Source organism: Sarcophilus harrisii, chromosome 6 (assembly GCF_902635505.1).
Source record: "Sarcophilus harrisii chromosome 6, mSarHar1.11, whole genome shotgun sequence".
Classification (NCBI taxonomy): domain Eukaryota; kingdom Metazoa; phylum Chordata; class Mammalia; order Dasyuromorphia; family Dasyuridae; genus Sarcophilus; species Sarcophilus harrisii.
In genome coordinates this window covers 244,651,858-244,791,427 of record NC_045431.1, presented here as the reverse complement: position 1 = coordinate 244,791,427, position 139,570 = coordinate 244,651,858, and the positions used below count along the sequence as shown (strand labels likewise).

Here is a 139,570-nt window from a genome sequence, read left to right as displayed (position 1 = left end):
CCTCCAGGGCCACGCAAATGCTAGTTATCATTAGGGACGCCTGGGCCGTTTGACCACACCTCCCTCCTCCCTGCCTGCTCCTCCTCTTCCCTGTCTGCTCCTCCCTCCTCCCTACCTGCTCTTCCCTGCTCCCCTGCTTGCTCCTCCCTGCTCCCTGCCTGCTCCTCCTCCTCCCTGTCTGTTTCTTCTCCTCCTCCCTGCTCCCTGCCTGCTCCTCCTCTTCCCCTGCCTGCTCCTTCCTCCTCTCTGCCTGCTCCTCCCTGCTCCCTGGCTGCTCCTTCTGCCTGCTCCTCCTCCTCCCTGTCTTGCTCCTCCCTCCTCCTTGACTGCTCCTCCCTTGTTCTTCCTCTCTCTCTTGCTTCTTTCCTATCCCCTTTTGATCCACCAGTCAACAAGCACTGAATGTATGAGTGGGGGACACTGGGCTTATGCAAAGATCAAAGGGAAGCAGACCCTACCCTCAGGGAGCTTAGTCGCTCCCAGTGCACTCCTGTCTTTCTACCAGGATCTCACCTCTCTGGCTTTGCCTCAGCCTCTGCCTCTCTCTGCCCCTGTATCTCTCTCCCTCTCCATCTCTTTCTGCCCCTGTATCTTTCCCTTTGTGTCTCTGTTGGTCTGTCTCTGTGTGTATCTGTTCCTGTTTCTTCTCCCTCTTAGTCTCTCTCTCCATCTCCCTGTGTCACTGTCTGCTTCTCTTTGTCTCTGCCCCTGTATCTCTCTTTCTCTGTGTGTCTCTGTCTCCGTCCCTGTATGTATCTCTCCCTCTGTGTCTGTCTGTCTTTCTTTGTCTGTCCGTTTCTCTTTCTCCCTCCATGTCTCTGTCTCTCCCTCTCTTCCTGTGTCTCAGTTCCTCTCTGTCTCTCTCTCCCTTTCCCCCTGTTACTGTGTGTCTGACTCTTTGTCTGTCTCTGTGTGTCTCTCTCTCTCTGTGTCTCTGTCTGTCTCTGTCCCTGTTTCTCTTTATCCCTTCTTGTCTCTGTCTCTCCCTCTCTTCCTGTGTCCCTGTCTCTCCCTGTCCCTGTATCTCTCTCCCTCTCTTCCTGTGTCTCTGTCTCTCCCTGTCCATGTATCTCTCTCCCTCTCCTCCTGTGTCTCTGTCCCTGTATCTCTCTCCCTCTCCCTGTGGCACTGTCTGTCTTGCCCTCCCTCCCTGATCTCCACAAGAGCCCCCTGTCCCAGCCCCCGCTCCTCCCCTGTGCCCACCCCGGCCACCTCCTCTGACCCTCATCCCCGGTTCTTTTCGTGACCCGCAGACCCCGCCCGCCGGCCCCCCCAGCCTCTCGGAGCCCAGCAGCCTGAGTTACCGCCAGTACCAGGGCATGCAGTGGACACCCCAGAACAACAACGCCCTGCTGGGCCGGGAGCTCCTGGGGGCCAAGGTGAGTGCTCTGCCACCCTCGTTCCCTCCGGGCTGAGGGCCCTTCCCCATCTCCTGGCTCACGGTCACCCCCCTCTCCTCCCAGGAGCCCTCCGGCTACACCAGCAACAACCCTGGCTACAACCGGGGACCCCCGGACCCCGATTATAGGTTTCTGACCACCTACAACCAAAGGTGAGCGGCGGCACCTCCAGGTACGAGGGGAACATCCGGGGCTCTGCCCCTGCCCTCGAGAGCCAGGATGAGTCTGGCCTCCTTAACGGCCCCTTATTTTCCCAAAGACAGCCTGGAGCAGGTGGGCTTTCTCCATGGGCCGGGGAGCTCAGCTTCCCCATCTGAAGCCCTGGCTGGACCAGGGACCGCATGGATCTCTCTGGCCTTCTTCCCCTTCCACCCCCTCCAGGAACTCCTGGGTCCCCATTGCGTGGAAAGCCCTGAGTTCCGGTTCTCCCCTTTCTCTGGGGGCTTTTTGGACCCTTATTGTTCACTGCCCTTTCAGAATCTCATTTTGCACCGCCATGGGACAGTGGGATTCTGGAGCCCCCCTCCCTCCCCTCTCAGCTGGGACTTTCCCAGAGCGGATCAGAAGTTTGTTCCCTTTTAGGTTTTGCCTTCCCAGCTCCCCCAGCTCTGGAGCCTCAGCCCAAAGGTCCAGCCCAGGAGTCATGCTCTCCCCAAGTGGGAAATTGCCCGGGAGAAATGAGAGCCTCCTGGACGCTGCCTGGGTTTGCCAGCTCCAGGGACGGAGTCTGCCCCATGCCCTGCTTCTCAGTTCTGGCTCCAAGACCCTGGGGTTCAGCCCTGCCCCTCAGTTCTGGCTCCGGGACCCTGGGGTTCAGCCCTGCCCTAACCCTGAGTCTCAGAGGGCTCAGTGACTGCCTCACATCCCCCAAGCCCCCCCACCCCCCACACCCTGCCGTGTTCCAGGCCATGTCGGAGATCTCGCTCGTTTGTTTCCGCAGATACCTTGAGAACACTCCAAAGGGTCTGGACCGGGAAAGTTGGTTCCGAGGAGGAAGCCAGCACCTCGGGGGCTACGGGCTTAACCCGCCTGGCAGCCAGCATAGCCTGGAGAATTACCACAGCCCCGCAGAGTCTGCTCGCAGACCCCACCCCCAAGTGGCCAGGTGGGTGGCCAAGGGCCTTGCTGTGCCGGCTCCCGGCCTCCGGTCTGCCCTCAGTCCCTGCCTCCTCGCACCCCCGGGCCCTTGTCCATTTGAAGGCTTAAACCCCAGCTCTGCCACTGATTTCCTGTGGCCACGTCATGGCCTCCCTCTGGACCTCAGTTTCCTCATCTGTATAATGGGGTGGTGTGGGCTGTCTGCCCTCTGAGGGCTCTCCCAGCTCCAGCTTTGGGCTCCCTCCCACTTCTCTCTCCGTGCAGAACCCTGACAGCCCTGGATCCCTTCTACAGACACACCCCTCACAGCCAAGGCTTCTCCGCCCTGTACGCCCCGTCCTGAGCTGGTAAGGGCCCGGCCCTCCCCTGGCGCTGTCCCTGGTCATAGGGGAGCCGGGGCTTCACAGCTCTTGAAGAGGGGGAGGAAGGGAAAGCCCCGGGCAGAAACAGGGCACAGGGTGTGTGCCCTTGCCTAGCAGCCCCCTCTCTGTGCCCACAGGTGCTCCCCAGCCCAGGCAGGAGAGGAGGGGGCACACGGTCTCCCAGCTCCCGACCCTCCGAGGGGCACCTTACCTGCTACTTTTCTAAGGAAATAAAGAGATAAGGTTCCACCGAGAGGAGTGTTAAATGGGAGAGACAGACACACACAGAGAGAGACATACACACAGAGACAGAGACACATGGAGGGAGATACAGAGACAGAGACAGAGGTAGAGATACACACACAGACAGAAACAGACACAGAGATACATACAGACAGAGACACATGGAGAGAGAGACACAGAGACAGAGACAAAGACACGTGGAGAGAGACACAGACAAGAGAAAAACAAAGACAGAGATAGAGATACACAGAGACAGAGAGACATGGGGGAAGTGAGACACAGACAAATGGACGCCCCGGGTCCTGGAGCCGGTAAGTGCTGGAGCTGACGTGGGTTCTGCCGTCTCCAGGTTCAGAGCCCATTTCCACACACAGCAGGGCCTGGAGCTCAGCACTCAGGGCTTGGAGATGGCTTCTGAGCCAGTTATTTGAGCCGGGGTCCCCACAGCAAGTTGGGGGCAGCACCAGTCCCAGCCGGGCCGTCTGTGGAGACTCGGGTGCATGTGAGGTTCCGGCACCTGCGCCCCAGCTTTTGGCCTTCCTAGGACTCCTGGGACCCTCCATGCTGTGAGACACATACTGCCTCCATCACTACTGCTGCTACTGCCACCAGTACAAATAACAAGAGCATCTTAATCCATTCGGGGAAGTGGCTGCTGTTATTCCCATTTTGTAAATGAGGAAACTGAGGCAGACTGGTGAGTGGCTGGCTTGGGTTACGCGGCCCTTGCCCCCGCTCGCTGCTTCCTGGATCTGGGCCTGAGGAGCCCGGTCCTGCTTCTCCTGTTTGCTCCTAGGATCTGGCGTCCAGAAGCCGGGTCCAGGGCCCTGTCGCTGCCCTTCTGGGCTTCCAGGCCCTCGGCCCTCCCCAGCCCCCAGTGGGGAAGACGGAGCTGACATTAGCAGAAGGAGCAGCGAAGGAGGGGGGCCCTCGGCTCCGGACGAAGGGGGCACAGAAAGGGGAGCCTGCAGCCAGTCCCTCCTCGCCCGCCCCCCGGTCTGTGCTCACTGCTTCAGGCAGCCGCGAGTCCCCTCCACGAGCCCGAGCCCTGTGTCCCTGCTGGGGGCCCGGCCTGCCCTCGAGGTGCTTCCTGGGGAGGAACGGCTTAGACACAAAAAAATAATCTTGCCATGGGGAACCAGGGGAAAGCCAAAGGACACTGTGTTAATAGAACCGGACATCGGGGGATGAATGGGTACGAGGGAGCACGGTGTCTGTGGGGGCTGGTCCCGGCAGCTGGTCCCTGGGGACTCAAGGGGGGCCACAGGCAAGCTAGTGATCGTGTCCTTCCCAGGAGCAAAGGTCACATTGATCTGATGATCGATCCCTGAGAGAGGAGGAGACAGCAGGGCCCAGAACAGAATTCCACGAAGGTCAGGGCCAGGGCTAGTCCCGTGCCCAGGCTGGCAGGAGGGGAAGGGGGCATTGGAGGCCCCTGCCCTCGGCCCAGCCAGCTTAGCCCTGCCCCAGCGCTCCCTCGGATAGAATGTTCTGTCCCAGGATGGAGGACACCTTTGGCCCTGGCAGTCACTGTGAAGGGGCAGCCTTCCACTCACTGCCACCCGGGGGCTTTGCCAAGCTCTTCCCCAGCCCAGAACACTTCCTCGTTCTAGAGATCCCGACAGAGCAGGGCTGGCCCTCTCTCAGGGAAAGCTTGTCCCCAGCACCCCCGGTGCTCAGCCATCTGCCCATTTGTGCCCCTTGGCAGAATATAGGCTCCCTAGGGCAGGGGTCGTGTTTTGTGTTGTCTGGGAGCCTCCACCCCCTGGCCCAGGATTCACTCAGCTGCAACATGGATGGAGAATCTCCCTGCACCTCGGGGAGGATCACAGAAGGCCCAAAAGTGGGAACATCTGAGAAGGAACCTCAAAGAAGAGGGAAATGGAGGTTAGGAGGGGTTTGATGGCATTCTCTCGGTCCTTGATGGGCAGGGAAACAGCTCCAGCTTAGTGGGTAGATGCCCTGGGGTGAGCACGAGAGCAACGGGTACAGGAGCAGGGCAGGAGGGATGGATCCCGGCTCCATTGAATGGATGACAAACCACCAGAGGTTGCCAGGCAACAACAATACAATGACAAATTGCAAACTGTCCTTGCTGTGGGGCTTCTGATCTACTGGGAGAGCCAATATGCAGGAGCATGCAGATAAATCTGGGTCCAAAACCAAGACAAAACCGGCAGGAGAAAGAAGCCAGAAGGAGCCCCAGAAGGACCTTTCCGGGGAGTCTGTGACTTCATATGGGGGGTTTTAAGCAAAATACAATTTGGATTCATGACTAAGATTTCCTTGGAATCTCTGGAGAGAGGCTGATTGGGCTCCGTCAGACAGAGGATGACCGTGTACCCTCGGGGCTGCTCTTCCCACTCCTCTACCTCCAACTTCTCCCTTTCACTGGTCCCCTGGCTCTGCCCACAATCCACTTGTTCTAATTCAAATTCACTTCAGCATGTTAGTGAATGGAGGATACTGGGACAGAATGGGCAGAATGGCTCCCATTTCCGTGGCCCTTGAAGTTTGCACAGAACCCAACACCCCCCAAGTAGCCCAGATCTCCATTTTGCAGAAATTAAGCCATACAGTGACTTGGCTAAGGTCCTACAAACTGGTGTCAGACCCAGAATTTGAACCCAAGCTTCTGAATTGAAATTTGTGTGTGGGGATGACCTTAAGCAGTAGCTGCGGGAGCCCGTCCCTTTGCCCTGGATCGTCAGGCCCTCCCTCGGGGATCCAGAGCCGGCTCAGCTGCCCCACAGCTCCCTCTGGCTCAGGATTCGGCTTTCCAGAACACCTGAGCAGAGGATACCTGATCTCCTCCCCAGGGAAGTGAGCCTTGTGACCAGAGATGGGGCAGCAGAGGAGACACAGGCCAGAGGGAGAGGATGGCCCGAACCATCTGTGGAGGCCCAGGAAGCAACAAGGCCTTTCTGCCCTGCATGGGGCACCCCCCCAAGGGGCCCGTGGGTCTCAGCACTGAAGGCCCCCCTCCGAGTGATTACATGAGCCCCACTAGGACAAATCTTAAAGAGCTCCACACACGCTGAAGAGAAGTAGGATTTGTGATTTCTTTAGGGAATTTAGGGCCCAGGAAGCTCCCTGCACCTGTACCCAGCAGCACCCCCTTGGCCACTTTAAATCTTAAGAGTATAATCTTGGCGTGAAGGGACTTGTCCAACCACACAGCCAGTGGCTGAGGAAGCCATGAAGAGCAAAAGGGGCTGTTTCTGGAGATTTTTCACTCCTAAATCACGTCAGCTTGGTGTGGTTGCAGTGGATAGAGCATGGGGCCTGGAATCAGGAAAATCTGAATCCAAGTCTGACCTCAGACACTTTCTAGCTGTGTGACCCTGGGCAGGTCACTGCCCCGTTTGCCTCAGTTTCCTCATCTGTCAAATGAGCTGAAGAAGGAAATGACAACCTCTCTGAGGTCTTCGTCAAGAAAGCCCCCCGTGAGGTGTCAGAGACTCAGACATAACTGAAATAAGGGAGGACCATCATATTCCTGGTCAGAACTCAAGCCTGGACTGAGACACTGAGTCAACATCCTGTCAAGTGAGCTTTGGAAGTGCTGGAAACTCAGGCTTTCCTAATCAGAGAGTTTCCTCTGCTTTTCACCTCTTCCTACTTCATAAATGATCTCACCTGTTCTTCAAACCAGTGTCTGATCCATCCATCCATCCATCCATCCATCTATCTATCCATCTATCCATCCATCCATCTATTCATCTGTCCATCTATCCATCCATCTGTCTATCTAGAGATATTCACATATCTATATATACTGAAGATGTGAAAACAGAGGTCAAAAGACCTGTCCAAGATCACCCAGCTAGCAGCAAACCTGTCCCAGCAAACCAGATGGAGCCCTCCTGGGCCCTTCCCATCGCACCGCCTTCTAGCCTGAGAGGACCGTGAACGCCAGGTTAGCAGGGGAGCCATTGTAGGCTTCTGCCCAGAGGATCAGCAGGAAGGGAGCTGTGTCACAGGAAGATGAGAAAGTGCGGGGACTCTTGCTAGCTGGGCAAGGGTTGTGGGATGGGTGTAATGGCAGCTCTGCCTATTTTGAACCTGGCCAGCTAATGGAGGGTAAGGGGGCAGGTCCAGAGAAGAAATCAGGAAGAATGAGACATTGCCGGCCCCGGGGGACAGATGTCACGGTTCCTGTCCCCAGAACAGCATCCCACCCTGTGGCCCCAACACGTTGGAACCGAGCTGATGTCGGCGTCAGGCTGTGCGACTTCTGCCAGATCTGTCCCTTCCCTGTGCTGGGTTATCCAGGTATAAAATGAGTCTGACCTCCCAGTGGGGCCGAGGATTAAAGAGAGGAAGGGAGAGGTTGTTCTGAAAGACAAATTCCACAGGAGTAGCAGGGACGATTGTCCTGACTCGATCATCATCTGCTCAGCTCTTGGGGGTCCAACCCTGCTAAAGTCGGGCCCAGGACCTTCCCTGCCACTAGGCTGGACACAAGCATGGGCTGCTAACCCAGCCTGAGACCTGGGGTCAAATCTCTCTCCTCTACTTTCCCCTCCTCCTTTGCAATGAGAAGAAAAAGTTGAGGGCTCTCTTGGGTCTTACCTGTGCTCTAAGGCCAGAGAGATCTAGTTCAAATGCCTCATTTTAGAGGTGAGGAAATTGAAGGCCAGAGTGGTGGTCCATGTTCTAAGGTCCCTCCCTCCCAGCTCTGAGGTTCCCTGCCTTGGGTTCTGAGATTTCTCCCCCTCTCTGTTCCATGTTCTAAGATCCCTTCCTCCCAACTCTGAGGTTCTCTGTCCTGGGTTCTGAGATCCACCCCCCTCTCTATTTGTTCTAAGGTCCCTTCCAGCTCTGAGGTTCTCTGTCTCCTCTGTCTGTTCCATGTTCTAAGGTCCCTCCCTCCCAGCTCTGACATTCTGCGAGTCCCAGTCTCTCTCTGATCATCCATTATCACCCTCTAGCTCCGATGGAGCTTTTGTCACGTCTCATGGACTGGGGCTGCTGCCTGAGCTCCCCCTTTCTGAAAAACCTCTCAGGGTCACAATCTCTGAACAGGAAGAACCCGTGAGACACTGAGTCCAACTTCTGGAGCAAGACTTTTCCTGACACCGTCTCAAAGAGTGGTCCTTGGGCCTCTCTGGGAAAGCGTCTCCTGCAGAGGTTCTCACCCTGGTGGCTGTGGAAAAACACCTGGGTCACCATGTCCCACTATGATTGCTTCCCTTTGCACTCCCATGTATTTTAGGTTGTGCTTTTCAAACGCGATTCTGGGAAGGGGCCAGATGCTTTGCCAGACACTGCCCAGGGGGCCCATAAGCCACAAAATGGTGCAGACTCTCACAGCTACTAGTGATGTGAAAGTCATCCCCCCTGAGGCAGTCCACTCCATTCTGCTCAGTGGGTTGCTTAATTAAAAAAATTCAATTAACACACATTTATTTTCTCCCCCTCCCATGTTCTCCTCACCCATTAGAGGGAGAGAGGGAGAGAGGGGGAGAGAGAGAGGAAGAGAGAGGGGGAGAAAGGGAGGGAGAGGGAGGGGGGGAAGAGAGGGAGACAGTGAGGAGAGAGAAAGGTTTTATCAGGACAAAAAACAGGATTATATTTCCCACATTTTGGACACGGGTCTTCTCTCATTGCAACTGAAGATCTCATTGGCTTTTTTAGGAGCCACAGTATAGTAATGACTCATATTGATTGAACTTAGAGGGAGAAAGGCAGGCAGGAAGGAAAGAAACAGTTATTAAATGTCTATTGTGTACCAGTTGTTAGTCATGTTCAACTCTTTATGAATCCATTTTGATTTTCTTGACAAAGACACTGGAGTGATTCACCGTTTTCTTCTCCAGTTCGTTTTTACAGATGAGGAAACCGAGGCAAATAAGGTTAAGTGACTTATCCAGGGAAAGACACTGGAGTGGTTCACCATTTTCTTCTCTAGTTTATTTTTACAGATGAGGAAACTGAGGTAAATAAGATTAAGTGATTTGTCCAGGATCATACAACCAGTAAGTGTCTGAGATGGGATTTGATCTTGGGGAGATAAGCACTGTGAACCACCTAGGTGTCCCTATTATATGCCAAGCATAGTGTTAAATGCTTTACAAATATTAATCTCACTGGACGTGGCTCTCTTCAATGAGATGATTCAAACCAGTTCCAATTGTTCAGTAATAAAATAGGGAAATGAGTGTGGACCACAACATAGCATTTCCATTTCTTTTGTTATTGTTTGCTTGCATTTTTGTTTCCTTCAGGGTTTTTTTTTTTTATTTCTAGATCCAATTTTTCTTGTGCAGCAAGATCACTGTATAAATATGTATACATATATGGGATTTAACATATACTTTAAGGAAGGGAAAAGCTGGAACAGAAGGTTTTGCAAGGGTCAATGTTGAAAAATTACCCAGGCATATGTTTTGTCAATAAAGAGCTATAATAAAACAAATATCTCATTTGAGCCTCACAACAACCCTGGGAATTAGGTGCTATTATTCCCATTTTATAGTTGAAGAAACTGAGGCACCTTAAGATGAAATTATTTGCTCAGGGTGCCATATTTAGTAAGTGTCGAGGTTGCATATGAACTCAGGTCTTCTTGATTCCAGCCCCAGTGGTCCATCCACAGTGCCACTTAGTGATTTCATAGTCCACCAGAATCTCCAGATCTTTTCCACACTAACCACTATTTAGCAATGTCTGTACCATCTTCCACTTAAAATTTTTTTCAATTTTATATAAAAACAAGGTCTAACACTTTTTAAATTTTGAGTTTCAAATTCTCTCTTTTCCTCCCATCTCTCGCTTCCCTAAGATAGCAAGAAGTTTCATATGGTTATACATGTGCAGTCATACAAACCTATTTCCATATTGCAAAAGACAACATAGACCAAAAAACAAAACAAAAACAAAAACCTCTCAAAAATCCCAGACCAAAAAAATTAAGAAAAGTATGCTTCAATTTTTTCATTCAGATTTCATAAGCTTCCCTCCCCCTTACCACCCCACCCCCCCAGTCACAGGCAATTGGGGTTGAGTGACTTGCCCAAGGTCACACAAAGTGTCTGAGATGGGATTTGAACTACTGACTTCAGGGCATGCTCTATCCACTATACCAACTAGCTGCCCCCTACCAGCTCTTTTTGAAGGTGGATAATAAGATTGTTGCTGTTACTGTGTACAGTGTTTTCCTGGTTCTGCTCACTTCATTTTTTATCAGTTCATGTAAATCTTTCCAGGCTTTTTTGAAATCTAACTATTCATTGTTTCTTACAGCACAATAGTATTCCATTACAATTATATACCACAACTTGTTCAGCCATTCCCCAGAATCTCCTCAGTATATAATTCTTTGCTGCCACAAAAAGAGCTGTCATAAATATTTTTGTATCTATAGGTCCTTTTCTATTTAAAAAAAATCTTTTTAATATACAGACCTAGTAATGGTATTGCTGGGTCAAAGACTGTTTTATAGTCCTTTGGTCATAGCTCCAAGTTGCTGTCCAGAGTGGTTGGATCAATTCACCATTCTACGTATTTGGATTCCAATTTTCCCACATACTCTCCAACATTTGCCATTTTCCTTTTCTGTCATAGTAGCCAATCTTGTAGACATAAAATGATACTTCAGAGTTTAATTTGCATTTTTCTAATCAATAGTGATTTAGACCCTTTTTCATATGACTATAGGTATCTTTGATTTCTTCACTTGAAAACGTCCTGTTCATATCCCTTGATCATTTGTCCATTGGGAAATAACTTGTATTATTATAAACTTGATTCAGTTCTCTTCATATTTTAGAAATGAGGCTACTCAGAGAAATTTGCAGCAAAAAATTCTCCCCAGTTTTCTGTTTTTCTTCTAATGTTGGCTGCATTAGTTTTGTTTGTGCAGTCTTTTTTCATTTTGATGTGATCAAAATGTTTTTACATTTTTACATTTACATTTTACATGTACATGTTTTACATCCTATAATGTTCTCTATCTCTTTAGTCATAAATTTTTCATTTATTCATAGATCTTACTGTAAAATTTTTGCTTCTCTAATTTCTTTATGTCTAAATCATGTACCCATTTTGACTTTATCTTGGTATATAGCACTAGTTATTGTTCTATATCTAGTTTCTGCCAAATTGCTTTCCAATTTTCCCAGCAGTTTTTGTCAAATGATGAGTTCTTATTCCCAAAGTTGAGATCTTTGTATTTATCAAACACTAGATTACTGTAGTCATTTACTACTATATAATATGTACCTAATCAATTCTACTAATCCATGGCTCTATATCTTAGATTGTTTTGATGATTATCACTTTGTAATATGATTTGAGATTTGGTACAGCTCAGGTGCCTTCACATTAAAAAAAAATTGATTCCAATGATACTCTTGATCTTTTGTTCTTCACATTTAATTTTTTTTCTAACTTCATAAAATAATTTCTGGTAGTTTGATTGATAGTATGGCAATTAGACAGAATTTCTATTTGTAGTATATCGGCTCAGCCAATTTGTGGTATGGTTGAAAGCATGCTGGATTTGGAGACAGAAAACTTGGATTCAAATCCCAGTTCTTTCACCTGCTGTTTGTGCCACAAGGGTCATTCATTTCCCACCCCATTCCCCATCGACCTTGCCCAGAATTGCCCTTATTCCATGTAACCGAGTGAGACTTTTGAGGCTGGCTGTGTTGGCTGTGAGTCATTTAGGATGGGAATTGACCTGTAAGTGGAGTGGAAGGATGAGCAGCTTGTCCAGACCCCTCAACCCCACCCCCTTCCATGTGGCCCTGAACACATGGCTCTCTTAGCCTCCTTTTTCCCCTTTCCTCAATAGGTTACCAATCTTGAAATAATTGTGACTAGACCTGAAGGTAACCTTGTGAGTTCCAAAAGGTTCAGAGATTTGTGAGTTAAGCAACAGCTTAACCCCCCCCCAACCTCATCCTTCCCCCCCCCACTTTTTTTTTTAATCAAAGAGGGACAGGAAAATGTATGAGATTTGACCTAAACCTGGGTGCATTGCCAGTAAACAAATACTTGGAATGGAGTTGGACAGTGCAGTGCAGAGGTGAAATGTAAAATGACTGATTGGCATATTGCAAAACTGTTGTATAATCTGATATATTAACCTCCCAGCATTTTGTTACAATAGCTAGAAATCTAAATCTTGTTCTGTCAACCCACATTTTTATAGTTAGAATTTCTTGGATGTAAGTATAAATTATCTGTCCCACATCCAATTAATACATTGAGTACCTTTCTTTATGTCCCTCCTTTTGGGGAGAGTCCCTTAGATTTGTGAGCTATAATCTAATTACTATTATTGAAATCATTCCCAGGGTGCTGGGTTAAGAACTTAATGAGCCACAGGGTATGTGAAAAGAAAGCTATCACCTGAGCCAGGGTCCCCAAGCCCAAACCACCCGATTGGGTATGAACAGGGAAGGAGTGGGGTAGTTCTCTAGCCCACAATTCCAAGCCTTTGTGATCCTGAGCATCTCTCTCTCTCAACCTTGGATTCCCTGTTCTTAAAGGTAAGGACTGGCCAGAATGTTCTCTGAGATCTCACTTTACAGATGGGAAAACTGAGGCTCGGGAAGGTTAATGTGCTAGGAAGGGACTTTGAAAGTCTTTTACTCCATCCTCACATTTTATTGATGGAACAACTGAGCTCCACATAGGTCAAAGCACATCTCTGGTTGGGTAGCTGAGCTGATATCAGAGTTGGATTTGAAGGCAGCTCTCGGACTTCCCCCACAGCCCTTTTCTGTCACAGTAATCACAAGGAGGTGACCTTGGATATAAGTCCTGACGTCTGCTTAGAATGTCCTTGGGCCGGAGATGCATTACCCATCAGATCAGCTAAGGGAAGTCACCACTGGGCAGGGGAGACCAACTCTTGCCAATCCATCCCCTACAAAAAAGTATCTTTTACTTCCAGGAGATCATAGAGCTGGAGCCAGAAGGGACCTCAGAAGGCTTCTAACCAATTCAATATTTTACAGATGAGGAAACTGAGATCCTGGAAGACTGACTTCCTCAAGATCTCACAGGCTCCTAGATCTAGAGCTGGAATCTCTTCAAACTCCTTTACATTACAGTTGAGCCCTGGAAACTGAGGCTGATGGGGGTACCATGTCAGCACTGCCTCCTTTCCTTATACAACATGCCTATAAAATATAGTAGCCCCTTCAAAAGGAAGACTCTTTCCCAAATATTCTTTCACCTTGTACTTAAAAGAAGGAGACAAACAGATATTCCCTGGTGTTGGAGAGATGTGAATTCAGACCCTGATTCTGGCCCTCCCTAGCTGAAAAAGCTCCAGTATCACTTCCTCTCTCCCCACTCTCATTTCGCCTTAGTTTCTTCATCTGAAAAATGGGGAGAATAATACCAAGGCCATCTACTGCACATAGTAGTTAGGAGAAAAAAGTTTGTAGATTTCCAAGTGCCGGAGAAATGTAAGTTTTTTTAAAAATAATTATTTCTCTTTTGGACACTGCCTCGAGCACCCGCAAAGGTGATATTCAGCCTTTCTCTGGCCGGGCTTGCTAGCTGCCCTGGGTCTTTGTTCAGAAGGCAATTCAGCTCCTTCCAAAAGACTACAAAAGTTTTCTTTCCTTTTTCTACTTTACCTAGAACAGTGCTTTGGGCTCAACTGAGCCAGCCCTTCCTGCAGGTGGCTATTGTAGACTCAGACAAAGAGTTTTCCACCCATTTCTGTAGGTACTTTATGAATTTTTTTGGGGGGGAGAGCAGGATGATTATTATTAACCTGTAGCAAGCCCCCACAGTGTGCTGGGCAATGAGAACAGTCTCAAGGTCTGAGTCCTTTCAGTAGGAACACAAAGGGGCCTTCCCAGCGGATGTCTGGGGGTGGCTGCTGGGGTTGCTATGGCAGTGTCCCCATGTGGGCTGCCCCCAGTGGGCCTAGAGCATTGATGGGACAGTGAAAGGCTGAATGATGTGACACACTGTCAAGCTGACACGCGGTGACACATTGGCAGATGAAAAGGCCCCACTGGCAAGTGCTGATGTCCCGGAAGCTGTGTGAGGGATGCTGGGAATAGCTATTCACTTGTATGACTCTGATGATGCACCAGCAGCACCAGATATGGCAAAGCATGGTGAACGTGGAGGAGGGGAGGACCTCCAATTCAATCCTGGGTGGCCTCAGTTTCCTCAAAAAGACAAAAGCCCACCAAGCTGGTTTCCTGGGCACACAGGATTCCCCCCAGGAGGGTGAAGTTGGGCTGCTGGTTGGGGGTGGTGTGTGCCTGTAGCCTGGAGGTTCAGCCCCTGCCTGAGCAAGTGTGAGAACTTTGTTTTCCAGAGACAGATGGAGTTATAGACAACTCTGAACATCCCTCCCCTCATTCTCTTTCTGACCATGTGGAGGGGGAGTCATCTTAGGCAATATTCCTCTGGACAATCAGTTATTTAGAGAAAGAGTCAGACTTACAAACAGGCTGGGGGAGTGTCTGGGGTGATGCAGCCGGCGAACAGTCTGCCATTGCCCGTGTCCCAAATTCGGTACCAATGAATGAGTCCATCTCCCCATGTTGCTGTTTCTGGGTTACTCTGTCCCTGGATGATTCATCTGGACTTTGTCGAAACTGGATTCAGTGAAGGCTTTGGGCAAGATGTGAGGCAATGAGGGAAGTGAAACCTCCTAGCCGCCGCCTCTAGCTGCTGGACGCCTGACCGAGGACAGCTGGGAAAGCTTGTGTTTCCTCTTAAATTGGGATCTGGGAATTTTTCTAGTGGAAAGAGGAGTTTGAACAACTGGAGATATTCCTTGGCTCAGTGGAGGTTTGTCCCGGTGACCTGGTAGGGTAGTTGATCAGTTATGTATCACACAAGAGATGGTGGTGGCAGTGGCGGTGAGGACCAAAGGTAGTGATGGGAGAAATAGTGGCCACAGGAATGATGGTGGGGAAAGGATTGGGGAGAGCATGAAAGGTCATGGAGATGGTGACAGTGTGGATGATGGGGGGATGTCAAGGGAAGAAACGGTGAGAACATTGGGGTTGGCAATGAGGGCCAGGGTGATGGTGGAAGCAGTACTAGTGAGATGGCGATGAGGGCAGGGGTGGTGGGGGCGGGAGGGAGCTATCCATGGTTATGGGAATAGGATGATGACTGATGATAGTAATGGCGATGATGGTGGTAGAAGAGACCATAGGAGTCTCAATGAAGCTAATAGTGGCAAGGACAATGATGTTGGCAGGAGGATGATGATGGTGGAAGAGACCATAGAAGTGACAATGAAGATAATAATGGCAAGGACAGTGAAATGACACTGTGGTCAAGGTGGTGATGCTGGCAGGATGATGATGATGGTGGAAGAGATGGGGCGATGATGGTGCTGGTAATGGATGGAGGCTGGTATGGTGATGGAGATGATAACACTTGAGGTTGTGAGCACTGAACAAGGATTCTAAAGAACTAAATTCGAGCCTCAATGATACCATAAGCCAGCCGTGGGACCTTGGGCACATGCATTTGTAAACTTGTTTCAAGTCTCAGTTTCTTCCTCTTTAAAAATGAAGGGATAGAACTCGATCATTTCTAAGATTTCTTTCCAGTTCAGGAACGAATCTAAGATGGCAATGAGGATATGGTGGTCATGAGAGTGATGGAAATTGCTGGATGGAAAGCATGGGGTGCACCATGTCCCTAGCAAGATCTCATCATCTATGGTGTAAGAGATGTATACCCTGGGCAGAGCGCCCCCATTACCTTTCACAATCAGCAGAGGGGACAGTTTACTCTTTATAAAGCTCTATATACATAAAACCATGAGATTTCCAAGAGGGGTCAAAGGAGTAAGTGAACATTTTGTGTAGGTCCTAGCTTGGACATCAGCAGTTATTCTCCCTCTAACAAGAATAATCCAGAAGATTATTCGTGCTACCTAAAGATTAGTGTTTTCTCCCAGAAAGCAACTGTCTGGTCTTTGCTCTCCAAGGTACTGGAGAAACCAAACTACATTAGTAGTTTGGTCTTCTTTCTTTTCTTTCCTTCTTTCCTTCCTTCCTTCCTTCCTTCCTTCCTTCCTTCCTTCCTTCCTTCCTTCCTTCCTTCCTTCCTTCCTTCCTTCCTTCCTTCCTTCCTTCCTTCCTTCCTTCCTTCCTTCTTTCTTCTTTCTTTCTTTCTTTCTTTCTTTCTTTCTTTCTTTCTTTCTTTCTTTCTTTCTTCCTTCTTTCTTTTCTTTTCTTTGGCAATTGGGGTTAAGTGACTTGCCCAAGGTCACATAGCTAGGAAGTGTTAAGTGTTTGAGATCACATTTGAACTCAGGTCCTCCTGACTTCAGGGCTGATGCTCTATCCACTGCACCACCTAGCTGCCCCAGTTTGGAAGTTTTTCAATCGTGTCTGACTCTTCCTGACTCCACTTGGGGCTTTCTTGGTGGAGATATTGCCAATTCATTTTCCAGCTCATTTTACACATGAGGAAACTGAGGCAGACAGGGTTAAATGACTTGCTAATACCTATCACAGTTAATAAGGGTCTGAATTTGGGAAGATGAGTCTGGTGTTTTATGCACTATGGCTCTTGAGGTCTGGGCTCTTTGAGCAAAAGGATGCTACATATTCCTTCCTCCTAGAGACCTTGTCCCCTGGGCCTCAGCATTGGGGCCAGATGCCTTCCCAGCAGCTCTGCCCTCCACCCAGAGACCAAGCAAGTAGGCAAGGCCTCAGGCAGAGTCTGAATTACCTCTCTCTCTCTCTCCCTTTCACACACACACACACACACCCACACCCACACACACACACACACACACAGCTGGCCCTCTTGACTTTTCACGGCTGGGATGCACAAATGTTCTCTGGGCTCAGCCCCCTCCACCCTGGTCCTCTTGGTCTTTTCTGGCCCGGCTTGATGAAGCTTCCCTGTCTCCACACTCCCTGCACCCCTCTTCGGTTTTCGCTTCTCTGCATAATGAAGTCCAGACTCTGCATTTGGTTCTCTCCTACATAAGCAAGCCTGCTGTTTGTGTGAGGGATGATTACGACGAGTCTTGTACCTTTTCAGTCGAGAACATGCTGTACGGGGAGAGACAGTTTGTGGATGCTCTCGGGTCTACTCTACCTCCTGCCTAGAGTTGAGCAGAAAGTTCAGTTCAAATGAAAAGAAAGAAGGAATGAATGAGAAAGCACGGAGGGGGGCACTCGTTATGTTCTTAGGATTATGTCGGTCCAATGGAAAGAGTCTACCTCTAGTCAAGAGAACTGAATTCAGATCCCACTCAGCCTTGGTTTCCCCATCCATAAAAGGAAACGGTTGGACCAAATGGTCTTCTGCCTCTTTATCTATGAGGACAAATCCACGAGTGACCCACGAACCAAAATGCCCAGGAAGCTGGACAGCTCCAATTGCCAAGAGCTAATGTACTGACTAGTCTTCTCTACTGGACCATAAGCTTCTTGAGGACCAGTCTACTTTCCATTTTGGGCTTTGTGTCTGTAGTTCAAACAGATCATGTGATGGTCATGAGTGGACCTTGCAATTTATAGGTCCCGAGTTTGAGTGTCACCTTTGACACATACTAGGCAAATCATCTTGCTTCTAAGATTATAGTATCTGACTAAGTGCCCAGTGGAGAAAGTGCTTTCCCTAAAGTCCCTGAAGCCAATGAAATCACAGCTCTAGGACCCACCCATCTTCCAAAGTGACCTGCATGTAGTAGGTACTTAATGTTTGTTGTGGAAACATGTAGTAATAAAATAAGATTGGTGATGATGAGAGCAGTGGTAGTGGCGCCTTCTAGTAAAACTGGTTTATTTGTCTTCTCTCTGCCATGATTTTGTGCCATGTCCCATGTGCCCTTCCTCCTCCCCATTGGCTCATCTTGTGGGGGACTTTTTTTGAACTCCTAGATCCTTTAATCATCCCTCTCTATATAACATGTCTACATCTCAGTCAGTCATACTCATTCCGTTTTCTCCCATTAAAGCCTCCTTGAGGATGCCGCTTCCTATTTGTTTCTGTGTCCCCAAGTGCCTGGCATACAGAAGGTGCTAAATAAGTGCTTCTTGGTTGAATCGGATGATGATGGAGGTACCCTTCACAGTAATAGGATGTTGCCGCTGGTGGTAACAGAGATGATGGTGGGTGATGTTACCCATCATGCTCATGGTGATCAGGATGACATTGACGGTCAGGTAGATGATGTGCTAATGGCGATGGCAAGAAGTCAGTATGATTGTGTGACTCTCAAATAGCAATTTGCTTCTCTTCTTTCTGACTTGGTTTCGTGTGTCACTGAGGGAATGGGACTCTTGGGTTTCAATATCCGACACGGGGAAGGGTATTGAGTTGCTCTGGGAGCACCTGAGAAGCAGCCATTTCTCATCTCTGGTTTCTGAGCTGGCCCCTTCAGGAGAATGACCTCAGCTGGCAGCTCCTCCATGTTCTCAGGGTAATGGCTTGGGCAGTGCATGAACTCATGAGAAAAGGCAGCCCAGGAGAGCAAAAGCCCCTGGGTTCAGGTCCCAACCCTAACCACTTATTAGTGTTAATCACTTAATCTGTGCCTCAGTTTCCCCATGTATAAAACAGGAATAAATAGTGCATTCATTGCTTACCTCACATATTGCTGGAAAGAAAGTGCTTTGTAGTTCAGACTGCATGAATGAAGGGAAATATATCAAATATACACTATCTACAAAATCTTTTGGTTCTGTTTATATCCCATTAAATACAATTTTCTCTTTTGTTTAATTTTTTTTTTGGAAAAGCTAACCCTATAGCTAGATGGTTCGGTGGACAGAGAGCACCAGCCCTGAAATCAGGAGGACCTGAGTTCAAATCTGACCTCAGAAACTTATTAACACTTCCTAGCTGTGTGACCCTGGGCAAGTTATTTAACCCCAACTGTCTCAGGGGGAAAAAAAGTTAACCCTAGCTTTACATGCTAACTTTATTTAGCTTTTTCATGACAGGGAGGGAGGGTGCTGGGAGAATTAACACTTGAACTTTTTAAAGGAGGCTAATGCTCTGGGCCCAAAGTGACTACTTCATCTTGAAATCTCTATCCATCAATCTCCAGGAACTTTAGCTGAGAGGCTCAGTGATCCAGGGGCACTTTTGCCTTCTGTTTTCTGAGCTTGTTTCTTCTTTCTGAGCTCCCAGGACCATCCCACAAGCTTGAGGCCTTAGAAATATCCGAAAGCCCAGGTGGGTGAGATCCCAGGAGGGAGCGCTCCTGGTTCTGGTGCTGCTGTTCATCTGGAGACCATGGGGATGGGTCAAGCCTTTGAAGGTGAGAGAGGAAGGGGCAGGGGAAGGTGGGAAGGCCTAGATTGTTTCATCGTACCCAGCCAGACTCCATCTACCTTATTTTATTCAGTGATTTATTAGCCAATTGGTCTAGGGGTACCTGGAGTCTCCACCATAGCCCTGAACCCTGTTTAAATGTCTAGTTCTAGGGGTAGAACTATAGTTCACAAAAAGATGTAAACAAGAGCTTTTCTCTCTAAACCCACCCCCTATCCCACCCCTTCATGGACCCTGTCCTCAACTAAGAGGAAGGAGAGAGTAAACAAATGACTAGTTAGGTCCCAGATACAATCTGGGAAGATTATAGACCCTCTAAACTCCTAAGATCTAAGAATAAGAGGAAAATAACAAAGAAACACATAAAGGAGCAATCTATTTCCTAATCCCCATTGAGCTACTTCTCTACATCTTATATAAAAATTGCTGCTATCTTCCATTTTGATATTTACAGAACTCTCTCTAGATTATCCTTGTCCCAACCTTGCTCCAGGGTACCTTAAGTTTAAGAATATTCCCTGTGGGATTGTCCTTTTGAACACGTTAGCTCATAAGCCCCCACTAGTGTACTTCTCATTAACAACCAGCCACTAGATATAGCTCTTAGCAAAGACATTTATTAAATTGGAATAGTGAAATGGTAGCTACAAAACCTTCCTTCCATCAATCTGATAAATATTATACAGTGTGTGTGTATGTGTGTGTGTGTTCTTTGAGAAGATTGGACTCAAACTTTAAATATAGTGATAGTGAAACACAGAGGTAGAGCAGTCTGACAAAAACAATATGTCAACCAAGTCTGACAGTGACATACCCAGAATTCTCCACTTTATATAAAAAGGAGAGGCTGCAGCCTTTTCGGTTCTTAAAGGTATGAGTCAAAATGACAAACACTGCACAAAATAATAAAACTGCTTTCCTAAAAAAAAAAAAAGAAAGAAAAAGGTGAGGCATTAAAAACATGGCTCACTATGGCACCATTGTTCACTGACAAATTACAATCTATTGGTTTATAGATTCTGGAGCTGGAACAGATCTCAGAAGTCATTGATCCAACCCCTTCATTTTAGAGGTGAAGAAACTAAATCCCAAAGAGATATTTCCTTGCATAAGGTCCCCTAAGGAGTAGCAGAGCTGGGAAGGTCCTCACCTCCTGAGCCCGATGCCCTTTGGCTGGGCCATCTGGAGTCTGAGTTCTAAGTCTGGTGCATCCTGGCTCTGTAGCCATCGGTAACCGCTCAGATTGGAGGGTGCGTTGGGGGTGCTGACCTGCCTCGGTGAAGGGAATCTTCACCCTGATGAAATTGTGGCTCTGGCCCCTATTTCCTCCCCACCCCACAAAATGGTTAAGGAAATGTAATTAATTCTGAGAGGCTATTTAAGCTATTTGGTTAAGGAAACATAATTAATTAATGATCAGGGAAACATAATTAATTCTGAGAGGCTATTTAGAAAGAGTGTGTGTGTGTGTGTGTGTGTGTGTGTGTGTGTGTGTAGGAAGGGGGAGGTTAGAAGGGTAGGAGAGGGGGGTGCAGACACAAAGAGAACCTTGAATCTCTGGCATGTTCCCAATGAGGAGAAAGACTGACAGGGGTCTGATCCCTTGGGCATTACTCATAAGCTCAGCTTCCCAACCAGGGGTACGGCCCATTTTGTGGCAATAGGAAATGGCTCTCCTTTACTGTTTCGATTTCTCAGAGGCTGGGGCCTCAGTTTCCCCAATTTGGAGAGGAGAAATGGAAGGGAGAGGCCTATACTGGGGGGGGGGGGGCAGGTATTGGTTAGTTCCGCTTCTCCAAGGCTTTGGGACCTGCTGTGTGACGCCCAGGTGATTCATCATCATTATTCTCATGGCTGGCAGCCTGAGTGGGCCCAGAACATTAGCACATCCTACCTTTCTCCTGCAGGGAAGAGCCCGGTGGGAGGCAGAGGTACAGAATTAACCGAGGGGAAGAGAATGGGCTGCGTGTGCGTGTGCTGGCACTCCCCCGGGGTGGCTGCCCGGGAGCCTGATGTGCCTCTGCCCCCGGCTCCTGGCACGTAGGGCTGCCCACCTCAGCTCTAGTTAGTGAATCTGCCCAGGAGGCCCCTCGCTCTTCCATAGCCCACAGAGCTTCAGAAAGTGCTGCCATATCGTTGGGGAGGGAGGATTCTGGACCTGAGGCATTGGGGACAGGGTACAAGGAGCTGTGAGTGTTTGAAAGGGACTAGAAGCAAGTAGGTGTGTGTACATGAGGGAGGGATGTGTACATGGTGGGGGGGGGGGAATCAGGGAAGACTGCATGGAGGAGGTGTCATTGGAGCTAAGCTTCCAAGGTAAGTTGTTCTCATAGAATCAGAGACTCAGAGGGGCCCAGCCCTAGAAAGAGAAAATGCCAGAAACCATCAAATCTGACCCCCTCATTTTACAGACAGGGAAACTGAGGTCTAGGAAGGCTAAAAAAATTGAGTGATACAAGCAGGGTGTGAAATCAGACTCAAAACCAGGCCGGGCTGGATCTCTTAAGGGATCACTGACATCAAGAAGCAGGGGAGACCTTACTGGTCCTTTAGTTTAAAAATGAGGAAACTGAGTCACAAAGAAGATGTCACGTACCCTGGTTCACAGGACTAGTAAGTGGCAGAGCGCTACGTCAGAGATCAGAGACAGAGCCTCCCATGTGTTCCACAGCGAGCACAGCCCCGATAGGTTCTAGACGCCATATTTTAGGAAGGGCTTTGACAAGGGAAGAGCTTCCTGAGGGCAAGGGGCATCGTGCCACAGCGGAGTAACCTGAAGGGCCCAGAAATGTTTAGTTTAGAGGATGCTGGGACAAGGCTGTCACTGTCACATGGCAGAGGGCACAGACCTGTGTGGTCTGGCCCCAGAGGGCAGAACCAGGGCCAACTGGCCCAGGGAAGTGCAGCCCATTTTGTAAGAAAAATCCTCCCAGCAATGAAACTAGGACACAGCTTCCAAAGTGCCAGGAATCGCATCGGAACCCTCCTGAGGCCGTGGGGCATCTGTGGGTCCGGGTGCTGCTGGTCCAGTTCCCTCCAGCTCCAGAGGGAGAGAAGCGGTGCCCAGGGACCCGGCCTGGCCCTCAGGACAGGGTGCCCCCCTTCCCTAGTCCTTCTGACCCTGTCTCACACTGTCCATAGTGGCAATAGAGAGACACTTCCCTCAGGCTCACATTGGGTGCCTTTCCTGAGCATGTGCAGTCCCAAGGTTGCTTCTACCCACAGGCAGACAAAAAGGGGCCACTGGAAGCACAATATAATACAGCCTGATGAGAGAGTCCTAACCTTGGGCTTCAGGGCCCCCTTCACTCCCTGGGACTGGAGATTGCCCCAGATTGGCTCCGGAGCTGTGGCCCCTGGGTAAGCGCTATCCCCCCCTGTCTCCCTTCCCATAGGCTTTTCATTTTCAGAGGGAGTAGCCTGAATGGCAGGTTGTAATTACATCATCTTCCCCCTCAACTCTCCCTTCTTTTATACTTCCCTATTTCTGATAGAGGCGCCCCCCCCCAGCTCCCACCCAGAGAAGGAACTCCTGTGGAGAAGGGGCCAGCAGCTCCTGCTGCCACCAGCCACACTAGCCTCACAAGCAGCCCCCAACACAGCAAGGAAGGGCCATTTATGAGGCACCACCTGCACCCCGAACACCATCTCCTCTGCTGGAAACAACCGCAAAAATAGCAAGTGCTCTTGGGTAGGTCACACAAATATAATAAAGATGGCAATACTAATCTGCTTATTTAGGGCTAAGCCAACCAAACTCCCAAGAAACTATTTTACTGACCTAGAAAAAAGAACAATTGGAAAAATATCAAGTGCTCTTAGATAGGTCGGGTGAATATATAATAAAGATGGCAACACTAATCTATTTATTTAGACTATTTAGACTAAACTAATCTACTTATTTAGTGCTATGCCAAACCCCCAGAAACCATTTTTACTGACCCAGAAAAAAGAACAATTGGAAAAATAGCAAGTGCTCTTGGATAGGTCGGTCGGGTGACTATAATAAAGATGGCAACACTAATCTACTTATTTAGTGCTAAACCAATCAAACTCCCAAGAAATATTTTACTGATCTAGAAAAAAGAACAACAAAATTCATCTGGAAGAACAAAAGGTCAAGGATTTCAAGGGAATGAATGAACACCCTCTCTCTCACATCCTGATGGCTGCAGCCCAGGACCCTGAGCCCAAGCTGGAGCCCTGCCCAGCAGCCCGGACCACTGGATCTGCTTCCAGTCGGTCCCTCACAGCCAGGAGCCACTTTCCGTGACGCCACCAGCATCAACAGCCAGGAGTGGCAGCTCCGCTGGCCCATCAGCCCTCCCTCCAACCCAGCCTTTGAAGGTCTTCTCTTGAGCCCCCTGCCCTCCTGCAAGCTGGCAGCTGCTTCTGGGAGAAAGGCAGCCACAGCCTAGTGAAGCCTGGGAAAAGAAAGTTCCCGCTACCAACGCCTTTGGCACTGTCAAATGGTTCAACAGCAGAAACTGATACGATTTTATCAGTGGAAATGACATTAACGAATTACCATCTGCTTTGCCTCTTCCCTAAGGATTATGGGACCTTTCCATCTGTCCTGCCGCTGAAACTTTCCATCTGTTCTGGGCTCCCCCATTAGAACGTGAACTCCCAGAGAGCACTGTTCCATTTGTACCCAAAGACCTCAGCGCTCATTCATATGTCACTCATCCTCTCTGACTCAGTTTCCTCCTCGGTATCGTAAGGTCTCCGGTCCCCTGTGCTTGGGACCGTCTCTGTTCTGGGATCCTTTCCAGCGTGGCCATTTATGGGATACTGATTTCAAAGGGGCACTGGGAGTCATTTGAGTACTTTCCAGCGAGGCCATTTATGGGATACTGAGTTTGAAGGGACACTGGGTGCCAGTCAAGTACAACCTCCCCTCCCAGATGAGCTCAGAGGCAGGGACAAGTGAATTAGCACCCAGGGTCTCAGCTCTAACATGACAGCATTTGAACCCAGCTCAAAGGGAAGCCTCAGCTTCTCTGCTTTTTGGCTCCTAGGATCCCGGACCTTTGAAGGCCGGACCCTTGCCCTCAGGAACCTCCCCGGAAGCTGTTCTGTTCTAAGATCTTCCCAAGCTCAGGCACTTCCATGTTCTAGGAAGCGTTACGGGTTAATTGTGGTGATGTCTGGAACTGGCTGAAGTTGAATACAGAGAGAATTCATCGATTTGTCAGTTTATTTATTTATTTTTTTTTAGCTCTGGTGTAATTGGGAGAGGAAGGGGGTGGGGAGGGCGGACTGGGACAAGTGGCACGTGGGCTACTTGGCTGAGCCATGCCCGGGATTCATGTAAACTACAGAAGGGACCGCGCCGAGGAGGAGTGGGTAAGAAGGCCAGAGCTCGAAGGGATGCGAGTAGGGCGGCGTGGGGTACCTGCGGGCCCGGGCGCTGCTGGTCTGGTTCCCTCCAGCTCCAGAGGCAGGGAGGCGGTGCCCAGGGACCGGGACCGGCCCTCGGGAGGGGGCGCCCCCCTTCCCTAGTCTAACTCCCGCCCCTCTCTCTTCCTCCCTCCCTCTCATTGGCAGCTGGAACCGCGTCGGGGGGTTTCCATGGCGACGGGTCGCTAAGCATCAAGTCTGTGGGAACCGGAGTCAGACAGTGCGAGCGGGGGAGTCCCGGAGGGCGATCGGGAGACTGGCGGCGGGCAGCCCGGCGGCGCCTCCCCTCCCGTCCCGGGGGCTGGGACCGGGGGGCTGGATCGGACCGGGAGGGGGGCAAGCTCCTTCGGGGCGGGGGCGGAGAGGGATGACTGGGAGGGCGGAGCGGGCTTCTGGAACCCTGCTTGGAGAGCTGGATTAGGACAGGTGGGCGCAACCTGGTCCTGGGCGGGCGGGAGCCTCCCGAGACCTGGGTGGAGGGGAGGGCCGGAGCTCTGTCAGGGGGCTCTGGTGGAACAGGACTGGAGAGGGAAGGCAGCCCCATCCCTGGCGCGGAGCCAGGTCAGGAAGGGACAGCCGGGCTGGGCAGTCTCCGGCGGGGGGCGGGGGCGGGGGCGGGAGGAGGCAGCGAGAGCCCGCCTGGGAGGGGGGGGGGCGGACGCTGAGGAGCGCGGGCCGGGCCGGGGCGGGGGCGGGAGGCTGGCAGCCGGGCGGGGGCCCGAGCGCGGGCAGGGCGCCCGCCGCCGGCGGCCCCCGCTGCTCCCGGGGGCCATGAGCGCAGGATGGGCATCGCCGAGTCCACGCTGGACGAGCTGCCGTCGGACGTGGCGGAGCAGCTGAGCAACGGCGAGCAGCTGCTGGAGCTGAGCGGGCGGCGGCTGCGGCGCCTGCCCGCCTCGGTGTGCGCCCTGCTCGGCCTGCAGAGGCTCTACATCAGCGGCACGGGCCTGCGCGAGCTGCCCGACGAGATCGAGGAGCTGCGCGAGCTGCGCATCCTGGCGCTGGACTTCAACAAGCTGGAGCACGTGCCCGAGGCGCTGTGCCGCCTGCCGCGCCTCAGCCGCCTCTACCTGGGCAGCAACCGGCTGCTGGGGCTGCCCGCCGACTTCGCGCAGCTGCAGAGCCTGCGCTGCCTCTGGCTCGAGGGCAACTACGTGCGGCGCTTCCCGCGCGCGCTGCTCAGCATGCCGGCGCTCCAGTCCCTGCAGCTGGGCGACAACCGGCTGCGCGGCCTGCCCGCCGAGCTGCCCAGCATGGTGGGCCTGCGCGGCCTCTGGCTCTACGGCAACCGGCTCGAGGTCTTCCCCAACGTGCTGCTGCGCATGGGCCGCCTGCGCATCCTCGACGTGGACCGCAACCAGCTGGGCGGCTTCCCGGACCTGCGGCCGCTGCGCGGGCTGCGCGTCTTCTCCTACGACCACAACCCGGTCACGGGCCCCCCGCGGGTCCTCGACACCGTCTTCCTGGTGGGCGAGGGCGCCGTGGAGCGTATGGCGGAGCGCGACGAGCCGCCGCCGCCGCCCCGGCCCCCGCGCCCCCGTCCAGCCCCGGCCCCTGCCCGGGCGCCCAGTCCTCCGCCCGCCGTGCGCGCGGAGGGGAGGGAGGACGAGGAGGTGGAGGAGGACGAGGAGGAGGCGCGCGAACTGGACCGGGAGGAGGAAGAGGAGGAGGAGGAGCTGCAGGAGGAGGAGCAGGAGGAGGAGGAGGAGGAGGAGGAGGAGGTTGCTCTCTGTGTAGGGCACAAGCCCCCGGGCCTAGGGATCTCCAGGAAAGGCGAGCCCACCTGAGCCCCCCAGGCCCTGACTCACTCGACTTTGCTTCTTTCCAGGCCCCTGCAGGTACCTGGGAACCGGTAACAGCCGCCCTCCGTGGCTACCCGCAGCATAGCCCACCCACTGCTTGGGGGAGTCGGCCCTGCCCCGCCGGGCATCGGCTTCCTTCCGAGGCCCAAAGGGACACCCCTCTCTCCTCCCTCCTGGGTCTCAAACCACGGCTCCCCTCTGGCGAATGTCCCCGCTAGGGCCTCCCGAGCTGCCGGTGGCTTTGGGGCCATCAAATCTCACTGGGTCTGGGGAGGCCCATCAGCCATTCTTCCCATCGGGCACTTCCTTCCTCTTCCCCTAAGGGTCACTACCTCTCAGGGGGCGTCCCCTAGAAATATCCTGCCCTGCAGGGACTGGAAACTGGAACCTTCCTGCAGAAGGGGCAGTTTGCCTCTGCCTAGAGCTGGGACATGCTAAGCAGGCTAGGTGGGCGTGATGGGTAAGGAGGACCGGAGTTCTGTGGGCCTGGAGGCCAGCAAAGGCCTGTGTTTGGCATTGTAACACCTCCATCCCTCCACTGGGATCCTACATACCTCTTCAGGCTGCTGGTCTTAAGACCTGCCGCTTAACCAGTATTCAGCAACAAGGAAAGGAAGTCCCATGCCCCATTTTTCTCAAACCCTTGGCCTTCTGGAGTTTGGAGTGTCACTGGCTCTCCCCCAGCCCCCCGATAAGGAGCCGTTCCTCCCAGCTGTCAAGTTTGAAAAGAAGCCGGCATGGCCATGTTGCGCCTGTGCCAGGCCTCCAGTTCGGGCTCCCTTTGCCCCCCGGAAAGGTTCTCTGTATGGTGGCGATCCGGCAGGGATGCTGCCGCTCCCCGGCTGCCTGCTCTTTCCATGCCCATACATGGGCACATCTGGGACAACTGCTATAGAGCAGGAGAGGATGGGACCAGCTGGCCCCGCCTCCCTCCCGGGCCAGGGGCAGCCCCGGTCCCTTGCCCTCTCCCCTTCCCTTTGGCCAGGACCACATCTGGATCATCAGCGCAATAAAGGGAAGATAATTGCTGGGGCCGAGGGGGCTGGGGGTAACTCAGGGACACTGTTAGGGGCACAGCAACTGAGTGGAAGAAGGATAATCTTTAAAAGAAATTTATGTCTGTAAACATAAATTATATTTCCTGGAGAAAGAATCCTTGTTTCCCACGTGCCTGTTTATTTATAAGCCCTGGGAGAGTGCTGGGCTCTGGTGAATGTGTATCTTTCTGCTGCTCTCTCTGGTGGCCTGGCCAGCTTTGGACCTTTCCCTGTCATCCTCCTCCCCCACTCCCCCAGCCCTGCCATCTGTCTGTCCAGGTTCAGAACCGGGTGCCAGGTATCACCACTTGGCTCTCCTTCCATCTGAGCCGGCTCTTGTAGGTCCAGCCAAGTGCTGGCCCACTCGGCCTCCTCGTCAGCCTGCGTTCTGCTGCTTTTGGGCAGCTCAGCTCTGCTCTGTGGTGGGGCAGCCTGGATTCAGATGGTCTAGACCCCAGCCTGCCTTCTGCTTTGCATCTGTGGTCAGGCCCTCTCTGATCTGTCTTGTCTGTTTGTCTATCATTTTGTCTTCAGGCTCTAGGCTCTTGTGGTGATGCTCTCTTAGCTCAGGTTTTCCTGTGGGTTTTTTCCTGCCTCCTTACCCCTTTTATCCCATTTCTTCCACCTTCCCCTTCTCCTGCCCTTGATAACCCTGTCACTCTTCCTCTGTCCTATCTCTCTGTTCTTTGCCTTTCTTCCTGCCATCTGGCCTCTGCCTCTTTCTCTGCCCCCTCCCTTCCTGTGTATGTCCCTCTGCTTTTTTGTCCTGACCCCTATCCCTAGCACTCTCAATCTCAGTGCCTCCACCTTTCTGCACCTCTGTTTCCTGCTCTCTGGCTGCCTCCCTTCTGGCCCTCCCTCCCCCACTGCACTGCCTGTTCCTGTCTCCATCTTTCTCTGCTTCATCTCCATCCCTGCTGTCTCTTCCTCTCCTCTCTTTGACCCCTGGGTCTGCCTTCTGCCTCTGTTTTACTTTCAGGATTATGTTTGTAACCCTGTATTTAGCAGGACATGTGATACATAGTAGGTGTTTCAGAATTCTTTTAACTCTCATTTAGCAGGGCATGTGTTTACATAGTAGGCATTTCAGGATTATCTTTGTAACCTTGTATTTAGCAGGACATGTGATACATAGTATTTCAAATTCTTTAACTAATAGGGCATATGATACATAGTAGGTGTTTCAGAATTATCTTTGTAACTTTGTATTTAGCAGGGCATGTGATACATAGTAGGTATTTCAGAATTCTTTTAGCTCATTTAGCAGGACATGTGATACATAGTAGGTATTTCAGGATTATCTTTGTAACCTTGTATTTAGCAGGGCATGTGATACATAGTAGGTGTTTCAGGATTATCTTTGTAACCTGGTATTTAGCAGGGCATGTGATACATAGTAGGGGTTTAACAAATGCTCTTGGGTTGATTGAGCCAGCCGGCATATCCCTGCCTCTTCCTCTCTCTGTGTCCTTGTCTTGGGTCTTGTTTGTCCTCTGGCTCTGCTCCTCTAACCATCCCCTGACTGGCTTGGCCCCTCCCTCCTTGATGCTGTCTGTCTGTCCGTGGCCAGCTCCTGTCCTCTGCTCTCTCCATCTGCCCATCCCCTACCTCTCAGAGGCAGCCCGTCCTCCAGGACTGCTCTCCCGGCCTCTCCCTCCTTCCCTGTCTGCCTTTGCCTCTCTTGGTCCCTCCTCACTCTCCTTAGCCCTTTCTCTCCCTCTTTCTTCCTAAACCATTCAGGAAAAGCAGCCACATTGAGAGAAAATAAGTAAATAAAAAGCCTTCCTAATGGCATGAGGAGATAATACCAAAGCTTCGTTGCTATGGCAATGGGTCATGAGCTTGGGCTGAAAGGTCAAGCCTTGCCCAGCCAGACTGGGAGGGAGATATGGGGTGGGGGGAGGGAGATGCAAATTAGAAGCTGGTAGAGAGAGACAGAGGGCTGGAAGCTTCCCTCAGAACTGCAGGCTGGTACTGCCTGGGAACAACCGGGCCTCCCCTCCTGCCACGCCTGCCCAGCTCTGTCTCTGAGAGGCAAGAGAAGGGCCTGGGGGATTCTGCCCTTTCCTGCCTCAGTGGGCCCACTTTTATCTCCTTCCTGGAGGGGTCATAGGCAGGGAGCTGTTGCTTTGTGGTTCTTAGCACCAGAAGCTGGGAGCAAGGAAGAAAAATGAAGACTTGCTTGCTCCCCCAAATGGCAGGATATCAAATATTTCGGCACATGATCTGCTTGGGATTCAGAAGAACCTTGGGTTCTGTTCCCAGCTTGGTGACCAAGTCCCTTTCTTTCTGGGCCTCAGTTTACTCAAATGTAAAATGATTGAGGCAGCCTCAATGAGTACTGGTTTCTCCCAGCTCTATCCTGAAGGACAGCCATTCTTCCCAATCCCCTCAGTAAATAGGGGGAGAGACGTAGAGGACCAATCACACAGGTGGAGATGAAAGCCGAGGCAGGTGATGAGAGGGCCCTGATTATAGAAGGAACTGAAAACTTTGTCCCTACATTTCCATCGTCATGCCCTCCCTTCTCCTGATATGGCTCCCTGTTACCCCATCTCATGGCTCTAGCATGTTTCCCAATATGGAAGAGTCCAATTCAGTCAATCTATTAGAAATGGCTGCCCACATTTAGTTCATTCCAACATGGAGGCCACGTTGGGCAATGTGGAGGGGGGAGAACAGGTTGCTGCCATAACCCCTGGTTCTGCCTCAGATGCATCCTCCACCACCTCTTTTCCTGAGGAGACAGGCAGCTTTCCAAGCCAAGGCTTTTCAGCATCTGGATGCCTCTGGAAAGGTTAGACCAGGGATTTCCAATCTCTTGTCCATGAACCCTTGGGGACCTCTCTTTACTCCTCCCCAAGGGATCCATGGAAAATTTTCAGGGAAATTATGAACGTAGACAATTCTATTTTGCTATAATTGGCTTTCTATGTAATTCTGTGTATTTTAGGCATTTAGAAACTTGATTTTGAGATAGGGTTCATGGGCTCCATTTGGCAAAAAGATCCAGGCCACTAAAAAAAAAAGTTAGGAACTATTTAGGAACCATTAGAGGGGTTAGCGGAAATGGGCACAATGTGGAATGGATGCGCTTTATGGGAGCTTTATGGGAGAATCGTGAAAAACATTCTCATGGAATTAGTCTCTTCCCTACCTTCCTACCCCCAGCCCCCTCCTCTAGGGTCCTTTGGGCCAGCCTGTGGCTACTGGGGCAGAAGCCCTGTCCCTTTGCCCAGACAGAGTACACAGAGGTGGGGACCCTGCCCCACAGGGTGGCACCCGGACAGTCAGACAGCTCACAGAGCTCTAGGTCCGAAGCTCCTGGATTCTGCTCTGGACTCACCAATCCAGAGCCCATTTCAATGTCCCAGAGACTTCTTCAATGCAACAAACACCAAACCAAATTCATGATCTTGGCCCCTAAACTCTCCCTTCTTCCAAACGTCCTAATTCTGTTGAGGGTAATCTACCGTGCCCAATCCAGCTACTCACCACCTTCCTCCAGACCCTTTCCAATATCCTCTGCATTGGGTATTCCTGCTTCACAGTAGCCAAAGGGATTATTCTTAAGCACAGTCTGACAGTGCCCTTTCCTGACAATAATCCTCAGGGACTCCTTTTGATTCAAGGATAAAATATCAAATCCTTTTAAAGCCAGTCCAACCTATCATTTCAGGCCCCCTAGACCTTGATCCACTCCCTGCACATTAAAGCTTTAGCCCCTCTGCTCTGTTCCTTGAGGAATGCCCCAAGCCATCCTCCATGCCTAGAACACACTCCTGACTTTCACCTCCGAATTCTTCCCTCCCTTTAAGACTCGGTGCAAAAGCCTCCCAAAGTGCCCCGGATGTAAGCTTCCAGAGGGCAGGGCAGTAAGTCCATGTTTGGTGACTAATTTGTTGATACACCATGTTTTGTGTTCTTAGGACCCAAACCTCATTTGCAAAGCAGTCTTAGAGCAGGTGGAGCTCTCAGTCCTCCTGGTCCCAACTCTTCATTTTAAAGGTTCTCAGAGAGAAATAAGAAATTGCCAAAGACAACACCCATCCCTTTGTCCTAGGTTTCCTCCCAACTCTCCTGGCCTTTCTAGAGTCCCCATTCTGAGGCTCCTCCCAGCTCTGACCTTCTCAGTTCTCGGCCCCCTCCTAGCTCGAACTGTACACTCTGTACCAACAACACTGGCTTACCAGTTGTTGCCCAAACAAATTTCCAGCCTCTATTCACTTGATCAATTCGATCCCTTTCTCTTCCTCCACCCACTCCATGCCCTTCCTCCCTTTTGGCCATCACTTTTATGTGTCTACCACCTTTTTCTGATTCTTCTCCAATGTTCCCAGACCATTCTGTCTGCCCTCCCCTATAGCTGCAGTCTTGTAGTATCCTCCCCACCTCCCCCTCCCTAAGGACAGGGATTCTGTCACTTTTTCAGCTTTGTTTCCCAGTTGAAGCAGATGCTCCCCCCACCCCCACAAGCCTGGTGGTATCCTTGGCCAGAGTTTAGTGAATGTCACTGAGAAAGTTCCTCCCGGATACTCTCCTTGCACAGACCATGATTCTTCCAGCCCCCATCCCAAGATTCTTTTGGGTCAGTGTGGACTCTTAGTCTACACCTTCCCTGGGACAGGAGAAAGCAGCCTGGGGTTGTCTGGATAGCGTAGCTGTGGGTAGTTCTCAGGTTGGCTGGGGTGAGGTGGGGTGGGACAGCTTTTATGTCCTTTCCCCTAACAAAGTCTCTGACTAGCTGGGGTTGGGGCAGGGGGGGGGGTTGGTGGTAGGATGCAGCAGCTGTTGGGGAGGGCTTTCTTCAGGGGGAACCCAGAGGTTTAGGCACAATCCTCTGCCCTCCCCTAGCAAACCTGATAATGCATACCTCCCCACCCCCATTGCCACCCCAGGGTCTTTGGGAAGGAAAGGGCAGGCTAGGATCAGCTCAGAAGTTCCACCTGCCCTTCCCTGCCTCCCCACCTTAGTCTCAACAAATGTTAAGCCCAGCCACCCATTAGCCCGCCTGTCCCCCAACCTGCTTCCCCAAGATGACCTGGGCACTCTTTGAACCATGGATTAACATTTATTCACGCACCTGCAGGTGCTGTACAGAACATTGAGTCAGACAGGGGTCCCTGCCCCTGGGGTTCACAATCTAAACAAGACAGAGACACGCAGGACACAGACAAAGGGACAGGATGGAGGCAGGGGACATACCGAGGGAAAGACAGATGGCCCCAGAGAGCCAACACCCAGAACACAGACGTGGAGTCAGCCCCATCCCCTCGATCCGGGGGATGGGGGTAGGAGTTGAGGAATGGGGAATCGTTCGGGAGAAGCTTTCAGAGATCGGGAAATAGAGAGCAAGGAAGGACGTGAAGAAGACAAAAGAAGGAGGGATAACGGGTGGGGGGAAGCGAGCCCGGCCTGCAGAATGGGATCGAGCACAGGGCGGATGAACTTCGTGAAAACGGAAGGAGACCCAAGAAAGAGGAGGGTGCTGGCCAGCAGGCAGGACCGTGCCCCCGCCTTCAGATGCCATGTGGGCTCTGGGGCTCCGAGAGGGACTTGGAAAGACCTCAGAACGCAAGGGGAGCTAGCGATGACGAAACAAGAAGGGCTTTGAATCCCTCAAGCGCAGAAGCAGGACCAGGGACCCCGGGGGAAAGTGTCTTGCCCAAGGCCCCACAGCCTTTAAGTGGCCAGGCCCGGCACCTCCAGGCCTCTGAATGGGCAATACCTGAGCACCAGGGCTGGTGTGTGTGTGTGTGTGTGTGTGTTTTTCCAGGGACTATTTTCCATGGGAAAAACTCAAGGCCCTAGGCCATTCCTCTCTTTGTTCAGCTGAGCTATTTGGCAGCTGCCTCCCGTGGCTCTTCCTGGCTCCGTGAGCAGGGGGAGTCACCCCGGGGCAGGGAGGGAAAGCTGAGCCGGGCAGCTCAGGTGCGCCGAGTACCGGGACAGTGGTCCCCAAGCCTCCTTCTGGCATTGCTTCCCTGACAAGAGATCAGCTTCCAGAGAAAAAATTTAAATCCATTGGGAATGCTCAGCAGGCTGGAGGCAGGGGGGAGGGGGAGGGATAAAAGAGGTGGCCCTCACTTCAAGAAGTCTCTGTAATCAGGTGGGACGGACAGAAAACTGGGCGGGAATTTCCTTTTGTGCTCATGAGGGAAGCTGATTTAGCACCTTCTTCCTAGGAAACTCTGAGCACCTCGGCAGATCTCGGTTCCTCCTTGGGAGGGACGGGGACAGGGATACTTATTGCCCAGAGAACAGAAGTGATTTATTTAAAGTCACCCAGCCAGTGAGGAGAGGAATCAGGGCTGGAACCCAGTTTTTGCAGGTTTGGGGCCAAGAGCTCCCTCTCTGGGTGATCTCTGGAGCTGGGGAGAGGGAGATGCTTGTTTGGCTATTGCTATTTCTAAGGGACCAGGACCAGGGGCCCTAGAGCCCTGCCTAATTCCTCCTTCTTCCCCACTAACAACCGGAGAAGAGGAGGTGGCTAGCTAGCACTGACCAGCATCTCAGCTGGACCTCGCCCAGGGTGATGCCCCCCCCCCAATCCCACCTCCTCCTCCAAGCCTGACTGACTGTTCTGCCCCAGGTATGGATCAAGGGGGCATGAGAATGCCTCAGTTCCTCTTTCGAGCTGTGAAAGAGGGGGATGAACTAGTACTTGGGGACACAGCAGGAGGCCCCATGGTGCTAATAGATCCCCTTGGGGGATGATAGTCAGGGAGCCAGCCTCAGTCAGGGGCTGAGGCCATATTCCACCAGAGGCCAGATAAAAGAGTATGTGTGAGTGGAGAGAGCCCCAGTCTGTCATCCCTCCCCCTTGCCTTCACCTGCTTCTCCTGGGGGACACTGAGCCCTCCCCCCTCTCCTTCACCTCCTCCTTTTGGGAGAGGGATATCAAGCCCTTCCTCATCTCCTTCACATTTCTCCTGGAGGGTTGTTTAGCCCTTCCCTCTCTCCTTTACCTCCTTCTGGGGGGGGGGGATGCTGAGCTCTTCCCCCTCTCCTTCACCTCCTTGGGGGGAGTGTTGAGTCCTTCCCTTTTCCTTCACCTCCTGGGGAGGGGGCTGAACTCCTCCCCATCTCCTTCACCTCCTCCTGGGAGGGTGCTAGGTCCCTCCCCATCTCCTTCACCTGCTTCTCCTGAAAGGGGGGGGGGGGAGGTTTGCTGAGGAACGGCGGAGGAAGGAGCCAAAGCCCTGCTTTTTCACTATCCTTTATTAACCAGAATGGCCCCACTCCACAAAAAGCAGGGGCCATTCCCACAAAAATATGAATCTGCAAAGAGGAAATCTCGCTGGCTTAGAGGGTGTTGGTGGAAACGGTTTTATGGTTTTTTTTCCCCTTAGTTTTTCTTCCTTTCTCTTCACTGAGAACGTTGAGGTTTGTGGTTTGGTTTTGTTTGTTTGTTTTTGTTTTGTGGTGGTGAATTTTTTCTTTTTTTCTTTTTTTATAAAACACTTGCTGGAAGAGGACTCAACAGAATGGAAACGGCAGGGTCCCCACCCCCGCGCCCCAGCCTTTAGGCTGCCGTCTCTCCCGTCCCCTCCCTCGGGTGCACTGCTGGGGGAAGGGCTGGGGGGGGGGAATCGGGAGGGAGAACTCTGTACAGCAGTTACAGGAGGATGGTCACAAGAAGAAAGACATACCTGAAAAAGGTCATAGCTGAGAGCTCGAGCATCCCCCAAGGAGAACACACACAAGGCTCACACCCTGATGGGGACTGGAGGACATGGGACACTGGGGCGGGGAGGGCAGACAGCCTCAGCGATCCTAGCACTGGGGAGGGCAAAGGGCATGATAACATTTTGCCCTTGGCTAGCCCCTCCAGAATCCAAGGGCATTCGGGGCACCCCTGGACACCATCTAACCTCTCCTGTGAGGTAAGTGAAGCATTTACAACTACCACAAATGGAGCTGGGGTCTGTGGGTGATGGTGGGGCTACCTCGGCTCTCCCTGCTTCTTCTCTCTCCTTCTCACATCTACCTCTGACCTCCCACTAGGCTTTCCTACCCATTGGTCTGAGGATGTGCATCAAATATCCACGCTTCAGTCACATAAAGACCCAGGATGGGCTTCCCTCTCCACACTGTCTCCTTAACTATTCCTTCTTCCCTCCCTCCCTCAGCTGCAACGACATGGAGTGGACATTTCACGGGGACAGGAAGCGTCAACAATCTAACCGACAATGTAAGGTAAAGGGGAGGAGGAGGTAGAGGAAGCTGGGGTCCCATCCCTGATGTGTACCTGAGCCCACCAGTCCCCCTTTCAACAACAACAAAAGACACCACCTGGAGAGCGTCTCCGCATGTGATTGGCCAAGAAACGCCCCGGCCGAGCACCCAAAGATGCTTGGCTCCGGCCGCTCTAATACGATTTGGTCTGACCCCAGAGCTGGGAATCACTAGCAAGAATGGCAAAGTTGGGGGCTTGCTGGCTGGCCCATGAGGAGGGGGAGGGGGGAAAAGGGGGAGACATGTGAGATACCCCCAGAGCCTATTAACCCCTTCCTGTTCCTTTCGCCTTCCTCTCCAAAGCAGACTCCCAGGCTTCCACCATCAGGATTTAGAACCAACAGAGGCCTCATAGGGGGTCTGATCCAATTACAGAGGAGGAAACTGAGCTTCTGTATTGATCCATCTCCATTCTCTTGGCCCTCTCTGAGCTTCCTCTCCCACTCTGCCCCCTGCTTTCTCCACCTACTCAGTTTCATTGCTCCCTCCACACAAACCCAAGACTGCCCTTTGTTGGATCATAGAATTTAAATCTGAAAGGACCCAAGTGACCCCTTCCAGCCCCCACTTAGCCAATGAGGAAACAGCGATGAAGTGACCTGCCGAGGTCACACGGTGGGCTTATGAAATAACAAGTAAGGAATCCAGAGCAGAGGAGCCCAGTTTTTTCCCTCTTAGGGTGACAGAATCCTAGATCGAGCACTGGAAAGGACCTTAGTCATCTCCCCCAGTCCCTGTAGGAATCAAGGGATTTGCCCAAAATGACACAGGGGGACAATGAGAGAGAGCCCTTAGCCAGGCTGGGCTTCAGAGCTCCTGGGACGAATTATCTGGGATGGAAAGCCGGGCAAGGATATGTGGGTACGGCGCCTGGAGAACTGGGGTCAGAGCCCTCCTCTCTAATTCAGGTGCCCCATGGGCAAGCAAGACCCTGCTCAGGGGCTCCCTCTGCATGCACCTTCTAGGCTCGGAGATCTTCCAGTTCTGAGCGCCTCTGTCCTGCCCTCCCTCTGGGTCTGCAGCAGAGCAATCTGTACTCTGAGAGCAAACCTCCAGCCTCCTGGAGCCCTGGCACCTTTGGACCTGGGGTCACCCTCAGCCTTTCCTGGGGTCCCCTTTCACCCTCTTCTCTTCCCCACCCCAAATACGTCCTCCCTCCCAGGTCAACTTTTCTACAAGAGCCCGCCAGACCATGATGTCTATTTGCCATCTGGTGGCCAGGGTAGGGAACTGCATGTCTATACCTGCTCCCAGGGGACTGGGACCAAATCCTGCTCCTGGGGTGGGGAAGCTCTGCTGGGATCACCCGGAAGGTACCAACTCTCCGGGAGCCAGCAGGGCCCCGAGCCTTGTCTCCTCATCGTCTTAGGGGAATTCCAGGGGTTCCATCCCATTTCTTTGGGCAAGGAGTGGACATGGAGAAGGGACAGAGGGAGAGCAGAATGAGAGGGGATGTGGCCTCCTCAAGCCTCTTTTGGGCCGGTCAGGCGCTCAGATGGACTTTGGGGGTAAATCAATAGTCACTCCAATTCCCAGCATTCACAGGAGGGGGAGGGGATGATCCTAGCAGAGTGGGGGGGGGCCCTCTGGGTTAGCAGAGCTTAATGGAGCTGCTGGGCAGGGAGAGAGGGATCTGGGAAGTCGCAGGTGTGGATGAGCCAGTCTTTGAGGTTCTAGCTTGGACCTTCTAGGGCCATTTTTATGCTCTAAGGCTCCTTCTAGCTCTGACCTTTTATGGTCTAATATCTGACACCGCATTTTCTAGACCCTAAAAAATCATTCCTAGGTCTGACCTCCTACACTTTATATCCTGAGACGACCCCCTCCTCTGTAGCTCTGATCTTCTGTGTTCTAGATTCCCTTCTAGCTCTGAATAATATGCCAAAACTCTTTTCCAGCCTGTTCTAAGTCCGGCTCTCTTGTTGATGTCCCAACCATCTCTATTCTAACGTCCCATACAGCTGGAGATTCGGCCTTCCAAGGTGGCTCCCAGCATTCTGTGTTCCAAGGTCCCTTCCAGCTCTGAGATCCTGCCTTGGAAATTTTCTCCCAGGTCTGAAAATCTCCCGAGTTCCAAGGGCCCGTGCAGCGTTCTCATGGGTCACGTTCCAAGGTCTTGGGGCCCTCGGCGTTCTAAGGCCCTTCCCTGTCAGCTCAGGGATCCTCTGTTCTAAGACTCTGACAATATGGGAGGGAGATGGGGAGTCGGCCCGGAAAGGAGAAATGGAAGGTCTGAAAGAACGGGGGAGAAGGACCAAGGCTTGACAGGGCTGGAGGGAGCGCTTTTCCCAGTGAGAATGAAGGCAGTGGAAGTGGGGGGGGACAACATGGGACCACTTAGTGGGAAAGGGAGGACCAGGAGCCACACGGAGGCTCCGGGATGGAGCAAGGCTTGCTTGGGTGCTGGCTGGGGCCGGCCTACTTAAAATTCTCAGCAACGGGGTCACCCGGCAAGGGAGCCAGCCCTCTGCGTGATTGGCCATTTCCTGGAAGGGCCTTGGAGACTTGGCTCACGTGGAGCTGGCCATGCTCTGCTCACTTTGGTTTGGGTTCTCTGGAGAGGAGGGGGCTGGGGGCAGGGCCCTACAGAAGCTAACAGGAGAGGGGCGGCGTGGCGGGGTCGGGGCGGGATGGTCCGGGGGCGTAACTCAGCTCTGCCCTTGCTCCTGCTGCCCTCTGGCTCAGTGACCTCAGCCCTCCCCCTCTAGGCCGTTTCCCTGTTTCAGAAATGAGAGGGTTGGACTAGAGGCCCCTAAAGGGCCCTTGGAACTCTAACTCCTACAATCCTATGCCTATTTTTATTCTAAAAAAAAAAAAATACCACAAGGACTAAGTAGTTTTCATACACACAGGATTTCATACTTCGTGTTTTGGGAGGGAAGGGGAGCCAGCGGGAAGCCCCGTTCCGCGTGGGGGGGGGGGGCGCCAGAAACCGCTTGGACAAGCCCAGATAATTCGGACGCCATACCCTGGTCTCCATGAATGGAAGGCAGACATGGGGATAGGAAAGCACAATGTCCTTGTTCTCAAACCAGCGGAAGGTCCAGTCTAAGCGGTAACGAGACTGGGAATCAAAGGCCCGAGCTTCTGGGCTCTACTACTCAGGACTCTGGGCAGGTCTGGGAGCCATTTCCTTAGGTGAAAAATGAGGGGTCTGGGAAAAGTGGCTTCCGAGGCTCCTTCCAGCTCTAAATTCTAGATACGGGGGGACTGTACAGAAAGGCTGTCCCTGCTCCCTTTTCCCTCGGCTGGCTGTCGGCCCTAAGGACCTGCTCATTCCCTCCCTCTTTCCCCAGGATCCTTCTTGTCTCTCTGCGCCCTCCTCCTTTCCCAAACACGGCCCCTCAGCACAACCTGGGGCCCAGCGCAGCGAGCAGTCTGGAGCCAACAGGCCCCTGCACGCTCACACACACACGCACACAGACACAGCACATGTACCCCGGCCCTTGGCTGGAAGCCGGGCTATTTATCCCCCCTTGGCACACGGGGCCCCGGACGGCTCAAAATAAACACCCCCCGAGGGAGGAGGGCCTGGCCAATCGCCATGGCCGCCGCGTGCCCTCGCTGACCAGGGTGGTCTCCAGAGGCCGCCTTAAAGAAAGTGGCGAGCGGTCCGGCCTGCCATGGGGCCCCTGGAGGATCTCACCCCCGCCGTCCGGCCGTCTCCGTCCAACCGTCTCTCTCGCTCTCTACCTCTGTCCCCCCTCCTGTTTCTTTAGTGTCGGCGAGCTGAAGAAAAGGGGCAAGCAGGAAAATGGCTCCCAAAGACCCCCGAGATGGGGGGGGGCTGGCGTTTCCTAGAAACATGGCCATACTGAGTCCTGGGCCCCCTCCCTGGCTGAGCCACAGGGGTCCTTCCCCCCACCCGATGGGGGAGCCACGCCCAGGGCGTTGTGCATAAAGTGTGAAGGCGTGACCCCCAAACCACGGCCCACAGCCCCACCCCCGGGCCTCCCCAGGCCCCACTCAGGCCTTCAGTTGGTGCCACTGAGCCACGGGCTGCCGAGGACGGGCAATCATGTCCTTCCAATGCTTCACCTCCCCAGGACCGCTCTTCCAAGACAGATAGATCTGGAGGGAGGAGAGGGAAAGGGAGACTCATCACTCCATTATCAAGCATTCATTAAGCACCTACTGTGTGCCAGCCACTGTCGGGTGAGCCTATCCTGGGAGGTAACAGATGTCTGTGAAAGCATAAGGATGCAAAGTAAATGCAGAGTTATTTTCTGAAGGGAGCTCCTAACCACTGGGGGGGGGGGGTGTGCAGCAGGGAAAGGCAGACACGGCACTTGAGCCAGACTTGGAAGAAAGCTAGGGCTCCCAAGAGTGCACAGTGAGGAGGCCGGGGGTCCCTGACATGGGGACCGGCCTGAGCAAAGGTGTGGAGGTGGGAGATGGACTACGTGAAAGGAACAGCAGGAAGGCCATTAAGCATGTGGTCACATCCCAAGGCAAAAGGCACCTGGTCAGATTCCCAGCTAATTCTGGGGGGTTCCAGAGGCGAGGAGGAGGCACTGGCATGTCCTGGGTGGGTCAGGACAATGAGGGCTAACTTCGGGACGTGGTGGATGGCAGGGGGACACTTTGGCTCAGGGTGGCCTGACCCTCTGGGGCTGGGAGGCCCTTCCGAACTTCTGTTAAGCAAGGGGGGACACAGTCTTTGCAGGCTGTCATGGCCCAAACCTCAGCCCCCCGGAGTGGGCCGTGGTGCCGGGCACAGGCCACGGACCGGCAGGAGCCCCTGGGTTTCATCCGTCCCACCCCCCCAGGTGAGCCGGGGGCCGAGGCCCCAGGGGTACAGCTGGGAAACCAGGAGGCCCGAAACGCGAGAGGGAGGCCGCCTGGGGCGGGCCATTCGCACCAAAAAGGAAAAGACCCCGAGACTTCAGGGGTCTGATCAAGGGGTGACCAAAAACCGGTCGGAAAAAAATTCCACCCCGGATGGACGGGGAGGGGACCCGGACAGGGGGCCCCGTGCTTAGGCACGACTCGCCAATTTGTCTGGTTCTGATATATTAAAGACAGGGTGGAAAACGGGGACAAAAGGGGGAAAGAGAATAAATCAATCAAAAGATGTCGGTTTCTGGGGTTTGGGAAAAGAATTTTTCCCCCTTTTTCCTTCTTTTTTCCCCCCTTCTCCTTTCTTCCTTTCTTTTCCTTTTTTTTTTTCCCTCCCTCCCTTTTTCTTCCCACCTTCCTTCTTTCCCTTCTTTTCCTTTTTCTTTCTTTTCCTTCCTTCTTCCTTCCTTCCCTTCCTTCTTTTCCTTCCTTCCCCCTTCCTTTTTTCCCTTTTTTTTTCCCCCCCTTCTTCCCCTCCCTTCCTTTGTTCTGTACTTCCTTCCTCCAGAATTCCTTACCCCATTCCATATATTTAAAATAATCAATCCCTTTGGGCATCAAACCCTCCCTTAGGTCCTCTTCCCTCCTCCCCCCCCCCTCATCACAAACCCATTAACCCCCCTTGGTAATCATTCCCTGAGCTTATCCTTGTCCATGTTGTTTTCTCCCAAGCTTCTCTTGGGGGATGTCAAAGGAGACCTTTGAAGCAGGGTTCAGGTTCCTCTTCATGGTCACTGTCTTCTTCTTCTCCACTCGCTTGTCCTTGTACATCAACCACACCTTCACGTAGGGGTCTGTGGGGTGAGAGGCAGGGGTCAGGGGAGGGGGATTTCTCCAGCCCTGACCCTCTCTACCAAGGGCTTGGAGGTGCTAGGGGAAGTGGGAAAGGAGGGCTTCTTTTCTCTGGGGGTACACGGCTCAAAGAGGGAGCCATGAAAGGAGCAAAGGGAGCCTTAGGATATGCTAAATTGTAGAATGTCAGAGCTGGGAGGGCCCTTAGAGACCATTTGGTTCAATGACCTCATGTTACAGATGGGAAGGGTCATGACTAGCCCAGGGTCACTAAGGAAGTTAACCAAATTAGGGCCAGAAGCCAGGTCTCTTCAGTCCCAGCCTGGCACTCTTGCTGTGTTCCCTTTATTCTGGAAGGAAATCCAGAACGAGCCTCTCTCTGTGGGCAAGGGGTGCTTGACACAGGCCCTGGCACCAGACAGATCCTTAATAAAGCTTGGCCGCCTCCTGCCTGGCAGCCTGGCGCTGGGAGCATTCTGTGAGGAAGGAGAGCTCCTGGGAGGGAGCTGTCCAACGCGTGGAGGGTGAGGGGTGCTGTCCAAAGCATGCTGGGTGACTTGTAGCAGATGTAGAATGGGCCCTGGTGAGAGGGGCCCTCGGGAGCCTGAGCCCGGAGGGACACTGTCAAAGGACTCGGAGCCCGGGGGGACACTGCAGAAGGGCCCAGCCTTTCCCAGAGCCCGGAGTACCAGATGTGCCCCCGATGTCCATGGCTTTGAGGTTCCGTGCTTTGATGATATTCACGATGATGGAGTTGGCAGAGGGGTTATAGCACAGGGACAGGAGCAGCTCCCCTCGACTTCCCTGGAGGAGACAAAAGGAGCGGGGTGGGTGGGACTGAGCCGTGGCCAGAGGCGGGGATGGGGGCGATTCTTGGGTGGCTCTGCCTTTGAGGACCCCGGGGAGGACCACCGTGCAAGGGCCCGCAGACCTGCCAGCAGAAGCTGGGGGGCTCCCAGCCCCTCTGGAAAGTAACCCTCAGCCCCGAACTCTGACCTCGAGCCACATCCAGGGTGAGAACACCCTATTCTCAAGTTCCCACCTCGTTCCCGGGGTGGCAGAAGCTGCTTAGCTGTGGCCATGGGGTCTCTTTTACAATGACTCCCCCCAGTTTGGGATACTAATAATAGCCAGCATCCATAGAGTGCTTTAAGATGTGCGAAGCATTTTACAAATATCTCATTTTATCATCACAGTGAGTCTGGGAGTTGGGGATGGGGTATGATGATCCCATTTTACAGATGAGGAAACTGAGGTCAGAAGAGGTTAAGGGATTCGACTGGAGTCTATAGCTAGGAAGTGTCTGAGACAGAAACTGAACCCAGATCCTCCTGACTCTGCGCCTGGCACTACCTAGCCACCTGCTTTTATTACCATAGATGGCACCTCCCTTGGATCCCAGAGCCCAGCTCAGCTGAGGACCCCTGTTCATAGAAAGAGGGGGGCCTCCCTCTGCTGTGGGGGAGCTGAGAGGCTGAGCCCCAATCTCAGGGAAGGAAGGAAAGGAAAGGGCCTTACGCTCCCGTCGCTACATGGCTTCAGCTCCTTCCAGAATGTCTGCATCTGGGTCAGGTCCACTTTGTTGAGAGGGATGGACACCTCCCCAATGGGGTCGTTCCGACTGAAGCGGTCGTAGTCCAGGACCTGTAGATACAGCACCCGCTGTACCACCTTCTCATAGGGGAAGCCTGTGGGGACCGAGAAGAGACAGGACTGTGAGCCTCCGCCCCAGATCCTCCTCCTTCCATGGATAGAAGAATCCTGGAGCCCCTGAACCAGAAGGGACTGAGAACCAGAAGAAACGGACTAAGAACCAGAAGGGACTGACTGAGAACCAGAAAGGGCTGACTGAGAACCAGAAAGGGCTGACTGAGAACTAGAAGAGCCTGAGAACCAGAAGGAACTGACTGAGAACCAGAAGGGACTGATTGAGAATCAGAAGAAACTGACTGAGAACCAGGATGGACTGACTGAGAACCAGAAGGGACTAAGAACTAGAAGGGAATTAGAACTGGAAGGGACTGACTGAGAACCAAAAAGGGCTGACTGAGAACTAGAAGGGCCTGAGAACCAGAAGGGATTGAGAACCAGAAGAGACTGAAAACCAGAAGAAACGGACTGAGAACCAGAAGGGACTGAGAACCAGAAGGAACTGACCGAGAACCAAAAGGGCCTGAGAACCAGTAGGGACTGTGGCCACAGGAGGCTCATCCAGCCTCCACCCGGAGACTTCTCCTATCAACATATCCCACTCCTGTCTGCATCCTGAGTGTCCCCATTCTAACTGGACGTCCTGCCAACATCTGTCGTTACATACGCTCGTGGAGGGCACAAATGTGAAGGTCAGTCAGGGCCTGAAAGCTGGGAGACATCTATCTAAGCTGAGCTAGAAGCTCTCCCTCCTACAGCCTACTTGCCAAAGATTGGATACAGGGAACTCGTCCCCTTTTCTGGCATCACCTCACCCTAGGATGCTGCTTCTTTCATCAAGCCCAGATGTGCCCCTCCCCTGCCCTTCCCCCATTTCTACTCTTAGCTGAGTATTACATGACTTTGCTACCAGGGAGTCGGGAAACATGTGCCCGGAGCTCCGAGCTCATTTCCCCTTTGTTCCCTTTCCCACTCGGCCGAGGCCTCTTACGACGGGCTGAATGTCGTGGTCTCCTGGATGCAGAGAAGGGGAGAATGTGGGTCAGGGCACAGGAGGGGGGGAGGAGAGAGAGATGGAGCGGAGTGATGAAGGGACCTCGGAGAGCCACACCGAGCTCCGGGATCGGGAGCATGGCCTTCAAGGGGTTGGTTCTCTCCTGACTCTGCATCCGGGAATTTCTGCACTGCACCCCTGCAGTCTTCTTTAGGGGAGCCCCCAGGAGAAAGCTCAGACTGGGGGGAGGGAGGGAGCCAGCCCCCCCACCCAAGCTCGGTCAAGTGGGCGAGAAGGGTGAATGGGCTGTCCCCCTCCTCCCCTTCCCTGCCTAGGACCCACTCAACTAACCCAACGGCAGCATTTTGCAGATGAGGAAACTGAGTCAGGCCCAGAGTCATTTGCCCAAAGCATCACAGCTAGGGAATAGGAGCAAAGCAAGATGTGTCCCTTCTCAATCCAGAACTCTTTCCCTGGCACCACACTCCTTTCTTTTCCATGTTGTTAAGCTTTCAACTCCCCAGCATGGACCCATTTCTGGGATTCCTTTGCCCCAAACTGTCCTTAACTAAATTTTTCTTATGCAGTTCATCCTGATGACCTGAGGTGAGCTGTGTGAGGCTGCCCAAGGCCCCTCTGGCCTCCCTCAGGCCACAGGGAGGCTCTCTCTGGGTCCCAGACACCAACACCCATTTTGGAGCAAAGCCCAGCCTCTTGAAGGGTCTTTAGGTGTCAACTGGAACCAAGTCCAGACTCCTTCCCACAGGCCAGTTCCGAGGCGTATTGGTCTCCACAGCCCATAGCCCCATGTCCCAGTGAAGGTCTGCCCGGCCCCAGGGGGGAGAAGCCCAAAGTCAAATAGTCACCTGCCCTTCAGACTAGTTGCACCTTCCACTAGTACAGGGATCACTAACAGACTGTATGCCCCATTTTCTCCTTCCTGGGGCCTGAAGGGTCATTACAGACTCCCAAGAAGTGCCCCAAAGGCCACCTAGTCCCCCTTCACCATGAAGTCTTCCCTGAGTGTTTCCAGGCTACATGCAGCAAAAGAGGAGAGGGCTCAAAAATTAATGACTCCTTCCTTATTGCCCCCTAAGGGTACTCTCAGCACAACCATTACCCCCCCAAAAAAAACTCTGTGCCTCAAATGGACTCTCCCTCTTGTCTGTTGACCCTGTGGTCCAGCTCCATCAGCTAGAATCTCTCCCTTCTTCCCTTCCTGGAAGTCCTTCCTGCCCCCAAGGACACATGGGCTGCCCCTTCTGGTGGTACTTCGGTTGGATCTCCTTAGGGGCCTGTACAGTGGGAGGGCCATGAAAGTGGACATCCACCAGGATCTTGGTGGGCCGGAGTGTCTTTGAAAACCCCATATTCCTATTACCTAGATTGTGTTGAATTTTTATTTATTTTGTTAGATATTTCTCAATTCCATGTTACTCTGGTTCAAGCCACACTTGAAGTACTGAGGGTGCCCACAGAACTAATTAAACTGTGAGCTTCATGATCAATCACCTCAAACTCTCACACATCCAGCAATATGTTCTGCGCACAGGACATGCTTAACAAATGAATTTCCCCCTGTTCTAGACTCGGAGCTTCATGAGTGGAGGGATCATTTCTTTACAAACTCCATAATTCATCTGTCAAAGTAATCTGAAAACAGCAGATGTGTTTTCCCTTTTTTATCCTTTCTCCAGGAAGGATAAGATTACATCTTGCCTAAATTTTGAGTTTTATCTAGCACAATATAACCTGCATAGAAGGTATTTAATAAATGTCTCCTGCTGTTATTATTCCCATTCAGTTTCCCACCATATAGATTCCTATCTGTGCTCCCATTATACAGATGAGAAAGCTGGGGAGTGAACCCAGACCTGAGCCTTGGCCCTCCCCCCTGACTCATGGGTCCTGTAACTTCCCAAAGTCAGACTCCCATTTCCTCAGGCCCCCGAGGAGGGCATGGCCTCACCTTCAAAGAGGAAGGTCTCGTTCCAGTGGGGGTTCAGGTTCTTCCTCTTGACCTTGGTCTCCAGCTTGTGCTTCTTGTCGGGGAGCAGGTAGATCTTGACGAAGGGGTCGCTGGTACCGCTGAAGTCCTTGGCTGGCAGCTCCTGGGCTTTCATGATCTTCACGGTGAGGGTGGACTCTTGGAAGTTGTAGCCCACGCTGAACTGGATCCGGCCCAGGTTCTCCTGGCTGCAGCCTTCGTGGGCTTCGTCATCCTCCGAGCCTGGGGACAGCTGGGGCGGGAGAGACGGACACCCTGTGGCCATCAAGCCTAGCCCCCAGCTACCTAACGCCTTTCCTGCGGTCCTGAGGGAGGGTACCACATGGCTTCCGCTATGCTAAGGGGCCTATTTGGGAGGCTGGGCAGGGTAGGAGGGAGGGGATCCTTTCTTGTTACCATGAAAGGGGCCAGAGGAAGCAGCCCCATTGTGGCAGTGCTGTCTCCCTCCACTCCTTGGTTTACAAGTGCTTACCTCCCATAAGAACCCCTACTGGTTCCCCTCATCTCTGTGGTCATCTCCAAACTAGCCCGCTTCTGTGTCCTCTGCATGCAATCCCCCCCCCCCTCAGCCTGGGAATGCCCAGATTTGCCTTTCTTGGCACCCCTGGCACCGAGCACACAGCAGGCATTTAAGAAGTCCTTGCTGGTTTGATTTGAGGAGGACTCTTTGAAGCAGGTGACACAAGTATTATCTCCATTCTACAGATGAGGAGGCTGAGGCCCCAAGAAGCCAGAGTTTGGCCAAGTCCAGGGCCTTTCTTCCTCCCGCAGAAGCCCAGGGTGGCTGAGAGACTTAGGAAATCTCTGGGCAAATAAAGACTTGGGCAGATCCTGAGCCTCCTGACCCACTCTACCTCTGCCAGCTGCTACTCCTGGCCTGGGGGCCCAACGTGGTGGGCTTGGGTGGAACCCAGGTGAGTCAGGGAAACGCGCTGGAGCCTTATTTGGACCACGGGCAGGGGGAGGGGACCCCCAGAGCTCTAGGCCCTCTTGGCAAAGCTTGCGGACCCCTTCTTGCAATCATGTAAGAAACTTCATCGGGCTCCCAGGATTACTATGGAAATGGGGGGAGCAGGGAAGGACATCCTGATCCGAATGAAGCACATCCTGATCCGAATGAAGCACCTCAGCAACCCCCAGCTCTGTGCCCGTTCTACGTCGGCAGCAAGTTGGCCCCTGGGCTTTCCGCAGCTGCCTCGGTACCCCTGGCTCCTGATCCCGGGGGGGCCCCCTTCGCCACAACCATCCTTGAGATGTAGGAACGTGGTGGTCTCGCCTTCCACCCCCTCCCCCTTAAACCTCTCCTAAACCAGGCTTCTGCTTCCCTCCTCCCCCTGCTTGTAATCAATCTTGGATGTACTCCCCCAAACGGGGTGCCCAGAGCCAAGTGCTCACTGCCCCCTTTGTGGGCCTGCATGTGGGGGTGGCGGGCCGGGATCGGGGCCGGCGGCACTCCTGGGCCTCTTGCAGGCTTCTCACCAGGCTTCACACGCACTGCCACAGCCCCGAGCCCTCATTAACCAGATCTGGGATGGCACAGCGGAGCCGTAACCATGGCAACCTGGCTGGGCAGCCCCCACTGGAGCCCCGGGGGGACAGGCAGCCTGAGACCCTTCTCCTTCAGAAGGCTTCATCAAATAAATATCAAAGGAAGCCGGTCCTCTCGCTGTTTCTGAAGCGAGGCTGACCCCTGGAGAAGGGGGGCAGCCCTCCTCCCCAGCGTCACTTGAGCCCAGATTCCCAGGAGTCTCACCTTCTGGGCTAGCTTTTCAGAGCCCAGGGACAGCGGGAAGGGTTTTCGGGCCGTTAGCTCACTGAAGGCTGGCAGAACCCCCAAAATAGGAGCTCTTACCATCCCCCTTTCACAGAAACTAGGATGCAGGATGGGGGCAAGCCTGAGGCAGGAGGAGAAGCTGGGTCTTCCTCCTTCCAGACCTAGTGCTCTATCTGAGAGGGATCTCCCAAGAGCCTTTAGGTCAGGGCTCCTTAAACTTTTGGGGGGTCTGGGGAGCTTTCTCAGAATAATGCCCGCCGGCTCACAAAGTACAGAGGATGCCAAAGGAAACCAATCCCACTGAAATACAGGGGGCCGAATGCTCAAGAAACACAAACATATCCGCCCACAGGTTCACAGACATTGAGGCAGGAACCCCCTGAATCAGAATTAAGGAAACTGGTTCTGGAGTTTTGGAGAGGGGAAGGGATCTCTTTGGCTAATGAATACCACATTGGGAGCCAAGGGACCTGGACTGAAATACTGGTTCCCACATTTAAGTGGCTACCTGGTGATGTTCTTAGCTGCTCTGTGCCTCAGTTTCCCCATCTGTAAAATGAGGATAATAACACTTGTACTGCCTCCATCGCAGGGCTGTTGCGAGGAGAACCCTCCGTAAGCTATCTCTCAGTAAATGTCAGGCTCAGTAAATGCCACAGGAAAGTAGCTCGGGGGAACCTCAGAAAGAATCCAGTCCTTCCATCTGCAGATGGGGAAAATGAAGCCCAGAAATAAGGGAACGGAAGCAAAGAGGGTAGCAGAAAGACCTGAACAAGCCCGCACAGCAGATATTGAGCCAAAAGGGAACTTGGCAGCTATTTTTGCAGATGGGGAAACTGAGGTAGGTAGCAACGAAGGGACTTGTTCAGGGTCACACACTTAGTAAGTGTCAGGAGGCGGGATTTGAATCCGGTGCCCTTGTCACAATGTCATGCTGCCTCTGGAGAGGCGGTAAGTGGCAAAGTCCTGATTCATCCCTGGGTCTCTGCCTCTGACCACTGAGTGGCAGATGGGAGCAAAGAAACTGGGAGCAATTATCCCTCCCTTGGCTGCTGCCTTGAACCTTGTTATTAGTGCTAATGACCTGGTCTATCTGTGGCTGATTCCACTCTGCTCTCCTCCTCCTCCCTGGAAACCAGAAGATGGGGCGATTCCGGCTTCCCGCCTCCCACTGCCTTTGTCACCTCCATTGGACAGTGCTCCAGAGGCAGCTGTGTGTCAGGGCCGGGCCTCCCTGAGCCCGGCCTTATGGGGACCCGGCGATTGAGAGGGCACCCGGGGACGTGAGGGGAGGGTGAAGGATGCTGGGAAAGATCATGGGAATTAGATGTGAGCAGAAGCAGAAATGGGGGGAGATCAGGAGACGGAGAAGCAGAAATAGGGGGAGATCAGGGGACAGAAGCAGAAATGGGGGGAAAATCAGGGGACAGAAGCAGAAATTGGGAGATCAGGGGACAGACACTGAGAGACAGGGGACTGGACTTGGAAGTGGGCAAGGCGCCCAAAGTGGACAGAGACAGAGAAGCCACGGGAAAGGTCTCTGGGAGTGAGACCCGGGGAGCCTGGGAGGGAGAGCAGAGCTGAACTGGTCTCGGGAGAGAAGCTGCCAAAGGGCAGCTGGAGCTGAGGAGCCAGGGCCGCAATCTGCTCCCCCTCTGGCTTCCAGAGCCAGCTCCATTCCATGGGGCTCAGGTCAGGAGCCTCAATTTCCCCTGTCTGTGGGGCTGCCGCAGTTTCCCTGATGGTCCTGGTTTCCCTTCCCTCTCCCCAGGATGGCTGGAGAGGGAGGCTGCTGTGCCAGGGGCAGCCTGAGTCCCCAGGGGCCAAGACACGCCCTGGGCACTTTCAGTGCCTTCCTCTATAGCATGAGGATGATGACAGCAGCCTTTTTGCCAACCGGGTTATTCCTTCCCAGCACCTCGGGGATTTCCCCCCCTTGCCTGGAGGAGGAATTCAGAGCAATCCCAGAATTACCTCCTGCTCCCCAGAGGGGAGTGGCTGCTGGCCTTGGGATCTGCATTCAAGCCCTGCTTTAGCTATTTAGGAATTCAGTGACCACAGGCAAGCCATTTCCCCTTTCTCAGCCTCAGTTTCCCCATTTGGAAAAATGGGAATAATAATACTTATCCCTCTGAACTCCCTCCCTCTGACGCTCCAGCACAGAGCACCTTACAAATGTGACTTAGGGCAGCCACTTCGGGGCCCTCTGGGACCGGAGGAGTCTAGCTGAGAGGGTCCTGATGGACAGATGACAGATTTACACCACCAGGGGGAGCCACATGATGTGACAGAATGTCTGAGCTGGAAGGGACCTATGTGGGAGTTGGAAGCGCTTTTCCTTGCCATCTGTGCTCACTTGGGATGTGAGGGCTCAGTTTCCCCACCTGACATAAGAGGGTTGGATTGGGTCTTTGAGATCCCGTCCCGCTCTGCTAGCCAATGTTCTATCCCATCCCACAATCCCTTGGAGGTGTGGTTCAGTCAGAGATCCCCCGTCCCAGACAGACCCACACCCCCCAAGAGGCTCATTCTTGCAGCAGACCTGATGGGAAGGTCAGGTCCCAAAGGCCCCTGTCTCTGCTAGCTCAGGCTCAGGAGAGCCTTAGGGCCCTTCTCCCCCGCCGTAGCCCTTGCTTCCTTCCTTGTGGGGGAAAGGCTGGCTGAAACCAAAGGGAGACCCCCGAGATGGCCTTGCTATTGGGAGACTCTCTGGCCCTCTCTCCTCCTACCTGATCAGTCTCTTCCTCTGTAATAACAAGGATCTCTGATCTCAGAGAGCTTTCCTGCTGTGCTCCCATTTGATCTCCCCCAGGACCCCGCTAGGCTGGGAGGGAGGGGGCACTGTAATCTCTCCTTGACAGATGAGGAAACTGAGTCTCAGAGCGGTTCAACTAGTTTGGTGGCAGAGAGAAGCCGAGAAGTCAAATCTCTTTCACACCAGAAACAAATACTGGTTTAGCTCCTCCTGGCAGTAACTTCTGCCACATCCTATCCACCCTCCCCCACCATGACCAATCTCGGCCTCGTTAGGAACAAGAGGAACGCACAGTAGGTCTGAGAAGGCGTGGACTCAACTGCCTCATGTTCCATAAAGATCCCAAGATCAAATGAGGAACAGTGGGCAGAGTGCCAGACCCGGGAGTCGCAAAGACCGGATTCAAATCTCACTCCTGACACTTAAGTCGTTCACTTTGGACAGATCGCTTAATGTGTACTTGCCTCGGTTTCCTCATCTGTAAACTGGGTATAGTAACAGCCCTTCCCCCTAGAGGTTTTGGGGAGGATCCAATAAGATAACGTCCCGTCCTTTGCAGACAGTGATGTGTGAATCAGGGCCATCTGATCTTCCCCGTGTTCCACACTGTCTCCCAAGGAGCCAGGGAATGCACACAGTAGGTGCGGTTCAGCCTCCTTTAGGACTGTGCCGTAACTCGAAGGGGTGATCGGCGGGAAGCCCAGATCTCTTTCCCAGGAGTCCCAGTGAAGTCCCACCTCCCAGACAGGCCCCCCTCTCCCTCCCTCCTCACCATGAGCATCTCGCTGGTGAGGGAGTTGACAAGGTCCGATACAGAAGACCGTGGTTCCGTGCGCCGGTCGGACTCATCGTGGGGGGTTTGACCCGGGACGGGGGCCGTATTCACCGCCTTCCCGCCTGCTGGCAACCTAGGAAAAGAGTCTGAATGAGCAGCTGTGGAGGCCGGCTCGGGCGGACACGGCTGGGCGGGGCCCCCCCGCTAAGAGTCCGAAGGCCCTGGGCCGTACCCCGGCTGCGGGTCCGCGTTCCGGCCTCTCCCACCGCCCGGACGCTCCCTTGGGGCCCACCGGGTCCCGAGCAGTGCTCACGAGGCGCCCATGCAGGGGGCTGCATTCTCCCCACGGGCGCCCCCGGCTTCCTGCCTGTCCCCAGGGCCGCCCCTCCACCCTCGTTCCCCTGGGGCCGTTTTGTCCCCGGGCTAATCCTCCAGGCTCAGTCTCCCTCTGCTCTTTCCAATGGGCCGTCTGGGCTCACTGAGGACTCCCCCCGGGGCCCAGGCTCCTCAGAGAAAGGTTCTCCCTGGTGCTAGCTCTCCCAGCTCCGCCCTCCCGGACCCTTCCTCATGAGAGTGTCCCCGCCCCCCTCCAGGACCCTTCCTCCTGGGAGGGTCCCCGCCCTGCCCCTCCCGGCCGTTCCTCCTTCCCCCTCCCAGGACCCTCCCCTTCCATTAGTTTCCCAGGCCCACCGGGCCGAGGCCCAGCTGGGAGCTCCCAGTCACGACTCGCACCATTACCCTGTGCAAACACGCCCGGCCGTCTGTCACCCAGCGGCCCCCACCTGTGTTTGCTCAGGCTGGCGGGAGCGGAGTCAGGGCCCAGCTGCCAGGGCATTAGGCTCGGCGCCGAGCTGGCCCTCGGGGGCGGGGTGCCTGGCGAGGGCCTGAGGTGGCTCCCTCCATCCGGCCCCGCCCCCCCAACCGAAGGCACCGAGCTGGGGGTTCTCGTCCCAGGGTCTCCTAAACCCCCTTGCTCCCCGGCACGAGGCAGCCGCGCTCCGGCGAGGGCCCCCCCATCTCCGGATTCTTGAGGGTCTGAAGGTCCCTGTCTCGTTACCTCCCATCCATGGGAAAGGTGTCTCAAGGTGGACGCTCCGGGGGCTCCTATGAGAGGCCCCGAGTCTGGCTCGCCGGCCTCCTCAGGGCAGTTGGCCTCTACCAGCCTAGGGTGGGGGAGGCCACGTCCTTTGGGGAGGCTCCCTGGCTACTCCCCGGCCGGCTGGCGGCTGAACCTGGGCCCCCTTCACCCCTCAGTGGGGAGGGACCGTGGAGGGGCGGGGACCAGGCTGGAACATCCCGGGGGGAGACGGGAGCATGAAGCCGAGGAAGGGCTCGGAGGGGATGGCGGGGGCGCCCCCGGCCCGGCCCTGGGACACACGGGCCAGACACCAGGCGGGCGCCAGCAGAGCCCAGCAGCAAGCACGGGCGGGTGCCCGGTCAGGCATGCGGACACGCCGGGGGGCGGGGGGGGGGAGGAGGAAGGGGCCACGCGCACACACGGAGGCACACACAGACCCCGTGGCAACCAGGGAGGGACCGGCTCGGGCGGCAGCCACGGACCAGCTGGGATTGGGGGGGGGGGCGGGGACACCATGAAACGGGGCAGGATGGAAGCAGGGGGATCCGGGCGAGTGCACACACGTGTGTACACATACAAGTCATACATGCATGCACATGCATGTCCACACACACCCAGAGGCACAGCCTGGGCTCAGCCCGGCAAACTCAGCAGCTCAACTGCCTCCCGCCCTCTTCCCCAACCGGGACACACTCATGCACACAAGCACACACATGTACACGTGTACACATACACACATGTGCACACACCTGAGCTCAGCCCGGCAAACAGCATCTTGACTGCCTCTCGCCCTCTTCCCCCAACTGGGACACACACACACACACACGTGTGCACACACACAGAAACACGCCTGGGCTCAGCCTGGCAAACTCAGCAGCTCGACCGCCTCCTGCTCTCTTCCCCAACTGGGACACACACACACACAGAAACACGCCTGGTCAGCCCAGCAAACTCAGCAACTCAACTGCTTGTCATCCTCTTGTCATTCTCTTCCCCCATCCAGGACACACACACATACATACATGCACATACAATACGTGTGCACACATATACACACAGAGGCACACCTGATCTCCACCAGGCAGACTCAGCAGCCTCCGTCTTCCCCTTTCCCCCAGACCACCCCAAGCCCTGCTCCCAGCTCCCCTGTCAGAGAGATGGACACACACACACTCACACACATGTGCACACACATACACATGTGTGCACAAACACACACAGAAGTACACCTGATTTCAGTCTGCCAGACTCAGCAGCCCCCGCCTCCCCTCTTCCCCCCTAGTCCTGCTCCCAGTGCCCCTGCCAGGGAGGAGATGGACACATACACTCACACAGTGTGCAATGCACATACATGTGCACACACATACACACAGAGGCCCCCTGATCTCTACCTGGCAGACTCAGCAGCCCCCTCCCCCCCAGCCCTGCTCCCAGCGCCCCTGCCAGAGAGGACACGGACACGCACACGGAGGCACGTGCTCATGCAGACACGGGCACAGAGAGGAAGGAGGAGACTGAAATAGCTGGAGAGGTAAAGTCAGGTTAAAAATAGAGAGCGGGACAGGAGGAGAGAGAGAGAGAGAGTGAGAGAGAAAGAGAGAGAGAGATTGACGGCTGAAGGTATGGAAAACGTGGAGTTCTTGGGCAACACCAGAGCGGCAGCGCAGCTGCAAAGCAGCCTGGGAGAGAGATGGGGCCCCGAAGCTGTCGGGGCCACAGGACAGAGAGGAGAGAACAGGGAGGGGGCAGACAGACAGGGGGGCGACAGTCAGCGGAGAGGCCCCAGGCACTGGCTGGGGGTCGGTCCCCTGTGAGGAGCAGATGGGAGGAGGAGAGAAGAGACAGAGAGAGGTTAGTCAGAGAAAAAGCAGGCACGAGACTTCAGGGGCGGGGGCCACCGGGGGCGGACAAGGTGGAGCGGCGATGGCCAGGAGGAGAGGCAGAGAGGAGGGGGAGCACACACCGGGGACGGGACGACACGGCAGAGTCTTGAGCGAGGAGAGCGATGGGAGGAGCAGCCTCCCTCCCTTCCCCCAAAAGGGGGCTCCGGCTGAAACCATCTGGATCCCCGAGGGGATGAGTGTGAAAAGATACAGCTGAAGGGCTGAGGGTGAGATGGAGATCGAGAAATGAGGGCGGTGAGTGATGAGGCTGCAGGGGCCCAGCCAGAGAGATGGGGTGTAGGGGCTCCGTGGGGCCAGCTTAGAGGCCCCCTCAGAGGCCATGGGGACCACGGCTGCCATTCAAACCCTCATAGGGCCCCGGCTGGGGAAGGAAGGCTCCTGGGGCCAGACCAGGCCAGTCACAGGGCCGGGCGGGTCACTGACCCCGGCCGCAGATCCAGGCCGGAAGCTGGACGAAGTGTGGGGATCACTGGGTCCAGCCCCCCTTTTACAGAGGAGAGGCCTAGGGGGAGCAGCTGGGAAGGCTTCCTTAGCCAGGCTGGCCCAGCTCTTGGGACCCCGGGGCAGCCTCCTCCTGCCACCCCCACACATGGCCTCCTGGTCTCCGGGGAGACCTGCTTTATGAACCTGTTGCCATCCGGAGCAGACTAATTGTTTTCTCCAACAATGATGGGAGACAGATGCTGGGCCAGACGGGTGGCAGGGCCGCCCCTCCCTGAGGGCCAGACACCCGTCCGGAGGGCCTGAGCCGGGCCAGATGGGCTGGAGGAGGCCGCAACAGGGTTCCCATGAGCACTCGGAAGCAGGGGCTTGCAGGGCTTCAGGACAACCTGCCAGACCAGCCCGGGCCCCTGGGGAGGCAGGGAGCCACAGGCCCAAGCCAGGCCGTGCTAGCCGGACCGCTCCTCCTGGACTCTGTTTCCTCTGGAAAACTGAGGACTGCTGGCACTCAGCTTGGGGAGGACAAAGGGAAGTTCTGTCATAGCTTTGGAGCTGGGCCCAACCCTAATGGCCACTTAGATCCCCCGCCCTTATGTGACCTAAACTGGGGTCAGGGACTTAGGGCTGGGCGGGATTTAGGGCTGGATCCTGGAGCCCTTGGTCATCTCACACCCAGAGAAATTGGAATCCAGAGCCCAAGGGAAGCTCAGATTCATGCATGGACTGAATGACAAAGCTGGGACCTGAACTCGGGATTCTTTTCACTATATCATGCAGACAGTGAGTATAAGGTGCTTTGTAAGTCAGTGTTTTACAGATCAGGAGACTGAGGCCTCCAAGAGTCAAGGTTTAACATTAGAACCCTGGTCCTTGGGCTCCAAATACAGCCCTGTTTCCGGTCTGTCATCCTGCCTCTTACAGGGCTGAAGATTAAAGGGGCCTGAACAGGTGGAAGAAGTTTGAGACCCTACTGTGCCAATCATAAGGAAGCTTGCCACCTTCTAAGATTCGATATCACTGTGTCAGCCTCTTCCAAAGTGGAAAGCTGAGCTCCCTGCTCACCCCTTAGTGCCCATCAGGGCAGCTGATGCCCTATGAGCTGGGCCTGGGCTCTCTACCCACCCTGTAGTGCCCATTAGGGCAACTGATGCCCTATGATGTAGGCTTGGGCTCTCTGCCCACCCTGCAGTGCCCATCAGGGCAGCTGATGCCCCAGGAGCTGGGCCTAGACGCCCACCCTGTAGTGCCCATTAGGACAGCTGATGCCCTATGATATGGGCTTGGGCTCTCTGTCCACCCTTTGGGCCCATCAGGACAGCTGATGCCCTATGATGTGGGCTTGGGCTCTCTGCCCACCCTGCAGTGCCCATCAGGGCAGCTGATACCCTATGAGCTGGGTCTGGGCTCTCTGCCCACCCTGTAGTGCCCATCAAAGCAGGCCCCAGGATCTTGGGCTGCAGTCCTCCTGATGGAGACAAAACCTGGGGTCCATGGGGACAGAGGAAGGCAGAAGCTGCTCTCCTTGTTGGGAGCTTTAAGGCTCTATGGAAAGGGGGGCTGGTGGCAGCTCTAACGGGAAGAAGGCAATTCTGAATGTCCTGTGCTCACCCCATGGCGGGGCAGGGGCCTGTCAAGGACCCCAGGCTAAGGAGCAGAGATGAAGGCTCGGTAGCAGGCGGTCACCCCCACTAGGGAGGGAGAAATGGGATGGAGGAAGATGGGAACGAGGGTCCTCCTGGGGCCGTTCAAGAGGCTCTGACCCCACCACCCTCCCTTTGCCGGTGTCTGGTGAAAAGGACGGGGGGCCAGGCTGATGGAAAGATCAGATGGGATGCGTATGGTGTGAAAGCCAAGTAACAAGGAGGTAAAAATAGGCTGTGGGTGAAAATGGTGCCAGCTAATTAGCACATGGGTAATGTGAAATCTTGTTTCCAGCCTACATCTGCTCCCTCACGCTTCACACCTTGTTTTTGCGGCTCCCGGAAGGGTTCCAGCCTTCTCTCCCACCTTTATCCCCTCCCAGGTCCCTGGCTCTCCCACCTCCAAGTGTCAAGGCTCTAGCCAGGAAGGACAAGGGGGCATCTCTGGTGGGGCCATGGAAGTGGTGGGGGGTGAGACCCGGATGGAATGCCCATGGGCATGAGGGGGGCCGGCATCCTGGAGTCCCGTTGGGCGTGCTGGGACGGGGCCAAAGCATGCCATGAGCCAAAGGAAATCAGTCTGACTCCCCTCTCCCTCCCCTGTCCCTGTCGGCCCCCCCGGACATGCAGCCCCTTCCGGCTGGGGACGGCCCAGACGATGCAGCCACCAGGTCTGGCCGGGAGAACCAGGGGGCAGCGGTATGGCACCCAGCTGGAGGGATGCAGGGCCTGGCTGCCAAGGTCCCCCCAGCTCGTAAACGCTCCCTATCCCCCAAGGACTTCTCCCTGGGCAAGCCAGCCCCATCCCCCTCTGCTTGGTGTGCAAGCTGCGCCAAGCTGGCAGCCCAGGGCCCAGGCCCTGCATCTCTCATTAGTGTGACGAGAAGCGGAATTAGCCAAGATGACCGGCATTCTGCTCAGGGGCTTGCTTCTCCAAGTCACAGACTGCTGGAAGTGAGCTGAACCGTTAAGTGGCCTGGCTCCCTCATCTTACTTACAGAGAAGGAAACTGAGGCCTGAGGAAGAAAATGCACGTTATATTTCCCCAGCAAAATGTAAGTGTGCTGAGGGCAGGAACTGCTGCATATATGCAGGCCTTGGGGAGGGGACCTGGCACATGTAGGGACTTAAGGCTTGTTCCCTTTCCATGGATAGATGTTTACTGGGTTAAGTGGGAAACGGTCATTTAGGGGAAAAGTGGCAGGAAAGCAAGTTTGGAACTAGAGCTGGTACTTGATTCTGAATTTCATGATCTTTCCACTGGGTCCAATGGTCTATCTCCCCTCCTCTAACAAGAAGTTGGGTCCAGGAGCAATCCAAAAGGCTAAGCCTGAATGAGGTCCCCAGAATGGGGAGATTTGGCAGCTCTGGACCCAGGCCAAAGCTAAGGGGGCTATAGGCTCTGGAGCTCTGGAGTTAAGACCAAAGATTAATGAGCTATGGGCAGCTCTGGGCCCAAGCCAAAGCGTAGGGGGCTGTAGGGGGCTATGGGCGGCTATGGGCAGCTCTGGGCCGAGGCCAAAGCTTAGAGGGCTATGGGCAGCTCTGGACCTGAGATCAAAGCTTAAGGAGTTATGGGCAGCTCTGGAGTTTAGATCAAAGCTTGGGGACATTTGGCAGCTCTGGACAGCAAGCCAAGGTTTGAGGGGTATTCGCAGCTTTAGAACTCAAGCCAAGGCTTGTTGAGAGGGCATTCAGCATCTCTGGACCTCAGGCCAAAGCTTAGAGAGCTATCCACAGCGCTGAACCTCAGGTCAAGGCTTATGGTGGGCATTCAGCAGCTCTGGACCCTGGCAAAGCTTAGGGAGCTATCCACAGTGCTGAACGTCAGGTCAAGGATTGCGGGGGGCATTGGCAGCTCTGGACCTCAAGCCAAAGTTTAGGGGGCATCGGACAGCTTCAGACCTCAGGCCAGGGCTGTGTAATATTTACCTTCCTCCTGCACCTTGCCCCTCCTCTCTCCCCAGACGCTGTTCCCCCAAAAGTACTGGGTCCCAGCTGCTCCTTGACGGCTTTCCAGAGAGTCCCCGGGGGGCCAGTTTGGAGAGCTCTACGTCCTTCATATTGAGTCTCTGGCAATGGCTGTCCTGACTTGCCTCTTTCCACAAGCCCTCTCTTGTCTTCATCTGAGCTGCGGCCCCTTGGGGCTTCTGCCACCTCTCCCCACCAGCTATTAGTGGCCTTTCCCTTTGCCCCTCCCAGTGGTAAGCCCTCCCCCCACTAATCCTTCCCAGAACTCTCAGATACCCCTGTCACTTCATTTTCTAGGCTTCCCCTGAAGGAGGGGCAGGATGAAGCTCCCCGAGTTCAGGGAACCCCAAAGGCCAGAAGGAGGTTGGGGTGGGAGATGAGGGAGTTTGGGCTCATATGCCCTTCCCTAACATCTCCCTACCCACCAACCACCAGAGAAACAGGGATTTCCAAGGAGTGGCAGGCAGAGATGAAAGATGTAGGCAGCAGGGGGGAGCTGAACAGGAAGATGGAAGGGGGCAGGTCTGGGGCCGCCCCCTTCCCAGGGAAGTAGGAGGCAGGGGAGAGCCTAGGGGAGCAGGTGTGATCCAGATTGGTCCCAGGATGGTCTGAGGGCCTCAGGCCGGAGAGAGCATCACCGAGGTGGTGCCGAGATTGGAAGACATCCAGCTGGGGTGGAGGGAGGATGGGGCCTCCTCCACCCCCCTCCCCAAGCTGGCAGTGAGAGGCCCCAGCAGGTGGGGCCTCTTCCTCCTCCTCTTCCTCCAGCCCTGTCCGGGCTGGGGCTGGGGAACCCTCTCTGCGCCTCCTCCTCCTGCTGTGGCCGGAGGGGCCTCGCCTTTGCTCATACCTCTTGTCCCCCTGAGCGCTCTGGTTCTGTTGAGGTCCTGGATTTTGCAGGTCAGGGATATTGGCAAAGTCATCCTGTTCCGAGAGCCCTAAGACCAAGGATAGCACCACCATCCGGCCTTCCCTGCCCAGGAGGGGGGCAGCCCGCCAGCCCGCCAGCCAGGCAGCAAGACGAGGAGGCCCCGAGGCAGCGAGCGAGCGAGAAGGGGAAGGAAGGAGAGAAGGGAGAAAAAAGAGAGAGGAAAAAAGCATAAGAAACCAACTTTGGAGGAAGGAACAAAACACACCCAGCATTGTCAATAGCCGAAGAAGGAGAGAATGGGAGGGAGAGAAGACGTGTCCATGGCCCAGACCCCAAAGCTCATCCTCATGGGGCAAGGGGCAAAAGGGGAGGGGAGAAGAGGGTGTGGGAGAAGGCTCTTGGAGCACCTGATGGGAACCTCGGGGATTGGGGGACCACGGGCTTGGGAGTGATTCTCTGGGCCTCCTTCAGAGTTTCCATTCCCTGTAGCTGGGGAGGGTTACTGACCCTGAACATCCTGGCCCAGCATCCCACCTCTTAAAAACAGAGAGCGTCCAGTCCAGCCTGGACCCAAACTGGAATCAGCCTCGAGGATGTACCCAAAACGTGGTCGTCCAGCTCATTGGAAGCACTCCGGTGAGTGGGGCAGAAATCTCCACTTTTTGGACAGTTTTAATTGTTAAGAATGAGGATGGATTTGGCTTCTGAAACTCGTCAGATCAGAGGTCACGGGTTTCACTCCTTCATCTTACAGGTGGGATAACTTGCCCAAATTTACACAAGGAGCAACAGGCAGAGCTCTAACATCTTTCTCCTGCACCAACATGCTGTCTCCTCCTCACTGCTTTGGACTCAGGCACTAAGAAAAGAGCCGATTCTTCCATGGAACTGCCCTTTGGATACTTGCAGAGAGCGATCCCGTCTTTTCCACTCTGGGCTTAATGTTCCCACTTTCTTCATTCCATCCTTGAATATCATGGTCTCCAGTGCCCTCAAAATCCTGGCCACCCTCCGATGTACTCATTCATTTGTTTTAATGTCTCCCCAAAATCTGAAGACAGTGCTCCAGATGTGATCTGACCAGAACAGCATGCAGGGGGATTATCGACTCTAGGTTTGCCCAATCATTTGCTGAATCCAACTGAACTGGTTAGAATTTCTCTATGGAAGGCAGGATGTTCTTACTGAAATGGTATGGCCATTTCTGTCTAGTTTTTGTTTGTTTGTTTGATTTTGGTAATCTAATTACCTCCATTCTGGGCATTATGATACCACTAATGTAGCCTTAGAGGGTAAGCAGACAAGATTTGGGCCCTCTAGATCATTGGGTTTTGGAGGGATGTCTCTGAGCTATCGCCAAGTAGCTTGGGCTGGATTCAAGGAAAGACTCAACATTAAACCTCTCTCTCTTTTCTCTTTTTCCAGAGATACACCTCTGGGTCAGGATCATCCAAATGCTTCTGGGGTTAGACCTTTGAGAGCTTCAGTTTGGTGATGGGGCCCCTCCAAAGCAGACAGGAAGTCTCTTCTAGCAAGATGCCATTCAAAGATTTCTCCTTGAGGAGATGAGGTGAAGAATCTGAGGGGAGGAGGAGTGATTTCGTGGTAGTCCAGGGTTCGTTCACTAAGACACGGTCCAAGGTCTTGGATTGTGAAGGAGACTTGGAGAAGGTGAAAGTTGTAATGGATGTTGCCAAGTAGGAAAACCAGTTGGCTCAAGAAGTCCTCAAAGGACATCAATATACACAAGAGGATGGACTGGTCATCCTCTTGGAGGATGGATGGTGCAGAGAACAAGGATATTTTTTTAGGATGGGTTAGTTATGAACAAAAACTAGAATGGAGATACAAAGCCTCCCGACTCTATAAAGGTATCCAGAAGCCTGATCAGATGCTGGTCAAACAGCCCATAGCAGAAAGGTAAGGGCAGTGGCCAGCTACTTCTTCCTCCTGCCTAACAGCATTCAAATTGGCTAGGTTTGCTTTGTGAAGGATAACCAGTCTTGTTGGGCTTCTCAGAAGGTGAAAGACGGAGAGCATCAGAGCCGGGTTTCTTAACTTGATTTGAGAGTCTGTGGACTCATTTTAAAATGATTTCATAAAATTGACAAGTCAATAAACACTATGTGCCAGGGGCTGTGATAATTTCAAGACAACTGGGTTCCTTTGTCATCCTATGTGTTTTACTTTATGCATTTTAAAACGGCATCATGACAAGATTTCACCACATTGCCCAAAAGGTCATTGGTGTAATAAAAAGTTAAGAATCCCTGATCTAAAGAAATATGAATTATGATCGCTAAAAATGAGACCACTAAAGCACTCTGAATGGTACAAAATGCCACATGTTATTGTAGAGTGATGATAATACTAATACTTATTTTTTTGGTTTTGCATGACTATGCATATATAATCGATAGTAAATTGTTTGATTTCTTAAGAAAGAGGGAAAAAGAGAATTTGGAACTAATTTTTTTTGAAAATGTTAAAAATTGTTTTCACATGAAATTGGAAAAAAATTAAAACAAAATAATTTAAAAATAAATAAATTATTTCTTTTAAAGAAATGCTTATTTTTTAGGTGGTGGGAAAAATCTAAAAAAGGCCAGAAGGGGTAGTGGTAGAAGCCAACCACCTTAGGAGTGAAGAATATGGCAATGGAGAAGGTGGGGGACTAACAGCCCTACAAGGGTTGCCAGAAATAGAGATAGATCCCACCAAGAGTAGAAATGTACTATCCTTGCTCAGTAGAAAGGGACAGCCATCTTAGATGATATCTTCACTAATCTGGGGGAAACAACATTCCTCCTACACTCCTGTCTGCCTGAAATCTATCCCCCCTCCTTTGTTCTTTGCCCTTCTTGGCTTGGTAAAATTCCATCCAGTTTCCAGAAACAAAACAACACCATGTATTCCCCTAACTTAATGCATTTTCTGGTGCTCCTCTGACCCTCTTTGAACGCCAAATGGCTCTTTCCCCATGAGCATCAACCTCCCACAGGTCGGAACGCTATAACCTCCAGAAAGAAGCCAGGATATTGTAGTTGAAATTCCTTTTTTTTCCCAGAATTGAGGGAGGAGGAGGGAAAAATTTGGCATTGGACTTTATGCTTTGCTTGGATGTCTCTAATGTCCTTGTCAGATGTTATCTGCGTTGAGATTTTGTGTGCTCATGAGGCTGGGAGAGCCTTGGGGCAGAGACTATTTCTTATAAAAACTTTGTATCTCCTACGGCATTCAGGACAAGCTCTGAACATAGCAAATACTCGATAAATGGTTCTTGAATAAAAAGATAGCATGTTGGAGGACACTGGTTCCACCATTTTGCCAAAGAAGCACTAATCTCTCCATGGAAGGGGAAGGATGCTAGGGAAGGATAGGCAAACCATAGGCAGGACCTTGGAGGTCAGCCAATTCATCCCCCATCTAGATTGTAAATCCCTTCAAAGTCAGGGACATTTATCTTTGTATTTCTAGCACTTTAATACATGTTTAATAGGTGCTTGCTAACAGGGCAATGTCCCTCTCTTATCTTTGGTCAAATTAATGAGTCTCTGAGCCAAGTCATAATGATCGTAGTAGCTCAGATTTCTCTACGCTCCTAAGGGTTATAACAATCTCATGAGGTAAGCAGGTAGAACTACTAATAGTTCTAAATTAATGGTTTGAAAATGGGTTTACACCCATTTTATACGTGAGCAAAATAAGACTCAGGGAACTAACGTGATCCACCAATGGTCACACAATCAGCACAACATCGAGCCAGGGTCCAAACTCTCTTGATTTCTGTCATTAGCTGCAACAAAAGTCACAGCGATAACCGGCATTGGATTTTAAGGTGTGTAAAATGGTTTTGCTCACATGCTCACAAGGCTAGGTGGTAAATACTTCGGGTAGGGCCATGGATTTAAAGCAGGAAGGAGCCCTGGACTAGAAGTCATCTTGGCCGAACCCTCATTCTAAAGAAGCCCAGATTAAGTTAGAGATTAGGGCCAGGTCTTTTGTTTCTAAGGCTCCCTCTATCCCCAAACTACATCACAGGGTCTGGGAAAGGTTCTATGGCTAGAGGCCATTGGTGATACCATAGTAAGAACAGTTCCTATTTTGTTGGCACTCTGGAGCTCACAAAGCCTCTTGCTTCCTGTGCTGGGAGACAGTATGTACAACTCTACCCCCATTTTACGGATGAGGAGAGGAAAGGTGCCAAGGGATAGGGGAGGGCATGAAGATCTATGGGATGGTGAAACCCATCAAACAGATCCTCTGTGGCCATGGGCTGATACGAGAGCTAGAGGAGGTTGAGCAGCTCTCCACATAGTGAGATTTGAACATAAGGACCTGGATGGATTGGGAGCGTCATTTGTGAATGGGGCCATCTCTGCAGGGTTGAGACTGGGGGGCCTTCAGGTCATCCCAGTGGGGACGTGGGGCTGGCAGACGTAACTAAGCTTGAGGAGTTGGTTGGTGGCTGAAAGACGGGGATTGGGGAGCTTGCCGGGGGGTGGTGATGATGGCACACTGGGCTTTGGGTGAGCTGAGAGCTGGAGAAGGGGCATTTTTAAGACAACGTGGATTCACGGTGTCTGGGGGTTTCCAATGGAAAATTAGGGTAGCTGCAGCATGGTGGCCATGTAGACCAGCGGCTGGCAGGGAAGGCCAGTGGGATCTGGCTTAGAACCCCTGAAGCCCAGAAAGGAGTGACTTTAGAGGCTCTGCTCTGCCCTGCAGTCACACCGTCAAACCTTCCTTGAGCTCTGTGGATCCCATTGAGTCTCAATGCTTTGCACAGTTTGTTGTGGGGGAACAGCTGCACCCAGTGGGGCTGGGATATTCAGGAACCGGAGGAAAAAACGTTCAGGGATCTGGGGTTTCAGCAGAAGGGGGACCTGGAGGGAGAGCACAGTGCGGGAGCTTCTCTGAGGGCAGGAACCAGCTCTTGGCACCCAGCAGGCAGCTAATCAATGTGGCCGCAATTAGATTGTTCTTCTCTTTATTCTTTGATCCTGTTGACTCACTCCCCATCAGCAGCTGGTGGTGATGGTTCCAGGGGAGCCCCCCAACAGGTGCCAACCAGAGCAGCCGGACATCGGGATTCCAAGGAGAGCCCAAGGTGTGGTGGTGGGCCTTTCCATGTCTTCTCCTTGGGCATCAGCAGGTCACCTTGGAGCCTTGCCTCCAATCTCTGGTGGGGCTGGATTCACTAGGATGCCAGCCCTCTCTCGCTGAGCAGTTTGGGGGTGTCCTTTACCCCTGACACAAGACACTGAACCAAACGCTTGAACCTCGACTCTTGGGTGTTAAATCCTGCCCTGGCTTCTGGGCCTGGAAGGACAGATGGTGTGAGAACTGAGGCAGGGCCATCCGCTGGCGTCCTTGTCCAACAGAATGGGCACCAGGCCCGCTGGAGGATCCTCCCGTTCCCGGGAAGCTTGGATGGGTCGGGGGAAGAGGCAGAGGGTCAGGCCGCTTGGGAGGCCCCGTGTTCTCCACCGTCCAGGTCTGGCTCCCCAGTAACCAGGTTCTCTTGATCATTGAAGGCCGTCCCTTCTTGCGTGGGTCGACTCCTTTTGCTCTGCCCCCAGAATGAAACACGGAGAGAGGACGCTTGCATTGGAGTGGGGGGAGCTGCAAGTCGGGCTCCGTCCCTCCTCCCTGAGCTCAGACTCCCAAGGAGGCTCTTACCTGGGGCGGGGCTGGGTGGTGCGGAACAGCAGAGTGGGCAAGACCGCAGAGGGCAACCGCGGGAGGCCCGGCATTTATAATGGGGCAAGGGGAGGCCGGACAGCTGCCACTGACCCACACCTGCTCTTGGAATGAGAGGGTTCTAGACTCGGGGAGTCACCGTGAGGGCAGGAAGTGAGGGTGGGTACCAAGGGAGGAAGGGCTTGGTAAGGAGTCTTAGGGGGAGAGGAAAGGAGATGGCAGGGGTGGGGAAGAGGGAGTTGGGGGGGAAGGGATCTAAGAGGATAAAGGCAGGGAAAAGGGGGCAGGGAAATGTTAGAGGAGAAAGAGGAGGGAGAGGTGGGCCCAGGTTACTGGGAGACAGAACCGGGATGGGAAAGGGATGGGGACAAGGACTGGAAAAGGGAAGGGCAGATAAGAGGAGGAAGAAAGTGGGAAGAGGGAGGAAGGGGATCCCGAGCATGAAGGATCAGGGCAAGAGAAAAGAGCCTTTGCTAAAGGGGCTGGGTTGGGACAAGGAAGGAAGTAATAGGTCAGAGATGGGTCAGGAGGAGACAGTGGGCAGGAGGGTAGGAAGCTCTGTGGGGGTCTTGGGTGGGATTCTTCAGGCTCTCTATCTACTCCTGCAGACTTTGGAGCGGCTGAGGGGGGCAGAGGCCGTCAGGTAGAGTCCGGGAGGAGGGAGGGCGGGCAGGGCAGCCAGCATCCTTCCACTGAAGAAAACGTCCTTTTGGGCTTGCGCCCTAGACTACCCTACACTGGAGGGAGCTACAGCGGACTCCCAGGGTCACTCTCCGAGGGACAGGAGAGGAAGAGAACAGCAGAGGAGGGGAGTGGTGGGAGCAGTGGGGGAAGGAAGATGGATGGGGCGGGAGGGTGAGATCTGGGGGCACGGGGTGGGCCGGGCCTTGAGAAGGACTTACAGGAAGGACTTCATGTCCAAGCCTCGGTTTCGAATCTGCCCCACAACGTGGTCCCAGCTGCCTGGGTTGGAGCGGCCGCGGCCCCCGGTTGCCGCCCGGTACTTGGAACCGGCCGCGGCGCCCTGGCGGGCCTGGCCCCGGCCCTGAGCGCGGGGATTGGTGGCAGCCGGGGCCGGGCCCGTGTGGGCCTGGAGCTGCCCCAGGCTCTGGCTGGTGGTAGGCTGGCTGGGCTGCCGGCCCCTCTGGTGCTGACTCAGTGGCTGCTGGAGGCTCTGCTGCCGGAGCAGGGTGCGGGGTCGCTGGCATTTCGGGTCCCCCGCCGAGCTGGGGATATACTCTAGAGTAGTGGCCGTGGACAAGGTGGAATCCTCGAAACTTGGGGCCGGCAGCGGCACAGGAGGAGGAGGAGAGGAGAGAAAGGAGAAGCAGATGAAGGAATCAAAGTGGAGAAAAAAGGCCAGGACCACGACCAGGAGGCCCCAAGGCAGGGCGCGCTCCGCTGGACCTCTCTGGGCCTCCGTCCGCTTGCTGCAAAGCCACACCTCCAAGACCACTCCGCCCTCCCGAGCCCCCCACCCTACTTGGCTCCCCTCCCTCCCGGCCGGCCCCCTTCCTAGCCCCAGCTCTGGCTTCCCTGGGGTAACGGGGACACCTTGGCAGCTGCGTGATGGAGGGGTTCCTCACACTGGGAGACTCTGCCAGTAAGGTGCAGGGCAACCTCCTCACTCCCAAACTGGATTATAGGTGGGGACAACCTGTAATTTCTGGATTTCTCACAGGAACACAGCAGGAAGGGGCCTTGGGTAACCATTCAGGCCCAGGAGCTCGTTTTACATAAAGACGAAACTGAGGTTCAGGGTAACACCGGTGAGGTTTGACCCAGAGACAATCCCCTCACCACTGTGTAACGCTGCCTCCTGTCCAGGGGGAAGCATCCGCCCCGGCTCTTGGCTGAACCTCCTGGGGCTCGGGGACTGACCTCTAAATTTGCCCTTTTCTCTTAAATTCTATCGCCCTGGCTCCTGAGAGTGGCACTTGAGCAGAGGAGGCTCTGCCCCATGGGGGACCACAGTCGCTAAAAACAGCCGCGAGATTCCCACCCACTTCCACTCTGGGTGAAGTTAGACTCCGCTCTGGGAAGGATTCTAGAGATCAACTAGTACAATCTCCCCATTTTACAGAGAGGAAAACAGAGCCACGAGATTTTAAACTAATTCTTTGTGATTCTAAGCCGAGCCCTTGATCCATGTTAGAGCTTCAGGAGACCTTGGGAAGACCATCTCCATCAGCGCCGTAGGCTAATCACCCACAGCCAGACCCATCCACTCAAAATCTGGTGTTATCCCAGCTATGGAGCTTCGGTTACTTAAAAAAAAAGAACTTTCCCAGCTCCAAACTTGTTAGCTTTGTCGTACAAGGGGGATCATAGAGGTGCGAGGCCCTTACAAGGGTCTCCCTGCCCGCTCTCCTCCCTATGAATCCAACCAGGCTGTGTAAAGATCTCCTCTGAGAACAGAGACCCTTGGTGAGAAGGGAGGCAGCAGGATGGACCTGGAAGGGGGGTCCAGAAGGCCTGAAGAGGTCTCGCCTCCTTGCAAGGTTAGTTATCTCAGCCCTACGAGCTTCCTCTCTGGGTCTGTCTCCACCTTTTTAATTGAGGATATTGAACTAAGTGAGCTCACGTTCCAAAGTTCTTCCCAGCTCTTCATGTTATGTGTTCTCCACAGCCCTGCCAGCTCTGACTTTCTGGGCATCTTCTCAGCTCTAATGTTCTGCGTTCTGTGGTTCTTCTTTCCTGATATTCTGTGGACCCTTCTGGTTCTGATAGCCCATCTTCTAGGGCCCTCCCAGCTCTATCATCCCGTCTCATGGGCTTCTGTGAGAACAGAACCTCCTGCTTCCTGATCATCCTGAGTATGAGGGTCTGTCCATGAAGTTTTGGAGAACTTTGGTCCCTCAGTCTTCAGTTTTCGTCTCCCTGGGCAACCCCATGGACCTCAGACTTGGCCAAGGGAAGCCCCTCCCCCTCAGGTCCTAAGGGATACCCATTCACCAGGCAGCTGGCAAGGCTCCACCTTCCCCTCCCCCCCAACCTGGGCCAACTAGTAAGGCTGGAAGGCAATGGTTAAGCTGCCCCTCTGGGCGAAAGAGAGAGAAAGAGAGAGAGAGAGAGAGAGAGAGAGAGAGAGAGAGAGAGAGAGAGAGAGAGAGAGAGAGAGAGAGAGAAAGAGAGAGAACAAGAACAAGAACAAAAGAAAAGAGAAATAGAATGAGAGAGAAGAAAGCAAAACACAGTCTCAGCAGAGAGCCTGCTGCCCTCAGGGACCCAGGAGCTGTCAGCAACAGGCTGGTACCAGCTTGGACAAGGCCCTCAGCTCTCCAGCCAGTGGCAATAAGAGGCACAGTGCCAGGCCAGGTAGTCTGGCAGTTCCCTGGGGCAGGACAGAGGCAGAGGCCTGACGCTACAGCTTCTTCCTCCTCCTCCTCCTCCTCCTCCTCCTCCTCCTCCTCCTCCTCCTCCCTGACCTCATTTTGGGTTTCCTATCACATCCTAAATTAGTCCAATTTACAACCTCTCAGTCACAGGAGACTAAAATTGGTGCTTCTAGGCCCCGAGCCAGTGGAGAGCATCCAGGCCTGGATGTGGAAATTGCAAAGTGTCAGGCCCGAGTTGCTCTCCTGGAGAGCGGGCCGGGCCGGGCTCGGGCTGCCTGACTCTGAAAGGGCAGGGGTGGGCGGCTCAGGGCTCTGGCTTCCTCTTGGCCAGACTGCAGGGGAAGCAATGACAAACCCGCTTGGGTTTGGTCCCTCGGCCCAGGGGGCACTAAGGCAGACTACGGGGGGTGGGGCGGGCCATCTCAGGAGAGTCAGGTGCCCCCCACCCCTGCTGGCGCAAGGGCTCTGGGTGGCCAAAGGTCCGGGGAAGGAGCAGCCCGCTCGCTGGGAACCGGGGAGGGAGCACTTCCATCTAGTGAGAGTGCTGAGTGTGAGCCCCATCCGAGAGCCGGGATCGGAACTTCCACCTGACGCTGCCTCGAATGGGAGCGGCCCTACTGTGGAGGGTGGAGGGTCCCACCTATCGCAGGGGAGGCTGTCTCAGCCCACAAGGGGGGTGCTGTCTCAGCCCGCAGTGGGGAGAAGCTGTCTCAGCCTGTGGGGGGGGAGGCTGTCCCGGACGCTGAGCAGGGGGGCTCTCTCATGGTCAGCGACTGCTGCGAGGGCTATGCCGGGACCGCCCGTTTTGGGGGGAGTTTGAGTGCCAATAAAGGGAAAGCTGAGGCCGGAGGCCCAAATAAGTCCAGTGGAACACAAGCACAGCTCACTGACCAAGACTGAGACAGCCGATGGGAATGGGTGAGATGAGGATGAACCGACCAAAGGGGAACGGCCTGGACGCCGAGCTTGGATGAGCCGGGGCAAGCGGCACGATGGGAGACCAAGGATGGGACGATCAAGGATGGGGCGACCAAGGATGGGGCGAGCCAATGGAATAGCCCGATGGTAGAGAATGGACCACGAGAGAGGGCCGGGGGGGCCTTCCGTGAGAAGGCGCGGCTGTATGAACATGGGAGGAAACGATGGCAGAGGATGGGACGGCCCCCGCGGGGATGGGATGGACCGGCGGAGAAGGCCGCGGGCCAGAGGACGATGAGCCAACGGCTGAAATGGGAGCTCCGGGCCGGAATGAGGCCGCCCGGGGTGGGATGGACCAGCAGAGAGAGAGAGCAGCGTCTGATGGGAACAGAAGGAAGGGGCAGCAGCCAGATGCCAGAGCGGGCCGGGCGGGCCGAGGGTGGGCGGCGGGACGGCCCCGCGGCCCAGGAGGGGATGGCCCGAGAGCCGGGGGTGGGGGCCGCTCCGGGTGCCCCTCGCGCCACCACATCCTCCCCGGGGGCAGCCGGGTGCCGGCTCGCTCCGGCCACGGCGCGCTCTCACTCACTTGGACCGGCTGAGCTTCCCTGTGGCGAGGTGGCTCTGCACCGTGTGCCATCGGCCTCTCCCCGCCTTCCCGTTGCCGGGCTCGCTGTGGGCAGACACGCTGCTCCTCATGGCGTCCTCTATGGGCAGCGGCGGAGGCGGCGCCTGCTTCTCCCCTGGCCGGCCTTCCCGTTCCACCGCCAGCCCCGCCGCGGCGGCCACTCTGGCGCCTGCCAGGAGGGTGCCACTGGAGGCCGGGGGCCCGGCCGGAGGAGCGCCAGGCGGGGGGGAGAGCGGACCGTACATGGGGGGGGGGGGGGGGGGGGGGGGGGGGGGGGGAGGAGGAGGAGAACAAAGACAGATAAAAGGAAGAGAGAGACAGAGAGAGAGGAGGAGAGAGACGGACAGACAAGAGACAGACAGAGAGAGAGAGAGAGACATCAGCACTGCAAATGGGCCCACCGAGCCTGCGGAGAGGAGAGAGAGGGTGGGGGAGAGAACAACGCACCACGACAACGGAGGGGGCCCTCCCCCCCGCCTGGTGCGGGGCTCGGGGTAGGGGAGGGCAGCCGCCTCAAACTCTATCCCACAGGACAACGAGGGTTAACGACGGAGGAGCGGGCTGTCCAGGAGAGGAGGCCCAGCAGGGAGAAAGAGAGAGCCGAGTTAGTGAGAGAGCTTCACCATCCATCACCACCGCCACCAGCCACCAACCACCGACCTCCGACCACTGACCACCGACCACCGACCACCAACCAGTAGCAGCAGTAGCGGCAGCGGCAGCAGCGCAGCAGCAGCAGCCACAACACACCAGCGGGGAGAGAAACAGAGGCAGAGCCGCGCGGCGAGAAGGGGGACGCCAAAACGGGCAACCCCGTCCTGACCGGGGAGGAGGGCCGGCGGGCCGTGGGGAGGAGGGCCGGCGGGCCGTGGGGAGGAGGGCCGCTGGGCTGTGGGGAGGAGATCACCCGGGCCGTGGGGAGGAGGGCCCATTTGGGCCGTGGGGCAGAAGGTCCACCTAGGCCATGGGGAGGAGGGCCCACTTAGGCCACGGGGAAGAGGGCCCACCTAGGCCGTGGGGAGGAAGACCCGCTTAGGCCGCAGGGAGGAGGGCCGCCCAGGCTGTGGGGAGGAGGGCCCACCTAGGCCGTGGGGAGGAGGGCCCATCTGGGCACGGGATGGGACCCCGGCCTCTCCTGAGTGACTGGCCCTGGGGGATGGAGGCAGGCGGGGAGGCCGGGAGAGGGAGGGGTTGCTCGTCTCCATGGTCATTCTGTCCATGGGGTGGTCGGGGAGGGGGTGGGGGGGACGAAGAGGAGGGGGGCGGGGGTGCGCATATACTCAGTACATATCAAATCAGGTAAAGAAACTCACTTGAGGGACAGGCGTGGATCACCATAAGGGGCGTAGGGTGAAATGTTTAGGATAAACTCCTTGGGAGGATAGGAGCTCCATTTCTGCTGCACTGTGCTCTCATTGTTATTCCAAAATTCTCTGTCTACATCACTAGAGGGGCAAAGAGAAAGGGAAGAAAACAGGGAGATACAAGAAGCAAAAATCCGGAGTCCTGCGAGGGAGGAACCAGAAGGAGCTGAGCCCTGGGTGGCCTGGGAGGCGGGGGCGGGCCGGGGAGGGAGTGGGCTCCTGTGGAAGAAAGGCCCCCGACCCCCCACACTCAGCACACAACCCACGTCCACATGGTCAGCACACACACACACACACACACACACAGGCAGAGGGGAACGGGGGCCGGGCCGAGCCCCCGCGGGCGGGGAGGCAGGTGGACGGGTGCCCCATACCTTGGAAGCTGGTGGGAGAGAGAGAGAGAAAGAGAGAGAGAGAGAGAGAGAGAGAGAGGAAGAGGAGAGCCCTGGATGGCAGGCTCAGGCCTCGGCCTGGGGCGGGAGGTCAGCTTCCGCTGCTCCTGGCCTCTCCTAGGGGGCCCCTGGCCCCCCTTCCTCCCCAGCGGCCACCAGTGGCTCAGGATCATGGGATTAGGGCCCTCAGAAGCCAGATAGTCCAACCCCCTCATCCTCCGGAGGGGGAAACAGGCCCCAAAGGGGGGAGTTATCCAGGCAAGGTCATGGACGGAAGTTACAGTCAGGATTAGAACCCAGCCTTCAAGCCCAAGCCTTCTCCCAGCTCCCACTCTACCTCAAACTAACCAATTCTCTCCTTCCCAAGAATTCTTTTTCTTTTTCCCAGAATTCCTTTTCCTTCCTTTTGTCCCTTCCGGGATGGGTCCATCTCTTCCCCCTAAATGAAACTCCCTTCATCCTTTGTACTCATATCCCCAGTGGTTCACACGTAGGAGGCGCTTAATAAATGACTATTAATAAATGTTATTTATTCTTGGAGACCCCAAGACCAGAGAAGGACCCTAACGAGTCACTAGTGGTCCTCAGGAAATTTCCTTTCTCCTTAGGCTTGTCAGTGGGGCAGTGTGTAAGTGAGTGAGCGTCCGAGTGGGTGTGTGAGCGTGTGTGAGTGTGTATGTGTGTGTGTGAGTGTATATGAGAGACTTTTCTGGGATTCAAAGACTGAGAGCCAAAGGTCCCCTGAAGTTCTGACCCACAGCGGCCTCCCCCCAGCCCAGGTCTGCTGCCTTAGGACCAGGGCAGGAAATTGAAGTTCCTTGGCCCCTGACGTACCTTTGCCAGATCAGGATTTAAAGGAAAGTTGCCCCTTAGATATAGGAGAGAGCCCACTGGGCACTGGGATATCAGGGCAGGGTTTAGGGCCGGGCAGCCACGCTCCCCACCAGGGCTCAGCGGGGCTGAAGTGGTCCAGGTCTCTCTTTAAGGCTCAGAGAGGCCCCGCTGGGGGTAGAGAGTGGGAGGGGAGGGTCATGAAGGCAAAGGGAGAACTGGGGAGGATCTTTGGGGTCCAAGCTTTAGGGCTGGCAGAGACCTTCAAGATCTTACACAACCTCAGAAGCGAGATTCGAACCCAGGTTTTCTGATTCCAAAATCAGTGGTCCTGCCACTCCAGACTACATTCTCTGGAAATGGTGCAAGCAACAAGAACCAGGGGAGAAGGGGCTCCATCTCCGCCCTCCTGAACCCCCAGAGATCAAGGACAGGAGGACTCCCTTTCCTGCCAGAGTTCCTGCCTTTGAGTGTCAGGAAAGCCAGAGGGGTCTCAGGTTTGTGGAAATGGAAATCCGCCAGACCTGACTTGGGACAGGGCAGAGAGGATTATGGGGCAAAGGTTAGAATGGGGAAGAGAAGGGGCACAGCCCTTGGGGCACCCCCCTACACCCACTCCCAGGGCCCTGGAGGCAAAGGAGCCATAGCTCTGGAAAGGGATGGGAACTCTTAGGGTGGGATGGGGTTGACATGGGTCACGGTGAAGGGTCTTGTAGATGGACACCCCCTTCCTTCCCCATTCAGCCCCTGGGATACTGGAGCCCACCTCTCCAGGTTTTCCAACTCTTATCTCAGTCAGGTACTGAGCCATCTCCTCTCCCTCCCCCAGGCGCTGCCATGGGACTGCCATGGGACTGTCCATGGTGCTGAACTCCAGACTCAGCCCCACTGACCCTGGGCAGGGATTTAGCTCTTGGTGACATGAATCAGATCTCGTACTCGGGGTCCCAGGGTTGGCTGCAGCAAGTGGAACATGGGACAACGTTCCCTACTCTCACAGATCCAGAGAAAGACCCTCCTGTAGAGGAGAACATGTACTCCAGGACCCTCACCCAACATGAGCTTCTCTGGGGGGAAAAGCCCAGCCCTGTCATGTCCCTGAAAGTTGGGGGAGAGTTGGGGGAGAATTGGAGGGTCCCTCGGCTGCACAACCTCCTCCCCGCCCCCATCCCCATCTCTACAGCATGAAGACTCACAATTTACCCCCCCTCTGAACCCTTTGGATAGAACCTGGAGCTGGGGTCCATCATCACAACATGGGGAGCTTATGCTCTGATCAGCTCAAGCTGCTGAAGGGGGTGGGTAAGGATGGAGCCTGGAGCCAAAATACAAAGGCCTCCAAGATGGGTGGTCGGGGGTCCTGCATGACTGAAAGGGGAGATCCAGACCACACAGGTGCAGAACCTGTGTGCAGGTTCTGCACCTGTGTGCAGAACAACCCAGACCTGACTCCTGCCTGGGGCCTGGGGCCCCCTGGACACCAACCCCAGCCTAGCACATCCACAATTGCTTTCCTTTACCCCTATCGATGGGCAACAAAGCCACGCTCTGGTCTCTTTGCCAGACTCCGGCCCTGGAGACAGGGGAATGGACTCCCATCATCCTAGGGACAGGCACCCTTGCCCATAGCTCTCCTAGAGGTTGGGGAATGGACTCCCATCATCCTAGGGATGGGGACCCTTGCCCATGGCTCTCCTAGAGACTGGGGCTGTGCAATGGGAGGGCAAGTCCAGAAGGCTGCTCAGGGCACCTGGGCCCAGCCAGCCCAATATCGGAAATCCCGGGCCCTCATGTTTCTGGATATCCGAGCTCCCAGCTCTGAAGCTGAGAGGCCATCCCACAGAGGAGAGGGAGGCTGCCAAGGAGACCTGAGGCTGCTTCTTGGGGAGCCACGGCGCTCTTTCTTTATTCACCCCCACCCCGATCCTCCCTGGCTTCGGTGAAGTCTAGGCCTGGAGACAGATCTGAGTGTGGAAGGAGAAGGAAAGAGCAGGAGGAGGAAAGGGGACCATGAAAGGGGGATAGAGGATGAGGGCAGGCAGAGGGGAAAACCATGGGGGAAGAGAGGGGAAGATGTAGAAAGGAGGGAAGGGAGGCCGAGGGAAGGATGAAGAAAGTGGGGACAAAATGTGGGCAGGGAGGAGCAGAAGGGAGTCAGGAGTGAGGAAGTCCCACCTCTGGCTGGGAAGCTGTTCCTTGAGCCTCCAGCCCGGGGCCACTCCGTCTTTAGGTGGCAGGACATGAGGGAGGACAAAGGGGGAGGAAGCCAGCTAGGAAGTGAGAGAGAGGGGCCCCTGTTACACTAAACCCCTGCAGAACCTCAGGAAGGGTCTCACAGTCCAGCTGGGACTCAGCCTCACCAGGGACCCCAAAGCCTTCTCCTACAGGTCAGGCCGGAGAACAGAGATGCTCCTTAAGTCAGGGAGAGGGGATGCTGCAGTTCTGGGCTGGGGCGGGGGGCTCTGCAGATGTAGGAACAGACCCCCAGCCAAACGCAGCAAAGGAAGCTTCCAGACTTCTGAGAGATGGGGGAGGGAAGTGGACAGGGGTCTTGGGGACGAAGGAAGAAACACTGAGTAGCTTCTCCATTCCGCCCTCCCTCAAAACCCAGCCAGTCACAGGGAGGGGGAAGATCTCCCCCAAATTTTTCATGGTGTCCACAAGCTGGGGAGTGCTTGGGGCAGCACTGAGGAAAAGTCATACCCACTTTATAGATGAGAAAACCAAGTCCCAGTTCAATTAGCAAGTCACAATCTGGAGCCCAGACCCCCCCCCAACTTCAAAATCCTCAGCCCTGTCTACTGTACATTGGTATTCTTGGGGCCTGGGGCCGTGCGTGCATGGGCGGGAGGCTTGGGGTGTCGGTTGCTGGGAGGGGACGTATAGACAGCTTAATTCCAATGGAAACACCATGGAAAGGGCAGAGGTGTCTGAGGGAGGCGGGCTCTGAGTGGTGAGAAGGGGCGATGTCGGGGCGAGGCTCTGGAAGGGGATGTAGAGGTGGGGTGCCTTGTAGGGGGGTGGATGTAGGTATGGGGGAGACTTTCATGGCAGAGAAGTCTGTGTGGCAGGGAAAGGTAAGAGAATGGGGGGTAAAAAGAAGGGGGGTGTTTCAGGGCGAGGTTCTAGAAGGGGATATGAAAGTGGGGTGCTTTGTATGAGGGTAGATGTAGGTGTGGGGGAGACGTTCATGGCAGAGAAGTCTGTATGTGTCAGGGAAACGTAAAAGAATGGAGGGTAAAAAGAAGGGGGTGTCAGGGCAAGGTTCTGGGGGGATGGGAGATGTGGGAGCCCTTTTAGGGGTGGGGGGAAGTCTGTGTGTGCCAGGAAAGTGTAAGAGGACGGGGCGGGGGATGGAAGGAGAGCCGTGGGGACACCTCTCACCTCAGTGGCCGGCTGCCTCGAGGCCCCTGCCCCACAAGCCGATTTGGCCCACCCCACACTCCCCCGGGCACCTACTTGATAGCCTTCTTCTCACTGCGCCCACGCCCAGAGTCTGGGGTGCCCACGGTCTCTAGGGAATTCTTGTAGCGTTTGCCCTGTGGAGAGAATAGCAGGGTCACTCAAAGAGGAATCCTCACAGAAGCAGAAGGGGCCTTAAGAGGCCTTCAAAGAAATAGTTTACAGATGGGTAAACTGAGGCAAAGAGCAGGCAGTAAACGCCTGGAAAAGTGGCAGAACCACTGATGCTTTTGCTCTGGGACCCTGAAGCCTGCTCGCCCCTCGAAATTCCAAGCCAAGTCCTCCCAGCTAGCCAGGATGGGATTTAGGGGAGCGAAGGGCAGAGGGTTGGGTTTCACCCTTAATGAATCAGGCCTGTCCCCTGGAGCACGGAAGAAGGGGGGCCTCGAAACGCCAGAGAAAAAGGAGCAGAGGGCCCTGGGGGGCCTGAGAGCATGTGATCTTTGTGAGCCTCAGTTTCCCCATCTGTAAAAATCTCTTTCTGCACTAGGCTGACGCTCTCGTGAGCCACGATTCAGAGCCCAAACCTCACCCAGCCCCTAGTTTGTAGAGGAAGCACGTGAAACCCAGAAGTTTTTCTTAACAGTGACTTTCTGGAAAGTAGATGGGATGGCTGGCCACTTATTGGGTGAAACCCAGGACTCTGGGATCGGGCTCATCCTCGCCTTACGGGCTTGAACTCGGGCCCTGCGCTTTAGAGTCCTGTGCTCTGCTGGACGGCAGGTTGGCTCTGCTCCCGGCCCGGGCCTGTTCTCCCGTCCCCAGGGTCCTGGCCAGGCTCCCAGACGCACAGCTCCGCTCTCCATGGACAGACGGCTCTTGGGCGCCCGGCCTGGCCACGTCACGCTGCCCACGTCACCGCCCCCGCATGGCGTGGGCAGCCGCCCCGCAGTGCTGGCAGGGGCCCGGTGACGCCAGAGGCTGGGGCGGGAAGGCCGTGGCTTTCCGCTAGGTCTGGGCGAGCCGACCGCCACCCCGGACGGACACAGAGCCCAGCCACTGCTCGGGCCAAGGCCGGCTCACGGACCACTAGGCTGGGGAGTCCGAAGGGCAGCACTTACTGCTCACTGCTGGGGAAACTGAGGTTTCCTCTGGTCCGATGCTGTTCAGGATCTGAAGCCGGAGCTCAGATATTTCCCTGAGAACTTTGCCCAAGACACAAAACTGCCAACAGCAGGTGGGGCCCCGGGCCCTCTGACCCTAAACTCGGGCCCCTCTCAGTGAGCCCAGGGGTGAGAGAGGAGGGGGACGGAGCCTGGGATCAGCTCCCTCTGAGGAGGGGCGCCCAGGCCCCTCCAGGGACACTGAGGAGGTCCGGATCCCGTGGGAGGATCTGCACTGGGGAGGGCTGCAAAATTTTACAGATGGGGCCTGGGGAGGAGGGGCCAAGGTCACACAGAGAGAGCAGATCCCAGGTTCGAATGCCAAGTCTCTGACTTCGAACCAAGACTTCCTGCCCCTCCACAGCCCCAGTGGCCGGGGGAGGCGAGCGAGCAGGCCGGAGGGCAGGGCAAAGGGTCCCTGGCGGGGCTGGGCCGGGGCAAGCAGCAGGACTGCGGTGCTGCTGGGGGAGGAGGAGGAGAGACCTGCATCGGAGGAAGGTGAGTTCTGTTCACCTTCTCGGTCGGGTTTCTAAATATAGCCTCCTGCGGAGCCCAGTGCCATTAACATTCTTCCCGGCCACCCGGCACCCCACATGCATACCGATGACAAGGACGGGCTGAGCCCAGAACCGGCCACTCTCCCCTCCCCCTGGTGCCGGAGCGGGGCCAGGACCTTGATGTGGGGGCCAGGGGCCAGGACCTCGCTGTGGGGGCCAGGGGCCAGGACCTCGCTGTGGGGGCCGGGAGCCAGGACCTCGCGCCGATCCCAGGGGTGGCTGCTGGCCAAGGCCCGCCGACTCCCCGCCTGCCGCCTGGGCTCGGCCGTCCTCCCGAGCTTCCCAGCCCCGTGAACACCAGCTGCTGGTTCTGAGCACTCTGGCCTCCAGCACCCAAACACACACCTCTTCCCACATCCCAGAATCCAGCCCACAACCCCCAATTATCCTGTCCTCCCCAGAGCAAACAAGACGCGCCCACAGATGCTCCCTCCAGCTGCAGCCCCCCCCCAGGAGCTGGCAAAGCCCCGCAGAGACTGGCAGCTGGAAGGGACACCTGGGGGGGGGGCTCTGCTGCCCCCTCCCCCAGCGTCGGCTCCTGGAGGACACTGCTCCGCCCTTGGGAGTGCCCTGGAACCATCACACCCCTCCAGGCCAGGAGCTTCATGAGGAAGCCCCTGAAGTCCCTGATGATGTAGGGGCTGATGTTCTGTGCTCTAAGGGCCCTCCCGCTCGATGTTCTCCACTGGAAGGATCCAATAGAACCCCGGCCTTGCTGGCTCTCCTGAACCAGTGTCCAGAGCCTTACACCCAGAGCTGCTTGATCTCCTGGCTGGCTAAGAGTCCTGGAGACCCTCCATCCCGCACTCCCTACTTGAGGCGGGGCGCCCTCGCCAACATCCCCATGGGGCACAAAGGCCTCTGGGATTGGGGGATCCTTCCCCCCTGACAGCCCAGCCTGTTTTTTCCTTGGCAAGGCAGGCAGGATTCAGGGATTTGCCCAGGGTCATACGCATGAGGCTTCACTGAAACTCGGGTCCTCCCTATTTTAACTGTTGTGCCAGCTAGAAGCCCCCAGCCCCACCCTGCTCTGAGGCCCTTCCTGCTCTCGCTTTTGCCTACCATCAATCTGGACTCACATGACAAAGCCACACGCCGTTAGGGAAGAACAGACTTGCTCACAGAGGAATCAAGGGGAGGACAAGATTTAAATCCAGGACCTTCTGCCTCCAAGTCTAGACAATTTCATGTTATCCCTCAGTCTCCCTCGGCCAGCGGGGGTCCCAGCCGATAAAGCGACAGGGTCGGATGGAAAGCCCCCAAGGACCCCAGGCCCTCGAAACAGAGCCTCCTACAGACCCCCGACTCCCCCCTCCCTCCCAGGGCCTCGAGTATCCTTTGGTTCTGGGACTGCCAGCAGCCCCTCCCCTTGTCATGCCGCTCTTGGCCAAAAAGTTGGTGACTTCCGTCTAAGATCCAGCCGGCCCCCCCAGGCTCACACAACTGGCCCTTTCTTGCTTCCCAGAGGCTTCTTGCTGGGCTCCAGGAGGGCAGGGGATGGTTCTGGTCTGGGGAGAAGCAGGGAAGGGCAGGGGGCAAAACCTGAGGAAAACACCAAGGGGACCCGGCCTGGCTGTCATTGGGGAGCGAGGAAACGGCTCGCCGTCCCCTCCCCTTACGCCCCCGCCTGCCTCCGAGAGTCAGCAAGGGGGGGTCGCCTGAGCTGAGCCGACGGAGAAACCACGAGATTGGAAGAAGTTAAATGGATCTGGCACCCGGGCTGTCACCTTTGGGGGATGGGCAACCTGGGAGTCTTGTGGCTGGGAGCTCCAGGCCCCTTAGGGGAAGGAGGCAGGCAGATAAGGCCCACGGGCTTCCCAGCCAGAGTGGAACAGAGGTGGGGGTCTGGGGGCCAGTGAGAGGGAGCCAAGGGCTGGGGGGGGGTTGGGGAAATAGAATTTAAACAGAGGTGGGGGGTCTGGGGGGCCAGTGAGGGGAGCCAATGGGGGTGGGGCAGGGAGGGACAGTAGAATATAAAGAGGGGGGTCTGGGGGCGGGAGGGGGCAAGGGCTGGGGGGTAAAGGGGGGAAGGGCTTTCTGTCCGAGGAGGGAAGGAAGGAGCAGGCTTGGCCAGAGACGCCAAGCTCTGCTCTGTGGTCTGGCATCTCCCGCCACCCACTTAAGCAGCCCAGGCTCCAGGCCCACTCCCGCCCAGCCATCCGGCCCGCAGTCCCCGGCCTGTCCTTCTCACCTTCCAGGGCCACCAGGCGCCAGCCTGTCCTGCCTGCCACCTCTGCCGCTGGGGACCCAGCCAGCTTTGAGGTCTGCCCTGGCAATCAGGGCCTGGCCCCAGGCAGAGGCTGCAGGCTAGAGACCAGCCTAGGGGCAGCTGGGATTGGGGGGGGGGAGCTCATCTGTGGTCTGGAGCCTCACTCTGCTGATCCTGCAGGGAGAACACCACCGGCCCCTCCCCAACTTCACAGCAAGCGAGAGCCCTCCCCAGCAACCTAGAGCCCTCCCCAGCAACCTACAGTCATAGCACCTGTTACAGTCAGCCCCACAAACACGGGTGGTCCCAACCTCAGGGACCTAGGCTCTGACCTGCTACTGCCCCGGAAAAGTCCAGCTCTCCACCTTTTGCCGACTGACAGGCTCCCCACCTTTGGGGGAAATGGCCCAATTCAGTCCGGTCAACAAGAATTTAAGTACCTACTCTGCGCCAGGTACTGCTAAGTAAGTGATATTTCTTTGCCTTTCTGACCATGAGGGCTGGTGGGTGGGAGCTCAGTGGTCAGAGCTCTGGCCCATTCTCAAGCCCTGCCCCTCCCCCACTCTAGGTCCCAGCCAAATGAGCTGACTTGCTTTTCCCCTTCTAGGACACCCCATGTCCCTCCTTCAGACCTTTGCACTGACCATCCCCCCACCAGGCAGCGCCTGCTCCTTCTAGCCCCACAGAACCCCTGGCTAATCCCACGCCCTCCCCCCCATTGTGTCTCACTCACTCATCTGGGTCCCACGGAGTGTAAACTACTTGAGCTTAGAAACTATTTGCCTCCCGGTTTCTACGCCCGGCCCAGCGCCCAGGACCCGGCCTAGACCTGTCATCTCACACCCGTAGGGAGCTCCCAATAATTCAAGTGAAGACCTCGATTCCAATATTTATTAAGCACCTACTATGTGCCAGGTACTGAATCAAGCTAAAGTAGGCATTCCGTCTGCCAACAGACCAGCCCTTGTCCTGCAACTTAAAGTTATATACAACATTTCCCCCGAATTACATGTAAACAGTTGTAACACTCACTTTTTAAAAATTGCTCTGAAGTCCCATTTTCCCTCCTTCCCTGAGGCAGTAAGCAATGGGATGTAGGTGATACAGGTTTCATCATGTAAAGCCCGTTTCCAGCTAAGTCGTGTTATAGGAGACAGACCCAGAGGGAAGGGGAGACTTATCCCTTCCAATGAGGAGGAAGGCTGGCCCTGATGGTAGTGAGAAGGTTTGCGAGACTCTCCAGATATTATTTTATTGGTCCTTACAAGGGTTATTATGATCCCCTTTTGCAGATCGGGAAACTGAGGTTAGGTGGAAGAGGTTAAGGGGCTTACTCAGGGTCTCACTAGTAGCATGTATCTTAGACAGGATTTGAACTCAAGTTTTTCTTTCAACTTGTACTGACTAGAAGAAGTCACCTGTCAGTGAGGGCCCCAAAAGAGATAAAAGAAGAAAATGAATGAGTAACTGTGAAATGAGATGAATATTATTCTCTTGGGGCAGGGGCACAGGCAAGGGCAGGGGCAGGACCTGGAGCAGAAACCGGGGCTGGGGCCTGGGTGAGGGACAGGGGCAGGAGCTGGGGCAGGAGCTGGCACTAGGCTTGGGGAAGAGGCTGGGACAGGGGCAGGGGCAGGGGCCGGGTATTGCGCGCCGGCTTCTCGGCAGCTCTCCTTCCACTCAGTCCCTGGAGAACTGAGGCCTGAGTGACCAAGGGAGGGCCCCCCCTCCGTCCCCCCCTCCGTCCCCCCCTCCGTTCCCCCCTCCGTCCCCCCCTCCCGTCTCCCCAAGCACAGGCCAGGGGCCCTCCTTGGCCAGCCACAGCTTCTCTTCCCACCCCCCACCCCACCCCCAGGGCCGCTCCCAGGGCCCGGCCGAGGAGGGGGCGGCTCCCGGAGGAGGGACGCGAGCCGGGCCAGTGGGTGGGGCAGGGCCGGCTGCCGGCTGCTCGGCGCACCCTCCCCCCTCCCTCCTTCTGTCTCCCTGGCCTGTTCTCTCGGGGTGATTAATGCCTCTCCCAGCAGCTTCCTTACTTATTGATGGCCTAATCCCGCTTGTTAATCCCCGGCCCTCGTTAAAAATGAAAAGAAGCCGTTTGTGCTTGTACAAACCCTCCAGCCAGGATGGATGTGCGGGCCTCGGGCCGTGGGGGGCGGGCGGCCCCGGGAACCCCTCCCTCTCCTGCCCGCCGCAGCCCCGCGCTGGGGGCGCTCCGAGCCCTCCGGGCCGGGCCGGGCCGCGCTCTCAGCCCGAGCCCCCTCTCCCTCGGCTGGTTAGCCCCGCGATAGCTCGGCTGGAGGCGCCTCATTTCTCCGAATCAGTAAAATGGGAGTAATCAGCCCTCCTCCTCCTCCCCTCCCCAGGCTGTGGGAGCCCAAACAGGCAAAGCCTCCTCCCCGGACCCTCCTCCGCAGAAAGCCTGGCCCGAGCCCGCTTAGTGGCAGCGCTTCCCAGGACAAGATCTCGCTTTATCCTTTCTCAAGCTTGTTTGGACACAGTTGTCTGCAAACAGCCCCCCCGCCGCCGCCCCCACGAGACTATAAGCTACTTGAAAGCAAGAGCTTCTGCTACTCTTAGTATACAGCAAAGTGCTGTATACTATCCCGCGATCTCTCTCTGTGTGCTCTCTGTCTCTGTCTCTCTTCTCTCTCTCTCTTCTCTCTGTCTCTCTGTCTCTCTGTCTCCCTCTTTTTCCTTCCCTCCTTCTCTCTTCCTCTTTCCCTCTCCCTCCCTCCTTTTCTCTCTCCCCTTCCCTCTTTCTCCCTCCCTCTTTCTCTTTCCCTCCCTCCCTCCTTCTCTCTCTCCCTCCCTCTCTTTTCCTCTGTCTCCTTCTTTCTGTCTCTCTTGCTCTCTCCTCCCTCTCTTTCTCTATGTGTATATGTATACATATACGTAGGTGCAGTAGATAATGAGGAGGTGCTTAATACATCTTATTAACTGACCAGCCACAGTGCCCTAAGTGTTCAAGAAATGCCTATTATTATTATTATTATTATTGCCGAGTGTGCGCACGTCTCTAGGATCGGGACTAGATTTGAAGCCTTGCCGTCCACATGTGACCAGGAGACCCTGAGGGCAGGAACGCCGTGGGGAGGGGGCCCCATCGGGGGGTCCGGGATGAGGCTCCGAGATCGAAGGCCCGGAAAGGGCCGCAAGCCCGGCTGGGCTCCCCCCCGACTCACCAGTTTGCGCTGACACCACTGACAGATCCCACACAGGACGATGGTGACGCTAAGGCTGATGGTGATGATGGCGGACACTAGCAGGACGTCCCGGGAGGGTGCCCCTGGAGGAAGGAAGACAGGGCTGACGTCAGAAACCGGCCGGATCTTAGCGGTGGAAAGGACACGTTAGGAACAGGCGTCGCCATCGGCCGCCACTGCGCCCTGAGGAGCGGGGGCCTCGCCACCTGACTTCCAACTGAGACTTTCCCGTGTGTTATCTCTGCCACTACGGTGGGAGCACCTGGGAAGGACGCAGGTTCTAAGGGCAAACCGGGAAAGGACACGGGGGGCTTCCCTTGCCGGGGAGACGCTGGGGGTGGGAGTGGAGCTTCAGACCTGGAAGGTCAAGGTTCAAATCTCAATTCCAAACTTGTGGAAAGAACAACGATGGAAGAATATCTGGTTTTCAGACAAGCTGGTTCCCGGGCAAACCACTTAATTTCTCTAGGCCTCAATTTCCTCAATTAGTAACGATGACAGTAAGAACTAGCACCGTTAGGTGCTTTATCTGCTACCTCATCTGATCCTCCCAATCGTGAATCAGGGGCCATCATTATCCCCATTTTATGGAGACTTGAGAGATCAAATGTCACACACCTGGTACTTACTAGTCCAGGAAGGATTGGAACTCAGGTCCAATGTGGGCTGGACCTGCACTGTGGTGCCCAGATGTCTCACTTATTGCTTACATGAGGAGCTAGTAGGACCGGATGGTCTAAGATGCTTCCTAGCGCTACGCTCTACAACCGTGACATCAAATTTGGGTATTTCCTTGAGTTTGGGGCCATTGGGTAATGGAGAGTTAAATCCATTTACTGTGACCCCAACGGTTCCTGATCACTTCCTGTGATTGTTGCCCCAGCTTTCCCTCTGTGTGTCTCTCTATCTCTCCCAGTCTTGTCTTTCTCAGTCTCTCTCTGTGTCTCTCTGTATCTCTCTGTGTCTCTCTGTCTCTCCCAATTTTTCTTCTCTGATAAATGCGGAAAGTCAGAGTTACAGAAAGACCTCAAAAGTGCAGAGGGAAGGATCAGAGAGGGCGTCCTCTGAGAGGTAGCAGCAGAATTGGGTCCCAAAGAAAGAAAAGACTCAGGGAAGAGGATTGGGAGCAGGAAGGGACCTTAGACACTGTCTAAGCCCAACACTCTCCTCTCACTGGGAAGGAAACTGAGGCCAAAATCACACAGGCAGTGAGTGGCAGGACCGGGGTCCTCAGCCAGGACCCAGGACTCTAACTGTAGTATCACAGGGAAGTCAATAGGCTGAGAGGGGTAGGGGGAAGATGGGCAGAGAGGAAGGGAAGGGAGGGGGAAGGAGGGAAAAAAGGGGAGGGGAATCTATTGCCTCTATATCCCTGGTCATTTCCCCCATTAATCTATTAAGCATCCACTGTGTTCCAAGTAGTTCTTCCCTTTAGTCTTTCCCAAGGAATGACTGGAAGCCTCTCAAAGCCTGGAAAGTCTTTCCAGATTCCAGACCTGCTGCAAACCAAGCTGACTTTCCAACATGCTAATAAAACAACAACATGAATAATAGCATTTATACAGCATGTAAAGGTTTGTGAAATATTTTACACATGTTCCTATTTGATCCTCAGAACACCCTTGGAGAGGGAGATGCTATTATTCTCATTTTACAGAAATGGGGTGAAATGACCTACCCAGGATCACACAGTGTCTGAGGCAGGACTGGAACTCAGTTCTCTCAGAGCACGTTTCACCCATAATTCTCTGAGTGAACTAAATTGCTCTCAATGGGGAAGAAGCCATGAGCCAAAAAGACAGCTGGGTTTGGGGTATAAAGGAACTAGGTTTGCACATGGCTTTGTGGCCTCCAACCTTGAGAGCTTGGCTGTGCAGAGGACTTCTGTGTCTCTCTGCACCACAAGGGAGCTGGTCTGCAGGAGCTCGAAGAAAGCCTGTGACTCTATGACCTGTGTTCTAGGGGACATCATCCTGGGGACCACAGGGGACCAAGGAGGTAAGTGATTCAAAGGGCACAGTCAGGGGGCACCACCAGGGAGGGCACAATGGGGGGGCACAGCCTGATCGAAGCACAAAAGCAGCAGATGGAGCGTCCCAGCCCCCTGGGTCAGTGGCAGCCCCCAAACTCCCTGTCCACCCCCAAAGAAATGGGGACACATCACCATAGTCATTACAGCTGCGGGAGAGGCAGGCCGTGGCATTAATGACTTGGGAAAGCTGCTTTTCCGGCACTGGGTCTGCAGTTTTCCACTTCCTCACATGACTCCCCGCTCTCCCGGATGTGAGCTGGGGAGATTCACCCCCGGTGGGGAGCTCTGTGCACTGCTGAGTGGGCTCCCCTTGTCCAGGGGGCTCCAGCACTGAAACCTCAAAGACAAGGTAACTTCTAGTTCCTCCCCAAGCTGCCAGCAGCCACCCCCTCTCCCTCCCGGTGATCTAGCTGTCGCCTTCCCTTACTTACTCCTTTCTCCCCCTCTTCTTTGTGTACCTCAAACTCTTCCTCTTCCTTCCCCTCTCCAGGCGCCAGCCTTGTCTGCCCGCCCCCCCACACCCAAAGCAATGGCAGCTCTCTTGTCTTCCTAGTACTCCTACTACTATCCTGTGTTACACAGCACCTCCCCTTTCCTCTAATCCTTCCTTGGCTCCCTCTGCTTCCAACAGGCCTCTGGGGAAAGTCTTTCTGGAGTTCTCTCTGGGATATTCCCCCCTCCCCATTCTTGTCTGCTTCAGTTTATGAGTCAGTCCTGGAAGCCAGGGCCGGAGGGCCGGATGTTCTCGCTCTCATTCAGGGGATAAGGGCTTTCAACTTTCCCCAAAGAACACAGTGTGCTCTTTCCCCCATTGCCTTCACCAGGGCCTCTGTTCCCTTCTGTGATGATCAAACTTCATGAACATTTATGAAGCACTTATTGTATGCCAGACTTCTAGGGATACAAAGTCAATTTTGAAACAGAACCTCACTTCAAAGATCTTACTTTCTAAGGGGAGGGCCAACATGTGCACACTCTCTCGCCCTTTCTCTGGATCTCTTTGTCTCTTTGTATGTGTCTGTTTTTGCCTGTCTCTGTCTCTTGTCTCCCTTTCTCTTTGTCTTTCTGAGTCTCTGTGTGTCTCTGTTTCTTTCTCTGTCTCTGTCTTTGTCTCTGTCTCTCACTCTATGTCTCTGTCTCTGTCATTCTCCTCTCTATCTCTGTTTCTGTTTATCTCTCTCTGTGCGTGTCTCTCTTGGTTTCTCTGTGTCTGTTTTTGCTTCTCTTTGTCTTTGTCTCTCTGTCTCTCTCTTTCTGTGTCTCTGTCTGTCTCTCTGTCACACACACACACACACACACACACACACACACACACACACACAATTATCAAGAGGTAACCTTGGAGAAGCATTAGCAACTGGGGGAAGAACACAAGTTTCAGGAAATGGCACTCGAGCTGAGCCTTGAACTAAAGCGTGGGAGAGGGCAGAGCCCTGCAAGCCCGGGGCCCGCCCAGCACCCAGCTTTGATCAGGAGGCACCCACAGAAACAAGTCGTCCTGCATTCGAGGAAGCCGACATGCCAAAAAGGAGGGGAAGGGTCCTCCGCTCACGTCCCATGAGTATCACAAGGGGCAGAACTGAGGCTGAGCCAACCCCCACTCTGTGTCCTACATTACTTCATCCCACCCCACCTTGTCCACTGAAGAGGACCTAGTTTTTTCCCTTAGAGGCTGCAGTCAAGACAGGTAGCTGCCTGGTGGTCAAGTGGCCAAAATCGCCAAATCTCGCTCCACCGGCCCGTGAGCGTCAGGGTCAGCACAGGGGGCTGGAATGGTTAGCACCTGCGTAAGCTGAAACCCTCTTAGCACAGCCAGGGACAACCAGCGTCATCTTCTGATTCTATGGAAGAACAAGCAAACAGGTGCTGACTAATAAATATTTACCTTCACCTCAGGGACAACTCTCTGTGCTTTATTTGCCTCATCTTTTTTAAAAAGGAGGGATGGGATGGCATGATCTCTAAAGTCCTTTCTAGACCTAAATTCTATGACCTCTGACCCACCGGAGTAGCCTCCCATAGTCCCCTTGGGGCCAACCTCTCCAGTATATCCCACACTTAACCGCCAAAGTGATGTTCCCGATATCCAGGTCAGACTAAGGCCTTCCCTGGCTCAATGAGCTTCAGGGACTGGATTCCCATTGCCTCTAGAAGAGGCTTCTTGACCTGGTAACCATGAACCTGGTCGGTTTTCTTTGTTTCTTTGTTTTTAGTTTTTAGGCAATAGGGATGAAGTAACTTGTCCAGAGTCAGACAGCTAGTATCGGAGGCCAGATTTAAATTTGAGTCCTTCTGACTCCAAGGCTGGTACTGTAGCCACTACACTACCTAGCTGCCTCCCTTTAAAAATAACTTTATTTCAATATAATTGGTTTCCCTTATAATCTTATATGTTATGCAATTAAAATGTCTTCTGAAAACCAGCCCTTGGACTTTATCAGGCTGGGTCCAGAACACCAAAAAAAGTAAAAAAAAAAACATAGTGAGAGTATAGACCACCCTTTTTGATACAACCAGGCTCCAACCCTGCTTTCCAAGTGATCTGTATCACCACTGGCCTGGAGAATGGCTACCAGTTTGCATTTAGACAACCCTTTGAGGTTTCCAAAGCACTTCACACATAGGAGATGAATGTAATCAACTTCCCAACCACCCTTTGAGGTATCAGCCCCATTTGAGGATGGGGCTCCAGAGAGTCCAATTCTTTTGTAGTATCAAAGCTAGGTAGGGTGTTCAACAATGTTAGAAACTAGGGCTTCCTGATTTCAAGTCTAGCCCTATCGAAATTACACCAGGTCTCTTTTGCCTAATTAAAAAGAAGGAGAAGAAGGAGAAGGAGAAGGAGAAGGAAGAGAAGGAGAAGGAGAAGGAGGAGAAGAGATGTTCAATAATGTTAGAAACTTAGGGCTTCCTGATTTCAAGTCTAGCCCTCTCTAAATTACACCAGATCTCTTTTGCCTAATTAAAAAGAAGAAGGAGGAGGAAAAAAAGGAAGAGGAAGAGGAGAAGGAGGAAAAGGAGGAAGAGGAGGAGGAGAAGGAGGAAAAGGAGGAAGAGGAGGAGGAGAAGGAGAAGGAGAAGGAGGAGAAAGAGAAGGGACTTCTTGAGAGTAGGAATGGTTTCATTCTTTTTACTTATGCATAAAGTAGGCGATTAATAATTGCTATTGATTGACTGAGGCAATGAGACATGGAGGCATCTGCTTCTAGAAACACATGGACTTGAGAAGAGATACAAGGACCTTTCCTTGTAGGGGAAGGAGGGAGGAGAGGAGAGGAAAGGAGAGAAGGTGTCTTGGGCTGGGAGACAGGACTCTCATGAATTGTGGTGTGATTTCAAGCGAGTCACTGCCCCCTCTCTCCGGGCCAAGGCTGTTCGCTCAGCTGACGAAAGCTAATGAGGCCACCTGAGTTCATGTGTTCCGTCCCGTGGTCCAGTTAGCACCAAGCTGTTCCACAACCACAGACAGGGCCAGCTGATAACCCGGCCTGCCACAATGAGTCACAGCCAGCGGGGAGAGGCTGGGCCACTGGATAAGAGGGGAAAAGGATCAGCACAAACCCACACCATTTTTTCAGAGAAAAAAGGCAAGAACCATAATGCAGTAGAAAGAACCTTGGGACTCCAATCCAGATGACTCAAGTTCTAGACTTCGTCACTGGCTTGCTATATGACATTGACCAAATATCTTCCTTCTCTGGGCCTCAGTAAAAGAAAAAAAAGTTGGGTTAGTCTCTTAGGTCCTTTCTTATCCAAGGGCAGCCCACATGTTTTTATCTGTGACCCTTGCTATCTACTGGACTTTGGGGCAAGTCATTGAATCTCTTCAGACCTCAGTTTCCTCATCTGCATAATGGGAGGGGGGGTGTTGAGGATCTAGCCTCTGAAGTTCTACTTTTAGCTCTAGGTCTATAATCCTATAATCCACGGAGGATTCATCGTGGACATCCAGAGATGGCACAAATTGGGTGAGCGCTGGGAGCAGAGTGCTGAGTCCGAGAAAAGGAATGATGTTTACAAGTGCAGGCACTTCAGGGCTCACGAGGGATGCTGAAGAGGGAGGGGTTGAGGGATGGGTTCTGGGTGGCTGTCCATGATCACGGGGAGAGGCTCACCTCAGGGGAGAGCTACTGGCCCCAGCCCCTACCCCCTCTGCCAGAACAGTGCCTCTGCTCCCGGGCTCCCTCTCCTCTCCTCTGCATTGCTATGATTTATGGATGAAGAGAATCAAACAAGGGCAGACGGCTGCAGAGAGGCCCTGGGGAGAGCTGCGGGAGACAGGCGATGGACTTCTGAGGACATGCTCTGGGATTCTCGGGACTGGGAGACAGAGGGGGACAGAGCTGGAATGGGCACACACACACACACACACACACACACACACACACGCCAAGCCCTGCAGTCTTATGTATGCACTGCACACAGAAAGCACCATACACACACCTTCCTGGAGACGTGCACGTGATCCCAGCTTCTCACACACAGCTGTGCATGAAAACGGAGACGCAGCCAACCCCCCGTGGGACCCTGGGGATACCGGCAAGGGCAGAGGCTCCTGAGCATCCCCATGCCCTCTTGGTGTCCTGCTGAAATCTCTGTGCTTTAGAACCTGGCTCAAGCGGCCTCTCCACCCCAAAGTCCTGCCCAATAACTAAGCCCACAGTGATCTCTACCTGCCTCCTCCCATCCCACCTGGCCTGTGGAATCATAGAAGTCACAATCAGAAGAATCACGAGAAAACCCTCTACTCCCACCTCCCCACGGTGAAAACAGTAGGAAGCCAAGGGCAGAGTTTAAGTGACTTATTCAGGGTCATATGTAGAATAAGTCACAAAGTCAGGACGGATCCAGAGCTCTTCCCATGTCACCATACCTCCCCCTTCCCATGGCTTCCCACGCCTCTTGCTCCTTTGTCAGCTTTCTACTTTGCTTATTTATGCAGGGAGTATATTCTGTGGCTCACTGTCATCCTGGATGGAATAGAATTTCCTTGAAGGGAGGACTGTTTGTTTTTACTTTTATGTCAATATTATTGATGTCCATCCATCGCTAACAATTTATATCTTTTCCAGCTTCATGTTCACTCCTAGCACACAGTCGGTACTTAATAATTGTTTGCTGAACTGAACTGATTCCATTCAGGGTCCAGACCACATCCTTAGCATCTGACAACACACTTGTGCTTTTAGATGTGCTCCGACCGGAGTGATCCAAGAAATAGCTGTGGAGTAAGTGAAAAGTTCCCTCGAGGTGATTAACAGGTTATTCGGTGTTTTGCATATATTCCCTGCTAATATTATTCCAATTTTACAGAGGAGGAAGGTGAGCCTCAGAGAGCTCAGTCACCAAAGGGGTTAGTAGTGGAGTCAGTAGCCTTATGAGTCCTTAGTCTAGTGTTCTTTCCACCACACTAGAAAGTGTACACAGACCCAACACCCACACAATATGATACCCTGCTTAAGAAGCATCTGAAAGACATGCCCAGACTTCCCTCCTTCTCTCCACAATTGCTTCCCCTCACAGCTCCCAAGAGGGAACACAGCCTGGGCTTCGGGTTCTGCTCTGCCCTTCTGCTCACCCACATCCTTCTGTCAATGAACCCCCTCGACGAGATGCCCACAGAGTAAGAATACAACTCCGGGGTCAGTGTGGAGCAGAGGTTTCTACTGGAGGGTAGCTTCCCTTTCTGAACCCTTCTCCCACTCAGAAACCAGCCAAGTTTGGATCATCCTGGAGAGAGCAGGGCCTCAGCTTATCAGGATTACTAATTTAGGGCTGGAAAAGAGCTCAGATATGAACATGTTGTATTAAAAAAAAAAAAGATATCACTAAAAGAAAAAAAAGAGGCTATTGTGGGACTGAGGTTTCTGAGGAAACTGGAGCTCTCCATCGTACTGATTGAGGCTGCTGTCCATGGTGCTGCTATTTTCCTAAAGGTTTCTAGGAGGCTCTACCTGAAGAAAGGAGGCGATGGGGAGCCAGAAAATGCATTTTTGGCCTAAAAGGATTGATCTCCCACAAAGCAAAGCGGCTTCCTTGCTAGCCCTACCCAGGTCCTCCTGCTGCCAACTTGATTCTGTTTTAAATCTCATGATCTAGATACCCCCCCCTCAAAGCAATGATGTAGGGGGCAGAAAGGACCCCTTGGAGTGGCTGGTATTGGGTGCCGTGTTACCTTGGAAGAACAGCAGGCAGTCGTAAGAATAGGGAGAAGGAAAGATTGAGAGACATGTTGAACTTGGGAGCTGCTGGGGAGGAGGGGGGAGGATTGTCTCCTCTAGGTTCCATCTCTGGTCTTTTTTAGTGTTCCTCTACTCATTCCTCTGCTGGGAATCTGTGAGGAGGTGGGTACTCAGCCAGGATTCAGGGACCAGGGAGGGGCAGGCAGGAGAGAAGAGAGAGCAGGACAGAGGCGGAGGCTGGGGGCGGAAACCTGAGTGGAGCTAAACCCAGAGCTAAGACTGCCAGGCAAAGGCCTCAGCTTCTCTTTCATTTGGAATTTCCTGATTCCTCTCCAATTAAAATCTCTTCCTCCTCCTGACCACCCACCTGGGGAAACTGGTGGGGGGGAACCTTGTCTTCCTGTGTAAAAAAGTAAATGAAGGGAAAAGGAAAAAGAAGTGGATGACAAGGGAAGGGAGGGAGAAGAAAGAGAGAAAAGAGGGGGAGGGAAGAAAGGGAGGAAACAGAGAGATGAGAAGAGGAGGCAAAGGGGATGGAGGGGGAAGGAGAAAGAGAGAGAGAGAGAGAGAGAGAGAGAGAGAGAGAGAGAGAGAGAGAGAGATGAGAGAGATGAGAGAGCTTGAGTTTCCATAAAGGTTCAGCCCTTGCCCCTCCCCCAGCCCCTCAGGCCACTTTTTCCTGGTGCCCTTCAAAACGGATGGCTCGCAGCCTCCAGTTCAGGGCTAAGAATGAGCCTGGGGAAAGTCTAGGCCCAGGGGGAATTGTTTTGGAAAGTTACAAGCAGCTGAAAATAGGGGCTTAGCAAAAGAAAGCCTCCTCAGCCTTGACTGAAATAAAAACAGATATAATGTGTGAGTGAGAGAGGGAGGGAAGGAGGGAGGGAGGCAGGGCTGGCAGAGCTGGATGCAGACAGTTTAGCATTCACAAGAGAAGCCAAGTGAGTAAACAGCAAATGAAGGATTATCCTGATCGGTGAGGGATCTGTTCCAGGAAGAAATTGGACTGGGCCATCTCGAGATCCACATGCGCCTGTATTCCTCACCAGGCAGCAGGTGATTCTGCTCTGTCCCCCACACTGTCCACAGTAATTGAAAACAGACCCAGGAGGAGCATTCCTTGCCTTTCCTCACTGCCCTCCCTTTCGAGAAGGGGTCCAGGCCTGCCAGGCTCTGCTGCACTGCAGCCCCCTCGAGATCCTCCCCTCCCACCCACCCCCCCACTCCCACCACCACCTAGCCACTCAAAGCTTGTCGTGCGTCCCCGCCCGGGGGGGGGGGGGGAGGAGATGGTCCAGGGCCACCCAGCCCAGCGTAAGAGGGGCTGGAGGAAATGAAATTCAATCCAATCAGCATTTATCACGTGCCTACTACACGGAAGGCACTGCGCTAGGTGCTCATGGAACAGAAATGAAAAAAAAAATGACATAGTCTCTACCCTCAAGGAATTGGCAGTCTAATAATGGAATACACCATGTACACAAGTCTGAGGCAAGACGGAAGGCGATGGAGGCAAGAAGAGACACAGGCGAGATGTTCTGAGAAAGACCAAGGAGGCTGAAATCACTTACATCCTAGGGGGAGGAGGGGACCCGGGGGTGCTGGATCAGAAGGAAAGGAAGAATCTCAACAGGCAGAAATGGAGAAGGGATGGCAGGAGGGTCAGACAGTTTAGATGGGAGACAGAGTAATGTCCAATAAATCTGGATAACTGGGTTGGAGGCAAGCTGTGCAAGGGCTTGAATGCAGGGGTTGGGGGGGGGTTAAATTTTATTGAGTAATCGATGAGGAACAAGTGAGGGTTTGAAGGTAGAGAAGTGAAATTATGGCAGCAGCACCAGGAAAATTATTTGGGAAATGGTGTGAAGGGAAGATTGCAGAAGAAAGAGAACGTAAGCAGGAAGACTTGCTAAGAGGCTATTACCATAATCTGGAGAAGAGATGAGGTTGATTACAGTGAGAGTGAGGAGGAGGGGCCAGATAGGAGAGATATCGCAGAAGTAGAGACAGACAGGATTTAGGAACCGATTGCTTAGGGAGGGCAGTGACAGACAGGAGAAAGTCAGAGAGGACTCCAAGGTTAGGAGCTTAGGTGCTTGAGAAGATAATGGGGCCATTAGGAGAGAGAGAAGTAACGAGGCTGCCTGTGGATTGGGGACAGCTCTACGAGCAACCATCATTGCTCTCTGCATTTTCTTCGGGAGGCATGTGGACAGGCTGTCGGCTCTGAGGAGTGAGCTGAGGGCCTGATGAGTAGCCAGAAAGATGACAGTCCTGAATCCACTCACCCCCCGCCTGGGAACCTGATGAGATGCCCGGGCAGCCATGAAAACGATCACGTCCAACATAACAGCAGGAAATCTAGGGGAGAATGAGTCCAGATGGAGGGCAACTCTGTTAGGCCAGTGGGGCGTAGGACAAGATCAAGGGAAGTGTTGTGATTAAGTACAAGCCTTGACCACTAGTTACTTCTATTAATAATGGATTGCTGTGCCAAGTTCTATTGTTATTAATAATACACAGGATTATGAAGCAGCCATAGTCTGAATCATCCAGTGTTTTGTGTTCTAGCATCTTAGAGCCTTTATTCTGTTTCCCCAAACTCTTAGTGGACAAGGGCATCTGCCTCCCCTTGGGGCCTCCCACCCGAGGCACCGTTCATTGGACTATCATATGATTTGGAGCTCTTTGACTCTGGCACCAGAGCCTTTGGTCTGAACTCATAAGTGGGGCAGCTCAGGCCGAGAGAGGTTTTCCAGAACAAAAGCTCCCAGGACTGTAATGAAGCATGAGATCTTGGAGCCTCAGAGAGAACGAGGGGTGGGAGGGGCAGAGTCATTACTGCTGAAACGGAGAGGTTCTCAGGGCAGTGCCCTGAGAGGACACTTGAGGGTACTCAAACAGCAGGTGGCTCTGAGCTCTCCGTGGTGCTGAAATCTCTGCTTCCCAGAGTTGCGTAATGCTGTCCATGGTTCTGAAACGGAGCTCTGCAGACGGGGTGGCTTCCCACCCAGGAATAAGTGTTGATTCAAGCCACTGTTTAAGAATAACTACCGAGGTTATTTCTTGTTTGTTTGTATTTTCCCCATGATGAAACCGAGGTAATTTGTTCCTTCTTCCTCCAACATATTATCATCATTACCAACATTGCAGCTCAAATTTCTATAGTGCTTTAAGGGTTGCAAAATACTCAGGGCAACCTTGGGGAGGAGGTAGACAGTGCAAGTAGTGGTATTTCTATTTCTCCAACAAGTCCTTCCTGGAGAAAGGACAGGGCCTGGCATAGTAGCAAGTATGTCTCCAAATCCACACCCCTCCTTTTTTTTAACCTTCCCAGATGTAGGTCCCTTTTAAAAGCTAACCACCTATAAGATCTTGGCCACTGAGCCCCTTGAGTGATTGAGTAAGAGGGAGGTGATGGGCACCTGACCATGAACTTGGACACCCATCCAATAGGTTTTAATTAACGGGGCATTGCCTCTGTGCCTGAGACTCGGGAGAAGAAAAAGCTTCACATTTCCTCCAGGGTCTCTTGTTTTTGCCAGATTTCAAAATCCTTACCGACCTCCTCTAGTAGGCAGGAGGAGGACTCGGGTTTAAATTGTCGCTTCAACATTTACTAATTCTATATCTTTAAACAATTCATTTGCCCTCTCTGGTCCCAGTGTTCTCATGTGTAGAAAAAGAACTGAACTAGGTGACCTCGAAGCATTTATCTTAGCTTAAAATCAAATGATTGTGTATTTAGGCCTGGGAAGGGATCTTGAGGTCATCAAGGCCAACCTCTTCATTTTACAGGTCAGGAAACTGAGGCTCAGAGAAGTTTAATAATTTGTTCAGGGTTGCACAGCTAAGAAGGTAGGATCTGAACCCAAATCCTAGGACCAATAAGAGAGAGGAACAGGATGGCAACTTTTAATATAATAAACTATATTCTAACAATTAGACCTATTAAATAATGTAACCAACAGCCTCTGGAGGCAGTAGAGAAGCAAAAGAAAAAAAGTTGGGGGGAACAACTCCTGCCCTCAAGCAGCTTACATTCTATTCGGGCAAAACAACAGGGACCCAAAATAGTAAATATTAAAAGAGATACAAAATAAGTACCCTGTTATGTGGGGAAGAGAGAGCACTAGCAGCTGGAAAGTTTGGGGAGCCGGAAGGGCTTTGTGGAGGAGGTACCATTTCAAATAAAAAAAAACCCAGACCATTTGTACTCTTCTCTCATAGTCAAAAAGGGAAGTTGGAATGGATCTCCCCCTTCCAAGTAAGCCATTTCCCTTCCTCTGAGACCTCAGTTTACCCATCTGTCAATGGCTCTTTGCAGACCCTTTTCACACTAGGCAGCCAAAGGAGACTCGAGCCTTGTCCCCCAGTAGGTGATACCAGATCTATGTTTATTGGGGGAAGAAGTTAATCCACCCATCCATCAGCCAATCATCGTTAGCATCAGGTAGGAACTATGCTAGGGGGCTAGTGATACCAAGGCTAGCCCGGCAGGCCCCAGGGAGGGGCAGTTAGCCAACAACTCTTTGACCACGTCCACACGCTGCTCAGGCTCTGGTCCCCAGACCAGAGACAAGGCAGGGAGGGATGGGTGGGTGGGGGTGGAGCTGAGGGCAAAGGCACCAGTCCCAACATTGGCTCTCCACGCTGGGCATAGCTGGCCTGGGTTCGGTCCCAGGCGGGCGCCAAGCCCAGGAAGGAGGGCAGGAGCAGCAGACAGCCCTTGCCCGCCCAGCTCTCCCTGGCTGGCCAGATGGCCCGCTGATCTCCAATCGTCTCTGCTCTCAGCTGTAGCTGCTCCAGGCCCCCGGCCCAGCAGTCACAGCAAAGAGCTGAGCCAGCTCAGCTCAGCCTTGGCGCTCCCCTGCTCCGCCGCTTGCAGAAATCAAGCTGTTGCTATGAGGCTGTGCTGGGCCCCAGCCCCCAGCTCCGCTCCGGGGAAGGGGAGGGCGCAGAGAACAGGAAAAGGGGAGAAGAGCAAGACAAGTTAAGGGGAAAGGAGGCAGGAGCAAAAAGAAAGGAAGGCAGGAACGAAGAGAAGGAGAATGGAGAGGAGGAGGAGGAGGCCGAGAAGAGGGAGAGGGGAAGGAGGGAGAAGAGAAGGAGAAAGAGGAAAAGAGGAAGTACTAGAAGGGAAGCACAGAAAGAAACAAGGAAGAGGGCAAGGAAGGTGATTAAGGAAAGGAGATGGGAGGAGGAAGAGGGGAAAGGGAGAAAGGCGAGGGAGAAGGAGGGAGGGCAAAGCAGAGTAAGGGGAGGGAGAAGACAGGGAGAAGAGTGAAAAGGGATGATGGGGAAGGGAAGGGAAAGAAGAAGGGCAGGGGATGGCAAAGCAAGAGGCAGAAGAGAAGGAAGAGGAAGCTGATGGGAGGAGGAATTCTCTTGGCCACAAACCTGACTTCCTCCTTCCTGGAGTCACCCGCGGATCCCTCCTCCTCCATACACATCTGCCCAGCTCTCCTTCCCCATCACACCCGGCTGACTCCACTTCTGCAAGCCCCCAGGAGGCCATGGGCTTCTCGGGTCCCCATCCCGTCTCTCCTCCGCAGACAAGGCACCCACAAAGAATCCCATCCCTTATTTTATCTTCCCCTGAATTGGGGAGGGGGGATCCCAGGGGAGAAAGCACTAGCGGTTCAGTAGGGATCTCACTACCCTCAGGCAGCTTCCCAGCCACAGGGCCAGGGGCTCCGGGAGAAGCAGATCTGATCAGGAGACTAGGGAGAGTAGTGGTTAGAGCAGGGATCTGGAGTCGGGGAAACCTGAGTTCAAATTCACCTTTCTGACACTTAACAAGTTGTAGGCCCCTGAGGGAGCATCCTAAACTCTGTCAACCTCAGTTTCACATCTCTAAAATGGGGGTACTAGCACTCACTCCCAGGGTTGCTGGGAAGGTAAAACCCATTAACTATAGTGTTTTACTATATAGAGGGGAGTCATCAAGGGATTGGAAATTCCAATCACCATCATTTCCTGTAATTCCTTGGTTCCTGATCCTCTAGAGCTGGGCGGCTGCTTCTGGGGAGAACAAGGAGGCTGAAAGTCAGTCACTGCCCCCCACAAGCTCCTCAAGAGGTCCCGACTACACAGCGACGTGGGGATATTTCTCTTCTAAGGCCTCAGCTCAGTTAGGAAGGAAGAGGGGTCCTTGGCTCCCTGGGGGATGTTGAGGCCTGGAAGGGGAGCTGGCGAAGGAACCAAACCCTGGGAACAAGGATGGCCCATTTGGCCTCTGACCCCAGCCGCCCCCTTCTCCCCCAGGTGCCCTTTCCTGGGGTTTCTTTGGGCATCTCCGACTCTGTCTCATTGTAAATGATTTTTTTCCCCAAGCAATTACTTCCTGCTAATTAGCTAGAGAAGCTGCCAGTCCCTGGGCCTCAGGCTGACCCCCTTTTCTGAATCATGGTGGGGACCGGGAAGGGGGGAGGCTGGTGTTCTGAGCATGGTAGGAAGGGAGGTGGGGTCTCACCCCGGAGGAAAATGGTGGCCTGGTGGCCAAGGAGAAAGCGGCCCGGAGGGACCCTCTACCTTCCGCGAGGGCCTCCTTCCCCACTCCTGCCTTCCCGGGCGAGGAGTTCATCCCCGCAGCCAGCAGCACAGCTGGTCTCCCCCCAGGGTATCCGGAACCAGGCCAGCACAGGGCGTGATCCGGAGGGTGGGCACCGGGCCAGAGTCGGAGGGGTCGGGGGACATGGATCCGGCAGCAGGGGAGAGACAGAGGCGCTCAGATCATGGCAAGAAGCCTGGAAAAGGGAGAAGGGGAAGGAGGGTGATGCAGGGAAAGAATTATCTGAGCTACAGAGAGAGAGGGGAGACATCCTCCTGGGGGGGAGGGAGAAGGAAATGGAGCATGATGGAAGGGAGATGGATAGGGACAAGGGGAAGAGAGCCCAGAGCGAAGCCGGGTGGGGACACTCATGGGGAGAGAGGGATGGAGGGACAGAGGAGAGGAGGGGGAAGGAGAAAAGTGCGAAAGGAAAATCCCAGGGAGAAGGGGAGGAGGGAGGCCGGAGTGGCAGCTTCCCACGGCCTGGCCCACGCCACGAGGAGGCTCTCTCCACGTCATCCCCCCACTTCACGTCATTGTCCTTGAGCCTCCCCTAATGTCAGCACCAGGCAGCCAGGCCCGCTCCCGCCTCCTCCAGCCCCGGCCACAGGTAGAGAGTGGCCAGGACTCTGCCAGGGCACGGGGCCAAGCCGCCTCCAGCTCCCGGCCTGCAGCCCAAGAGGAACCGAACCAAGATGATTGGATTACGCCTCCCCACCTCAGCATTCACCTTTGCAGGGGCCACAAGCCGGGATCCCCCCGCCCTGCACCGGGAACCTCGGGAAGGGGAACAGGCCTCGGGCGCCCCCCTGGCTGCCCTCCTCCCCGGGTGCCTGGCCCGCTCCGGCCCCATCCCCGGCCTCCTCTCCGAGGTGACCTTCACCTGCTCCGTCTCCCAGAGAAGGACGAGTCTCTCCTTAGAGCGGAACCCGGCCGAGGGCAGGGGCGGTCTGCTTTCTCTGTGGCCCAGCGGTCAGCGCGGCGTCCAGCACAAAGGCCCCCACAGACACTTGTTAAGTAACCGAGGGGACAAAGCCACCTGCCCCTCCCCCCCAAACTCCTCAGAGGAGCGGGACCTCGGCCACAAGGTCCGGCCTGGACAGACGGGCCCCGCACTTCCCCGAGCCGGACGCCTGCTTCGCGTCCCTCGCCCCTGGCCTGGGACGCTGCCAAGCCACTGGGGAGCCCTGACCCCACGGGGGGGCATCGGGAATGAAGCCAGTGAAAGAATATGGGGTGAACAAAGCAAAGCAGGTGGGGACAGGACATCCTCTGCTGCCCCGGGGTCAAGTCCACCAGCCAGAGGGGGCAGAGGGCAGGAGGGAGGGAGGGCAGACCCCAGAGCTCTTCTTAGTCCAGAGCCGTCCTGGAGAACCTGGGGCCTTTGAGAAAGGGAGAAGGGGGAGCCTGGAGCAGTAGGAGGTCAAAGAGCAAGGCACTGTGTCTGAACCCAGGGGCCGGCGCTTTAAAATTTACATCATCTGCCAGAGACTTGTTGGGATCACAGGCCTCCCCTCCCGGGAGCAGTCAGTCTGCAACTATTAGGCGCCTACTATTTGACACTACTCTTCTAAGTACTGGAGGAACAAAGAAAGGCAAAAATCAATTGTACTTGTGGAGATCACAAGGGCCTACCTTCCCAGGAACCAGTCTGCATTTATTAAGCACCTACTATTTGTCACACACTGTGCTAAGTACAGGAAGATCAAAGAAAAGTAAAAGTCAATTTTACTTGTGGGGATCACAAGGGCCTTCTTTCCCAAGAGCCTGTCAGTCTGCATCTATTAGGCACCTACTATTTGTTACTACTGTGCTAAGAACTGGAGGAACAAAGAAAGGCAAAAATCAGTTGTACTTGTGGAGATCACAAGGGCCTACCTTCCCAGGAACAAGTCAGTCTGCATTTATTAAGCACCTACTATTTGTCACACACTGTGCTAAGTACAGGAGGATCAAAGAAAAGTAAAAGTCAATTTTACTTGTGAGGATCACAAGGGCCTTCTTTCCCAAGAGCCTGTCAGTCTGCATCTATTAGGCACCTACTATTTATTACTACTGTGCTAAGAACTGGAGGAACAAAGAAAGTAAAAAATCAGTTGTACTTGTGGAGATCACAAGGGCCTACCTTCCCAGGAACAAGTCAGTCTGCATTTATTAAGCACCTACTATTTGTCACACACTGTGCTAAGTACAGGAGGAACAAAACTTGTGGGGATCACAAGGGCCTACCTTCCCAAGAGCCAGTCAGTCTGCATTTATTAAGCACCTACTATTTGTCACACACTGTGCTAAGTACAGGAAGAACAAAGAAAGGCAAAAACCAATTCTACTTGTGGGGATCACAAGGGCCTTCCTTCCCAAGAGCCAGTCAGTCTGCATTTATTAAGCACCTACTATTTGTCATACACTGTGCTAAATACAGGAGGAACAAAGAAAGGCAAAAACCAATTCTACTTGTGGGGATCACAAGGGCCCACCTTCCTAGGAACCAGTCAGTCTGCATTTATTAGGCACCTACTATTTATCACGTACTATGCTAAGAATTGGAGGAACAAAGAAAGGCAAAAACCATTTCTACAAAGACCTGGATTCTATTCCTGGTTCTGCCTTCCTCACATCCTTCCCAAACTTCAGCTTCTTCTGGGATCAGAGGAGACAACAAAGAAAGTGTCCTGGATTTAGTGCCAGACAAACTGGATTTGAACTGCCCATCTGCTACCTGTTTTCTATGTGACTTGGACATTAAATCCAAAACAGGGGCTTTTGATTGGAGTCCAGCAGAAAGATCATTTTAGGGATTTAGAGGAGAGAATTTGGGTTTAAATCCTTCAGTCAAGCCCCTTAACCTGTCTGAGGCTGTTTCCTTACCAACATGATCTCTAAGGTCCCTTCCAGCTCTCATAAAAATTCTTGGGCCTCAGTTTCCATACGTAAAAATTAAGAAAGTAATCCCTGACACTGCTATATTTATAACTTTGTTAAATAAGATTATTTAAGGCAGGGGGGCAGCCAGATGGTGCAGCGGATAGAGCACCGGCCCTGACATCAGGAGGACCCAAGTGACCTCAGACACTTAATGCTTCCTGGCTGTGTGACCCTGAGTAAGTCACTTAACCCCAATTGCCTCAGCAAAAAAAGAAGAGAAGAATATTTAAGGCAAGAAAATATTTCACAAATGTTAAAAGCACCAGGGAAATGGGGCTTATAGGACTTGCAAGTGCATTGCTATGCACAAATACACCACTAGGCCAGGATCTGTGTTTCTGGCCCCTGGAGGGGACAGTCACGTTCCCACTGACCCAAGTGCCCATGGGAACAAGGACATTTTAAAACACGTCCTCCAAGAGCTGAACACCGAGGGGACGCCCATCATGGAGAATGGTTGGTATATGAATGTTCTGGAATATTATTGTTCTGTAAGAAAAGACCAGCAGGAGGATTTCAGAGGGGCCTGGAGAAAGGAGCAGGACCAGGAGATCACTGTGCACAAGACTATACGACGATCGGTTCTGAGGGACGTGGCTCTCTGCGACAATGAGATGATTTAAACCAATTCCAATTGTTGAGTGATGAAGAGAGCCATCCCACCCAGAGAGAACTGTGGGAAATGAGTGTGGACCACAGCACAGCATCCTTACTGTTATTTGCTTGCATTGTTTCTTTCTCAGTTTTTCTTTTCCTCCTTGATATGATCTTTCTTGTGCAACAAGATAACTAGAAAATGTATACATATATTGTATTTAACTTATACTTTAACATATTTAACATGTACGGGACCGCCTGCCAGCTGGGAGGGGGGGGGAAGCAGGGGAGAAGTTGGGACAGAAGGTTATGCAGGGTCAGTGTTGGAAAAATTACCCATGTCCGCTTTGTAAATAAACAGCTTTAATAAATAAAAATAAAAAATAAAAACACGTCTTCTCCCTGAACAAGCTCACGTGCTCCCAGATACGTCCCATTAGAGTGGAAGCTTCTCGAGGGGGAGGGATCATTGCACCTTTGTCTGTGGATGTGGGGCCCAGCCTGCTGCTTTTCACACAACAGCTGGCTGACTGACGGATGAGGCATGGGGCTGCCCACTGCTGACGGCTGCCTCCTGGATGCTCCTGGGTGCAAGACTGGGTGCCTCCCCCCCTCCCCATAGGAGCCACTTCCTCCTTTTCTTCCCATTTCTGGAGGGGAGATTGCCCCCACTTTTCTGCACCCTTCCTGGGCCTGTTCATCCCCATAAGGCCATGCACCAGGCTGGCGGGGAGATCAGAGCGAGCCCCAGAGTTGAAAGCAGAGCATCTGGGTTCAAAATCCAATCCAAAAGGCTTTGACCACATGTTTCTCATCTCTAGGGCTGTTTCCCACCGATAAAATGCAGGCGCTGCTCTAAGGAGGCTACTTAGGCCATGAGTTCAAATCCTACTTCTGCCACAGACTCCTACTATGGCCTTGAAAAATAAATAAAATAATAGAGCATCAAGGCAGAGTCTTTCACTGATCTCACAACATCCCTTTAGGGCAGGAGCTCTTGTCACTCCCATGTTCAGAGGAGGAAACTGAGGCTGAGAGGTTAGGAGAGCTCAGGGGCCAGTGAAAGGCCTGAAGGAAGATTTGAACTCAAGTTTTCTGGGCACCACATTCCGCCACTCGGCCCAGGTCTGTGGGAGTCGTTCCCTGCCCCGGCCTCCATTTCCCTTTCTGTAAAACCAGAGCCCGCACTCAGTGGCCACTGAGGGTCCTGCAGGGCTCATTCCTCCAGCCGGAGCCACTGATCTACGAGTCCATGGCAGTGCCGAGGGCTGGCGGGATGCCAGGGATGGAAGGCAGGAAGCTCGGGGGCTGCCTGGGGCCATTCTCACAGCCTGCCTGCTCCTGTCAATAGGTATCCAGACGCATGTCCGTGCCGCCCTCTGCCCGGGCAGGAGAGCGGGGGGCACTGCCAGGGAGGCTCCGTGCCAGGCTGTTCTCAGGACCCGGGACTGCTTCTCAGGGCTCTCCCTGCCAAGCTGGAGCCTGGGGCTGAGCCTGGGGATGGGGGCTTCAGGGCAAGCAGGGGCCAGCAGATCCAGGGAGAGCTGAGGCTGGGCTGGGGCCGACCTTCCTGGGCTGGGGCTGACCTCCCTCAGCTGGGCTGACCTCCCTCAGCCGGGCTGACCTTCTGGGGCTACTCTCCCTGCTGCCAGCCACCCCACCCCACCCCACCCCGTCCCCCTGCTCTCTCCTCCTCCCTGCCCAAGCAGCTTGGGAGCTCGCGGTATTTTTAGGCCTCAGCTGACAGGCTGTGAAATCACTCCCTTCGCACTTCCCCAGTCAGGAGAGGGCCGGGGGAGGGGGGAGAAGGGATAGGGGCCCGTGGGGGCCACACGCACTTTATTCCCCAGGCCTGGAGCACTGGGGAGGATGGGGAGGTGAGACAATGCCAGAGGGAGGCTTCCTCAACCCCAGGCCTCCTCCTTCCGGTGAGAAGCCCTATCTCCAGAAAGAGGGAAACTGAGGCACGATGGTCACCTCTCCCCCAGGGACGTCCAGCATCCCGAGTCTCTGAGCCGGGGACCGAGGGTGCGGGACAAAGGCTGAGGGTTAGAGTCGCGCCGTGAGCCACAGGCGCAGAACAGATCACTCTCCACAACCCAACCTCAGGATCCCCATCGTCCCCACTCGGGGTCAGGGGCAGCCGCCCACACTCCGGCCAAGGAACTGCCCAGGACTGATTGAGGAAGCCCCTCCCCCAGAGCCGGCCAGCAGGAGGGTCACTGCCCCCCCGTCCACGCGGGTCACGGTGGAATGGCCGATTCTAAGCGATGGCGGCAGTGGGAGGGGAATAGCCGCAGCTCTGAGGACCCAGGGCCAAGAATCCAAGAAAATCCCTGCAGGGACGCGCTGCTGCTCCCAACCACGGAGGCCCCGTCCAAGGACCCCAGAACAGGAAAGTGTGGGGATTCAGAATGTCCGGGGGAGGGGGCCTTGCGAGGAGAAGACTGGAATAATGAATGAACACTTGCCCCCCCTCCACAAGGCGGCTCCTTGTCCCTGGGAGCAGTGACAGGCGGCCAAACCCCCGGCTCCGGCCCCACCACCGACTAGCTTTGTGATGGTGTGTGCCATTTCTCACAATGTTTCCCTTCCTTTATCAATGGATGAATGAATGAATAAAAAAGCATGTATTAAGTGCTTACTGTGTGCAGAGGGCTGTCCCAACAGCTGGAGATACAAACTGAAAACCCCTCGAGCCGGTCACAGACAGCCCGGAGGCTCCGGCGGCCAGACCCCACAGTCCTCAGCGTGAGCACGAAGCGCCTGACGAGGGTCTCAGGGAGGGACGGTTAGCTCTGGGAGGGCCGTGGGGAAGCCTGTGCTGGGGGCCAGACCTCAGAGCTGGGGCCAGTCTCGCACCCAAGTCTTTCTCTGAGCCCAGCGCGTTCCCTGGCACCCGCCAAGGTGGAAGGACCTTAGAGAGCCTTCATTGTGGCAAAGGGGGAGAAGAGAGGAACTATGGTCACTTCTTTGGGGGGGCAGCCCCCAATCCTGCATTTCATAGGTGGGGGGCAGGCATGTGGCCTTGAGCGACTGGGAAAGAGTGGGGAGACCTCCTCAGGCTCAGAGTCGGTCCTTGTGCCAGGGGCCGTGGGCACAGAGAAGGGGGTGGCCCGCCTAGTTGCCCTGGAAACCAGCCTGGCACTTATGGCTACTCAAGCTCAGCCTCAGACACGCCATGTGGCACCTGAAGGTTCTGCTCTGCTGCCCGTGGGCCCGATCCAGAGCCTTGGGGGGCGGCCTCATCACATGCCTGCCAGAACACGGCAACGGGCCCCCTGAGGAGAAGTATTCCCAGCCTTCCTCGGTGCCCCCTCTGCCAACGCAAGCCCTCGTCCCTGTAAGGGCCGCTCCTCCCTGACTGGCCACGCTGCGTTTCAGCTCAGCTCAAAGTCCGGCTGCAAGGGGCCGCTCCTCCTCAGCCCTGACTGCCCCGTCCCAAAGCCCCTCAGGGTCACAGGTCGGGGTGGGGCACTAGGGCCCGGCTCGTCTCCTTTTCAGGGGTGGCTCCTCCTGAGCCCAGGCCGCCTCATCCCAAAGCCCCCTCAGGGTCACAGGTCAGGGAGGGGGGGCTCGGACCTGGCTTGCCTCCCTTTCAGGGGCGGCTCCCCGAAGTGGAACCGACCTGGACATAGGAGACGGACGAGGGTCCTAGTGCTGGCTCCGTGATCTCGGGTCAGCAGCCCTGGAACCTTTGAGCCTGCTCTTCTTTACTGAAGGGGAGGTTGGATCATATGATTCATGCCTTGTACAAGAAGGAAGGAATTGGAGCCAAAAGAAACGGGTTCGAATCCCTCCTGGGACACTTACTGGCCATGAGTCTGTTCTTTGTAAAATGAGAGGCCTGGTCTAGAGGACTCTGACTCTAAGTCAGTGACACCCCCCCTCCCATGGAAGAAGGCCTTTGACGGATACAAAGACAGATAAAAAAAAACCCAGGCCCTGGAAGAAGCCTCCAATAGTAGGGAGGGAGGAGGGGTACAAAGTGCTATGAGACTGGATGTGGGAGGGACCAGGGCCAGCTGGGGAAATCAGGGAGGTCTTCCTGAAGGAGGTTCTGTGGCCTCTGAAGCATGAGCCAAGGATCTCAGGGACAGACTGGCAGCTCTGGGAGGACCCACAGGAACTTCGCCAGTGGGCCGGAGACTCGAGCGAGGGCCCTCGGCAGGAGCTCCCCATGGGTCCCCCCTCACTACAAGTCTCCGGTTCCGGATTGGAAGCTCTTTGAGGGGCAGCCCCCTCTCTCCCCCTCCTGCCCCCTCCTGCCCACAGCGCCTATGGCATCTTGGAGCAGAGCAAGACCTAAGAGATGAAGAAACTGAAAGGAATGGAGCCAAGGACGCACAGTCAGCCATCACGAAGCCCTCAAGCTGAGCCACAGCACTGGAGCATCCTAGAGCTGCGAAGGGGAAGGGGAGATGTGCACAGTGCCTACTGTGCGCCTGGCACCGGGCTAAATGCACACTGGGCCCTCACGACAACCTGGCGAGGAGGCGTCATCCTTGTTTGGGAGTTGAGGAAACGGAGGCAAACAGAAGTCTCGGGGCTTGCCCAGCTGGAACCCTCCCTACCTCCAGCCCCCGGGCTCTATTCCCCCAGGTGCCTCCATTATATTTTTGTCATGGATCCCTTGGATCTCAAAATAACACTAAAATGCACAAGATCACCAAAGGAAACCAATCATACTGAAATCCAGTTATCAATTTCCTAAGAATCTCACTTATAACATATATGGCAAGGGCCTGGCACACAGTAGGTGCTTAATAAATGCTTTTTGATTGACTGCTTCTTGCTTGAAGGCTTTCAGCCTTTTTATTTCCCACAATTCTCTCCCAAGCCGGGGCCACGGCTCTGCCAGGCCTCCAAGGTCCCCGGGAGCCTGGGATGGCGATGAGGAAGGCCGAGGTGGGCACTCCTGGCAGACACGGCAGCACGGGCAGAGGAAGGGCTGACAGGCTGGCACGGGGACAGGGATCAGAGGAAGAAAAATCCCACAGCAGGGTCAGCCCCTAGCTGGTTTCTCAGAAGCGGCCTCGGGTGGGCAGGAGCTGCGTCACCTCCGGGAGGGGCTGCTCCCAGGGACAGCCGCCCTCGTTTTCCCAACGTGGCTAATTAGAACCGAGGACAGGGAGGAGGGATTGGCGTGGAGGAGGAGGAGGGGGGAGAGCCAGACCCTCCTCAGAATACAGATTCCCCACTTTCCCCCACCTTAGCCCGGAGGGAAAACCAGAAGAGAGACTTAATATATAACAATCCTCTGTGTGATATTATTACCCAGTGTCATGTGAACAGGCTGGTTCTGCCCGGCCAGGAGCTGACAAAGGGCAGGGAGCTGGGGAAGGGCCGGAGGCCCCTGGGAGAGGCTGAGGGGGACGGCCAGAGCCCAGGCAGTCCCGGGGGCAGGGGCTCCAGCGGCAAGAGCAGGTCTGGGCTGAGTGATGGCCGTCCATCCTCCCAGCCCCCACCCCGCTCCCTCCGACCTGTGGTAATGAGACGGATCCAATTTGTACTCAGGGCCCCGCCGGGAGCAGCTGCCGCGGCAGGGTTTAAAGTAATTTAATTGGACACATTAGCCACACAGCTCTCTCTGCTTCCCCCCTCGAGCTCCCTCCCCTTGGTGCTCCCCCACCCCGACTCCTTCCCTCCGAGGCTGGGCCAGGGCCTTCCCCCACTGACACCCCTTCCTTCCCCCCCTCCCGGACGCCCTGTCTGTCCTTCCCCAGAATCAACACCGTGATGACCCAGAACCCTCAGCCTGTGGCATAGCCTAGAACAACCGGCTCTATTCCAGCACGTTCTACGTCTCGGGGAGCTCTAGATCACCAGCCTGGTTCCTTGTTCTAAGATGCCCCAACTCTGGACCCCCACCCCGCTCTGTTCCTCCCTCCAGCTCTAGAACGTCTCTGGAATTCCCTTCTCTCCTTCCGTGTTCCCATCCCGGCCGGGCCACAGCAGCTCAGATCTGGGCGTGACCTTCGGGACAATCCGGGCCACGTCACTCACGATAACAGAAGCGGGCACAGACGCCCCGGGGGAAGCGGGGTCCGAGGTCCCACAGCTGGCAAGCAGCGAAAGCAAGGCTCCTGGCCCCGCTTTGTGGTTCACTCCCCAGGGGACGCCGGGCCGGCCACTTAAGTCCTGATCCTCTTAAAGACTTAGAGTCCAGCTCCTCTGCTGGGAGATGAGGGGATTTCTAGGCCGATGATTTCTCAGGGAGGTGGCAGCCTGCCCCGGTGGCTCTCCTGCGGCTAATCTGTGACTCCGGGCCAGGAACTGCCCCATCTGGCCGGTTCCTCACTCTCAAATGGCCCTGGTGAATGAGGTGCTCTCTGGGGCCCTTCCCAGCACCTGCACTGACTAGTCTAAGGCATCACAGCTCCAAGTGGGGGTCATGTAACTGAATGTGGGGGCCACAATATTCTAATTTATTATGAGCAAATGTTTCCTTTGTAAACCTATTTTACATGTCCAGATACCTAGGGTCGTGCAGAAAGTTCTTGGGAAAAAAGGAGCCACAAATGGAAAAAGTTTAAGGGGCCTTGGTCTAAGGCACCTTCCAGTGTGGGCCAAACACCTGGGCGGGGACCACTGTCCAAATGGGCAGGTCAAAGGTCACAATAACAGGGCAGGTAGACGGTGCAGTGGGTAGAGCATCAGCCCTGAAGTCAGAAGACTTGAGTTCAAATCCAGCCTCAGACACTTAATATTTTCTAGCTGTGTGATCCTGGGCAAGTCACTTACCCCAATTGCCTCAGCAAAAGGAAAGAAAAAGAAAGAGAAAGAAAGAAAGAAAGAAAGAAAGAAAGAAAGAAAGAAAGAAAGAAAGAAAGAAAGAAAGAAAGAAAGAAAGAAAGAAAGAAAGAAAGAAAGAAAGAAAGAAAGAAAAGAAAAGAAAAGAAAGGAAAGAAAGAAAGAAAGAAAGAAGGAAAGAAAGAAAAGGAAAGGAAGGAAGGAAGGAAGGAAGAAGTCACAATAACCTTCACCAGCTTTTTAGCTGAGCCAGAAATTCCTACCCGTTATTTCACATTAGCGCGCTCTTTTTATCTTTCTCTTATCTCCTTCTCCTCCTTTTTCTCTCTCACTCTGTGTGTGTCTCTGTCCTCTCAGTCTCCCTTTCTTCTTCTCCTCTGTGTCTGTCTCTGTCTCTCTTTCTCTCTCTCACACACACACACACACATGCTTTCTTCAGCAGTGGAAGACTTGATTCTCTCCATTAGGCTTTTATCAGAGAAAGGAGCAGATGGGGAAACTGACAGCAGAAGTGCTCTAGAGGAGGATGGGGAGGAGACACACAGTGATCACTTAAAAGAGCTTGGGAAGGCTGCTTCAAAGATTAGCAGATAAGGGGGAAGCTTCTGAAGCCTTGTTCTGTGTGTCCTGAAGGACGGGGCCAGAAGCAACGGCCCAAGTCATAGACGGCAGAGATCGGCTCAGAGATTATGAATTGTCCAGAGGGGAAATGGGCTACCGCGTGGTGAAGACTTTGGTCCTCATGGGAAACCTTCGAACAGAAGCTAAATGTCTACTTATATTAACTCTACAGTACAAGTTTTATGGGGAGGGGTAGGTGGGACAAAATCACTTCAGAGGTCCCTTCCAACTCCAAGATTCTGTGATTTTATCATTGTGACATTCCCTATTCTAAGGGCCCTTCCAGCTCTGACATTCCCTGTTCTAAGGGCCCTTCCAGCTCTGACATTCCCTGTTCTAAGGGCTCTCTCCCTCTGACATTCCCTGTTCTAAGGGCCCTTTCCCTCTGACATTCCCTGTTCTAGGGGCCCTCCCCAGCTCTGACATTCCCTGTTCTAAGGGCCCTTCCAGCTCTGATATTCTCTGTTCTAAGGGCTCTTTGCCTCTGACATTCCCTGTTCTAAAGGCTCTTTCCCTCTGACATTCCCTGTTCTAGGGGCCCTCCCCAGCTCTGACATCCCCTGTTCTAAGGGCCCTCTCCTCTGACATTCCCTGTTGTAATATCCCTCCCAGCTCTAACATTCTAGGCTCTATATTCAAGCCTCCCAGCCCAATCCTATAATTGTGGGCTTCTCCCGTCCAGCCCCAGCTCCGCTCCTACTGTCAGTCTGGGGCCTGGCTTTTTAACTTCCGGGGGCAGTGTCCCTGTAAACCTCACCCAAGAGGCCGCGGACAATGAGGAAAGACATGGCAGGACCCTCGGGCACTGAGGGGGAGGGAGGGGAGGAGGGACAGGCAGCTCCTAAAAGCCTTCCTGGCAGCCGCTGTCAGTCCCAGAGACTGGGAAGAGACAAAGGGCACCATTGCTGGCCCAGGCTGCCTTCTGAGCCTTATCGAGTCATGGAGGGGTATGGGAAAACTGGGGGACCCTCCTCAGAATAACACTTGTAAAGCAAAAAACCAGAGACTTAGAATCACCAGGGGGACCGCCCGCCTGCTGTGAAACAGAGAGCTGAGCTTTTCCCTTCTAGGGTCAGGGACCCCTGGCTGAAGGACCCAGTCTGGTCCAACCTCACTAGTCTGACAGAGAAAGCAGAGCCCAGGCACAGCTGGGCTACAGGGAACAGAGCAGGAGCCTAGAATGCCGGCCCAGGACCCCCGGTACCATGCTGCCTTTTGTGGGTCCCGGTACATTGTGCCCTGCCCTCGCTGGGGGTCCCAGGAGGGAAGCCCCAGCAGAGAAGGCCACGGGGCAATGGAAGGCAGCAAGCTCCAGCAGGGTGGGAGGGCCCAGGGAGGGCTGCCTCCCCCTGCCCAGGGAACTCTCCTGGGCCTGGCTGCCGGCTCCCCTGGCACACCTACAAGTACCTCACTACAAATAAACTCATTAAGGGCTGTTTACAGCTTGCCCAGGTACTCAGATTAGTGCAGTTATTAGAGTGGGCCAGCTGCTGCACAAGCCCGGAGCCTCCCCTCCCCCTCCTCAGGTGGGTGCACACACAGGGCACGTGCCCCTCCCCTGCCCACTGCCCGCCCCAGAGCACGCAGACTCACACACGCTCATCACACTTTTGTGGGCTCGCCTCTCTCTGGGGAGACACACGTTTCTGCCGGGAGTGCTGCCCCAGCATCCCAGCATCCTCTCCCCAAGCCGGGGCCGCCAGCATCCCACAGCCCTCCGTGGGCCACACGGCAGCCCCGGTCTCTAGTTCTGTGTCACCCCCTGGGTCAGAAGGGGAAACCGAGGCTTGGGGCCCAGACCCGAGCAGACGACATGGTCCCCGGTCCCGGGGGGCACCGGGTCACCGGGATCCCCACGCCGGGGCCCAGACAGAGACGCCTCCGGCCTCTGGTGACTGCCTCCTGCCACTGTTACTGCACTCAACAAGTCCGGCCAGAGCCGCCCCAGACCCTCGGGCCCAGGTTGCAGAGAGCCGTGGCTCTCCCTAGAGGCGCCAGCCAAGGTCATGGCGAGAGGGCCGGCTCCTGGCCCCGGGCACGAGCTTTTCCACAGGTTCCCTGCCTGTGCCAACTCCACTAACCGCTGGCGAATTAGAGCAGAGGATTTTCCTACCCCTTGGCCAGAGGTTGGCCCCGGCCCAGCGGGTTCCCCCAGACTCCTTGGCAGGTCAGAGACCTTTCCCCATGAATCTGGCATCACCTGCCCCGGCCTTGGCACAGGCGGACCTTGGCAGCATTGCCGCGGGCATCTGTCCAAGGGCAGAGAGGGCTGACCTTGCCCAGCGTTATCTGCCACGCTCCTGCCCCGAGAGTGCGCTCCCACAGGAAACTGAACCCTCACCCCAGCCCACACAGGCAGCATCTGCCACAGAGGGACGACCCCTGCCCGCCAGCCCCAGTTGCTCTTCTGTGCATCTGCCTATCCATGTATTCCAGCCGGGCCCCTGGGAAAGGCAGAGTTATCAAAGATTCCACACCAGCTGCTGGAGCAATCTGGGGTCCCCGGGGAAGCTAGAGGTAGGGGGAGGTCAAAACAACCACAGGAAAACAAGAGGGGTGCCACGGGCGACCTCTAGAACCTCCCCTCCAAGTCTCTCCCCAGCCTGGTCTACAGGCTCAGCCCCCTGACACACCCCCCGTGTGGGCCCATGCCCAGGTGTGGGAAGGGGGCACTGCAGGGTGGGCAGTCGCCACTGAGACGGTACGCTCCCAGATCAGCCTTTCACCTGTGGCACATTCGGGTGCCAGCTGCCTCCCAGCCTCCTCTTCTCCACTCTGCTGCCCCCCCCCCCCCAGACGTGGGAAGGGGCTGAGAGAGATCAGGACGCTGCCTTGCTGTCCCGCCCACCTCAGCGGTGGCTTCTCGGGCCCCTCCCAGCATCCTTGGCCACCAGCTGAGCCAGGGCCCTCCCCACCGAGGGCTCAATGGGGCCATTTCCACAGCGACAACTCTGGAACGAGCTCCAGAGTGGGGGCCCCGGGGCTGCAGCCCCTTCTGGGCCGCCCGCCTCAGGAGAGCTCGACCCAAGATCGAGGGCCACCATCACCTGGCCAAGTGGCAGGAAGCGGGGCTCCCTGGGCCTGGAGAAAATGGGTCCAGGGGCATCAAAGGGCCTCAGCCTCAGCCTCTACTCGGCTCCTGCCACTGGGGACAGCCAGGGATACTACCCTGCCCACTGTCCACACCACTGACTCTACCTCTCAGGTAGTCCTCCCTTCCAGGGCCAAGTATCCACCAGCACTCCCGTCCTCTGCACCCTCCTCCCCCGCCTTCCCCGATGTCCCTGGGCCAGCGGTCCAGGTGCTCATCTTAGAGAGGGAACAGGGAGGTGAGCCACTCCGTGCCTCAGTTCCCTTAACTTTAAAACAATGGGACTGACCAAGCTGATCTAAGGTTCCATCTTCCTTCTGGTGGTAAGGTTCCTCCAAACTCCGACATCCCAGGTTCTAAGGTTCATCCCAGCTTTCACCACACATTCTCTTTTAAGATCACTCTGGCCCTAACATCCTAGGTTCTAGGCTCCCCCAAGCTCTGACAGCCGGTGTTCTCAGCTCCCACTCAGCAATGACAACCGGTGTTCTAAGTTCCTGTCTAACCCTGGCAGGATTAGGGTCCTGTGATCTAAACTCCCATCTAGCTCTGACATTCCATGTTAGAACATGGAGCTTAGAAGCTCCTGCCTGGCTCTGACATTCCGTGTTCTAAGCTCCCACCCAACTCTGACATTCTGTGTCCTAAGCTCCCGCCTGGCTCTGACATCCTGTGGCTCTGAGCGTCTACGTTCTCAGCTCCCACTCAGCAACGATGACCTGTGTTCTAAGCTCCTCTCCAGTTGTGACAACCTGAGCTCTAAGGTCTCATTCTGCTGTCACAGCCTGTATTCCATGCTCCCATCCAGCTGGAACAGTCCAGGTTTTAAGCTCCCACCCAGCTTTGACAGTCTGTGTTCTAAGCTCCATCTGGTTCTGACAGCTTGTGTTCTAAGCTCCCCTTTGGCTCTCACAATTTGTGTTCTAAGCTCCCATCTGGCTCTGACAGCTTGGGTTCTGACAGCCTGCGTTCTAAGCTCCCATCTGGCTCTCACAATTTGTGTTCTAAGCTCCCATCTGGCTCTGACAGCTTGGGTTCTAAGCTCCCATTTGGCTCTGACAGTCTGTGTTCTCAGCTCCCCGCTCAGCAGTGATAACCCTTGTTCTAAGCTCCCGCTCAGCTGCGACAGCCTGTGTTCTAAGCTCCCGTCCAGCTGAGACATTCTGCGTTCTCAGGTACTTCTCGGTTCTAACATCCTCTAAGCCAAAGCCTCCGGACGCCAGGCAGCCCAAGAGCTCCGTGCCCGGGCTGCAGAGCCGGGAGGGCAGGCAACGGTCCCCCGGCTCCCCTGGCTGGCAGGCCGGCTTCCTCTCCCCGTCCCCAGCTATTCACTCCCCACAAGGTCACCTCTCCCTCTCTGCTGGCTGCCTCGGCGCTGCCCAAGCCTGCCCACTGCAACACTGGCCCCTACAGGCCAGCGCAGGCCCTGCCCGGCCTCGGGGAGGGAGGGCTGGAGGGAGGCTGAACTGGGAGGAAGGAGGGCACAGGAGAGCAAGCTTAGGAGAGGAGGCGAGAGGGGAAATGTCAATGGGAGAAAGCAGAGGACAATGGGATATCTGTGGAAGGGGGGGGGATGGCTCGAGGCTGGGCAAGAGAGCAAACAAGAAATAGGGAGGGTACAGGCCCTCGCCTGTTGGCGATGGGGAAGGGATCCCCCGTGGCTTTCCCTTGCAGACCCTTGGGGGCCTCTGGGGGGAGGGGGCACCTCCTCTGAGCCTAGGCTCCCTCAGCCGCTGGTGAGTCACAGATGAGGGAAGGGATGGTTTCTTCTCTTGTTCTTTTAGGTCTGAACCGGGCCCGAGGTTCCCTCGGTGAGCCTTGTGCATCCTTTGAGGGGAATGGGGGGGTTCACCCAGGGCAGGGGCTCAGCCCCCTCCTCATGTAGCCTGGCCAGAGAGCCAGAGGTTCCCTCCTGGGCCGGGGTCCTGAGGCATACATGGGAATGGCTCCCAAGGCTAACCAAAATCAGTGGCAGGAGCAAGAGGGGGAGAGGTTAGGGGTGCTCCTGGGCTGTGGAGAGGGAGCACAGCCACAGGTCTCCTGGAGGATGGGGTGAGGATGGGGCCCAGGGAACACGGATGATGAGTTGGCAAGTAGCAGGTGCCCTCACAGGGAAGGTGGAAGGGAAGGGTCAGAGTGGGCCCTTGGGTGAGCAGTGTTAGGAGGGCAAAGGGGGACAGCAGAGGAAGGACAGCTCCCGGCCACTCTGCAAAGGGGGCAATAATGACAAGATCTGTCCAAGGAAGAGAGGTTTGGGGGGGCAGTGAGGGATCTGGGGAGCCCACAGCCTCTGAGGGCCAGCCAGAAGGGCCTCCCTCCTGCTCCAGTGTTCCAGTCGTCCTGGGGGCAGCCCGAGTCCCTGGGGGAAGGGAAAGAAGCAGCCCCCCTTCCCCCATCCCACTGCTGGGATGACTGACCCCCCAAGTAGGGGAGAGTGACTCCGTTTGGAGCAGCTCCCACCGCTGCTGGAGAGCCTGGGTGCTCCCGGCAGGATGGGCAGATGCCTTGGTGGCAGGCTAGGGAGGATAGAAGTAGCAACAGGGAGAAGCAGGGGGTGGGAGAAGCTGGCATCCTGCAGGCGCTTCCTTCCCCTCCCACCCAGAACCTTAAACCTCAGCCTGGGCTCCCTCTGGCACAGTGGTAGTTACCAGGAGAGGAGGAGATACCTGGACATGTGACGTCACCAAAGGGAGGTAGAGGAGGGACAAGGGGACCTCTCTGTTCCTCCTGGAGTGGGAGAAGGTCAGCTCTCCCATGATCCATTTTCTCTCCCCCCAGGACACACAGGTGGTCTCAGAACCAAAGGAACTGACACGGGGAGGGGACTTGACGGGAGCCTGTCCCGTCTGCTCCAGCCTGAGGCAGACTGGGCTTGAGGGAAGGGGGGGCTTGCTCCAGTAATAACCTCCTCCCAGTCGTGCTCTGAGATGTGGGCACAGGGACACAAGAACGGGAGGAGGCTTCTGGGAGCAGGGCTAAATGGCAGCTATAATCGGGCTCTGGCCCCCTTCTGCCATAAATCCTCACCGAGCTACTCTCAGAGAGCTTTGAGATCCTCTTGCCTCTGTTAAAAGAGGGCTCTGTTGAGATTTCTACAGACTTGGGGGATGGGGCTGTCCCAGCTTCTGCTCCCCTGCTCATCCTCTGGGCTGCTCACTCCCACTAGAGCTGGAAGGAATATGAAAGGAGCCCCCTTTCCAAGGAAGGTGCCTGGAGCCGGGGCTGCTGGAGCTAGCAAAAAAGGGGGCAGTCCCTGGGGGCTGAAGGAGGGTCAAGGGAAGGGAGCATCCCCTCTGCAGGTCCTGCGGGGGACGGGAGCGGGGGTCAGCCCTTGGGGAGGGGTCGAGGCACCAAGAGGGCAGCTACAGGTGGCGAGCAGGAAGCAGCCCTGCTAGGATTTCTCTGCTGCTGGGTTGCCAGCTAGATAGGGCAGAGGGAGGTTTCACTGGGGCCATGAACAGGCAGCGAGTCCCATCCCTCCCCAACACACACACACACACACACACACACACCCCAGAAAGAAGAGCGTAGTGAGCCTCTCCGGCCCAGACTGGCAAAAGGCCAGAAGGATATTTCTTTGATAAGGATCAAAAGCTGATCTACATAAAACGCCAGTTATTGTTATTAGGGCTGGCACCATCTCAGCTCCCCCAGTGCCCTCGCCAGCCTCGGGGGCCACCTTCTTCCTCAGCCACCGGCCCTAGCAGCTTCCCCCACGGCCCCCCTCTGGATAGCCCCCTTTTCACCCCCTCTCCCCCTCCCCCAGAGCACCCCCTTTCCCCCCAGGGTCACACAAAAGCCAGTTCCCTCTGCTCTCTCCCAGACACCCTTGCTGTCTGGGGCCACCGGCCCTGGGAGCTGGCTGGGCCGCCTGCTGCGGGCAGTTTGCCCCCAGGGGAGCTGGGGGCCACTGGGGGGGCAGCCGCCCCTGGGGGAGCCGAGAGGAGGCAGCTGCTCTCGCAGCGCCCCACACGCTGTCCTTGGACCACTGGCAGGGAGGTCCTTTCGGGAGACCGCGAGGCTGGCACAGGGCAGCGAGACTACCATAACCTGGGGGGGGGGTAGAAAAAGAGTGAAAGGGGGATAGGGCAGCGAGACTGCCAGTCGGGGGGGGGCAGAAAGAGTGGAAACTGGGGTCAGGGCCAGGAGTCCCCGTCCCTGGGAAGGCTGGGGCAGGCTCCCTGCCAGAGCAGCCCTCGGGGAATCGAGCCCCGGCAGGACACCCAGCCCCTGACTAGCCCGCAGCAGCGCCCGGAGCCCGAGAGGCAGCTGCCTCGGGACTTAGTGGCCCAACGGCGGGCACGGAGATCGGGGGCTGCGACCTGACGGGCACGGGGGGGGGGGGGGGAAGGGGAGAGGGCGCACGGGCAGGGGGGAGAGGGGCGCACGGGAAAGGTGGCTCCGCAAACCCCCCCCTCCGCAAACGCCGGCACCTCGCGCCGCCTCCCGCTGCTGCGGGGCACAGCCCTGGTCCCCGCCCGTCTTCGCCCTCCGGGCTTACCTGGGCCGCCGGCCGCCTCCGGGTCCCGGTACATGGTCCCGCGCGGAGCGCTCTCCCCTCCCCGCCCCCCGGGGTTCAGAACGGCCCCCGGCCCCGACTGGCTGCCTCGCCCGCGGCGCTCCGCCGGCTCATGGGGCGCCGCTCTGCCCGCTGCCTCTGCTGTCCGCGCTGTCCGCGCTGTCCCCGCCGCCGCCGCCGCGGGGCATGGGCTGGGGGCGAGCCCGGGCCCGGCGGGGCGGGGGCCGCCCGCGCAGCGCTGGGCTGACCTGGGGCGGGCGGGACCGTCCGTGGGCGGGGGCCGCCCCGAGCCGAGCGCCGAGCGGAGCCGCCGCCGCTGCCTCCCGGGCCGGTGCGTGCGTGGGGCTGGGGGAGTGAGCGCGCGGGCGGGCGTGTGTGCGCGTGAGCGCGGTGGGAGCGGGCGTGTGTGCGCGTGTGTGCGCGGACGGCAGGGAGGGGGAGCGGCGGCGCGCGCGCGCCCCGGCCCCCCCGCCGCCGGCCCTCCTGCCCCCGCCGCGGCTCCCCGGCCCGCGCTCCCCGCTGCCCGCTGCCGGCCGCCCGGGGCACTGCGGCCCGCGCCCGCCGCCCGGGGCTCGCCCCGCGCCCCCGCCTCGCCCTGTCTGCGTCCGCGGGGCCGGACCCCGGCCCGCGCCCCCTCCCGCCGCTCCGGGGGCCGCCTCCCGCCCTCCCCGCACGGTCCCCGGCGAGGGGCCCAAGGCACGGGCCGGGGGCCAGGCCACAGCGGCCGGCCGCCTCGCTCCCGGGCTCCCCGGGACTCCTTGGGTGGGACGGTCACGGATCCAGGCCGGGTTTTCCAGCCAGTAGCGGCGCGGAGCGCGTCAGCTCCGGGCTTGCCACCGCGCGGTCCCCGGGAAGCGGCCCCGTGCTCGGAGAAACCAGGAGTGGATCGGTGGCAGCACGGAGCCGAGACCGGGCCTGGGCAGGGGGGCCATTCCCCAACCTGGGGGCCGTGCCACCTCCCGCTCCTGGCTCGCGCGAGCCCCGGGGGCCTGGGCCGCTGTCCCTGCCTGACCTTGGCAAGGCTTTTGAATCTCTCGGGGCCTCAGTTTCCTCGTCTGTAAAATGGCCTTCAACCGATGGCCTCGGAGGCCCTTTCCAGGTCTAAATCTGTGAGCTCGTGAAAGGCCAGGGGGCGGAGAGTCAAGGCAGAGCCCCCTTCCCCCACTGAGGGAGGGGGGGTGGGGGGGTGGAAGGAATCTAGGCTTTCGAATTCCGATTTCAAATCGGACCCTGCTGCGACTTACTAGTCAGGTGACCTTGGGCAAGTCACTTCCCTGACCTGTGAAATGAAGGGAGTGGGATCCCTAGAAGGTCTGGGTGATATGGACCTCAGATGAAGGATGCCACCCCTCAGATCGCAGAGACGCCGAGAGGTGCCTTCTCCCCTTCACCCAATCCTAGGTCTTTAGAGCTCAGGAGCCCTCTTTCTTTCCCCTCATCCTCCTCAGCTTCCGATTTCTAGAAGCCCCACCCCCAGCCCTACAAGAGGCTCCCCCACCTCTCTCCTACCCCCAAAGTTCAATCTGCGGACCCCCCACCCCCACCTCCATTTCTAGCAGAGGACGGATCTGGGTGGAGAACAGTTACTGGCAGGATGGGGCTCCGGGTCCTGGGAAGTCCTCAGAAGCCCCCCCCCCCCCGGCCCACCTACACACAGTCCCAGTTTGGGGCCTTTCTTTGCCTCCAGCACCCGGCGCGTAGTAGGCGCTTGTCTAATTCTACGTTTGACTTACTTCCAGCCAGGCACAAAGGTCCCTCCCACGGGCAGGAAAAAACCCCTCCCAGCCCCACCCCGTCACGTACACACACAATCGCTCTTCCCCGCGCCCACCCACACGACGCCCCCAGAGGGTGGGAATGAGAGCCGAGTCCCGGACCTCCCCGCCTCTCCCCAGGCACGACGACTGTGGGATCCCGAGTGAAAGCTTCCCCTCCCACTTCTGGATCCACACCTCCCTTTATGCTGCTCACCCACCCCAAATCACGCCGCCGCACAAACAAGCGCAAGCCGGGGCCCACCTCCACACTGCCAGCCCGGTTACCCCCTAGATGCACCTCCCGTGCAACCCCACCGCGCTCCCTTCCCACCCCCCACCGCGCGGGCACACAAACGGAGGCACTCCCACCCACCCACCACTTTTCCGGTTGGGAAGCAGATAAGGAAGTCAAGGAAATCCCCCAAGCATATCTCTGGGAAGACAGCGTCCGCCTCGGGTGGGGTGTGCTAATTAAGTACTAAGAAAGGAAGCCTGTAGGTCTGCCCACTGGGGACCCCCTTCCCAAACACCTGAACTCCTCCTTCCGCTTGACAAGTCCTGAGATCATCACCTGGGTGCTAGAAGGAGCCTAGGGGGCCCTTTCACGCTGAGAAGAAATTATATGACTTGCCCGGTTCAAACAAAGTTAATCTGAAGTCTCTAGTTTCCCCCCTACCCCTACCCCCCCATCGCCTGCAGTCCATCCAATCCACTCTCAGAACGTCCCTGTCCCCTCAGGACTAGATCCACTTGGCAAAGTCAACTCTCAAGTAACATCACTTGGGACTCCCGCGCACGCTGGCTTGTGCCTCTGTCCAAGGTCCTTTGCTAGCCAACCTAGAGGGAGGAGGTGGGACACCAAGATGGGCGAAGCCCTGGCTTCCCGGGAGCCTTCCTCTGGGGGGTCCGCGGGGGAAAGAGCTCTCCCTTTTCTCAAATTTCTCACGCACTTTCCCAGGGTTCTTCACGCCCATCACATTCTACCTTGGATCATATTTATTTGCAGAGCCACCCCCCACCACCAGTGCCTCAAATGAGAGAGACCGGGTCGGTTTCTGAGTTCTGGGACTAAGCAATGGTCTTCCGGAGATGATAGAATAACAATATAAGCAATAATGATCGATGATAATTTACATATATTTCTGCATAATTAAGAGCTTCAAAATGTCTCACACAAATGAATTCCTTGGGTTCTCACAACAACCCATTATACAATTATAGATTTGGGGTTACAAAGGACTTTGGAGACCATCTGGCTCAGCCTTCGCACTTTACTGATGGGGAAGTTGAGGACAAGAGTTCTAGAGTGGTTTGTCCGTGGCCATATAAGAAAAGACTCCAAACTTTCTACTGTGTCACAATGTCCCGTGGTAAGTGCTATGGACATTATCCCCTTTCTACAAACGAGGAAACTGAGGCTAAGGAGGTGAAGGGGCTCATAATCATCTGAAGTAAAAATCGGACATGGCCTTTCCAACGGCCCAGCCTGGCGCTCTCATCCCCTATTGCCTCTAGGTGACACGTGTCTGATGAACCGCTCATCATGTGGCAAAGATGAACAAACCAGGATTGGGGGCAAATAAAAATTGGAGAAATCCAAGGAGAGACTTCTGGCAAGTGGCAGGAGGTGAGAGAAGAGAAGATTGGTGAGGTCTTCATGGAAAAGGTGGCACCCCAATGAACAATGCTGCCCCAAAGGACAAACCTGATCCCTGGCTCAGAAGGACTTATGTTCCAACTCTGCCCCTCTTCTCCAGTCGGTCACTTCATTCTTCTGGGACTCGGTTTACTTCTTTTTAAAATGAGGGGTTTGGAACTTATGAGATGATAAGCTCCTTGAGGGCAGAGAAGATTCTCCAGTGCTTAGCCCAGTGCCAGGAATATCAAAATAAATGTTTAATAAATGTTTCTAGACTCAATAAATGTCTCTAGATCTGACTAATCTCCTTCAATTGAAGAGGCAAAAAGACTAAATATGGCAGGCGTGGACTCTCAGGATCTTGGGGACATTTGCTCTGTCTCTCTTCCCATCCCCAGATACTCTTTCATCTGGGAACCAAGAGACCTAAGAGACCCGATCTGAATTCTACTCCAGCCATTTACTAACCCCGTGCCCCTGTGACCTTTCTGGGCTTCAGGTTACTCATTTGTTAAATGAGGAGAGTTGGACTCCGAAACCTTCCGGATCCCATTCAGCTGGAAGTCTGTGATCTTGTTCCATCGCTTCTATTTAACAGAGCTTTATTGAGATAAGGCACTTCCCATTTCTGGACCTCAGTTTCCCCATCTGTAAAATGAAGAAATAGGATAAAATGACCTCTAAAGTTTCGTTTCAGACATCCCATAAGTCAATGGGTACAAGTTGAAGACAAGAAGATGTAGCTTGATGATAGGACAATTCTAGTTATAACTGCCTCCAAATGGAATGAGCTGTCCAAGATGGTGGGTTCCGGCAATGGAGGTCTTTGAGCAAAGACTGGAAAAACAGCTCTTGGGGTGATGGAAGGAGGATTCTCGTTGCAGTCGGGATTCGGAGCCTCAGCTAAGTGATGTCCTCTCTCCTCACTGGATTCCCAGATTTCCTTGCCAAGGAAGTTCCTCCTTCTGTCTAATCTCCAATCTGCTGGCCAGAGGTTTACTTTCAATCACTCACTCAGTCTCGTAAGGGCGCAGCCTGTTCTTGCTTTTTCTCTGTCTCTCCACTGTTTAGCCCAGTGCCTGGCATAAAATTGCTCAATGATTGATCTGTTAAGTGCCTAGAATGTGTGTGCCAGGCACAGTCCTAGGCACCTAAGATACAAAAATAAAAAGAGGAATCTGCACTCTATCAAGAAGACGATGTGATTGTGGACATAGGTACAGAAATACACATAAAATACATGCATTTGGAATACATACTTACATCCTGATTTGTTAATAACAGGAGAGCATCAGTGGTGATTTTCTGCCAAGTTTCTGCTCTGTGGCCAACAGAACTCCCAGGATGGATAGCAGAAACCTGCTAGAATCTGCCATGAACAAGTCATTCCATCCCTTGGTGCCTCAGTTTCTCAGGCCGTCCCCCGGATCTTGAAAACTGGAAAAACAACCGGCCTCACGGAGGCTGTTGTAGCGAGGAATGAGGAGCGTCGTTCTTGTCGGTGTCTCGTTATGGGCAGCTTCCTTCTAGACTGAGCATCCCAGCTGCCCCTTTTTCAGGAACCCCGGTGAGTTAAGGTGACATCCCCTGGAGGCAGGCACTTTCCATGACGCCTCTCTAACAGCCTCCACGACACAACTTCCAGTGCTGGGTACCGGGGGAGGCCCCTGACCCCAGTCCAAGGTGCCACAGTTTCCTATTCGGTCCTGTCCATTGGGCTCCCGTGTCATCCTTTCTCTGGAGGCACTGGGAAGAAGAGCCGTTTCCTCTCCTGAGGAGCAGGGATCCGGCCGGCACTTCCCAAACCGGGGACCCGGGAGGCTGTGGGGTTTGGTTGCTAGGCCACAAACTAGGAGCTAGGACTCCTGGGTTCTCATTCGTTCGGCTCCTGTCAGCCTTTGAGACTTTGGGCCTTGTTTCCCCCGATTGGGTCTGTCCCCAACCCCCAACCCCGCAGGACTGAACTCGTCCCCAAAACTCTAAGGAAGCAACTTGGTCTTGTCCCTTGCTAAGCCATACTCATCATTTGCCATGTGGGTAGATGAGCAAATAAGCCTCCTCAAGCACCTTAGTGCTTGCCAGCTGGGGCCGCCTTCGAGGGGAAGCATCATGGCCCAGGCAGTTCCTGGGGGTGGAGGAGAAGGTGCAGCAGAGGCTGACTTTCTGAAAAGCTTTAGCCAGAGGCCTACCCTCAAACCACCATCGGTCAGGCAGCAAACATCTATTTAAGATACACTACACACTCTCCTGAGCTCCTGGACACAGGAAGACAATGGTGAAAGCTCCTCTCCCCAGCTAGCTTCCATTCCACCAGGAGCAGTGGATGGAGCTCAGTTGCCTTCTCCAGGGGGCAGACCCAGAGTTCCAGTCTCCTCTTCCCAAGAGCAAGGAGTCTTGCCAATTTGTACTGCCAGCACTTAGAATGTTGCTTTGTTCATAGTGAGTGCTCAACAAATGCTTCTTCTTCCCTCCACCTCTCCCTTCTTCTCTCCCTCTTTTCTTTTCATCCTTCTCTTCCTTGATCCCTCCCTTCCTTCCTCCCCTTTTCCTTTTCTTTCCCTTTCTATTAGTCTTCCTCAGCATGTACATCCCAGCTCATCAATCTCTAGTCTATCTCTCCCTCAGAAAGAGCCAATCAAAACCAACTTCCTGGGTCTCTCCCCTCTCTTAATCATTCTTTCTTTCTTCACTGTGTCCTGGCCTCTGGGTCTTTCTCCTGGTCTCCTTTCTCTCTCTTTTCCCCCTCTCCCTCTCTTTTCCTTGTTCTCCCTTCTTTATCTTTCCTGTTCCCCTTCCTTTTCCTTGGAAGGCAGCCCTTTTCAATTTCCAGTTGACCTTACTTAAGAGGCCAAAAACTTCAGGCTTTCCTTCAACTCTAATGATTCCAGCAGCACTCAACTGCCTGGTCTGCTTGTTTTCAGTCCCTATACTAGTTCCCAGTCAGCAGTTCAAATTCAACTGCAAGACCTCTGGCTTTCTAGTCCAGCTCCATTAATGACTAGAGGAAGAAACTGAGTCCTGGAGAGGTCACACAGCAAGGAAGTGACCCAGGCTCTCTGATCTCAAACCTAGTATCCTTCCTAGGAGCACATCCCGGGTCCTGACTAGGAGTTACAGCTTGAGTATAAATCATAGCACATTTAGGGTTATGAAACGCTTTCTCCACAACAACTCTGTGTGGTGAATAATCAAAGCCTTAATTTTATACACTTTATACAGACGTGGAAACTGAGGCTCAGAGAGAAGGTAACATTTATTCCCTATATGAGTCTGAGCAGTGACTTCTCTTCCTCTTGCCTCAGTTTCCACATCTGTACGATTAGAGTTGTGACTCTGCCTGCCATCACACAGCCCGAGAGAAGATCCTAAGTTTATGCATTGGATCTTATCAGATCAGCTCCTCCCCATAACCCCACATTTTTCTGTGTCCTTCTGCATCCCTTCCCCAAGCCCAGGCCCAGGCCAGCCCCTTCACTCCCCAGTCTTTGCTCCTCAGGACCCTTGCTCCCAGGCTCCTTTGCTTCCAATCCCTTTGGTCCCCAGGCCCTCAGCTCCCAGGCTCTTTTGCTCCCCAGCCATTCTGGTGCCTAGTCCTTTTGCTCCCCAGCCCCTGTCCACCCTAGCCACAGCTCCCCAGCCCCTCTGCTCCCCAGCCCCTGCTCCCCAGCCCTTATTATCCCCAGTGCTTCTGCTCCCCAGCCCCTGTGCTCCCCAGTTTTGCTCCCCAGCCCCTGCTCCCCAGTCCCTGTGCTCCCCATCTCTCTGCTCCCCTACCAGAGCCTGGGGCCCCTATTCTCCAGATCCTGTCCCTAACCATGACATGAGGCCCCATGGTCCTCCTCTCCCCTGGTCCCATCCTCCTTCTTCCCCCGCACTTGCTCCCGAATCCCAGGGACTACAGACTGATCGTTTTTCAGCTCGAGACAGTTTTTTTCAAATGAAACCCAATCCTTTCTCTCAGGCCATTGAACTCAGTGTCACCTGGTTTTCAAGGTATTTAAAGGCTCTTTGACCAGACGCCTTTGATCCGGGGCTGATGGGAACTGAGCCCTCCTGGGCCCAGCCGCCCTCCCTTCCCCTGAATCTGCTCAGCTTCTAACGCTCTTTGATAGGACGCTTTCGTCCCGAGCCCCACGCGATCCGCTGCCGAACAGGCCGTGTCTTGGGTTTGCTTTGTCAGAGCTTTGAGCCCCCGGCCAGCCCGAACCCCCGGGCCTGACACCACCCGAACTGACCTAGTTAGCGCACATCCCAAAGCGATCCAGGCTCGGCGCGGACAGCTCCTCTGGGCTGGGAACTCACGCACGGGCACTGGGGGGCTGGGGCTGAGCTCCCGGCTGACCAGCCTTTCAAACACTGCTTGTGGCTCCCCGAGTTGGGATGACCTTGGCCACGGCTCTGTTTATCTCTGACTCTTAGTTTGGGACCCTGTAAAATGTGTGTGTGGGGGGGGGAGGGGGTGTACTAATTAGGATCAGACATTCAAGATCCCTCTAACTGGGATTTGATCAACTGGAGATGATCCCTCAACTCCAAGCTCCAAAACCTTGAGAGATTTGGAGAGATCAGCCTGCCCCTCAGAACACCAAAACCTGCCTCCCGAACTGCACTCTGCTGAGCTGGGCTGGATCAGCTCCAGCCAGTCCTCTTCTCCGAACCCCTCTCCTATCTGACAGAGTCAATTGTGGGTGGGGATGGAGGTTGCCTTGTCTCCTTGGGGTAATCTAGGTTAGGGTTCAAGGTTTCTCCTCCATTCACTAGCTTGGTCCCTTATAATAGCCAGAGAGGAAAAGTTAAGTCTCGTTTGAGGAAGGAGATGAGCCCGGAGCCTCACTTTCTCCTCCTGCATAACTGAAATAAATGTCGGCAATACCCAGGGCTTGGGGATTTATTAGGTGAGACTTTACACGCATCTCTTTGCCGGTCTCTAATGTACGTTTTCTTTATCTGTCTTATCCCCTCCCAGACTGGGGGTTTCAAGGGCAGAAACTAAATTTACATTTAGTCCAATCAGGGCTCCCCCCCCCCCACAACTGTAATGCAGGGAAAGGAGAGGGGCCAAGATCCTCTGGGGAAGGGGGGTTAAATGGCCCATTTAAGGTCCTTTCAACCGGCCCCAAACTGAGCTAAGCCGATTTCCTGCTGAGAGGTCTCTAGCCGCCCCAGAACCCAGCCCTTAGCGCTCCCACCCATTCCAGGAGCCTCAGCCCCAGCAACTTGTAGTGGGCGGCGCCCGAGAATTTGCGTGTGCGTGTATGAGTGAGTGTGTGTGCGCGCGCGCATGAGGAGCTGCACGTGCTCGAGTATGCATGCCCCCGCACGCGCGCTGCAGAGCGCTAGTGAATTTTAGGTTCGGTGCAGTCCCAGGGCGATGGGAGGGAGCACGGGTGGCAGAGGGGCGGGGCTGAGCCAGCATGGGAGGGGCGCCTCCAGTCTCTGAACCCCCTTCCCTCCAGCCGGCCCCCGCTCTACGTGCGCGCATGTGGACCCCACCCTACTAGGGGAACTGCTGGAATAGAGTGTGAACAGAACGCCTTGGGGAGGCAGAGAAAGGGGGAGGGAGGGCGGGGCGCAAGGTAGAGCACCATCTCACCCCCTCTCCCCCCCTTCCCATCCTCCCCACGCTCCAGCTTTGCTGATGGCTCTGCAGGTTATCCAGTGCTTCCGGGGAAACGGTCCCTGCTCGCTCTCTTCAAAACCTAGGGTCTAATTCTGCGCTCCCCCTGCTCTCCTCCCTGCGGCCTTCTGTTCTTCATCCCCCTCACCCCTTCTACTCCCCATCCCCTTCACCCCTTCTGCTCCCCATCTTCTTCATCCCTTCTGCTCCCCATCCCCTTCACCCCTTCTGCTCCCCATCCCCTTCACTCCTTCTGTTTCCCATCCTCCTTACCCCTTCTTCCCATCTCCCCTAACTCTTCTGCTCCCCACCCCCCTCGCCCCTTCTGCTCCCCATTCCCTTCACCCCTTCTGCTCCCTATTCCCTTCACCCCTCCTGCTCCCCATCTCCTCTGGCTCTGCCCCTCCATTCCCCCCCCCCCATTCTTTCTGCTCCTCAGCACTTCTGTCCCTTGTCCCTCCCTCCGGGAACCTACATTCCCAAATGTCCTTTTCGAGCTCAGCCCCTCATCTTCTCATCCTCTGCTCCCAGGTCTCCCCCATCCCCAAACTCCATTGTATTTGTTGGAGGGTGGAAACTTCCATCTGTTGCACAGTGGATGAACTGGGAATCGGGAAGAACTGGATACGGGTCCTGCCTCTGATCTATCCGACTGTGTGACTCTGGACAAGTCATTTCTCTGTAGGTCCCCAAGAACTCTAAGTTATAGATGGGGACTGATCAGTAGACAGAGGCAGTTCCTCCTTGGGAGCTTCCTTACAAAGGAAATCTCGAGCTTGCAATGGCCGCCAGCTCCACGGGCAGTTGGGAGCCTGGCTGGAGTGGGGTCGCAGACATGGCCTCCCCATGGCAGCCCTGATGCAGCTCGGGGACCTGACCTCCAGGTCAGCCACCGAAAGACTCCTGGAGAGTAGCTGGAGCAGAGCTCTCACTGGGTGGAAGAGGGACAGATGTAAGGAGGGAGGACCAGGGCAGAGATAAGGAGGGAGGACCAGGGCAGATGTAAGGAGGGAGGACCAGGGCAGATGTAAGGAGGCAGGACCAGGGCAGCTCACTCCTGTGGCTGAGGAGGAAGGCGGATTGAGCCCAGCTGGTCCCACATTAGCCATGAAAGTCAAGAAGCCCAGGTAGGGAAAGGGGGGGGGGGCATGAGTGAGCTCAGGGAAGCTCTGGGTAATGATGCGCCACAAGGGTCAGAGTGGGGGTGGCCATACTTGGGACGGGTTTTCAGAGCACTCTTCGCCACAGCTGCTCCTCAAGGCCCCACCTGGACATGTGGAGACCATCCCCGGCATCTGGCCGCTGTCAATGTTGGCTGAGCTTTCCTCCCGGCCCAATGGCCACCGGTGAGAACCCCGAGTCCAGATTCCTCCCTCTCCGAGGCGCTCAGCCCTTCTCTGATCCCGGAAGCTGCCAGCCCTTCACTTGCTCCTTGAGGACATTTGGAGAGGGCTGATGGTAGGAAGGAGGGAGCCTAATCAGACAGAGCTCTAAATCGGGAGCTAGAAGACTCAATTTCAGATTGGGTTTCTGACCCCAGACCCGGCACTTAGCTTGCCCAGATTTTTGATCGAAAGTGTGACATTGAATGACACTCTTAGCCTCTCCAGGCCTCAGTTTCCTCATCTGTACAGTGAGATGGGAGCCACAGTGGGCCCTTTCAGCTCAGAGTCTTAGGGAAAAAGGGCAGGGCAGGAAAGAGGGGTTGGTCCTGCTAACAAGAAGAGCTGACACTTGCAGTGCCCCCTTTTAGCTCTGAGTCCTCCCTAGGAGGGTGGAGAGCCAGGGATCTGCTCTTCTGATCCCTCCTCTTTCTGTCTGTGACCCACAGTAGCTCCCCAGGGCGAAGACCAAATGAGATACAGAAGGAAACTCTAGTACTGGGAAGGGAGAATGGAGGAGATCAGAACTTGTCCGTACTCCCACCCAGGAAGAGGGGGAGCTGGACTGGAACCCTAGTTTCTGCTGTCTCCAAATCCAGCAGTCGGTCAGCAAGCCCCGCTACAGGTCCCACAGACTGCCAGGACTTTGTGCTAAGAATACGTGGCCTGGAATGGAGATGGTCTCCTCCTCTAGAAACTTTCATTTTATTGGGGGGGGGGCGGGAGAAGGGGGGGACACACAGTCAGAAGGTTAAAGACTGGAGACGGCTAAGGTTCCAGCTGCACCGTGTGGTGTTAGGGAGAGGCACTGGGGGGGGGGTCCCGCAAAGGTCATGGTCAGGAGGGGTCAAAGGGCAGGTTCGAACCCAAGTTCTCCTGGCTTTGAGGCTGTTCTCCAGTGACTGCCTTTTGTATACACAGAATAAACACAAAGGTGGAGAAAGGGAGAAGAATTGGGAAAACTGGCTTTCTAGTCCATGGAAACGGAAGATTAGAGGGGGAGGGAGGCAGGAAGGAGGATGATGAGGGGGGCTGCTGGAGGGTCAAGAAGAGCCCATGAAAGGGGTGGATGGTGAAGGGGGCAGGGCTTTTGTCATCTGCCAGAGGGGGGGCCCAGCTCTTTGCCCACCTCCTGTCCTGCTCTCACTCCCCCTCCCACTCCCATCACCACCTCTCAGGGAGGTTGTGAGGACAAATGACATCATGGAGCTCATCTGAGCTCTCTGGAAGAAAGGCGCTATATATAATTGTGGTATTATTAGTCCTATCCCCAAAGGGCCAGGTAACTCCCTTTTTCACACAGCACCTTGGCTTTCCACTTTGGAAAAATGGGTCCCGCGCTCAGAGGGAGCTGCTGGCTCCTCACTTCTGGGTCGGGCAGAGGGGGTCGTTCTTCCTGGGAACAGGTGGAGCGGGCTCGGAGGAAGCCGGCCACACCCTGCCCTCTGACCTCCCCTCCCTGGGCTGAGAAAAGCCATCCTCGGGGCTGTTCCCAGGATCCTTCTCAGGGTATCAATCTATCCTCCGGTCCACACCCTGCCCTCTGACATCTCCTCCCTGGGCCATCTTCAGGGCTGTGCCCAGGATCCTTCTCAGGCTGTCTGCCCTCCGGTCCACACCCTGCCGGCCCATCGGTCTCTCTAAACAAACAGTGGCCGTGCCCTGGGTGGGAAGGGTGTGGCAGCTGGAGGTCCTCGTGGGCTGCTGCCCTGGGGAGACTGGGAGGAGTTCCTCTCCCAGGGGGGCAGTGGGGACCCTAGAGGGCCTCAGCAGACGGCCTGGGGAGAGGTCTGGGCTCATAGGCAGAGGGGCAGTGGGCCCACGTTCAGGTTCAGAAACTCAGGCCTGTTTTCCCTTCCCCTCTGCAACATGAGCCACCCCCCCTAAGGGGGCCTCTTGCTCTGGATCTCCGCTCCTAGAACGGGCCATTAGCTCCCCTTTCCCTGCCCAGGTCGGGCTGGTCCCGGGCCAACACACCCAGGTTGTTGCTTCTACCTCTCATCATTTATTGATTCTACACGTGCTAATGGAGCCCCAGTCCCAGAGAGCTCAGGAGAGCCAAGATTCAGTCTCAAAGCTTTCTTCCTCCTTTCCTCTTGCTCAAAGGGGCCCCGGGCCCCAGGACTGAGACCCAACCCCATCTGCTCTTGCCTCGGTGACGTCAGCTGGGCCCCCTTCCCTCCCACTCAGTCCCTACCGTTCGATCCCATCCCTCTCCCTCCCTAAAGCACCATGGTGGGGAATTGGCCCGTGGGCCATAGGTAGAACTTCATCACCCCAGTGCCCGAGCTTATCTGGAACAGGCGGCTGAGGAACCAAAGCTAGTCCCCTCTCCCCAAACTCCCTCTCCCTCTGCCTTTCACAGTGGGCTCAGAGCAGGACTTCTCTACCTCCCCCCAAGGCCTGCCTGTGCCCTGGGAACTGGGAGGCCTAAATCCGGGTTCTTCCTGTCCCCCCCATCTCTCTCTCCCACCGAGTCCAGAGGTCGGGCTAGCTGCTCCCTGAGGTGCCTCGAGTGGGACATTTGCTGTTCCCTTTCAGCTAATCCCTGTTCTCAGGCCCTTCCAGCCTTGGGCTGTCCCAGGTGGGGCACTGGGCCCTGCTGATGTTCCAATGTGGCCTTGTCTTCTCCCCTGTCCCTATCTCAGAATTTCTGAGGGTGTGTCCGTGTCTGTGTGTGAGTGTGTGTGTGAGTGTGAGTGTGAGTGAGTGAGTGTGAGTGTGTGTATGTGTGTTGGAGAACAGGGTGTCTTTTGCTCTCAAAGGTCACACACACACACCTGCCCATGGGGGGGTGATGGCACAGACCCTCCCAATGACTGGTCTCCTGGGTTCCCCCCAGGGCCGGTAGCCCCGCCTCCACGCATCCTGTCCTGGTTCTCTCAGGCCGGAGGCCTGCCCGCTTCCTGCCATTGTCCACAGCCCCCTGGGGGAACTTATGGGGATTCTGGCCCTGCCTCCGCCCCCTCCCCCTTCTCCCCTTCCTTCCTGCACCCCCTCCCATCTGGGCCCTGCGTTCTCAGGGGTCACACCTGCTCAGGGTCAAGACTCCAATCCAACAGGTATTTATTAAGGTGCCTACTGTGTGCCAGGCGCTGTGCTGAGCCCGAGATCCAAAGGCAGCCCCTGTCCTCAAGGCGTTTCCCTTCTGGGAGGCTCTGGCTGGGACCCTGGCCGGGGCAGGGCCGGAAAGAGCCTTAGTTTCCCCTCTATAGGAAGGTAATGGAGATGACTAGCACTCGTCTCCTTGGCTTAGGGAGAACAGAGGAGAGGATGCTTGTAAAATGCTTTGCAAACCTTAAGTGGTGGCCAAGCCGATTGCCTTACTCACGGGGGCACTGGGGAGATGAGGGGAGCCAGAGGGGAGATGGCGGAAGGAAGGCAAGGGGCGTCTTAACAGACCTTAAGAGAGATGGACTTCCAAGGGCTGGGACCGGCCAGTCCGTCCCAGAATCCCAGGGTGTCCTCTTTGGAAGGGGCCTGCCCTGGGAAGGCCATCCCGCTGCACCCCCAGCCTCTTCCAGGAATCCTCTGGGGATGGGGAGCTCACCCCTTCCTGGCCTGCCATTACCTGGAGGACCCAACTCCTCCTTCCCATCAGGCCCTGTTGGAGATCAACCCTTTCACTGGCCGTCTCAGGGGCTGCCCCCGGCTGGAGAGGGCCTTTGGCTTCAGAACAAATTGATTGGCAGAATTGCAGGCACCCCGGGCTCCTTCTATGGCAGATGCTGAATCTTCCTCCTCCCGTGGACAAGACCAATAATAGAAATAAAGATGGAGTCCTCCAAGACTTGCAAAGCTTTAATCAGTCCCTTGGAGCCTAACAGCCCCCTGGGAGGTGGGGCCACAGATACAATTTTTCCTTTTCGTTTAGTTTAGGACCCGGACTGTGGTTTTCTTGCAGGAAGTGCTCCCCTCCAGTGCCGACCTCCTCCCCCGGCCTCCACAGACCCCACAGGGATGGGAGCACACACTTCAGGGGAGGTCTCCACAGGGAGGAGGCATGGAACCAAAGGCCAGATGTGCACCATGGGAGATTTCCCTGAGCTGGCGAAGTTGCCCCAGAGCTTTTCCAGACAGATGTTTCTGGGGCGAGGGGCTTCTTAGGAGAATGAGGTTTTTTGGGAGGCTGAATTTATCTGTGGACAGCAGGAGGGACAGGGACTTCCCATCTGATTGGCCTTCCTCCCACTGTCTGTCTGTCTCTCTGTCTCTATCTGTCTGTCTCTGTCTCTGTCTCCCCATCCCCTCCAGTATTCCCTGCTCTAACAAGAGTCAGTCAGGTATGGAAGGGTCTGGCAGCGAGCTTGCCTCCCGGACGGGGCCCAGAGGCCGCTGTCTGAGAACCCAGCTCTGGAGGGCCCTGGTCTCTACCCCTCGTGGTGCTTCCTGGGGAAGGACGAGATGCATCAAACTGGGTCCTTCCCCCAACAGGAGAATGGCCGGAGGCCGGTTCCCTCCTTCCCCAGACAATGGCCGCCCTCCAGAGCCCTTGCTGACAGCTCCTCTCCCCGGGGCTCCCTGGAGTGGGGACCTCTTTGCCTCCTACTATTCCCCCCCCGTGTAGTTTTGGGGCCCCAGGGCCCGGCCCCATTGGGAGGGAGCGAGAGCGACCTTCATACCTAACTCTACCTCGTGGCAGGGGAGGTTTGAGGTGGAGGCTCAGTGGGTCACGATGAAGGGATCCCCAAGAAGGGGGGGATGGTGGGGCCCCCAATCTCAGCTGGAAATGGCGCCGCAGCTGGCTGGGGGAGGCTGCACCAGCACCAGCGGGAGGCCCGGCACTCTCGATGTGGGATTATCTAAAGCAGAGGAGAGGGGGCCGCTGGGAGCTGGGGAAGGGGGTCTCCAGGGACTGGCCGAGGGCCCAAGGCCACTGCCCAGGGGAGAGGGAGGGGGTGGGAGGGAGGGAGGCTGAGGGCTGGGACGGAGGAGGGAGAACAGGTTAAAATCCAGTAAGCGCCCCGACGTCCCCCCCCCACCCCAGAATCAAAATAAACAGCCCTCTTTCCTTCCAGAGCCAGAGCCCGGCTCTTTCCATGCCCGGGGGCAGCGGCCCAGCCCAGCTGCTCCTGACAAAGACGGAGCAGGGGGAGGGCTCCTCCCAGGCCGGCCAGGTGGAGGCTAGGCCAGCTCCCAGCGGCCCCGGGCTACAGCAGGAGGGGCGGGGCTCCGGTCCCCATCCCGGCAGTGACGGGGCAGGGGGGAGCTGATCCCCCAAAGTGCCTCCTGCTGATGCTGTCACATCTCTCTCTGAGCCAGGCCAGGCTGGGGGGGGGGGGAGGCGAGGGCAGGGACCAGGGAGCCCCTCCCCAAGGCGCCATGCTTGGTCCTCTGTCACCAGGGTGGGGAAGAGCAAGGGGGGGAGGGAGGCCGGGACAGACCCCGGGGGCGGCTGGGAGAGAGAAGTCAGAGCCCAGAGGAGCTGGGAGCTGGCGAGCATGTGGGGGAGCAGGGGACGGAACTTGGGACAGAGCAGGGAATTTCTCTGTGGAGAGAAGCTTAGAGAGCAGCAGCAACGAGGAGGGAGCGGTCGCCCCCGTGCCCACCAGCTGTGTGACCCTGGGCAAGTCATTCACCCCGGGTTCAGTTGTTCATCTGTGAAAGGAGGGGATTTCATGATTTTCAAGGTCTCTTCCAGCTGAAAGGACACACCTTAGAAACCTCTGAACTGGACCCTTTATTTTATAGGTGGAAAATCTGCAGCCATCAAGGAAAAGGGGCAGCGGTGATGGCAAAGCCAGTATTGGAGCTCAGCTCCCTCTGCCCCAAGTCCCCCCTCCCCCCCTGCCCCGCTCTCCCTCCCCCTCCTCTCCACTCCTGCGCTGCACCAGGGGGAGGTAATGGTTTTAAAAGCTTATCCAACAGCGAGAAGGAGGAGGAGGCGGTAGTAACACATTTCCTCAGCAAAGTAATCTGGGACTAATGTTCACTTAGCCGAGCCAGGGGCCTGAGTGGGTACATGGACCGCCTGGAGTGGGCCTCGGGGCGGGGCTGGCCAGCGAGGGTGTCTGAGCCCACCGGGCCGAGGGGCCGGGTGTGGGGCGGTGTCAGGGCTCAGGCCCATGGGCAGCTGGGTCCGAGGGGCCAGGTCTCCAAGGCAGTGTCCAGGTTCAGGCCGGGCCTGAGGGGCTGGGTCTGGGGCGGTGTCCAGGGCGGTCTCCGGGGTGGTTCCAGGGCTCAGGCTGGTGGGCAGCCGGGTTCAAGGGGCCGCTTCCAGGCAGACCCCGAGCAGCCGATGGCATGGACAAGGCCAGTGCTTTTCCCTCCTATGGCCCGGTCCTGGCCGGCCTTCTCTGGCCCTGGGTGCCCCTGCTCAGGCTGGACCTCACTAGGCAAGGGGGAGGTGGGAAAGGAGCTGAATGTGACATCTGGGGCCCGGGTTCAAATCCTTCCCCTGCTGCTCATTCCCCATATGATCTGGGCCTGGCTTCAGGCATCCGGGCAAGGGGGGTCACGAGCCAAAGACACCTGGAATCCCAAGGTTCCACCTCCCCGGCCTCCTGCAGGCCCCGGGCCCTCTGCTCCTCGGGGTGCTCCTGGTCTGGCCCCTTGGCAAAGAGGGGCAGGGGAAGAGAGGGAGAGCAAGGCTGCCGTGCAGGGCAAAGGCAGAGAAAGAGGGTCTGCAGCTGCAGGAGAGCCTCTAGCCTCCACGTCTCACCAGAGCCTTGGCTGCCCCCATTTCTGAGAGCAAAAAGAGGCTGGGGCAGAAGTCTGGGAACTGGGGGTCTGGCCCTGACTCACTCAGTGGATAGTTGCTTTTCTGAGCCCCACTTTTCCTATCTGTAAATAAGGGGTGGAGGCAAGTGGGGGGTTAGATAGTCTCTAAACCCCCTCCATCTCTGACATCCCCTGTTCTAAGCCCCCCCAGCCCTGACACCCTCTGTTCTAAGACTTCCCCAGCTCTGACTTTCTGTGACTATGAATTTGAAACACTTCCCCGGCCGCTCTCCTTCATGGATCCCTCAGAAGCTCCCAGTTTGTGCACAAACATGTCCCCATTTATCGGCTCCACTAGGACTCCCTGAGTTTTTGTCCCATCTTCCCCATTAGGTCACGAGCAGGAAAGCGTCTCCTCTGGGATCCCCCCAGAGTGCCTAGTACAGCCACTGGGCTCGGTACAGCCAGTACCCAATAAAACGTTGTTTACCCAGTGACTGACTCACCAGCCGGGTTCACGTCCGCCCGGCTCAGCCTCCCCAGCACAGTTACAACAGTGAGAGAGAGGATGTTTGCCTCCAAGCAACAGGGACGCAGCCAGCAAGGTCAGCCCTGCCAAGGCCCCCCTTCAGTCCCAAGCAGCGGGACTCTGAGGGCGGTGCTGGCCTCTCCCAGGCTTCACAGCTAGCCCGGCGGCTGATAGCCCCAGTCCCAGCCCAGCCCAAGCGGGCTGTCAGTCCCAGCCCCAGCTCAGGCCTGGCCCAAGCAGGCCACAAGCCCCGGCCTGGCCCAAGTGGGCTACCAGCCCAAGCCCAAATCAAGTAGGCCGCTAGCCCCAGCCCGGCCCAAGTGGGCCACCAGCCCCGGCCTAGCCCAAGCAGGCTACCAGCCCAGCCCCAAGCCAAGTGGGCTACCAGGCTCGACCCAATCCTAGCCCAAGTGGGCCACCAGTCCCAGGACGGATGATCGGGGGGGGGGGGGATGCAAAACATCCTGGATGGTGGGAGGAGCTTTTGGAGAGGAGACCGACCTTCCCTTTTCAGGATCAATGGCCAGTATTGATTTGAGATCACGGTTCCAGAAGCAGATGCAGTGTGCAATGTGTGACTGTGCCTTTGTGTGTGCAAGTGTGTGTAAGGGAGGGGGGTGTCTTTAAGAGGAGGGGTGCTTCCAGGAAGCCATGCAAAACATGCTGGGGCTGGGATATGGATCCATCCTGCATTGGGTTCCCCTCTATTCCTGGACCGTGAGAAGCGAGCTAGACGATGCCCCAAGAGCAGTTCTTGATAGTTCTGCCATTGGGGAAGGGGACCTACGGGGCTCTGTGACAAACTTGCAGATGTCCCTAAACTGAGAGGGGCCCGAAGCATCAAACCACAAAGTCTGGTCAGAACCAACCAGGTGAGAGGGCGAGTTAAACCTAATAAGGCTGAATTTAATTGGGGGATATTTAAATACCTCTAGAGGACCATAGATTTAGAAGTTGGAGAAAACTCTGAGCTCTTCTTTCACACAGAAGGAAATACAAAGAGATTTACCCAGGATCACACAGTTCTAGCCCCCACCCCTCCATCCTCTCTAACCTGTGCTCTTGTATTGGGTCAGCTCTACAGGATCAGGGAGGTGGGCCTAGAGAGTTCATCTGAAAAGGATCTGGAGTTCTTAGTGGACTGCAAGCTCAATAGGAGGGGTGATCTCCAGGACAGTGGTTAATTCCAGTTGGTCAGATGTATCTTCATCATCTCCCTCCTTTAGCTCAGCCTAAAGATCACAAAGCCTTGGTGAATCCAACGAACATTTTGAAAAATACTTACTTGCCTAACACTTAAGTCCTAGTACTTAAGCAGCCTGGGACTGGGGAGGTAAAGGTAAAAAATGACACGGCCCCTGCCCTCACGGAACCAACTCAGGATCGTCCAACTCTGCAGAGTAAGTGGGACTTTTTTTGAGCAGCCCGGGATGGGACAAAAGATGTGGATTCTGGGAACGTGGGAGGAGAGATAGGTTTGTTAGCTGGGGGGAGGGGGCTTCATGGACAAGTCGGGTCTGGGCTGGGAGGAAGAGGATTTCATCGGGTGAAGGCGAGGAGGGCCCAGGATGAGGAGATAACGCTTTCCATGTACAGATTGGTCTGGAGGGGACATGGAGAATAGACTAGAGTAAGATGAGGCTGGAAGGATAGCCCAGAGCCTTGAATGCAGGTGAAAGAATTGGAAATAAACACTTCTTTTTTCTATTCTTTTAAAATTTTATTTTGTTTTCTCTTTTTTTCTTGTTATATATGTTCATTAATTTTTAAAAAATACACTTTTTAAAATTTGTTTTTTGTTTTATTTTGTTTTGTTTTTACTGAGGCAATTGGGGTTAAGTGACCTGCGCAGGGTCACACGGCCAGGAAGTGTTACGTGTCTGAGGTAAATTTGAACTCAGGTCCTCCTGACTTCAGGGCTGGTGCTCTAACCACTGCGCCACCCAGCTGCCCCTAAATACACATTTCTTTATGAATCATGTTGGGAGAGAAAAATCAGGACAAAAGGGAAAAACCATAGAGAAAAAAAAGGAAAAAAATGAACATAGCATGTGTTGATTTACATTAAGTCTCCAGAAATAAACATTTCTGGCAAAAAGTCAAGGAGTTGTTTTCTATACATCTTCAATAGGTATAATATGATTATGTCTATATGCTCGGAGAGGGGCTCTGCTGTTCATCAAGTGAAATAATATTTGTAAAGTGCTTAGCACAGTGCCTGGCACATAGTTGGTACTCTATAAATGCTCCTTTCCCCTTCCTTCTTTCCCCTTCCACTTTCTCCTTTCCCATTCCTTCCTTTTCTTTTTCCCTTCCCCTTTTCTCTTTCCCCTTCCTCTTTCCCTCCCTTGCCATTTTCCCATTCCTTTTTTCTCTTCCCCCTTCCCCTTCCTTTTCTATTTCCCACCCTCTCCCTCTTCCCCTTCCCCTTCCTTTTCTATTTCCCACCCTCTCCCTCTTCCCCTTCCCCTTCCTTTTCTTTTCCCCTCCCTTTTCTTTCCCCCTTCATCTCCCTTCCCCTTCCCCTTCCCTCACAGAGCAGTCGAAAAGGTCCTGGCTGGGTTTATGATGACGGAGGCTGGGTTCTGATCCCAGTGACCATTTAGTACCTGGTAATCTTGGGGAGATCGCTTTCCTTGAGACTCCTCACCTATTGCTGAGGGGGGATGAACAGGACCGCTCCTGGGGCTCCTGCCAATGCCAATCGCTGGCCAGGGAAAGGGCTTCATTATTCCACGACATTTCCCGGTTTCTGAAAATCTTTTCCCAGCTGCTTCCATCACAGACATTCTGTCACCTCCTCAGCTCCCCACAGGGCCAGATGGAGAAGTCAGCTAAAAAGCCCTTTAGTTTCTTCAACATGGACCCTTGGCTCCTCAAGGTGGGGAAAGGGAAAGGATTCCCCCACCCAACCTTCCTGGGAGTGGGGCGGGACCAACGGGGGCTTGTGGGTTGAGGAAGGGAGGGGGCAGGGAACCAGGGCTCTGCCAGCCAATTAGGCTGACGTCTCTCCTGGCAAAATATTTGCCAACGGCATAAGGGAGTTGGGTGTGTCAACAGTGGGGCTCTAGGTATCTCTGAATCAACACAGGCAGGTTGTCATTGAACAGTCATCACGGTAAACGCTCCAGGATGGCTCGCCCTCCCAGAGGCTGGGCCCCCCAGAGCTTGGAGTACTGGCGCAGGCCGATGGGCAAAGCTGCCCCCAAAGGCTCTGCCCTCTGTGCCCAGCTACCCCAGACTTATTTTATGTCCCATCCACACCCACAAAGGCATGTTTTCTCCCTCGTAGAATGGAAGCTTCTGGAGGCCAAGGGCCATTTTTATTTTTAGGCGTTTGTTTGTGTGTCCAGATCTTAGTGCAGTCCTGAATCGATTGGTTGATGGAGAAGGGACAGATCAGGGCAGACCAAGGTGTGTGTGTGGGGGGGTTTACAAAAAGAGACAAAAGGAGCTTATGATCCTGGGGAGTTGACAACATGCAATAGATAGCACAGATCTCTGCGGGTTATTTTTATTGTTGTTCCACTGTGTCCACTTCTTCACAACCTCATTTGGGGTTTTCTCGGCAGCTCCTGAAGCGTTCTGCCATTTCCTCATTGTGTATTTTGCTCATTTTACCGATGAAAAACTGAGGCAGACAGGGTCATGTGACTTACCCAAGATCACACAGCTTGTAAGTAACTGAGGCTGGATTTGAGTTCAAGAAGTCTGTTCTTGCTGACTCCAGGTCCAGCGCTAATCACTCTACCACCCGGCTGCCCAAGGGGAGCTCTACAAGAATAAATATGGAAGAATCAACAGAAGGAAGGCACTGAGGGAACGGAGCCCCAAAAGTCCAATGCTGGACCAGTTCTCCTCTGCACCATCGCCACAGCTTACTTGGTACACAGTCGGCACATAATCAATGCTCACTGAACTTGAGCGGCTAAGTCAGCCCACACTCTGGTATTTAAAGGGTGCTATGGCACCTGTCTGTCCTTCAGGAGGTAGAAACAACTGAACAGGCCCCAGTTAATGAGGATAATTAGTTAAAACAGGCTCTCCTGGATGAAGGGAGCCTTTTACTCCGCCCCCCTCTCCAAAGAGGTCTGTGCTGGCAGATGAATCTGTCCTAAAGAGCTGATCGAAGGAACTCCCCCTCCCCGGGGCCTATTCTCTGGTAGGTGGGACTTTAAAAGGGAGGAAAAGAGCCCTGGTGGAAGCTCAGCTGGGCTGGCGGGACCCCCATGAGGGTTCTTGTTCATCTCCCTCTGAATCAGTTCATTCCCTTTGAAGTGTCCCCTTATCATTTCTTTGGGCGCAGTGATATTCCCTACAATGGTTAAGCCATTCTCCAACTAGGGGCAACCCCTTTTTTCCAGGAGTTTTGCCATTATAAAAAGATCAGCTTCGATGTTTGGTTTGGTTTGGTTTGGCTTTGCTGAGGCAATTGGGGTTAAGTGACTTGCCCAGGGTCACAGAGACAGCTTCCATGTTTTTGCCCCTGTTTTCCTTAATCACTCTGGGGTAAAAGCACAGTTAGTATCTCCTGGGGCAAAGTTCCACCAGAAGCCCCCCGAAGATCAGGAAGCTGGGATTGCCTGGGTTCTCTGCTGTAGCCCCACCTCTGGGCAATGGCAACCAGTGACTCCTCTTGGCCCGTCGCCAGACAAAAGCTCTGGGGGCAGGGGAGGGAAGCCAAGTGATGGATGGAGCATCCCCCAGGAGGCCGTGCGGTAGGGCTGCTCCCCAGTGGTGAGAGAGCAGGTGGCGGGTGGGGAGGGGGGCTGGGGAGGGGCGGCAGCGGTTTTTGGAAAGAGGAACTCGTTTTTGGCTTCCAGGGCCTGAGTCACCAACGGTGGAAATAACTGGCAATGAGGGGATTAAGGGTTATTAAACCAGAATGACTTGGCACTTGGAGGGATGATGGAACTGCTGGGTTTCAAAGCAGGGTCTCTAATAACCCACTGGCCGCCACTCCAGGGCTCTGCTCCTGGGGGCTCCTGTCACCGAGGGGCCCCACCGAGGGGCCTCCCTTGGCTCCAGCAGTCCCTTGTGCCTCTGTTGTCCTTGTCCCCTTGTCCCTCATCCCCTGCCCTGTCCCCTCCTTCGTGCAGCCCCTGGAGGAGATTCTCAGGCCCTCCTTGGGTGGGGAGGAAGCTGACGGGCTGAAAGCATCGGCTCCCTTCCCCTTTCTCCTCCCCCTCCATGCCCACGGGGCTCAGGGCAGCAGCGACAGTTGACAGACTTTAATCCAAGGACTACTTTTTTTAATGGGCAAGGATTTGTTCAAAGCTCCCCATCCCCAAGGGGAAAGATGTCTATTTTTGTCTTAAACCTTTAGCCCCTGGGATCGCAGTCAGTACCAGAGACAGCGATGGTTAGCTTTACAAACACCACCTCGTTTAATCTTCACATGGTGTGTGCGCTATATTATCCCATCTTACAGGGAGGGAAACTGAGGCAGACTGAGCCAAAGGGACCTGCTTCATCCCCCAGCTAGAATATATCCGAGCTAGGATCAGATCTCAGACCTTTAGCGTCAGAACCAGGATTCTAGCCACTTCTCTGTGGTTCTTAGGGGCCTACTGTGTGCCAGGCCCCACGATGGGCAGGGACTCCAAAGAAAGGCAAAATGCCCAAGTACTGAGATACGTTAGCCAAGCCTTTGGAGCTGGCAGGAGGCCGAGATAGGAGAGGGGG

The 139,570-nt window shown here is 55.0% G+C and overlaps 3 protein-coding genes across 4 annotated transcripts in view; 2 read left to right on the top strand and 1 right to left on the bottom strand.

Moving 5' to 3' along the window:
• The window catches only part of PPP1R32 (protein phosphatase 1 regulatory subunit 32), an 11,998-nt gene extending 8,883 nt beyond the window's left edge, over positions 1–3,115 (top strand). For both annotated transcript variants that reach the window (XM_031942091.1, XM_031942090.1), the window contains exons 10-14: positions 1,254–1,379; positions 1,464–1,552; positions 2,341–2,505; positions 2,763–2,845; positions 2,998–3,115. In XM_031942091.1, coding sequence (XP_031797951.1) covers positions 1,254–1,379; positions 1,464–1,552; positions 2,341–2,505; positions 2,763–2,841 — 459 coding nt within the window. In that variant the 3' untranslated portion in view covers positions 2,842–2,845; positions 2,998–3,115. The remainder of the gene's footprint in view (positions 1–1,253; positions 1,380–1,463; positions 1,553–2,340; positions 2,506–2,762; positions 2,846–2,997) is intronic.
• Positions 3,116–25,472: 22,357 nt separating this feature from the next.
• On the top strand, positions 25,473–26,589 carry LRRC10B (leucine rich repeat containing 10B). The gene has a single exon (XM_031942894.1). The coding sequence runs from the start codon at positions 25,540–25,542 to the stop codon at positions 26,542–26,544; it is 1,005 nt and encodes a 334-aa protein (XP_031798754.1). The 5' UTR covers positions 25,473–25,539; the 3' UTR covers positions 26,545–26,589.
• Positions 26,590–40,382: 13,793 nt separating this feature from the next.
• Positions 40,383–116,792, bottom strand: SYT7 (synaptotagmin 7). Its single transcript, XM_031943657.1, has 13 exons — positions 116,284–116,792; positions 83,011–83,114; positions 75,957–76,036; positions 71,224–71,355; positions 69,872–70,096; positions 65,932–66,306; positions 59,306–59,428; positions 51,419–51,554; positions 46,079–46,349; positions 42,984–43,153; positions 42,155–42,269; positions 41,347–41,467; positions 40,383–40,635 (listed from the first exon to the last, which is right to left on the bottom strand). The coding sequence occupies exons 1-13, from the start codon at positions 116,315–116,317 to the stop codon at positions 40,383–40,385; spliced, it is 2,139 nt and encodes a 712-aa protein (XP_031799517.1). The 5' UTR covers positions 116,318–116,792.
• Between the last annotated feature and the right edge of the window lie 22,778 nt (positions 116,793–139,570).

Coding starts and splice junctions, on each gene's coding strand:
- LRRC10B (XM_031942894.1), top strand. CDS start 25,540: ATGGGCATCGCCGAGTCCACGCTGGACGAGCTGCCGTCGGACGTGGCG.
- SYT7 (XM_031943657.1), bottom strand. CDS start 116,317: ATGTACCGGGACCCGGAGGCGGCCGGCGGCCCAG. Junction 59,429..65,931: donor TTGGACATGAAGTCCTTCCT/GTAAGTCCTTCT, acceptor CCTCCTGGGCAG/GGAAGGCCGGATGGTGGTGC. Junction 43,154..46,078: donor CGAGACCTTCCTCTTTGAAG/GTGAGGCCATGC, acceptor CGGTCCCCACAG/GCTTCCCCTATGAGAAGGTG.